This window comes from Heterodontus francisci, chromosome 2 (genome assembly GCF_036365525.1).
Source record: "Heterodontus francisci isolate sHetFra1 chromosome 2, sHetFra1.hap1, whole genome shotgun sequence".
Taxonomy (NCBI): domain Eukaryota; kingdom Metazoa; phylum Chordata; class Chondrichthyes; order Heterodontiformes; family Heterodontidae; genus Heterodontus; species Heterodontus francisci.
In genome coordinates, this window is record NC_090372.1 from 12,482,553 (window position 1) to 12,617,131 (window position 134,579).

General features: G+C 44.7%; 2 protein-coding genes and 1 pseudogene across 4 annotated transcripts; 2 read left to right on the top strand and 1 right to left on the bottom strand.

Annotated features, from left to right (window-relative positions):
- Positions 1-3,951: 3,951 nt before the first annotated feature.
- On the bottom strand, positions 3,952-109,284 carry LOC137380516 (acyl-CoA dehydrogenase family member 11-like; annotated as a pseudogene).
- Positions 44,976-72,214, top strand: ackr4a (atypical chemokine receptor 4a). Of its 2 annotated transcripts, none has more exons than XM_068054441.1 (2): positions 44,976-45,136; positions 68,563-72,214. In XM_068054441.1, the coding sequence occupies exon 2, from the start codon at positions 68,568-68,570 to the stop codon at positions 69,648-69,650; it is 1,083 nt and encodes a 360-aa protein (XP_067910542.1). In that variant the 5' UTR covers positions 44,976-45,136; positions 68,563-68,567; the 3' UTR covers positions 69,651-72,214. The 2 variants fall into 2 exon arrangements, with proteins under 2 accessions (XP_067910542.1, XP_067910541.1); XM_068054440.1 differs by having other exon boundaries at positions 44,977-45,140; positions 68,563-72,212.
- Positions 109,285-110,609: 1,325 nt separating the features above from the next.
- On the top strand, positions 110,610-127,148 carry uba5 (ubiquitin-like modifier activating enzyme 5). Of its 2 annotated transcripts, XM_068054437.1 has the most exons (12): positions 110,610-110,876; positions 117,267-117,312; positions 117,411-117,500; positions 118,742-118,851; positions 120,558-120,644; positions 121,839-121,923; positions 122,088-122,192; positions 123,459-123,586; positions 123,859-123,994; positions 124,698-124,773; positions 126,314-126,420; positions 126,792-127,148. In XM_068054437.1, exons 1-12 carry the CDS (start codon positions 110,728-110,730, stop codon positions 126,876-126,878), a joined length of 1,206 nt encoding a protein of 401 aa, XP_067910538.1. In that variant the 5' UTR covers positions 110,610-110,727; the 3' UTR covers positions 126,879-127,148. The 2 variants fall into 2 exon arrangements, with proteins under 2 accessions (XP_067910538.1, XP_067910539.1); XM_068054438.1 differs by lacking the exons at positions 110,610-110,876; positions 117,267-117,312 and having other exon boundaries at positions 117,408-117,495.
- The last annotated feature ends 7,431 nt before the right edge of the window (positions 127,149-134,579 follow it).

Genomic DNA, 134,579 nt, shown 5'->3' on the forward strand with positions numbered 1-134,579 from the left:
AGGGATTTCATAAGATAGACCTGGAGAAGCTGGGGTTATTCTCCTTAGAGAAGAGAAAATTGAGAGGAGATTTGATCGAGCTGTTCAAAATCATGAGGGGTCTAGACAGAGTAGATAAAGAGAAACTGTTCCCATTGGCAGAAGGGCTGAGAACCAGAGGACACCAACTTAAGGTGACTGGCAAAAGAAGCAATGGCGACAGGAGGAAAAGGGTTTTTACGCAGTGGTTAGGATCTGGAATGCACTGCCTGAGAGTGTGGTGGAGGCAGATTCAAATGTGGCTTTCAAAAAGGAATTGGATAAACACCTGAATAGAAACAATTTGCCAGGCTACAGGGAAAGGGCTGTATGATTAAGAGTGATGTCCCTTTAAGATCTTAGTATGCTAATGAGCCAAGTACCAGGATGCAGTCATGTGATTGCAAGCCGGAGTAACTCTGCAACTGTAACACCTAGAAGATGGTTCTGTAAACAGTTAGTTCTGTAGTTGTAATAAACCGCAGTGGTTAGCACCGCAGCCTCACAGCTCCAGCGACCCGGGTTCAATTCTGGGTACTGCCTGTGTGGAGTTTGCAAGTTCTCCCTGTGTCTGCGTGGGTTTTCTCCGGGTGCTCCGGTTTCCTCCCACAAGCCAAAAGACTTGCAGGTTGGTAGGTAAATTGGCCATTGTAAATTGCCCCTAGTATAGGTAGGTGGTAGGGAAATATAGGGACAGGTGGGGATGTGGTAGGAATATGGGATTAGTGTAGGATTAGTATAGTTTTTAGTTTTTTTTTAGTTTTAGAGATACAGCACTGAAACAGGCCCTTCGGCCCACCGAGTCTGTGCCGACCATCAACCACCCATTTATACTAATCCTACACTAATTCCATATTCCTACCACATCCCCACCTGTCCCTATATTTTCCCTACCACCTACCTATACTAGGGGCAATTTTATAATGGACAATTTACCTATCAACCTGCAAGTCTTTGGCATGTGGGAGGAAACCGGAGCACCCGGAGGAAACCCACGCAGACACAGGGAGAACTTGCAAACTCCACACAGGCAGTACCCGGAATTGAACCCGGGTCGCTGGAGCTGTGAGGCTGCGGTGCTAACCACTGCGCCACTGTGCTGCCCATATAAATGGGTGGTTGATGGTCGGCACAGACACGGTGGGCCGAAGGACCTGTTTCAGTGCTGTATCTCTAAACTAAACTAAACTAAACCTGTTTTGAGATCTTCAAGTAGCTGGACTCCATGCATCTCATTTATGTTGCATCAGACAACATAAAAAGAACTCATTACAGAATGTTTCCTAACTTCACTCCTGAAAGGCCCCCTCGTCTGAGACTTCACAACTAGCAGAAATCATTTCTGTCTATTTACCCTTTAGAATCATAGAATGATTGCAGAACAGAAGAAGTCCATTCAGTCCATCCTATCCATGTCAGCTCTCTGCAGGAGTAACTCAGCTAATCCCATTGCCCCACCCTTTTCCTGTAATCCTAAAACAAATTCTACATGTGGTGGTTTTGCAAATGGAGGTTCATGCTGTATCAATTCTTAATTTTAAATCTGAATATGATAAATTTTTATTAACCAGAGGTATTAAGGGATTTGGGGCAAAGGTGGGTATGTGGTCGCCGATTAGCCATGATCCCATTGAATAGCAGAACAGGCTTGAGGGGCTAAATGGCCTCTACCTGTTCCCATGTCCCTATAAAAAGAGTACTTCTCCCTTGTTTCCTGCTGTCCTCGGTTGGTAATTTCCTCCAGGCAAAACACAAAGGGGCTAAAATTCAGTGGGGCTTCCATTAGCCTCCTACTGGAAATCCAGCTGGAGAACAATGGAACCCTCGCAGAATTTCAGCCTCAAAAAAATCCCAGCATTTCCAAAAGCTCCGAAATTTTGCAACTGAGACGAAGGCGGCAGGGCAGAGGAGGAGCCGCTCAGAGGAAATACCAGGCCCATATTTCACACAATAATTTCCCAATAAATCTGAGTGCCACCTGTCATGAAAGGATGCGCACTACTTGTTTTAGCCTTGTGGTAAACACTGTGCTCAATATTGGACCTTTAACGGTGGGGGGTGGGGGAAGGAGGTATTGGCTGGTGAGTAAATTAATAACTGCCACTCGTTAAGCAATTAACCTCAACCAAAAAACATTTGCATTAGTTCACGAGTTTATTGTAATATTTTTCCTGGTATCGACAGGCCTCAGCGTCTTTATCTGGGGAAAGTGCCAGCACCTGTTGCATCTCCAGATGCCCACTCTAAGAAAATATTGACTAACATGCCAGCTGTGGCCTGAAGATAAATCCCAGGAGGGAGAGGGAAGGGGATTCACAAGGACTAGGGAGTTTGGGGGGCAGCACTCAGGCTGCAACAACTCTTACAAGTTATTTTTTTTTAATATTGACCTCCACTCCAGCACCTGCTCCACTTAATATTGCCTAATTTCAACAGATGTAAGGGGCCCTGTGCTTCATGAGAGTGAAGATGGCTTGAGAAAAGGTGGCAATGATGGGAGCTCTCGAACATGAAATACTGGAGAACTTTGAGTGTGATTGGAATCGCTAAAGTATGAAATGAATATATCTTGGTGGGGGGTGTGGTGAGGGGCCGGAGAATTGACATTGTAAGCGTCTGTTTTAAACAACCACCGGGAATGCCTGAAAAATGGTGCAAGCCAACATTGGGATAGTGATCTATCCGGCATACTTTGGGTGCAGGATGTTGATCCCTGAAACTGGGCCTAGTTGTACCCGTTTTACGCATGTAAAACCAGCACACGGAGATCCAACTCTGACCCCTTGATGTTTGTGTAGGTATGAGGAGAATTTGCAGCTAAAGTCAATGCTGGCACAAGCCTCGCTTAGGAGTTTAAAGCTGCATTTGAATGACACCTTTAATGCTACAACAAAGCAGTTCACTGTACAATGGCTAAAAGGTAAACAGAGCATAAATCTAGACACGTGGAACAAAGCAGAGTTGAGGAATCAGGCGGAGTCTTAACTCTACACTAGAAAATTGTGATAGCAATGCAAAGTCAGAATCACTTAACAAAGACATTAAACTCATGTCTCCATAGAGTTACACCACTATTTCAAGCTGGAATAGAGATGATTGGGTAATTCCAGGCTCGAGAGGCCGAATGACCTACTCCTGCTTCTACTTCTTATGATGTTATAATTCCCCCATCTGGAGACTGCACTGCTGTAAGTGACTGGGATTGATTTTACATTCGTAATATGTAATATATAACTTTCCCCAACTCTCTGCACTTTGCTAGAAAAATAATCAATTTGTACCATGTAAATATTCCTCCACTCACTCTGTTTGACTGAAGAAATCACCCTGCTTTTATCAGCAAATGGTACTGCAGTTTCATGAGTTCTGTTTGTTGTAGCTTGTAGAGATTCTTTTTAAAGAGACTCCTTGCTGTGAGTCCTGCCATAAGTCCCGCCCATGCCCAACTCATCAGCTGACACTGTAAATTCATAGTATAAATACACCCTAGGATAATTCCCTTTCATGTACCTACTGCAGGAATGCACAGCAGCTGTTAGAAAGCATTAAATGCTCCCTTTTACAATGAGATTTAAGGAGTGACTGTGAATTTTCCATGGATAATTCTTCAGCACGTGAGACAAAGGTAAAAACAGAATTGCTCGCACAGTAAGACTCTTCATCACTGACTATTAGAATGGGCACTCCTGTTCTTTTAAAGCCAGATATTCCATTTAATATAGACTGTTTCTCTCTGTTGAAACATAAACATCATCTGTTCTTCCTCTATCAAACTCTGAAATTATACTCATCACACTGTAGCATCTGTTAAAATAATTAGCATTTTAACAGATGTTGCAAAATGATATACGTCTGTTCTACCTGATCATTAGCAGCGTGCCGAGAGACCTGCTTCCTCATTCTGTAAATTTGGAGAGCCTTGCGGTTATGCTCTTAACAGATGTGACACCACAAATCCTTCAGAAGCTCGTTCGGAGGTCCCTCCGTTTCGTCACAATTAACCTTGAAATCTGTCAGCAACCAGTATACAAATCATTCGTTTGTTACGAGCTTTACAAGACAGCAGATGTGCACCATGTTGCACATGCATTTAACGGTTCATATAAACTCTGGAAACACTCCTTGACTTGGTTTAGAGTACTTTGTAGGCGAGACGAACAGAACTACTGGATGTGCATGGAGTCCAACAGAATTATAGGCAACTGTAAAAGCATGACAGATGGGGGAAATTTTCCTAATATTGATCCTTTTGTCCCAACTGTCCACCCGGTGTATAGCTGGACATATCTTTAACAGTATCATCAATTCTAGAAATGATATTAGGGCGCCTATCTAATTAAAGTAGGAAAGGTACTCACAGGTGAGAGTTTTAGTCTAAAGCCCTCTGTCACAAATTCAATTTGAACCTATTATAAGCTAAACTCCGTACCACTAAGAGTTTTCCCCAATGACTAAATGAGTAACTGCCTCACCAGGACAGGTCTGAGGGCTCTCCACTTCTGGAGGTCCAACCAGTCCCCATCCACCACCACCCTCCTCCGCCTGGCTGAACTTGTTCGCACATTGAACAACTTCCTCTTTAACTCCACTCACTTCCTCCAAATAAAGGGTGTTGCTATGGGAACCTGCATGGGCCCAAGCTATGCCTACTTTTTTTGCGGGATTATGTGGAGCATTTTTCTTTCCAGTTTTACTCAGCTCCCCTCCTCCCCTCTTTTTTCGGTACATTGATGACTGTATCAGTGCCGTTTCCTGCTCTTGCTCTAAGCTGGAAAATCTCATCAATTTTGCTTTCAATTGCTTCTCTCATATTCCCATGGACCATATCCGACTCTTCCCTTCCCTTCCTCAACTTCTCTGTCTCCATTCCTAGGGATAGGCCATCAACCAATATTTACTATAAGTCCACAGACTCCCACAGCTACCTTGACTGTACTTCCTCACACCCTGCTTCCTGTAAGGACTCTATTCCATTCTCCCAGTTTCTCTGTCTCCATTGCATCTGTTCTGATGATGCAGCCTTCCACACTAGCATTTTCAATATGTCGTCCTCTCTCCTCAGCCGAGGATTCCCATTCCCGCCATCTCCAGCATGGTTGACAGGGCCCTCCGCTGTGCCTTTTCCCTCATTTCTGCTCTCACCTCTTTCCTCTCCTTCCAGGACCACTTGTCCTTATGTCTGCCATTTCTGCCATCTCCAGTATTATACCAACACCAAACATATCTTCTCCTCCCCTCCCCTTTCAGCCTTCTGAAGGACTGTTCCCTCCATGCTACCCTGGTCCACTCCTCCACCACCTCCAATAGCCCTTCCTATGGGACCTTTCCATGCAAGCATAGGAGATGCAACACCTGCCCTTTTACCTCCTCCCTCAGTCCTTCCAGATTTAACAGCAACTTATTTGTACTTCTTTCAACTTAATATACTATATTCACTGCTCGCAGTGTGGTCTGCTCTACACTGGGGAGACCAAACGCAGACTGGGTAACCGCTTTGAGGAACACCTCCGTTCAGTTCACAGCCATGATCCCGTGCTTCTAGTCACCTGTCATTTTCATTTTCTACCTTGTTCCCACTCTGTATTTTCTGTCCTCAGCTTCCTACAGTGTTCCAAAGAAGCTCAATGTTAGCTCGAGGAACAGCACCTCATCTCTTCGACTGGACACCTCACAGCCTTCTATACTCAGCATTGAGTTCAACAATTTCTGATCATAACTTCTGCTTTTTTTTTAACATGATTCTGCTTTCCCATTTACACTTCTTCTGAACCCATCATTTGTACCTTTACTTGTACAACCTCTTTTTGCCTTGCACCCTTGACCCTTTTGTCATGTAATCTCTCCTGCCTTCCACCCTATCACAGACCTTCTCTTTTGTTCTATCCTCCCCTCCCTCCTTTCCCTGACTGGCTTAAAAACCATTATATTTCTAACTTTTCCCAGTTCTGATGAAAGGTCATCGACCTGAAACGTTAACTCTTTTTCTCTCACCACAGAGGCTGCCATAACTGCTGAGTATTCCAAGCATTTTTTGTTTTTTGCAATAAAGACATAGGCCTGGATTTTAGCCCAGAGGCAAATTCCATGAGAGTGGGGGAGCTGTTCTGAGTCTGGGGAAACCTGGAAGAACGGATTTCCTGAATGTCCTTCAGTTTTTAGCATCAGGGCTCCTGCAACAAAGGTTCTCTGCCAGTTTCCCGCTCATAGGCAGGCTGATTGACAGCTTTAGAGGCCTTTTGAGCGAGGAAGCCTGATTCACAAGGCTGAAGCTGAGGAGATCTGGTCGACCTACTGGTGGAGTCCCAATTGTGGGTGTGGGGGTATTCTGATTGTGGAGGTGGGGGGATGGTGTGGAATGTTGTGGGGGGTGGCCAAGCACAGATGTTGGGGGGGGGGGGCTCCAATGATGGTTGGGGGGGAGCCGACAGATCATTGCCAGGGGAATGGCGGGGTGGTTTAATGGGTAGCTCCTGCTCCTCTCGGCCCACAAGCAGTGCTGTAAAGACATTTTCCATTAAGATTCAGCTCTTCCCACCTCCTTTCAGCCGACTGTTAAAATGAAGGCAGGCAGTCTTAAATATATTTACATATACATTTATATTTATATATATTATATATATATTTAAATGATCCACCTGCTTCTCTGCCCCTCATCTCGCCTCCATTAAAAGCAGAAGTGGCCTGGTTCAAAGTGGGAAGGGTTCCTGTTTCAGATCTTTGAATTTTATCGTCTGATCCGACACCAAACCACCTGTTTTTGAGCGTTAAGATTCAGCCCATTGTCTTTAATGAGTTCAATAAAAGCAAAATATTACAGATGCTGGAAATCTGAACTAAAAGCTGAAAGTGCTGGAAATACTCAGCAGGTCAGGCAGCATCTGTGGAGAGAGAAACAGAGTTAACATTTCAGGTCCACAGATGCTGCCTGACCTGCTCGGCATTTCCAGAACTTTCTTTCTCTAATGAGTTTCCATTAGTGCTCGGCCATCCTGAGAATTTGTCTCACACTTGGAAGCGTCTTAAGAAACAAAGTCTTGCATTTATGTAGCACCTTTCATGACCTCAGGACATCCCAAAACTCTATCCAGCCAATGAAGTACCTTGTTTTGAAGTGCAGCTCCTGTTAAGACGTGGGAAATGCAGCAGCCAATTTGCACAAAATTCCACAAATAGCAATGCAATAATGACCAGTTAATCTGATTTAGGTGTTGGTCAAATGATAACTACTGGCCAGGCTCGTCCCCCAAACAGTACCATGAGATTTTTGTTTTACACATCTACCTGAGCGGATAGACACAGTCTCAGTTTAACATCGCACCTCTGACCTGGGTACTGGACTAGAGTGTCAACCTAGATTTTGAAGCTCAAGTCTCTGGAAGGGGACTCGAACCCACCGTGGCAAGAATACAACCCACTGAGCCACAGTTGACACCTTCACTCAAAGAAATGCAGTACCAGCAGATACCATTCCAGGTTCAGGCTTGATGATTTGAGGAGGAACAGGATAAATACCTGAGCACATGCGAGTGGAAATATGTTAGCAGTGGGGAAAGCTCCCCCTGCTAGCGAGTGCTGGAAAGGTAAACCCCAATATGTTCAAAGAAAGCTACTTCCTTTCTCACGTGATTGTATTCTTAGTTTTAGTCAATCCGCGTGCTGCACATCCGGGGTTTGGCCCATGCAGTGATGTGACACCACATTGTCCAGGTGCTCTCAACAACAACTGGAAGTCAGGACGGCCTGCACGTAATTGCTCAAGCACTGAAGTGTAGCAGGAGGATCTCACAGCATGAGGGTTGGGGGGGGGAAGGTGTTACCATGAATTCAAACAGACCTTGGCAATCCTGCAAAGTTGCCTTGGATTATTGTCAAGATGTACAGTCACTTGGCAAGGCCTAAAAGCCAGGCTCAGTGCGTTAATTAACGTGGCAGTTGATAGTGGAAAATAAAACACTCTACAATGGATTATATTATTCAGGCAACATTATATTTATGAGAAGGAATACTTCTAACTAGGCAGTGTATTATTTTCCTAGTACTCTCCCTTTTACCCTGACTCATACTGAGCTACAGTTTCATGCTTGGTGATAGTTGCTGTGATCTTACCCAAGTAGTCAGTCTTCATGTGTGAGGCTACACATTGAGTGCTTTCATGCTATAGAGTGTGTGTGGAGAGGGGGTATTCGTAGCGGAATCTGATTCTGTCCTCACAAGTGTCCACTCATGTTTTCCAGCAAGGATAGGGATCAGGAGCTGAATTTTCTGTTTGGGGGTCGGGACCCCGACATCGGGATCAGATATGGGTCCCGACCCTGCACCATGTTGGGAATAGCCACCCGACACGATTTTTGGCGTGTTGGCCAATTAGTAGCCTGGGGCGTGCTCGCCATCCAATTAAGGATGGTGGGCACCCGAAGCTGGAGGGCCAATGGAAGGCTCTCCACCAATCACACATTGGCAGCCCCACTGTCTGAGGTGGGAGCTACCAATGGCGACAGAGAGGCACCCCATGAAGACCAGGTAAAAATACTTGATTTCAAAATGGCCCCAGCTGCCAGGCCATGATTGTGGAGGGGGAGCCCCAACAGCCAGGGCGGGTTCCCTAACAGGATGAAGTACTGCCCGCCTCCCCCACCCCACCCTGCCTGGAGACCACATCCTCTAGCTGGCTGTGTTGCGACTGCAGTCGGTGTGGGACTTTATTTCAAACTCAACATAAACATTGAGCTTCCATAAGCAAGCTCAGACTTCATATGAGCCAAAACTTGATTTAATTTTTGAAGTGCATGGGACAGTATGCATCCAAGCAAAGAATGGATCCATATGCGATACAAACACAGAAAGTGCAGAAAAGATGAAAGGTCACAAACCTGAAACATTAACTCTGCTTCTCTCGCCACAGATGCTGCCTGACCTGCTGAGTATTTCCAGCACTTTCTGTTTTTATTTCAGATTTCCTGCATCTGCAGTATTTTGCTTTTATCCATATGGGATGTGCCTTAGAAATATTACAGCCCTGTCCACTGTGTCCTTCAGATCTCTTGGAATCACTGGGAGAACACTATGCTAACACACTAGATAGCTCAGGCTAGAAACTACTAAATGCATTTATTGTGCAGGGGAAAATTATACACAAGCAAGAATAACTCTGTAGATAAGCATAGTAATAAAATAATGCAATAAATATTGATATCTATTAATGACCTGGGCTTGGGTATGGGGGAATCATTTCAAAGTTTGCTGACGACAATAAAATTTCAAAATCTAGTAAACACTGAGAAGGACACAGTAGCAGACTTCAGGAAAACAGAAACAGACTGGTGAAATGGGCAGACTGGTGGCAGATGACACTTTTAATGCAGAGAAGTGTGAAGTAATGCATTTTGGAAGGAAGAACGAGGAGAGGCAATATAAACTAAATGATACAATTTTCAAGGCGGTGCAGGAACAGACACACCTCACTTTAGGAAGGATGTCAAAGCGTTTGGACGGACAGCAAGATAAGATTTACTAGAATGATACCAGGGATGAGGGATTTCAGTTATGTGAAGAGACTGGAGAAACTGGTTTGATCTCCTTACAGCAGAGAAGGTTAATGGTAAATTTAATAGAAGTGTTCAAAATTATGAAGGGTTTTTATGGAGTAAATAAGGAAAAACTGTTTCCATTGGCAGGAGGGCCGGTAAACCAGAGGTCACAGATTTAAGGCAATTGACCAAAGAACCAGAGAGGAGATGAGGAGAATGCTTTTAACATAACGAGTTGTTATGATCTGGAATGCACTACCTGAAAGGGTGATGGAAGCAGATTCAATCATAACTTTGAAAAATAAATTGGATAAATACTGAAAAGGAAACATTTTCAGGGCAATGGGGAAGGCGTGAGGGAGTGGGACTAATTGAAGAGCTCTTTCAAAGAGCTGGCACAGACGCGATGGGCTGAATGGCCTCCTTCTGCCCTGTATGAATCTATGAAAAGTACCAAGGTCTCATCAATTCTCTTCAGTAACCTCTGAAATTAATTTTACATGACAATTGAAATCCCAGTGACTTTACTATCCCTTAATTTGTATAAAGTCACAGAGAAATAGGAAAACTGATAGAGGAGGCACCAGCTGCATTAACTGTCTGTTTTCTTTCATGTTTAAGCAGGCACAGTGACGTTCATGAAGTCACAGCTAATCAAGAACTGTCCTATTTCAAATTGCTCCTTGCAGTCACAACACAGAGACACAAATTACATCAGATGTAAACAATTTCAACAAATACAGCCTAACCAAAGAAGATTTGCTTCAATTAGATTTGGATCATCCTGATGGGCCAATCATTAAAGGAGATAGTGTCAACTCCATCTCACAGTGGTAAACTCACAGATGTTGTCTAAAGCAATAGGCAAACCATCTTGACCTGACCAGCAAACTGTCTACAGAGGTATGATAGCATAGCAGTTACATTACTAGTCTAGTAATCGAGGCGCCTGGACTAATGATCCGGAGACATGAGTTCAAAGCTGGCAAAGTTAAATTCAACTCAAGAAATCTGGAACAAAAAGCTTGTATCAGTAATGGTGATCATGAAACTAATGGATTATTGCAAAAACCCATCCGGTTCACTAATGTCCTTTAGGGACCGAAATCTGCTGTCCTTACCTGGTCTGGTCTTGTGAATCTAGACCCACAGCAATATTGTCGACCCTTAACTGCCCTCTGAAATGGCCTAGCAGCTCACTCAGTTATATTCAAGAAGGCAGCTGACAACCTCCTTCTCAAGGACCATTAGGGATGGGCAATAAATGCTGGCCTTGCCAGCGATGCCCACATCCCATGAATGAATTTTTAAAAATCAATATTAACAAAGACAAAAATGGAGGTAGCTTTGGCTACAGTTTATGGTTTTCCTCTCTAAATTGAATTTCTTAACTTCAATAGGGATCTTTTAAAGAAATATTACATCCTTCAAAATGCCATCTGCAACTACATACCAGGAGAATAGCTGCTATTTCTTCAGCTATACATGACACACATCAAAATACAACAGATTGCAAGCAGACATATGCACCTGGGAAATAATCAACTGCAAAGTGTTGGAAATGGTTACTGTATCACCAGGTTACTAAGTGAACATGTAATCTAACATCACTGGGATGGAAGCCACACCAGCCAAATTGAAACATTATTTGAACTTTTACTGGACATAGAACATAACTTGTTTTAAAAGACCACAGAGCTGAAAGGCTGAAAACATGGCTGCACATTTGCATTCTGAGAGACAGTTGAATAGAGAAACAATGGGATTGCATCCTGATTCAATTAAGATGGGTTTTGCCAATAGTGATGATCAAAAGGCAATGAGAGCCATTGTCGGTGTAAGAGACAGTACTCCATCCCTACCCCCCTTCTTCGCACCCCCCACCCCCCAATCACCCCGCCACTGAGTGTGACTGGAGAACTTTTGAAATCAACAATCCTCGCAGACGATGCCGTTTCAAACAAAGAGTTGGTCACATGATTAACCTGCTGGCCAACCTGGAGACTTTTTGAATTGAGCCACACAGAAAGGTAGTAACTGAAGATAGTAACTGAATTCCATCTACTACTCCAAACCCTCCCCCTTTCATTCTTTCTCCTCCTCTCTATCTATCTGTGTGTGTGTGTTTATCTCGTATGCATGATAGTGTGGTTGCATCACATATTTTTAGTAATTTTAACTGAGTTAGAGTGATAAGGTTAATAAATTACAGCTTTCTTGTTTAAACCTAAGAAAGCCTGTCTGATTCGTTAATTTACAATTCTCACTGAGGGGTTAGGCTAAAAAACACCGTGTTTTAAAAGTTGAACCCTGTTACGGCCAAACCAGGAAAGGGGCCAGAGGTGAGCCTGAGACCCCTTCCTCACCCAGTCGTAACAGAAATTTGGGGGCTTGCGCATGATTGGACCCACAGACAAATGAGAATTGGAAGTGGGAAATCAAATTGATCCCAATCAAAAAGAGAAAAGAATTCAATACAGGTTTTCTTGTGGTTTGTGTGCTAGAATACGTGCCTGTGACTGAACCTAGGGGTTCTTGGGATAAGTTAAAGGCACTGTCTTTGGAGGAGTTGAGAAATATGGCTGAGCAGTGTGGGATCACGTTCCATGCCAAACCTAAGAAAGTGGAACTCCTAAGACTAATGGCCAACCATTTTTCCCTCAAACCCAAAGAATCAGAGACAGGGTTAGAAATAGACTCCAACAGAGTAATATTAGCAAAGATACAACTGGTACAGAGGAAACTTGAATTAGAAGACAGGGAAAAAGAGAGAGAAAGGAAGAGACAGGAGAAAGAAAAAGAAAGACAGGAGAGAGAAAAAGAAAGAAAGGAGAGAGAAAAAAAGAAATTTCCAGAATGAATGGGAGGAAAGAGAGCTGAGGCTTCTTGAGTTAACTAGGGGGCGACAGAGTAAGCCCAGTGAAAGCATGGAGAATACAAATGGTGCATTGCTGTGTTTTGAGTTTTTAAAAATTTCCCAATTGATTCCAGAATTCACTGAGGGAGACGTGGAAGCGTTTTTTGTATCTTTTGAGAAACTTACAAGGCAGTTAAAAGACCGGCTGAGAGTTGGACTGTTCTGCCGCAAAGTAAACTAACAGGAAAAGCCCATGAGGTTTATTCCCTGTTGCCAGATGAGAGTTCATTAAATTATGAACTGATAAAAAATGCTTGGGGCATATGAGCTATAACCGGAAGCCGATCGCCAGAAGTTCCGAACCCTCAGGAAGCAAGATGGTCAAACTTATTTGGAGTTTGACAGAAGTAAGCAGCTGGCTTTTGACCAGTGGTTAAGGGCTCTTAAAGTGCAGCCCAGCTATGAAAACCTCAGAGAGGTAATTCTCCTCAAGGAATTTAAAAACTCTCTCCCCCTCTCCATAAAGACCCATGCAGAGGAACAAAAAGTATGTAGAGCCTGGCAAGCCGCAGCTCTAGCTGACGGGTTTGCTCTAATATACAAGTCGGTTCCCCAGTGAAAAACTTTCCTGGTCGCCCCCACAAATCCAAAAAGGACAAAGAGTGGGAGGTGAAAGGAGCCCAAGCAGTCCTGGGAGAGAAAGAAAAGCAGGGTACACAGGGGGCCCCCCTCCAGCCAAAAACAATAGTGCTGTAAGTAGGAGTGAGACCGGGAGGCCTGTGTGCTTCCATTGTAATAAGGCAGGTCATCTAAGAGCTGATTGCTGGAAACTACGGGGAAAGCCTGTAGGGTTAATCAGGGCCCACTCGCTCAGTGAAGGAGAAGGGACCCTGATGGACAGCTGAGCAGGCTGTGGCTTTAATTGCAGCAGCAGTAAGACCCAGAAAACATACGGCTGCGGGGGCAGGAAAATTTAATAGGATCCCTGAAGGTTATCAGGATATTGTGGCTGAGGGGAGAGTAACCCCGTACCCCTCGAGCGGAGCAAGCAAGCCCATTGTATTCCTCAGGGACACAGGAACCACTAGATCCCTTTTACTGGGAAAAGACCTGACCTTTCCCCCAGAGAGTGCAGTAAATACCAAAATGGTGGTGAATGGTATTGGAGGGCAGTGTACGCCTGTACCTTTACACCGGGTGTACTTGGAGTGCGACCTAGTTTCGGGACCGGTGATCGTTGGGCCGTAGTTTGCCTGTGGAGGGGGTTGACCTGCTCCTAGGTAATGATCTGGCGGGGGCGAAGGTGGTAGCCCCAGAGTAGTGAAAGAGACCGCAGGAGGTCAGAGAGACAGGGCAGTGGCAGGAGACGGGTCCCTGCAGTTCCCCTGAATGTGTAATGAGTCAGGCCATGACAAAACCAGCTCCTCCAGAGCGGGCTTAAAAGTGGATAAATTCCCAGGCTCAGCTGAGATGTATCCCAGGCAGTTATGTGAGACAAGGGAGGAGATAGCAGGGGCTCTGACGCAAATTTTCAAATCCTTTCTGGGCTCAGGAGAGGTACCAGAGGACAAGAAAACTCCTCAAGAGGGCAGCGAAACTGTGAGGGTGATGCCTTGTCTAGTCGAAGTGCTGCAGAAAGGACAGACTGCAATTTGAAGACCAAAGAGAAGGAAGATACCTCTCTCTCTCAAGCAACGTCCCAGGGACCCACAAAAGCAGCTTAAGCCTCATGACAGAGGACCTCTTCAGCCTTCTAGTACCAGCGAAACAAGTTTGAAAGTGTGCACTGGACCCCAGCCAGAACTGCAAGACTTAACTCCAAATCAAGGACTTTACATCCAAACCAAAGATAGTAACTGAATTCCATCTACTACTCCAAACCCTCCCCCTTTAATTCTTTCTCCTTCTCTCTATCTATTTGTGTGTGTGTTTATCTCGTATGCATGCTAACGTGGTTGCATTGTGTATTTTCAGAAATTTTAACTGAGTTAGAGTGATAAGGTTAATGAACCTACACCTTTCTTGTTTAAACCTAAGCAAACCTGTCTGGTTGGTTCTTTTACAATTACAATTAGAGGGCAATGACTAAGGACTCACTGAGGTGAAGCTAAAAAACACTGTGTTTTAAAAGTGAACCCTGTTACGGACAAACCAGGAAAGGGGCCAGAGGGGAGCCTGAGACTCCTTCCTCACCTGGTCATAACAATTACCATCATCTGACAAACAGCACTGGTGGTCATCGGCATGCTCTGTGTTACAGGTAATAGAGCTTGATGACCGTTGTTTCAGTAACATATTCCTGTCTCTCAGACTGAATTCTCAAAGACAAAACATTTTTTCAAGAGGTTTTATGGTGTTAACAGAGTGAGAGAGGGACGATCTGTGAACCGTAGGCTTTTGAGAGCTCAGTATCTGCAATAGGGATACAACTTTAAGGAGTTATAGAAAATGTCAGATTGACTAAGACAAGGCAGTATAGCTTTAAGAACCCACTGACTTTAATTGTCTTTGATCAGGAATGATTAGACTAAAAGGCAGGGGAATAGGACAGATGAAGAGAGGAGTTTACAGAGGGAGGAAGTGAGAGTGAGGATGTGTAGGCTGGAAAGTAATCCCTGTTACTATCTTGTGCCTCCCTGCACTTAAATTTACAACTGCTATGAATGCATAAATCTGGCTTGTTTTAAGTTCTAGACTGCAGGTCTTAGTGATCACTGTGTGTTGGGCCTGCTTCAGCCTGTTACATGGGGTATATAAATTGGACATTTTTAATTGATCAGTTTGTTATTGTTTTGAGCTAGCCACAACAGGAAAGAAAGATTTGCATTTGTGTAGCCTCTTTCACGGCCACAGGACGTCCCAAGCACCTATTAAGTACTTTTCAAGTGTAGTCACTGTTGTAATGTAGGAAACGTAGCAGCTAATTTGCGCACAGCAAGCTCCCACAAACAGCAATGTGATAATGACCAGATAATCTGTTTCTGTCATGTTGCTTGAGGGATAAACATTGATCGGGACACCAGGGATAACTCCCCTGCTATTCTTCAGAATAGTGCCATGGGATCTTTTATGTTCACCTGAGAGGGCAGACGGGGTTTGTGCTTAAATGCAAAAGACTTGGAAGCAATTTACAGTTCCGTAGATAAGACGAGCATGAAATTCTGAGAAAGGTTGTAAACAATAGTGAACACATGCTTTACAGAAGCTCTGATCAACTATTTTTTAGGAAAATCTGTAAATATATCCAAACTAAAGAATCCAACTGCTGCAACGTGCAGTTTACCCCCTTCGTGAACTATCATCAAGGTTGCTTTGTTCTTTGGATTGATGTCAATGACTCATTGTTTGCTTCTGTAAGTTATTGCATCTGTGAATCAACCTGTTTGGTGGTTTAGTCAGTTGACAAAGTGCCTGACATTTATGATATTAATCATCTTCTGGAAAAGCATGGGTGCGTAGTGGAAATCCTGTGGAAATTCAGAAATGGATCCATTGTTTGGCCAGGACATGCTATCTTCAATTACTTCACACACAAGGTTTCTTTTCAGTTTCGAGGAAGTAGGGGCTTGTCTGGCTGCCTTTGCTTCGGACACAAGAAGTACAACGACTGTGAGTTATCACCCGTTGAAGGGGGCAGTGACACTCTACACAAGGTTTTGTACATTACTCATTTCACCCGATACTTAAAGACAGATTGCTGACTGGAGTCCAGTTTTAAATTGGTGATGTTATATCTAATAAAGAAAGAACTTACATTTATTGGGCCCACCACGACTTCAGGACATCCCAAGCCTTTTACAGCAAATGAACTACCTTTGAAATGTAGAGCAGGATTTTTGGAAGGACGCTAAAAATAGCGTTGCGAGCCAGCATGCCGGCTTCCCAGCTCCGTCCGGCCCACCAGCCATTTTCCCAGAAGCAGGATTGGCGGGGCGGGGGAGCAGCAGAGCCTGCAGGAGGTAGGTAGCCAATTGAGCTGGAGGCCGACTGAGATTTTCCAGTCAGCCTCCAGGTCCCCGCAGATGGCAGGGACGGTTTAGCTGCCTGGAGGCAAACCGCCCGGTGGCCAAACATGGAGTCAATGCTCTGGCAGGCTTAGAGGCCCCAACCCCCACCCTCCAATCTGTCTGGTTTCAGCAGCAACCACAGGCCACACTGTGGGCAGAGGGGATCACCACCCCCCCCCCCACCCCACCCACCCCCCACCACAGTGGAGGCCCAGCTGCTGAATCAATTTTTATTTTAGATTTGAAAAGGTTGGTGAGATGTCACCTCCATTTTGGAGTGCTCTCTCCCTCACTTACCTACCAGGGCATCTGCCGCTGCTTTCAAGCTGGAGGGCCTCCTATTAATGGTCCAGCTTCGAGAGCCCACCCACCATCCTTAATTGGACAGCGAGCCCACCCTCACAGAGTCATAGAGTTATACAGCACAGAAACAAGCCCTTCGGCCCATCGTAAGCTCTGTGGCCATTCCTTGGCCAATTCGGGGAAAACTACAGGTGAGTGACTGTGTCCCACACAGTAAGGGCTTCTGACCCCAATTGAGCCTGAGGCAGGGTTCAAAATCCTGCAGGAACATCCTTCCATAGTCACTGTCGTAATCCAGGGAAGCACGGCAGTCAATTTGTGCACAGCAGGACTCCACAAGCAGAAATGAGATAGAAACGAGATAGTCCATTTTAGTGATGTTGGTTGAAGAATTAATATTGGTCAGGGCACCTTCCGGATCTGTCTAGCTGCAACTTCATATAAAAAGATATTATAATTCCATCTTCTGATTTGAAATTAAAATGGAACCTAGGATTTGTCACATTGTTTTCCAGCCGGATTTTCGCTTTATGCCTCGTTGAGTACTGTTCATTACCATGGGAATTTTTAATGAAGGACAGAATTCATTCATTAAAAATTCATTGTGGTCTTTTCGACAAGAGGGCGTTAACTAGAAAGGCGGGGTACAAATTGGCAGTTGACTTCTGGCAGGCGTTTGTAGCGCCAGCACGAACACCATCATCAATATGGAGTTCGGCACGAGCCATGCCAGAAGTGAGCAGAAACATTGTGAGTGCCATTTTGGTACAAAAAGAAGCGAAGATTGAGTGAATGTCCTTAATGTGGATGAGGAATAGATAAAAACTACATGGAGTTCAAGTGGCTTCGGAACCGAGAGGCACATTAAATACTTAAATCCTTATAGAAGATCTGTGCTATGAATGTGCACTTTTACCTTCTGAAGAGATAAATATGCCCAATCTCGAGAGACTTTGTCACAGGTCATCACACTCACACATATACAGAAACAAAATGCCTGCTGCACAAAGCAAATCCAGAGACATGTCCTGACGTGCGTGGAGAAGAAGCAGAAGAGTAGAATTTGGAGCTATTTCAACCGTCACTTGAATGTTGTAACTAGCACTGACTGGTTTTCTGAGCATTTCATACTGGTCATGAAGGTTGCACAGCATTCGCATTAGGGTTATGATTAACAGTAATGTTAGGGATTAACAACATATTCTTGCCTAAATACATGTTTGTCCAGTTTCTTCACAAAACTCTTCCTATCGACTATAGACTATAGAAAAGTCTTCATATAGACTGGGACAATCAGATTGGCAACAGATGAATTTGTAGAATGCTTTCTTGACAGTTTCTTGGTGCAATACGTTGTAGAACCGACTAGAGATAAAGCTATCATAGATCTCGTATTTTGTAATGAAACAGGGTTAATAAGCAATGTCACAGTAAAAGATCCACCGGGAAATAGTGATCATAATACAATTTAATTTCATGTTAAGTTTGAAAGTGACAGATTTCAATCACAAACAAGAATCTTAAACAAAGCCAATTACAAAAGTATATGAGGAGAACTGGCTACGGTTAATTGTGTAAATAAGCTGGAAGGAATGGCTGTAAATGAATAGTGGGAAACATTTAAAGAAACAATTCAAAGGGTTCAATAGAAGTACATTCCATTCAAAGACAAAAACTCATCAAGAAAGACCCATCAGTGGCTCACTCAGGAAGTTAAGGAGAGTATTAGACTAAAAGAGGCTTAGAATGTTGCAAAAATAGTAGCAGGTCTGAGGATTGGGAGTGTTTTAGAAACCAGCAAACGGCCACCAAAAAGTTGATAAAAAGGGAAAAAATAGAACACGAGAGTAAACTAGCCAGAAATATAAAAACAGATTGTAAGAGCTTTTTTAAGTACATAAAAAGGAAGAGAGTAGATAAAGTATATGTTGGTCCCTTAGAGGCAGAGACAGGAGAAATCGTCATGGGGAATGAAGAAATGGCAGAGGCATTGAAAAACTATTTTGTGTCAGTCTTCACAGTCGAAGACACAAGTTCCATACCAGAAATAGGCAGTAGCCTGGGGGCTAAAAAGAGTGAGGAAATTAAGGATATTGATATCAGACGAGAAAAAGTTTTGGAGAAACTTGAGGGACTAAAATATGACAAGTCCCCGGGACCAGATGGCCTACATCCTAGGGTTCTAAAAGAGATAGCTGCAGAGATAGTGGATGCGCTGGCTATGATTTTCCAGAATTCCTTAGATTCAGGAATGTTCCCATCAGATTGGAAGTTGAAAAATGTTACGCCGCTTTTCAAGAAAGGAGGTAGAGAGAAAATAGGGAACTACAGCCAGTTAGCCTAACATCAGTCATTGGGAAGATGCTGATAACTATTATAATGAAGTCTTAACATCGCATTTGGAAAAGCCTAGTATGATTAAAACAAGTCAGCATGGTTTTACAAAAGGGAGATCTTGTTTGATAAATTTATTAGAGTTTTTTGAGTATGTAACTAGTAGGGAAGATAAAGGGGAACTAGTAGATGTAGTATATCTGGATTTTCAAAAGGCATTCAATAAGGTGCCACATAAAAGATTAATAGGCAAGATAACAGCTCATGGTGTTGGGGGTAATATATTAGCGTGGATAGAGGATTGGTTAACAAACAGGAAGCAGAGAGTGAGCATAAATGGGGCATTTTCAAGTTGGCAGGCAGTGAATAGTGGGATGCTATAAGGATCAGTGCTGGGGCCTCAGCTATTTGCACTCTATATTAAAGACTTGGATGAAGAGACAGAGAGTAATGTATCTAAGGTTGCTGATGATACAAAGCTCACTGGGGGGAAGGATGTAGAGAGGCTGCAAAGAGATATAAACAGGTGAAGTGAGTGGGCAACAAGATGGCAAATGGAGTATATTGTAGGGAAGCGTGAAGTTGTTCATTTTGGTCATAAAAATAGAAAAGCAGAATATTTTTTAAAAGCTTTGAAACTGCTAAGTGTTAATGTGCAAGCAGACTTGGGGGTACTCGTACAAGGAACACACAAAGTAAACATGCAGGTGCAGCAGGCTATTAGGAAGGCAAATGGCATGTTGGCCTTTATTGTAAGGGGATTGGAGTACAGGAATAAAGAAGTCTTACTGAAATTGTACAGGGCTTTGGTGAGACTGCACCTGGAATACTGCATGCAGTTTTGGTCTCCACATTTAAGAAAGGATATACTTGCACTGGAGGCAGTGCAGCAAAGATTTACTAAATTGGTCCCTGGGATAAGGGGGGGTTGTCCTATGATGAGAGGCTGAGTAAATTGGGCCGATGTTCTCTGGAGTTTAGAAGAATGAGAGATGATCTAATTGAGACATACAAGATTCTGAAAGGGATTGATAGGGTAGAAGCTGAGTGATTGTTCCCACTGGTCAGGGAATCTAGAACACGGGAACACAGTCTCAGGATAAGGGGTCAATCATTCAGGACTGAGATGAGGAGAAATTACTTCACTCAAAGGGTTGTGAATCTTTAGAATTCTCTACCCCAGAGGGTTGTGGATGCTCCATCATTGAGTACATTTAAGACTGGGATAGATAGATTTTTGGTCTCACAGGGAATCAAGGGATATGCGGAGCGGGCAGGAAAGTGGAAATGAAGACAAGATGAGCCATGATCGTATTGAATGGTGGAGCAGGCACAATGGGCCATATGGTCTACTGCTGCTTCTATTTCTTGTGTTCTGGGCTGCTCTCTAGCACAGCAGCTCTAAGGCATGTTCTGTTGTTGCTATGGTCCTCACGCAGTGATAAATTCAGCCTGGTCCAAGTCGACCTCATGCTATTTCAAATCAGATAATGGGGTGAGTGGTAAACCATCTCATCTCTCAACAGTGTCTAATTCGAAACCTGTCAGAGCATCATTCACTGGCCCTGAATTTCCAAAGGCATTCCCCCCCATCTCCCTCCGTAACTTCGGCAGGAGACCTCCCAAAGGATATTTACGCTGATTCTCCAGGACAATCTCCAAAGAAATCCAGGGTCATATCACCACTGCTCCTCAGAGAAGTTTGTGACATATGAGAAAGGCAAGAAAAGATTAGCAGGCACATCAACAGCCATCTTCACAGGAACCCGTGGACCTCATGAAAATCTTTATGATCACCAACATGTCTTTCAGTTCACAAGATCACAAGACAATTATGGATGAGGGAAGGCATTGGGCTCATTTTAATACATCTGTCTGAAGAGATCCCCCACTACCATTTCAGCATCAAACTGTTTCTTAAACAATTTCCAGAGTGCCCCTCCACCACTTTTCCTGGAAATTTACTCTTTGGCTGAAGAAGAATTTCCTGACACCAGTCCAAAATTTGCTTTTCACTAGTTTGGACCTGTAACCCTTGCCTTAATCTCCCAATTCAATTTAAAGTCATTCTGGATTCAACTTTCTTCTATGTTTTATAACTCCATAAGATCACTTCTCAGCTGTCTCCTTTCTAGGATGAAAAGCACAAGTGTCTCCAGTCTTCCCCCAAAGCTCAACTCTAGGGATCAGCCATGTGGCTTTTCTTTGCACTGCCTCTACAGCTTGAATGTCAGTCTTGTATGTCTTTAATCAGAACGGGACTCGTTTTTTAAGGTCTTGTCTGACCAGGGCACTGTTCAGTTTGGTCACCTCATGTCTTTGACTGATATTCCACATTACAGCAGTACTTCATTGACTGTTATGTCCCATGCTTGTGAAAGGCACTATATAAATGCAAGTTCTTATCTTACTATTGTTTTTGCAATGTAGTGCAACATTCCACTGGCTGTTTTGATTGACAGCCTGCCCCTCCCCCATTCCCCACACCCCCGGCAGAGACTTATCTGGTCCAGGCTGCTCTCAACCCAACTGGAAACCAATGAGTTAAAATGTGCCAGGCCTCCTCAGCTGCAGTTCCAATAAGGTAGCTCAAGCAATGACAGCATCGCCCTGGAATGCCCCCTTGAGCAGCCTGTGACCCTTGTACTAGGTCATGACGTACTGCAGCTGAAATGACTGACCTCAACACAGGACATGCTTTGATTTACTTCAATATGAAGAGGAACAAACTGTGATTCTGACTGAGAATTCTTCCATAAAGAAGCTTTAGGAGTTAAGGGAGAAATTCGAGTAGCGCGGAAACCAGCGTGAAATTGACATATGATTGAACCATACACCCTATCACATTAGGGAGAGACACAAGTCAGACTGGAGCTCATGTCTCATTTGATTAAGATTGGGAAACAGCCAGCACTACTCGCTGTTTGGGCGGTAATTTGGGCGTCAGCGAGGCCATTTAAAGGCAGCCCGTACCTCTTAGAGGAGAGGTGCAGTTTGGCCTCATTGAATCGAGTTTCCTGAAAAGCTGGCTTGAACACACTCCTTTAACTTTGAGACTGGAAAAGCACATTAAGGTGGAGGGTAGGTTTTCCCAGCCCATTGGAGGTGGGTTTGGAGGCGGTGACGCTGGGAAATGTTGAAAAAAATGGGTCGGCCAGCTCTCCTACATATTCCCACCTCTTCGTGCTTTTCCCAGTTGTGGATTGAGTCCAATGTCGACAACCCACGCGTAATCAGACCTGCGAAAGAGTTGAAGGATTTTAACTGTGTACCTGAAAACAATTGCTGGGCTGATATCTCCAAGGGTAAGAGGTTTGCCATGGCATCAGGATCTCCTGGAGACTGATGTATCTGATGGTACTGGGACCCGTGCACTAGCTGCCACTCCCCTGATTAAATGGCGCCTCCATTGCGATCCTGCCGCTCCTGTGGTTTGCCCCTCAGCAGCATTCTCATCGGGGAGACAGTAAAGGCTGCCTAGTAGTAGAGTGCGCTGTGTCAACCTCCCGCCTCCTGCACCCTCCCACTGCCCCTGATTGGACGGAAAATGCGATGGTGCCCTGCTAAATGGCTGCCTCCCGTAAGATTGCGCCAGAGGGCGCACTGCTGAAATGAGCAGGGTTGGGACCTGGAAAAGGTTCCGATGGTTGAAAATATTTTATGTCCGGAAAATTCCGGCTTACGCACTTGTAGACTCACCTTATGGTATGTTGGATACAGGAGCACAAACATTGTGGAAATGGATTTCTAAGTGTCCGCCATGAAGAGAGTCTGTCAGGACACAATGAAGTCATATCGGTCCACGCACATGTACAGAAATACAAAGGCTGAAGTTTAAAGTGGCAAGCTAAAGTCAAATAGGACATAATTGGGAGATCAGTTATTAAATATAAAGGGGTAGAGTTTTGCTTTGGGTGCAATCAGGAAATTGCACCCAAAATGCACTTAAAATTTGCGCTGGTTTGGTTATTGTTCAAATTTCCACTAAAATTAATTTGCATAATCACAACCAAAAATCCTTCATGGGCAGCATAATTAAAATAGAACAGAACTGTTTATTTTCTTTCCATTAATATGTATTCCTTGATGTATTTAAGAGTGGTAACCTGGTGCAGTTCTATTAATAAGAGAGTTCAGCCCTCCGCCTGAGTACCCCGATTTAAAATCCCTGAAAATTATTTTTAAAAAACTATACTTAAACTATTTCAAATTTGACAGATGTAGACTAATCAGTTTCTTAGTAAATGAAATTCTTTTTGATATGAAAAACATTTAACATGCGGCCGCATTCGCCTGTGCACCTAGGAAAATGAGAGCAATTGGAAAAGCATTCACGAACAAGTGTAATCGGCGAAATCTTGCTATTTCGAAATGGGGGTGAGGCTGGTTTTGTGGGCGGGGCCTGATCAAGGCAAATCGAATCTTGAACCAGTGTTAAAGTTCATGGAAAACATGAATATAATGGTTTTTGGGGCGTGGCTCAGTTAAAATTCCACAATCATTTGTGCTGGTTCGGGTGAGGCCACCATGCGGCCAATCGGGTCCATGCTAGCTCTCTATAGATCAATCCAGTCAGCCCCATTCTCCCACTCTATCCCAGTAGTCCTGCAGTGTATTTCCCTCAAGTGAGCATCCAATTTCCTTTAGAAATCATTGATCCTCGTAAGCAACGAGTTCCAGGTCATTACCACTCACTGCATAAAAAAGTTCTTCATCACACTCCCCAATGTATCTCTTGCTCAAATCCTTAAATCTGTGTCCCCTAGTCCTTGTATAATCATTTACTATGAACAACTTTTCTTTGTCTTCCTTATCCAAATCTGACATAATCTTGCACACCTCTCAGATCTCTCCTCAACCTCCTTTGCTCCAAGGAGAGCAACCCCAGCTTCTCCAACCCAACCTTGTAGATAAAATCTGTGAACTATGTGAAACGAGGGGCGAGTAAAGTCTAGCAGGCTCATCAATGCTCCTTCTATCTGTTAGATTGTGCACCTTTGTGTACCACTGTCCCCAATTCCCAGTAATGTTAGACCCTAGGAAGGTATGTGCCAATTCCAAGAAAACTTCTGGAAAATTACTGTCTGGCTCTCTGAGTAAGAACAAAGAACAAAGAACAGTACAGCACAGGAACAGGCCATTCGGCCCTCCAAGCCTGCACCGATCTTGATGCCTGCCTAAACTAACACCTTCTGCACTTCCAGGGCCCATATCCCTCTATTCCCTTCCTTTTCATGTATTTGTCAAGATGTCTCTTAAACGTCGCTATCGTATCTGCTTCCACCACCTCCCCTGGCAACAAGTTCCAGGCACTCACCACCCTCTGTGTAAAAAACTTGCCTCGCACATCCCCTCTAAACTTTGCCCATCGCACCTTAAACCTATGTCCCCTAGTAACTGACTCTTCCACCCTGGGAAAAAGCTTCTGACTATCCACTCTGTCCATGCCGCTCATAACTTTGTAAACCTCTATCATGTCGCCCCTCCACCTCCGTCGTTCCAGTGAAAACAATCTGAGTTTTTCCAACGTCTCCTCATAGCTAATGCCCTCCAGACTAGGCAACATCCTGGTAAACCTCCTCTGTACCCTCTCCAAAGCCTCCACGTCCTTCTGGTAGTGTGGCGACCAGAATTGCATGCAATATTCTAAGTATGGCCTAACTAAGGTTCTGTACAGCTGCAGCATGACTTGTCAATTTTTATACTCTATGCCCCTAAGCTCCAGAAGGCAACTATTACTAATCATGCATTACTGAGCAGGCCCAACCCCTGCCACAAACACATTTCTAATAGACCGTTCAACATCAGCAGCCAATGCAAACAAGGCTGCCACTCACCAGGAGGAATCAATACCCTTCTTAAGACCAGGTCTAATCGTTGGGCTGAGGGAAGATTTTATGAAATCCCACCTCCGGTGGGAAGCCTTGTTCTCCGGAAGCGCGCATCAGGAATTCGGGCATGTGCGTCCAACAATAGGTCAGAATTGTACCAAGTCGCAGTCCCAGTCAGGAACGTCATTCTCCGGGAGTAAAAGTGACCCCATTAGAAACCTTGAGAAGCAAAAACAAGGAATAAACCACAAAGTGATGCACAAAAGTGGCATTCCGATTTTGTTTTTCCGTCTTTCACATTAAGGAAATAGCACTCCCAATATTCCATGCAGCTGGGATCAAGAACTCCACTCGCCACTCTGCCAGGAATAGGGATCTTGCTGAAATAAATTAATGTATCTTACCATCATAGCCAAACACTTTTAGAGGCCTGATGACCTTTATTCCTGGTGTATCCAGGGAACAAGAATCATACTGTGTTGCTTGTGCCTAAGAAAGAAATGCAGAACATAATAAATGTGCAAAAAATATGTAGCTTAGACCCTTTTAATAATTAAAATGTAGTTTTGAAATTCCACTTACAAATTTAACAACTAATTTTACATTCCTCATAGCTTGAAACAGGTAAGTGAAATCATACAGGGCCTGATCACCATATCCCTGCCTGTTTTGCACCATGCACAATTTTCTAAAGGGGCTGCAGGAGCAGAGAGATGGGGGCGCATGTACACAAATCTTTGCAAGTGGTAGGACAGGTTGAGCAGACTGTTAAAAAGAACCATATGGAATCGTGGCTTTATTAATGGAGAGAGTACAAAATCAAGGAAGTCATGCTAAACATTTAAAAAAAAACTCTGGCTAGGCCTCAGCTGGAATGTTGTGTTCTGGGCACCACACTTTAGGTAGGATGTCAAGGCCCTTAGAGAGAGTGTAGAAGAGAGGTACTAGAATGGCACCAGGGATGAGGGACTTCAGTTATGTGGAGAGACTGGAGAAAGTGGGGTTGTTCTTCTTAGAGCAGAGAAGATTAAGAGGAGATTAGATAAAGGTCTTCAAAATCATGAACATTTTTGCTGGACTAAAGAAGGAGAAACTGGTTCCAGCAGCTGAAGGGTCAGTAACCAGAGGACACAGATTTATGGGACTTGATTGAAAAAAGATCCAGAGGCAACATGAAGAGACATTTTGAGGCCAGCGAGTTGTTGTGATCTGGAATGCACTGCCTGAAAAGGGCGGTGGAAGCAGATTCAATAGTAACTTTCAAAAGAGAATTGGATAAATGCTAGAAGGGAAAAAAAATCACAGGACTATGGGGAGAAAGCAGAGGAGTGGGGCTAATTGGACAGCACTATCAAAGAGCTAGCACAGCCAAAATGGACCAAATGGCCTCCTTCTGTATCATTCTATGATTTAGTCAGCTTTTTACAGCAAGAGCATTAGTTAAATATTGAAAAGAAAGGCAATGACAGTATAATAATCTCCATTCTCTGCTCCTCTGATATCCTGAGGATATTACATCTCATGCTTCCTTTGTCCTTCGAATATTGGGCACAGGACTAATTCATTGACCCACCTCTTTGGTTGAGTGCATACTTCCTTACCTAAACTTCCTACACGTGCCCCTCCTATGTAGCAGTTGGAAAGGGAGGTGTTTTGCAAAAATCTTCAGCCATCCAAACTTCAACATCGGGGCTGGGAAATAAACTTTAGCTTCTTAAAGCTTTTAATTGGACCTAAGGCCGACATATCTGTTTCTTGCCTTGGAAAGTGTTTCGTTTCCGTCTTGGCCATTACAATAGCAACTTTACAGTTTGGGTTCCCTCGTCCTGTAGAAGAAGAGAAATAAGAAAATATAGATAAATCCAAATTTGGCACCCAAAATTTGGTACAGTAAAATCTGGTATATAAGTCGCATGTGAAGTTACTTCCTCTGAATATAAGGGAGTAACTTACACACTTATCTCATTGAAACATACAAGATTCTGAAGGGGCTTGACAGGGTCAACACTGAGAGGCTATTTTTCCTGGATGGGAAATCTAGAACACAGGGGCACAGCCTCAAGATAAGGTGTCAATCATTTAGGACTGAGATGAAGAGAAATTTCTTCATTCAGAAGGTTGTGAATCGTGGAATCCTGTACCCCAGAGGGTTGTGAATGCTACATCATTGAGTGTATTCAAGGCTGAGATCGATAGATTTTTGGATTCTCAGGGAATCAAGGGATCAAGGCTGGGATTTTACCCTTACCAATGGGAGCCAGCTATCGACTGAAAATTAGTTGGCAAACCCACTTCCGCCTGGCCTGGGGTTCCGACCCGTATTTTGCAGGTCCCCGGGCTTTAATTGCTCTGAGGCGGTACTTCCACCCGCTTGAGGTCGGAAGTCCCACCTAATGGAGCTGCCGACCAATCAGCTCACTGCAACCCAGCTTTCAGAAGAAGATGTCGGGGAGCCTCGGACCTTAGGTAAGTTTTGTTGCCTCACAGGGGGTGATCGCTCGGGCCCTGGCAAGGGGACATGTTGGGTGTTTGGGGTAGTTGGGGCAGCGGGGACGACCCTCCATCAGGCATAGGGTGTCTGATCAGGAGGTTGCCCCACCCCCAACCCCAGGCCATCAGAAAGCCTCCTGCGTTTGTCATCTGCATGGAGGCAGGCAAAGGCCCTTAAGTGGCCATTAAGCGGCCAGTTAGGGCCTTGATTGGCCTGGGGTGGGCGGGCCGTTTTTCACTGCCTGTGCCCTGCATAAAGTTGCGACGGAGGCAGGAGCGGATCGGGAAGGGCCCCCCAGAGCCTCCCGCTCCATTTTACATCACCCCGCTCTTTTGGGGGGCATAAAGTTCAGTCCTAAGAGACGACTAGAAGCTTCCATAGAATACTGGCTGCCTTAAGACATGTACTGAAATCCTGTAAGAACTTTTAAGTTAATGTGTCGTAAATAAACTATTTGTTTATTTAACACAATTGGGATATCTGCATTGCTCAGAGTTAAATCAGATATTACAAACTAAACCCAGTAACACAGCGTAAACATAACAGGCAGGAATACTTTTCTCAGCATTTTCCAGCTCAGCATAGGAACAGGAGGAGGCCATTCAGCCCCTTTAGCATTTTCCACCGCCTCTCAATGAGATCATGGCCGATCTGTACCCGGTGCTTTGGAGTGAAGTCACAAAATCATGTTATGCTTTGATTTAACACCATCCCCATGTGTAGATAAATTCAGGGCCTCTAATATATGTAACCTGCATTTTAACCAGGTCCTGACTGCAATGGGGCCTACAACATACTGGGGTGTGGGCCCTGGGCAAAATACGGTGGCCTCTGAAGCTCAAAGTGAATTGGCCATATCCAAACTCCTTTTTGCAATTGTACTGCAGGTACCAGTTTGACACCCAAACAACTTCTAACATTGGAAAAGACCTTTGTTAATGTTAGCCAGTTTAAAACGTTCAACTGACCGGGGATGTTTTGTAGGCCAAGTGCCTGTGAAGTCGAAGTGACTTGAGTCCACCAATAAAGACAGTCGCACACCTTTTCTGTTGAAACAGATTGCACTGCGGCTGCTGCAGTTACATTGTGGGGCCTGTATATGCTTTTCCTCAGCCTTTCTGATTAGTGGGTTCTAGATCTGGAGAAGCAGCTTCCCTGTAAATCTTACAGATGACGGGCCTTTGCGGTGTCTTGCAGTCACCATTCGGTTTATGAAATGGAAGATTCGTAAACTTTTCATGTGTTGTTTATCAGAGCATGACAGATACAAAACCACTATAAGAAACTGAATAGAATCATTTCAAGGAGAATAGCTCAGGGCAAGGTTGGCTTCAGAAGGGAAAAAACAGCTTTCAAGTGGTCTAATATATGGGATTAGTGTAGGATTAGTATAAATGGGTGGTTGATGGTCGGCACAGACTCGTTGGGCCGAAGGGCCTGTTTCAGTGCTGTATCTCTAATCTAATCTAATCTAAATGCTACGACCATCAGTATGATTTCAAAACAGCATACATAGTATTAAATACTATTACCCAGAGAATAGTAAGAATGTTGAACCCGCTACCACAGAGGTTTAAGTGAATAGAAGCATATAACAAAACAGCATCGAAAGAGGCCATTCAGCCCTTTGTGCCCATGGCAGTTCCTTGAAAGAGCTATTCAATTAGGTACCATGAATGGCATATCGAGATCATTGTACACAGTGCAGAAAGCATTAATAATGTGGCTGGAAATTATTGACAAGGCTCTTCAGATAAATTCCATTTTGCTTCATCAGCACACAGTATAAAAAGCTCTGAATGAAAATATGTCTTAGAATCATGGAATGACATAGCAGGGAAGGGGGCTGTTTGTTAGAGCTCTCCAAATAAACCCACCCCCCTGATCTTTCCTCATAGCTCTGTAATTTTTTTTCCCCCCTTCAAGTATTTATCCAATGCCCTTTTGAAAGTTCCTACTGAATCTGCTCCCACCCCCCTTTCAGGCAGTGCATTCCAGATCCTAACAAATCGCTGTCTAAAATGTTTATTCCTCATCTCGCCTCTGAATCAATTACCTTAAATCTGAGTCTCTACCTTTCTCACCCTTCTGCAAATGGAAACAGTTTCTCCTTATTTACTGTGTCAAAGACCTTCATGATTTTGAACACCTCTATCAAATCTCCCCTTAACCTCTCTCCTCTAAGGAGAGCACACTTGCATTCAAAGGGAAGCTAGATAAACACATGAGGGCGAATGGAATAGAAGGATATGTTGATGGGGTTAGATGGAAAAAGGCTTAGGCCAAATGGCCTGTTCTGTGCTTTAAATACTTTGTAATACCTTGTAGCTAAAAGGCACCGTGTCCATATATGGGTAATAGAGGCTACAGTGCCACTGATTGGCTGAGCATGGATTATGGCATGGTCATGAGGATGCCTCATAGAGTTGGAGGTATATAAAAGACCACCTCAAAGAGGGATGGGTAGAGCAGGAGCAGCAAGCAGAACAAAGAGACAATTCAGAGAATCACAGTCAACACCTCTCCAAAGGATTGGGGCCATATCCATCTTCCATACTCAAAGCCATTTTATTGTGTGTAACTAATTTTACTTATTAAAATTGCTGATTGCTACTGTATTAGTCATTTTGTTAAATCCGTACATATTAGTACCTTCTGGCAGACAGCTGTTTCAGTTGCCCACCCTGGACATCTGTGAGAGGAATGTACCACGTGCTACAGCACAAACCCAGAGCTTGTTATGTGGGTTGGCAGATTGCTTTGGAGCAAAATATTGTGCTCTCAGCACACACCTGGATGGAAGGAGCTTTATTTAGGTAAGCAGGTGGAATAAATGAAAGGACGGACACTGGCGTGGAGTCTCCAGGATGCAATCTCTTGTTAAATGAAAACCGTGGATGTAATAATTGGCTGGGAGGTGTGACTTTCGTTCCAGACAGAAGCAGAAGCCGCAGCAGGAGGAAGAGGAGGGAGACGAGGAGGCTCCTGCTTGAAAGCAATGTCTGGCCAAGATGCTGGCTTTGGTAAACACTCCGTGCAACCCTTGGCCATACGTTACATTACCCCATCCCACCCCCAGGGAAATGGGCCAATTGGTGTTACATCCCCTTGTTGGCAGTTTGAACCTACCCTGCAGGAGTCTAGGGTGGTCAAGAAATTGAGATTAAAATAGTGGTTTTAAGCTCTCAGAACTAATTCTGTCAGCACATGCCTTTCACCATGGCTGACCACAAGCTTTGCGATTTCACTCTTTACAGGCTTCCCTGCACATCAGTTGCAGTAAACAATCACTCCCAGCTGTGCTCGCACCTCGTTCACTCTGACGAGATGCAGACAGCTCGGGGAACGCATGCGCTGGCTGTTAAACCCAGAATGCAGGGTTCAATTCAAAGTTAATTATCTGTTTGCAGATTCAAATTACTTTCCCGACAGGTGCCCGCCTGGGTTAACCCCGGAAATAGGTGGGAACGTGTTGGGTTCCCAACCTGATGCCGTTTTTCGGGGACTTTACCCCCACGCCCGCACACATGTCCGGCTCCCCTTGGCAGCTAAAATTCTGCCCAAGCTTAGCAGATTTTCTGTTCTCTGGGGAGGGAATGGTGAGGGAGCTTATATCCTGAGACAGGGCAACATGCACCATTCTCTGTGCACCTCTGCCACTCCTACAGAGTCCATCCCTTCCATTAATCTGCAGGATGCAAAGTACAGAAGATGATTCACACCCTTCAAAAACCCCTCCCAATGTGATCCATCAACTTGTTCCAGGTGAATGACCTGCTTCTCCAAGGCAGAGCATGGGCTTGAGCCCAGAGTCTCATTTTTGTTAGGCAAAGGGATTAAGGGTTATGGAACCAAGGCCGGTCAATAGAGGTAAGGTGCAGATCAGTCATGATGTAACTGAACGATGTAACAGGCTTAAGGGGCTGTATGGCCTATTCCTGGTCCTATGCATGCAAGACAGATACTTGAGCTTCCACCAAGGCTGCTGACACTGATTCCCTTTGTGAGGGACTGGCTACAACATCCCGAGAGGTGGCCACATTCTCCAGCATTGCGGGTAGAGTTCTGGTGCTATATGAGATGACACCAAACAAGATGGAGATGGAACCCTCCACTCTTTCAAAGAACAAAGAACAAAGAACAGTACAGCACAGGAACAGGCCATTCGGCTCTCCAAGCCTGTGCTGATCTTGATGCCTGCCTAAACTAACACCTTCTGCACTTCCGGGGCCCATATCCCTCTATTCCCTTCCTATTCATATATTTGTCAAGATGTCTCTTAAACGTCGCTATCATATGTGCTTCCACCACCTCCCCTGGCAGCAAGTTCCAGGCACTCACCACCCTCTGTGTAAAAATCTTGCCTCGCACATCCCCTCTAAACTTTGCCCCTCGCACCTTAAACCTATGTCCCTAGTAACTGACTCTTCCACCCTGGGAAAAAGCTTCTGACTATCCACTCTGTCCATGCCGCTCATAACTTTGTAAACCTCTATCATGTCACCCCTCCACCTCCGTCGTTCCAGTGAAAACAATCCGAGTTTTTCCAACCTCTCCTCATAGCTAATGCCCTCCAGACCAGGCAACATCCTGGTAAACCTCCTCTGTACCCTCTCCAAAGCCTCCACGTCCTTCTGGTAGTGTGGCGACCAGAATTGCACGCAATATTCTAAGTGTGGCCTAACTAAGGTTCGGTACAGCTGCAACATGACTTGCCAATTTTTATACTCTATGCCCCGACCGATGAAGGCAAGCATGCCGTATGCCTTCTTGACTACCTTATCCACCTGCGTTGCCATTTTCAGTGACCTGTGAACCTGTACGTCCAGATCTCTCTGCCTGTCAATACTCCTAAGGTTCTGCCATTTACTGTATACCTCCCACCTGCATTAGACCTTCCAAAATGCATTACCTCACATTTGTCCAGATTAAACTCCATCTGCCATTTCTCCGCCCAAGTCTCCAGCCGATCTATATCCTGCTGTATCCTCTGACAATCCTCATCACTATCCGCAACTCCAACAACCTTTGTGTCGTCCGCAAACTTACTAATCAGGCCAGCTACATTTCCCTCCAAATCACTTATATATACTACAAAGAGCAAAGGTCCCAGCACTGATCCCCGCGGAACACCACTAGTCACATCCCTCCATTCAGAAAAACACCCATCCACTGATACCCTCTGTCTTCTATGACCGAGCCAGTTCTGTATCCATCTTGCCAGCTCACCTCTGATCCCGTGTGACTTCACCTTTTGCACCAGTTTGCCATGCGGGACCTTGTCAAAGGCTTTACTAAAGTCCATATAGACAACATCCACCGCCCTTCCCTCATCAATCATCTTCGTCACTTCCTAAAAAAACTCAATCAAATTAGTAAGACACAACCTCCCCTTCACAAAACCACGCTGTCTCTCGGTAATAAGTTCATTTGTTTCCAAATGGGAGTAAATCCTGTCCCGAATAATCCTCTCTAATAGTTTCCCTACAGTTTCAGCTGTTATATTCCAGAAAACCAGGTGGTGAAGGATAGAACTGGAGCCAATCCTTACACACTTTTATAAGCATTTATTTACAGAGATACATATTACAAGCATGCACCTCCTAACCCAACAACCACAGTTGCAGTCTATTCCTATTTACAGAAGCATAAGTAAATCTCCAGTTAATGCTCACTGCCTGCACACAATTATACATGATTAATACACAATTAACATCAGCCTCCCTGGTAGGCCTTCCAATACTTGATATGAGAGCTTGCGTGATTCAACCAATTTTCTTCTCATTGCAAGGTGGCAGACATCCACATCTCTGTTCTCCTCGACAGAGCTGTTCTCCTGGGCTACCACCGCCACCAGATCCTGTTGCTGTTCACTCGTGTCTCGCAACGTACATACCCCTCTACCTCACTCTCTAACACAGCCAAGGTGCAAACCTCTGTTCTCGTGCCTGGGAGGAGTGCATGTTGGTACCTCCTCAGAAGCATTCTTAATCCTTAACCCTCCATCTGTACCTCCGCACTCCCAGCCCTCACCCTCAACATGCCTCCCTACCTGAATTTTCCAATGCCCAAAATAAGAGTTTAAGGAAAACATTAAAATATTTGACAATAACATGGTGAAACATATTCATTGTACCTTAAGTATTTTAAGGCCTTCCTCAAAATGTTTATTTAAAGTCTTCAGCCTCTCCCAAAACAATTGACTCTATTGTAAAGAGCTATAATTTTATGAGCTGCATTTGGATTGTGCGGTCTGAGCATGTGTACTGGATGTATAGTGTAGTGATGCATCAGTACTTATCTGTCTACGGAAGCAATGGAATATTTTTATTAAGTTTACAGCAGGTTTTGCTCAACTGTTTTTTTTTTAAATTGAAGAAAGGCTGAGAGAGAAATATTCAAAAATTTCACTGAGGAAAATTTTACATGAAGTGTAAACAACAAGACCATGAGCATTTTTTTAAAAAACATTTAAAGTCTCTTACTTACATTCTCAAATTCCAGCATACAGGCCAATGGGAACATTCAGAATAATTATAGATTTACTCAAAGGGACAAGTGATCAAGTGTTGAACGACAGAATGAACAACACACATGTTTATTAACTGATCATACTTTGTATATTATTTTACAAAGTGACTCCTGACAACGCAGCTCAGCGCTGGTGTCATCAGAGCGCTCCCAGCTTCCCACATGCGCAGAACGGACCCTTGCTGTCAGTATGGTGCTGCGCATGCACCACAGACGGGAGGCCGGGAGCGAGTGGCCCAGAGGTAGGGGGTGAAGCAGGGAGCAAGTGGCCAAGTTGGTGAAGTGGTGAGGTGTGGAGCAAGCGGCGAGCAGACAGGTGCAGGAGGCAGCGGTGAAGAGAAGCGCGATGGCAGGAGGGGGTGGGTTACTGTTGGGGTGGGATGGAGGGGGCGATCACAGCTACTGTGGGCATTTGGGTTTCATTTGTTTTTGTTTTTGTGATAAATTGAGCGGTTCTAAGTCAGGATGGTGTGTGCCTTGGAGGGGAACTTGCAGGTGGTGGTGTTTCCGTGCGTTTACTGCCCTTGTTCTTCTGGGTGGTAGAGGTCACAGGTTTGGAAGGTGCTGTCGAAGGAGGCATGGTGCGTTGCTCCAGTGCATTTTGTAGATGGTATACACTGCTGCCACTGTGCGTCGGTGGTGGAGGGAGTGAATGTTGAAGGTGGTGGACGGGGTGCCAATCAAGTGGGCTGCTTTGTCCTGGACGGTGTTGAGCTTCTTGAGTGTTGCTGGAGCTGCACTCATCCAGGCAAGTGGAGAGTGTTTCATCGCACTCCTGAATTGTGGCTTGTCGATGGTGGACAGGCTTTGGGGAGATAGGAAGTGAGTTAATCATGGCAGAATTCCCAGCCTCTGACCTGCTCTTGTAGCCACAGTATTTATATGGCTGGTCCAGTTCAGCTTCTGGTCAATGGTAACCTTTAGGATGCTGATAGAATGCTTAATTCTAAGCTAATGGCCCGATAAGAAGATCTGTTCGTGTGCTGTACGACTGACAATGGAGCAGGTAACACTATTAAGTGACCTCCACTGGAGTGACATGTGTCTTACATAAGTATCCCTTCCTATAATTGTTTGACCTATGATTATGAATGAAAATGTGAAAATGAGTGAAAGAACAACCTGGTTCTTTTCAAAACCAAAACTGTCACTATTTCATTTGATGTCTCCCAGGGCAAATTCCTACTAGTTAAATTTACTGGTACTCTGGAAAGCTCAGCTGTGAACTGCATCTGCCCCCAGGCTGCATACTGTAGTTTATAATGCTCAACAGACATCCTGAAGTTTTCACTCGATTATCTTTGGAGATTAGGGAGAAATGTTACTATGTTATCTTCTTGGAAGTTTTACCTGTGATTATTCACCTCTCTCAGGATGTTAAGTAAATCGAATGGAATTCACAGAAGCGTAGGTTTCGTGTACACTGTTGAGAGGTGCTTATGTGTGAGTAACTGAACATGCTCTGTTGAGTTGACTAAGACAATGGGTCTTTGCTCACTCCACGGTTTCTTATGCACTCATAACACTGCCACAGAATTAGATTGATGATTGGTGGGACTCAGATCAGGACACAGAATGACAATAAAATTGCAAAGAGGCAGAATATCAATTTCGAGGCATAAATCTTCTGAAATTAAACAGCTTCTTGGCTCATAGAAGAAGCAACTTCATCATTAAAATCGTTACAATTAAAAGCAACTTGTAGTGGAGCAGACAATAGAATACTTCCCCCACAGGGAAAAGCGTATATTAACAGCAATATAAACTATAACTGTGACAGGCCTTACTGCTGCTGCTTTCACATTGGGTTGATGATGGAGTGGAGCTGTCCGCTTCTGATCTGTGTTTCCCGCAAACATTGACAACAATGCTAACTCGACAGGTTTAATGTGGCCAAAGGTCAGGAAATTCTCCAGCCCTACCATGCTAAATCAACTTAAGGAAAGGCTTGACTTGAATGTACTTAGCATGCATGGCCGGCTGGCACACCCAGCAAGTTTATCTTTGGGTTTCTAGTAAAATGCCTAGCACCGGCCATTGAAACCAATATAAAAAATAGCTACATGAATCTAAAGAAGCCCTCACTGCGGACCTTCTGCCTGTTGCCCCATTTGTTGTGAACAGCAACACACTGTCCACATGAACATTTTAATGGGATACAACATAGTCTGTCCTGCCAAGGACACACCAACAGCTGGTTAAATGCCATATCTAGATTTAGTGGCTTGGGAAAGATAACGGACATAATTAAATCAATCTGAACTAGCTTAGAAACTCAATCAAAGTCATCAGAAAAAACACAGGCACAAATCCCATGAATATTATTTCCTTTCATCTCCCAAACTTTCAAAATAGTAAAATAAAATAGAAAGACATTGTTGAGCGCACAGAGAATGGTTGTTTTGGCTTCTCATCATTTGTAATGAATGAACTGCCTGGCCAGTAAGAAAACTGAAAGGAACGGTGAAAACAAATGAATTGGTCATTCTCCTCATTGTAATTTGTGAGATCTTTGCACAAAATGCTGGCCACATTCATCTATTTTGCTTGCACTTTAAAATGATAGAGTGCCATTACAACACATTCAGCCCATCAAGTTCATACTGGATCTGTTCTATGTAGATACCCTGCTACAGCAAAATTATGGCCCAGTACTCCTGTCAGCAGTCACATGGTTAACATACCATGAGAGAAATCTTTCAATCTTATTGAAGTACAAGAAACAAAAAATAGTACACACAAACAGTAATTGTAGAGTCTGTGACTCACCCTGCTTTTCCATCTACCAGACATAAACACTTAGTAGCAATGTTTGCATATTGTGTTCATAGCCTTTAATTGCAGTTCACATCAAAGAGATTTCTCAAGGAAAAATAGGTTACTGACAGCTGAACGCAGACAGATTTCACACTCCCATGTTCATTGCAAAATTGTGCTTTACCGATGCCAAAAAATAGCTACAGTATCCTTGAACAATACAAAAAGCTGAGGCTATTGTCGCAGAAATCGGACTTCTTCACAATCCAGGCAACTGACGGATTGTGAAACAGTTCATCAAGCTTCGCAAACTTTTCAAAATAAGATAGCCTTTACTTAAATTGAAGGTCAAGCTATGTTAATGATTTCATTAACATTTCAATAAATATTTATATTTTACGTGGGATCACGTCCAATTGAGATGTTCATGAATCACATTGTGAGTCATGATTTTGTGCCTTTGCCATGATTATTCACAGAGATATTATTTGCAGCTATTGTTTTATATCTAAGGATGAAATAATGGCGGAGAGTGTTTTAATGTAGTTGCCCCACACCCTAGTGTTTTGTTACAGTTTGGATTATCTTTCAATGATCATTTGTTTTAGGTTTTCCAACTGGGGCTTTCTCAAGGAGATTTAACAAGCTTGACACTAGAATGGGGTTATCAAGGGGTCAGTTGAGACTTGCAACACTCTCTTCAGAAAATTGTGAAACCCATACAATTGCCTCTAAGATCAAAATATGCTTTAAAAAAAATCTTACACCTACATGTGCTCCCGTCAACTTCTTGGCTTATAAATTCCTGTGTTCAGATTGGTTTCTCATGGAAGCTGTCTGTGTAAACCTGTCAGGTTGGGTAGCAAATAGCCCATATTTATTTGATTTGACAGGCAGAATTTTCAATTCCCATCAGAGGCAGGAGGGCCGTAAAATTGGCGTAGGACAGCAGGGTACCAGTTTACCAGCATGTTCCCGCTGCTGGCTCATTTTGGTAGAGGCAAGCTCGGGGAATGTGATGAATACCCACCCACTAGCGGCAGGTAACCATTTGAGGCAATTAAAGGGCATATTAACGTATTACAGCCAAACTTCTGAGGCCGACTGGAATTTTCAACCGATGCATGGAGGAGGCGTCCCGGCAGTAGACTGGCAGGGTGGTGAGGGGCACCACTCCAGCATCATTTTAATCTAATTTTAATTTTAATTTAGGCTCAGTTGGCAGCACTCTTGCCTCTGTGTCGCAAGGTTCTGGGTTCAAGTCCCACTCCAGGACCTGATCACTAAAAATCTACATTAATACTCCAGGGCAGTACAGAGGGAGCACTGCACTGTCAGAGGTGCTGTCCTTTGGATGAGACATCTGCTTGCTCTGTTGGATGTCAAACATCATAAGGCACTAATTTGAAGGAGAGCAGGGGAGTTATCCCTAGTGTGCTGGCCAATATTTATCCCTCAACCAACATCACAAAAACAGACTATCTGGTCATTATCACAGTGCTGTTCGTGGGATCATGCTGTGTGTGTACTGGCTGCCATGTTTCCTGCATTGCAACAGTGACTGCACTTCACGTAGTTCTTCATTGGCTGTAAAGTGCTTTGAGATGTTTGGTGGTTGTAAAAGGCGCGATACAAATGCAAGTCTTACTTTCTTAAACCCCCACCCCAACCGTCAACCCCCGTAGCTGACATACTGAGACGGCCACACCTGCAGTCGTAGGCGGCCCTGTGGAGGGGCTCGCCCTGCAAAGTAGCAGTCTGGCAGCTTTGGCCAGTTTTAATATAACCTTTTGCAAAAGTCTTCAGAAGGCACCTCCACCTTTCTCTCCGACAAACCACCTTTGACGGTGGGGCTGCCGATCTGTGAGTGCTGGTGGACCTCCTATTGGCCTTTCCAGCCTTAGAAGCGTTGTCTCCATCCTTAATTAGATGGCGAGCGCACTCCCAGGCCGCTAATTGGTCAGCTCATCAAAAATCACAGTGGGCGCCAAGTGCCAATGCGATGGGACCCAGAAATGCACCCGACATCAGAGTTCCAACCCCAGACCTAAAATCCAGCCCTATGTTATAGTTATTGGAAAATAAATATATGCACAAGAAGACCCGCCCAACTGGGGAGAGTCAAATATCCCAAGGCCCAGGATCATTGATGGACCCAGGCCACAGGTGAGCGATTGTGGGAGGGGTTTGCAGGGTGGAGGTCGTTGTGGGGTGGGGGGGGGGGGGGGGTCAGTAGCAAGGGCAGGGGGTGACTCTCAGTTGCCCCCCCTTTCTGATGCCAGGTCCGTCAATCAGGCACTGAGTGCCTTTGAAAGAAAAACTATCCCCCACCACCCTACCCAGGGATACCACAGCAACCAGCACGAGGTTGCATGTCGTGTTCCCTGTGTAGAGACAGCCCCACCTGCCACTGGGTTAATAGCAGTGCAGTAGGAAGAGGCCCTTAATTGGGCATTAATTGCCCCTTAAAGGCCTCAATTGGCAGCAGTGGGAAGCCATCCAAGGCCTTCCCGCCATGGACTTATTTGGGGTGGAGGTGGGAAGGTGGCAGGGTCCTGCCCTGTGTGTTAACAACATGGTAAACACTACAGGAGTTTGAATTAAGTTGAAGGATTCTAAACAAAAATGCTATGATTTTGCTAAATCACAACCAGAGGAAATCCTCCCCCTATGTTTACAATGTTTCTCATTCAGTCTGACCCAAGAAATGTGCCCATCCCCCACTCCGGCAGGGTCAATTCTACAGAGCCTTCATATACTAACTTAATCTAACGACTTCCACAATTACCAATTAGATAGATAGAGTTAATTTCCTTCACCCTTGGGATTTATGCTCGGGCTCAATTCAGTTTTCTATCTCAATCTCCTACTCTGCTGGTTAAGTAATGTGCCAGATTTTATGGGCCGTGTTTTGAAATGCCAGTGGGGTCGGGACCTGGTCTGGATGCGATTTGAAATTCATAGTCGCAGAGGTTGTATATGGAACCCGGCACCTCTGGGACAGTCAATGTGGGCGGTGCGGGTATGTGGAGGGAATAGGGAAGCTGCTCACTTCCAGTTAAGGGCCCATTGAGTTCATGGAGGAGCTCATGGAGGCACGGGGGCTGGGCGGGGGCGTTGGTGGTGAGGTCCGCACTGTAATTTTCAATTGGGATTCCGGCGATCCCAATCAGTTTGGTGCACAATAGTGCCCAGATATCAGGCTCGCAGCAGGCAGGGGGCAAACATTGCTGCACAATTAAATGTTTTGGGCTGATGGTGATCGTCAGCGAGACCAATTGCAGGACATTTTTTAGTTCTGGAAGCGCTGCCTGACCTCTTCATTCCACTGGCACTCCAAGGAGCTGCCTACTCTCGTCAGCAAGGCAGTAGCAGGCCCCATCATGTCTTCCATCTGCCTTTGCAGCTTCTGGCTCCTGCAGATGCTCGGCGCCACTTATTGGACGTTGAGCTCGCCTTCTGCCCAATTAGGACATTAACACTTAAAGATCGTGCCGCGTTACTGACAGAGCTGAAGCGCGGTGTCAGGTGTCAGCTCATCTGCTGCTGAAACCCTTATTCATGCCTTTGTAACCTCGAGACTTGACTATTCCAATGCGCTCCTGGCTGGTCTCCCACATCCTACTCTCCGTAAACTTGAGGTCATCCAAAACTCTGCTGCCCATATTTTAACTCGCACCAAGTCCCATTCCCCTGTCACCCCTGTGCTTGCTGATCTACATTGGCTCCTGGTCAAGCAATTTTAAAATTCTCATCCTTGTTTTCAAATCCATTCCATCTCCCTCGTCCCTCCCGATCTCTGTAATCTCCTTCAGCCCCACAGCCCTCTGAGATATCTGTGCTCTTCTAATTACGACCTCTCGTGCATCCCCGATTTTAATCGCTCCACCATTGGTGGCTGCACCTTCCGTTGCCTCCGCCCCAAGCTCTGAAATACTTCCCTACACCTCTCCGCCTCTCCTCCTCCTTTAAGACATTCCTTAAAACCTACCTCTTAGACCAAGTTTTTGGTCAGCTGACCTAATATCTCCTTTTGTTGCTCGGTGTCATGTTTTGTTTTATAATGCTCCTGTGAAGCGCCTTGGGGCACTTTATTATGTTAAAGACTCTATATAAATATAAGTTGTTGTTGTTGGGACCCAGAAATCATCTGGGCGTCGGGTTCCCGACTCCGTTTTGAAAATTCAGCCGAATGTGTCCTTCCAGATCTAACATATTGACCGTGATACCGATTCTCACTCAACTCCCAAATATTTACCAAAATCCCATTGAAATACGCTGCAAGAAGCCAAGCTTTGTGTCCAGGCTTTGTAACTGTCTATTGGCCCAATTTTATATGGAGGAAGGGGGGACAAATGAAATAAATCCTTTTGACCTCCGCTGGGAAATGGCTATGACTGTTCACAAACAGTTTGGGGGTTGGGGATGTGTTTGTTATGAGGCCGAGCAGGAAGATTTTCAGAGCTGCATGAGATTTCCACACCAACTATCTGTGTGAGGTCCCTGAGCACTTCCTTCTGGAGCCTCGGATAATATATTACTGCCTGAAGTCACAAAAGATCCAATTGTATTTGGTGCTTCTATAATTCAGGTCACAGGAAAGCACCATCTAATGTGCTGACTTCCCACATTTACATTGCTAAAACCAGTTCCCTGATCCTGTAGACAGCTTTGCTAACCCATTCACCTGCAGTCACATGTATAAGAAAATCTGTTACGTTTCATTTGGTGCGACATTATTGCTGTGATAGGTTTTCAAAAGAGAACTGGATAATTAACCAAAGAGAAAAAATTTGCGGGGCCACAGGGAAAAGGCAGGGGAATGGGACTAGGTGAGTTGCTCGTGCCAAGAGCTGGCAAGGATGCGATGGGCCGAATGGCCTCCTTCTGTGCTGTAACCATTCTATGATTCTATGTGCATGTCTGTTCCGCAATATTCAGGTGGCCCACCCACACGAGCTATAAAGATTATTCCACAAAGGCATTTTATTTTATTTATCTCATGTGTAAATATGAGAATTCACAAATACCCAAAGTTCAACAGTGGCTAAACAAGCAGACCAGGGCAGACCTGAACACACACTGTAGCGGATGATCTTGAGGGTATTAAGTAAACTGCATCGTGAACAAAATGTAAGCCAAAATTAGTTTTGCAACAAACATCCACACCAATTTATGGCAATCATTAACAACAACTGACATTTATGTTGAAATTTAAAGTCTCAAGGAACTTCACAGAATCATATATAAAAACTGACGTGGAGGCAATGAAAATGTCATCAGTGTAGGTGGCCAATAGCTCGATCAAAGAGGTAGGTTTTAAGATGCATCTTGCAGAAAGCGAGAAGTTTAGGGAGGGAATTCCAGAACTTCAGGCCTTGATGGCTGAAGACACTGCTACCAATGATGGTGAGAAGGCAGGAAGGGGTGTGTAGGAGGCTAGAATTGGAGGAACACAGAGTTCTCATAGAGCTGGAGGTGGTAACAGAGATAGGGAGAAGGGAAGAGCTGGAGGAATTTGAACAAGAGTGTGAGAATTTTATATATTGAGGGCCCACTGGACTAGGAGCCAGTGTGGGTCAGCAAGACAGCGGTGATGGGTGAATTATGAATGGGTGCAAGTTAGAATACGGGCAGCAGATTTTGCATGAGGGTGTAAGATGAAGATAAGTTTCCAGATGTCAATCAGATAATCAGTATGGGGAAGATTTTTGGTGGAAAACTTTTGTCTTTCACGACGACAGCATCATGGTGCAAATCAGGCTGCCTAATCTGGTGACCATTATAATGCCAGATAGATTGTAGCTGTCAAAAACATTGCAACACGCCGGATTTTGTGCTCATCCCAATGGCGGGTTTCATGGCGGGGGAAGGGGGCCAGAGAATTGGCGCAGAATTGCCTGCCACGGAACCTGACGCTAGGAATCCCAATTGTGATCCTCCCAGGGGCAGGGCAGGCCGATGATGGCCTTCCCATCCAGAGGCCAAATAAAGACCTCTTCCCGCCGCAGCTGGGATCATACCAGCAGCGGCGGGAGGGGGGTCTCCGACGCTCAGGGAGGACACCTTGGAAAACGAGGCGCCCTCCCCGTGGTCTTGGGTTGTGGGTCCCTCCTTCACGGGCAATTTGTGGCCCACAGAGGATGCCCATCAGGAACAAATATTCCCTCTGGGACCCCCATTCCCCCTGGACTGAACGCCAACACACCCAACCCCCTCACCGGGGCCTTCCAGATTGGCCATGGTGACACCGCCTCACCTACCTCTGTTCCGGGGTTCCAGCGCTGGCCTGGGTCCAAGGCCTCTGCAGTACCCCCAGAAGTCACTGCTCCCAGTGGCACAGCTGAGCTGCCAGCCCTGTGATTGGCTGGGAGCTCTTGGAGGTGGGATCCCCATCCCTATTAATTTTTTTAAATAATGGGGATTCTGCCTCCTTAAACTTTGACCCCAAAAAACCAGAGGATTGTGCTGGGGGTCAGAAAAAATACAGAGGTGGGATCCCCCCTTACTTTTCGGCCCGGCCCGGCCCGGCGCCGGCAGGCCTGCCTTTGTGTTCTCCAGTATACCAAAACAACCACAACTTCTATTTATATAACAACTTTAACATAAAAAAGCATCCCAAGGTGCTTCACAGGAGCGTTATAAAACAAAATATAACAGTGAGGCACTTAAAGAGATATATTGCCAACGGTGGGAAAGGTGGCCGACAGCCTGCCCACCCAGAGCCCAATTAAGTGGCCAATTAAGGGCCTCTTCCTGCCTCCACTGGCATTTTACTGTCAGCTGGGGGTCCTCTGCCACGTGGGGAGACCGTTAGGTAAACCCTGGTGGCCTCCCAGCGGGGTCTGGAGAGGGCCTCATTTTGGGCACTCTTTGGCCCACAACGGGATGCCCCCCCCCCACCACCCCCCAGGCATAATGGCCACCTCCACAGCAACAGCACCACCTGCCCTCACCAACCGTGCCTCCCCCCCCTCCCTACCCCCAATGACGGGATATGCCTGACTGACCACAGAACCCTCAAACTCCACTTATCTGTTTGTGAGGGCGCATGTCCATTGATGTGCACTCGTGCTCCAGGTGCAGCCCCAGGAATGGCCACTGTCTCCAGTGGCGCTACTGAGCTGCCAGCCCTCTGATTGGACCGGCAGCTCTTGGGCGGAGGGCGGGGTGGGGGGGTGAGGTGTGGGCCATTGTCTGCTAAGGGCTGTTAGGCCCGGCAGTAGCCAATTAATTGGTGGCCGCCCATAAAATGCAGCCCTGGGTCTTGTTGCCTGCCAAAGCAGAGTCGCCCTCACCCGCCCAGCCACGCTTTCGGCCCTGGCAACAGCCACCTGACGGCTCTGAAAAATTCCAGCAAATGTTTTCTCTGGCCTCCTGCAACCGTTCCAGTCCCTGCTTTCCTAATCACCAATGACAGATGTGACAATGAGTCTCTATCAGCCACTGTCTCAGGGGTAGTCTGTGAAATCGGGTCATGTTGCAGGCTTGCAGCTGTAATCTGCTCAGTTTGCCCACTCTGATATTGCAGCCACAGCCATGGTCACAGGAAAGCTCCTCTTCACACAAAATAAAATTATATCCCTTTTTAGTTGCGGGTCTTTTTAATGGCAAATTACTGATGAATGCACCATAATAATATTATTGCTGACAACGCAAATAAAACAATGCCGCTCTTTAAAAAGTGAGCATTCAAAGGGCACCTTCTTTAAAAAGGGCAGACTAATTGATAAACTGATTTTCATTTGTTTGCTAAATGCAGAACAGAATGATAGAAAGTATGTCAAAAATATCATTTGTGCCAGAGATCAAAATAGTTTGTTTTAGTTTCTTTTAATAACTTCCCCTTAAGATAAAGTTTGTTAAACATTAGCCAGATATTTTCATTTTCAGTCAACCTTCCCCATCGTTCTTTTTTAAACTTACAATATTATCATTTATGCTACTCCTGACAACACCAGCCAGAGGCAAGTACTCATAGCTCCCTCTGCCGGAATAATCTCAACAGCTGGACACTCTGATGTTAAAAGCAGCACTTGTATTCATAGGGAGAGTGTTTTTGGTGACGCAAAAGAATTTGTTAACAGGTTCACCAGGTCTGAAAACAAGCAGCTAAATTGCAGGAACAAGGTCATCAAATACCAACATCCAGAGGGGAAATGGGCCAACAACAAAGGATTAAAAGACGTTCCAAGGCAAGCACTCTTTTGTATGAAGTACCTATAAAATATGCTGACGGCATAGCAAATCGTTTAATCTGGTTGGCTGCTGGATCAGTTCTGGGCGTTTTCAAGACACTTTCTGGGACGTCCAATGAAATGACAGGTTTCCTATGAAACTTTTGCTTAGACATACAGCAGAGCAGAATTGCAAAACTAAAGTCTCAAACTTGCCAACTACACAGACTGAAGAACGGCAGTCTGACCCTTAGAAAAAGGCTCCATACTTGGAAAAGAAAGCAAAACAAAGCAAAACACCTGGCAAGTAAGTTCTTTTTCTTATGTATTATTTCTACTTTAAAGGACATCAGGAAACCAAAACTAATTAAAATGTTAGTGTGTGAATCAAGGTTTTTCAGCGAAATTGTATGTTCACTGTCATTACAATCCTTCTGTTTTCAGAGCGTGTTTTATGCATCAGCTTACAGTAAAAAAGACAACAATAAAAAATCTCTCCTGCAAAATTGTAATGCCACTTAGGTTAAAAAAACAAGTAACTCCTTGCTTGCTTAAAATAATACATGATTTAATTTTCAGATTGGCAAGCTGTAACTAGTGAGGTACAGCAAGGATCAGTGCTTAAGCTTCAGCTTCAGCTATTTGCAATCTGTATTAATGACGTCCGTGAGGGGACTGCGTGTAATGAATCCAAGTTTGCAGCCGATACAAAGCTAGGTGGGGAAGTAAGCAGTGAGGAGGATGCAAAGAGGCAGCAAAGGGTTGTAGACAGGTTAAGTAAGTAAGCAAGAGCATGGTAGATAAAATATAGTGTGGGCAAGTATGAAATTATCCACTTTTGAAGGAAAAATAGAAAAGCAGAATAATTTTTAAATGGTGAAAGACTGGGAAATGTTGGTGTTCAAAGGGATCTGGGTGTCCTTGTACATGAATGACAGAAAGTTAACATGCAGGTACAGCAAGCAATGAAGAACACAACTGGTATGTTAGCCTTTATTACAAGGGCATTGAAGTATAAGAAGAAGTCTTACTGCAATTGTATAGATCCTTGGCAAGTACTGTGCAGAGTTTTGGACTCCTCGCCGGATGAAGGATATACCTGTTTTGGAGGAAGTGCGACGAAAGTTCACTTGAGTGATTACTGGGGTGAGGGGATTGTCCTATGTGGACAGATTGAGTTGTCTAGGCCTATATTCCCTGGAAATTAGAAGAATGAGAGGTGACCTCATTGAAACATATAAAATTCTTAAAGGGTTTGATAGGGTAGATGCTGGGAGAATGTTTCCCCAAGCTGGTGAGTCTAGAACCCAGGGTCAGAGTCTCAGAATAAGGAGTCAGCCATTTAGGATTGAGATGCGGAGAAATCTCTTCACTCAAGGGGTTGCGGATATTTGGAATTTTTTTTATCCCAGAGAGCTGTGGATCATTAAGTATGTTCAAGACTGAGATCAATAGATTTTTGGATATTAGGGGATATGAGGATAGTGCGGGAAGGTGGAGTTGAGGTAGAAGATCGTATTTAATGGTGAAGCAGGCCTGAAGGGCTGAATGGCCTACTCCTGCTCCTATTTCTTATGTTCTTACGTTTCTAAGCACACACAGCTCTATGTGGTAGGTGGTATGTATGACATGCATCTTGTTGGCGATTGTTATAAATTCAGATCTGTCATAAATACTTCCTTGTGTTTAGTGATGTTATTTGCTCCAAATTCCCTTCAGTTCCACAATGGACTCACTCCACTAACCATTGACTTTCACGACAATGAAATCTAGCGGATGTTGCCATACAAAGAGGATAGCATGTCTTTCGCATGGGCCCCCATACGTACTTTTTTTTTAGATTAGAGATACAGCACTGAAACAGGCCCTTCGGCCCACCGAGTCTGTGCCGAACATCAACCACCCATTTATACTAATCCTACACTAATCCCATATTCCTACCAAACATCCCCACCTGTCCCTATATTTCCCTACCACCTACCTATACCAGTGACAATTTATAATGGCCAATTAACCTATCAACCTGCAAGTCTTTTGGCTTGTGGGAGGAAACCGGAGCACCCGGAGAAAACCCACGCAGACACAGGGAGAACTTGCAAACTCCACACAGGCAGTACCCGAAATCGAACCCGGGTCCCTGGAGCTGTGAGGCTGCGGTGCTAACCACTGCGCCACTGTGCCGCCCTAAACTTCTCTGATCTCTCAGTAGCTGGATTGTTTACATTTAGTGAATGCGGTCAGGACGAAATATAAAGTTGTTTTATTTCTCAGACAGCAAGTGAAAATACACTGTGGTCAGCCTCACGTAACACAACTTGTCTTTGTGTAATAATATTGTTATGACCGAGGTGGGAGGAGTGCACTGTTTATTCCAATCCCACTTCTCTACAGGTCACAACATATATTTAAATTTTCCACTTACTGATCTAGTCAATCATTTACTCTATTTTTCCCAGAATAAAACACACCAACAAGGTTTCTTTAATAACAAAATTATCGGTTTATTATAAAACAAGTCTTAACCAGTAATGAAGTAAAACATAGACACACAGATTGAAATATTACAGTTCCCTTTTTACCTTAGCCCCTCACATTCACACACACACACACACACACACACACACACACACTGGTTAACTGGAAAAATAAAGGGATTTGTGTTTTGGAGCTCTGTTACAAAAAAAACACTTGGGCTGAATACTTGTTCATTCTTGAAGAAATAGCAGATGAAATATGTTGTGTTGCAAAACTGGCATACAGTCTGGCCTCCATGTACACGTAAATGAATCACTGGGATCTTTTCGAACAGTCCTTTTCAGGTGACGTTGAGAATTAATTTAGCAGGCTTTTCTTCAAGACAGGAGATGAGATGAGTTGACACAGTGGACTTCTCAGGGTCTTTTAGAGAGGTGCTGAAAAGCTGAGCTGGGTTGTGGTCTTCTCTCCTTGGAAGTTCTCTTCCTTTTTGTTTCTGCTCTTCTCCTTGGAAGTTTTCTCCCTTTTTATTTCTGCTCTTCTCCTTGGAAGTTCTCTTCTCCAACTCCAAACAATTCAAAAGTGCAACCAGCAACAGCAAGTTCACTTTCTGACCTGTCACTTCTCTGCACACATCTTCCCCAGTTACCAGGGTTGCTGTTCTATTTTTAACTTGAGTCATGTGACAACCAGTAACTGCTGTCGTCAAACAAGTCCTCTTGATGACCCTCTCGGGAAAAAACTGGTCCAACATTTCTTCAGTTTGACTGTGAATTACTCAAAATAATATATTTAACAAAACATCAGAAGCACTTTCATAACAATATAAAATAATGAACACACTAGGCTTCCGCATACCAGCATGTTGTCTTGTTTGATTTAAACAAAATAACTTCTAATTAGATCCTTTACCTTCTGAATCTGTGACAAAGCCTGCCTCGACAGCTTTATTTTTAAATATCTGGCCATCAACGCATGTTTCAGTCATTATTTTATCTCCCCGCATGCACAGAATGCTGAGCTGATGCCTGAAAGCACAACAAGAACGCTTGGGACCAGTGACTACCCAACACAATGGGTGTGAGATGTCAATCGATTACTGAGACAAGCTGACAAAATTATTCAGTCTTTGAGGAAACCACTTTAAAGCAGAGCTATTAGCATTTTGCCTCAGTGGGTTCTTTAAAAGTTTGTGTGAAGGCACATTGCTTTAAAATCTCAACATCTAAATCTAACTTTTCTGTAAACTTTTTTCTGTGGAAATATGCTCAAAAAAGTCCTGAAAAGTGACAGTAACATCCAGACTGAATAGCGCACGTGAAATACATTTGGTTAACTCAGCTTGTCAGATAAATATCAAATCCAATGTGAGCCAACATCTTTCTTCACATTTTACTTCAAGATGCCGAATATCACAAATTGAAAATGTTTAAACGTCGGGTGTAGTGCTTATGGGAAAATGTGATACCTTTTCCAACACAGATTTTGTGCTGCGTTATCACCAGAAGATATATTCTCACTGGTGTAAATTGTAAGGCTGTGGTATGAAAAAATGTATCACTTCAAGAGATATATTATAGGAAACAAACTACTGTGTAACTCCAACTCATCACTAACAACAATACCTTCCAGTCATGCGGCACTTTTAACACAACATCACCAATATCTTACTCTTGTACAGCTCATCCCAACCTTGCTTTACAGAGGCGCTAAGGGAGAATAAATGGAAAACGAGGGGAAAGGAGATATTCAGAGGGAATGGCCAAAAGCTTAGTCAACAAGGGCATCTTAAGGAGGATCTTAAAGGCAGAGAAGTAGAAAAAGCAAGTGGTTGAGAGAGAGAAGTCGAGTGCGGGAGTCAGCTTTCTGAGGGCATGGTGATTGATTAATGGTGGGTGAAGGGAAGGGAGGATGGACAGGGACCAGAGTCAGAGGAACAAAGGTTTTGGTGGTGGGAGGAAACTGATAGGGCTGGAGGAGAGGGGCAAGGTTATGGAGAGGCCTAAACATCATGATGCAATGTTTTTACTTTGAGTCATTGTGGACTGGGAGCTAACGTAAATCAGTGATGACCAGGGCGATGGGTGATGGGACTTGGCGCAGTATAGTTTTGGGCGAGCTGAAGTTCACAGAGGATGGAGGCTGGGACACTGGCTCGAAAAGCCTTGAAATCATCAGCTGTGGTGGTGACGGGGTTTGGATGAGGCTTCCAGTGGAAGATGGGAGCAGAGGTGGGTGATGTGATGGAGATGAAAGTAGGCAGTCCTTGTGAAGCAGAGTTCACAACAGTGTAAATTATACAGTCTATATGATGAAACACTCTGATGGGACAAAGGGCCTGATTCTATTCTAAGATCTTTGACATTCTTATGTTGTTATCGGGAATATCAAAGCAACATGTCAACCAAGTCAAATCTGAGCTTGTTACAAGTCCGGACAAATGTTGACAGAGTTTGGTTTAGATTAGATTGTTTATCTGAATTGTGAAAGGCGATCCATCTTTCCTCATATTTTATGGAGAAATTAAATGACCAAATATGGCCAAAGAATTTTGTGCCACCAATTTCCTCATTGTCCCAGAAATTAAAAGAGGGTGGGAATGGGTTCAGTGGTGTAGAGTAAAGGCCATGTGATCTGTAGTCATAGTGCAAAGAAAAATGTTTAATGCTCAGACCTCCCAACCTGAAGAACATTCTGTGAATGTGTCCTGACAGGTGCCAAAGACGAGAGGCAGCATCAAACTAGTGAGGATTGACAGGCTGCTTTGGGTCGTCACAAATGCTTAGCTTACTCTGTTTGATACAAATCAAACCATGTGACTGACAGAATGAGATAAGTGTACGCACGTTAATAAAATAAAGACAAGCGCTTCTGTAGAATTTAGGGCATGTTAGAAGTTTTGAATGTTCTTTACAAAGGGCGATGGGCCTAACCTTGCAGCAGAGGTGGAAGGTTGCAAACCATTCCGATCAAGCTTTGTGGGCTGTTCAAGGGAGAGTTATGTTGCCGGTGAAAAAAACACAAACTACAAGGTTCTTCTAAAACCAACCTGCCTTTATATCGAGATTGGTGATTACCATAAAGCAGAAGGTTTGCCGGTTCAAGACCGACTCCAGGGCTTAAATACACAATCTAGGTTGACAATACAATGGTGCATTGAAAGATTGCTGCATTGGCTGAGGTGCTGTATTTTGAATGAAATATTAAAGCGAAGCCCAGCCTGGCTACTCAAGCGGATATAAAAGATCCCATGGTACTTTTTCCAAAGAGCAGCAGAATTTTCCTGGTGTCCTGCTCAATATTGGTCCCTCAATCAACAACACTCAAAGCAGATTGACTGGCCTTTCATCTCACTGCTGTTTGTAAATTGGCTGCCTCATTTGTTCTCACACTGAGAAAGGAGCTACAGAGGACCACAGGAACAGGAGTGGGGCCATTCAGCCCCACCAGCCTGTTCCATCATTCATGGCTGATCTGTATCTTAACTCCCTCCACCTCTCTTGGCTCCATATCCTTTTGTACCCTTTGCTGTCAAAAATCTATCAACCTCAGGCTTAAAATTATTAATTAAGTCAGCTTCTACTGCTTTTTGTGGGAGAGATGTCCACACTTCTACCACCCTTTGTGTGAAGAAGTGTCTCCTAACTTGTCTCCTGAATGGCCTGGATCTATCTATGGTTCCATATAAATGTCCCATATAAATGAAAATTCATTCTCTTTCTTGATGACAGACATGATGAAGCTGATCGAGGGCAATTAATTCCTGTGACTGACCCAAAGTCCTGCTCCTACAATTTTCTTAGCCATTTATTTTAAGAAAGTCCGCTGATTGTTTTAAAAAAACAGAGGACAGGATTTTCCCTGTGGGCTTCTTAAACCCGCCATTGGGCTGAAATGTGGGTCAGAAGCCCACACTGTGTGGGAAACAATCTTATTGTGATTTTCCCCAGAGTGGCCAATTAATGGCCAAACGGTGGGCTTGCCATCCAAGTAAGGACAGTGGGCGGGCTCTCGAAGCTGGAGGGCCAATCAGAGGCCTTCCAGCCTGAAGGCAGCAACAGGCTGCAGCGGGAGGTAAGTGAGGGAGAGGGCGCTTCAAAATGAAGGCATCCTCTCTCCAACTTTTTTAAAGTTTAAATTAAAATTGACTTTTGCAGCCAGGCCACTACTGTGGGGAGAGATGGACAGGGGATCCCCTCTACGGGGAGGCCTGTGGCTGCTGCTGCACTCAGGCAGGCAGGGTGGGCCTCTTGGCCTGCCTTGAGTGTTGCCCCGCCCCCCCCCCCCCCCCCAGTCTGCCACCAGGAGTCTGCCTCCTGGCAGTTAAACTGGCCCGCGCCGCCTGCTGGGACCTGGAGGCCTACTGGAAAATCCCAGACGGCCTCCTTTAATCGGCTTTCATAGGCTGAGGGTGAGGTTGGAGCCGGGTGATCGAATTTTAACCCCTTCTGTACCTCACTGGACAGGGAGGAGCTGTTAAAACTCAGTCCAAAGTGTCAGCTATGACTCACTGGCAGCCCTGTCACATACCGACATAGGAATTGCTCATAGATCAGTCAAACTTGTTCACTTTCTACCATCCTGCTAGTCACATATCTCAAATTACTCTTAGAACCAAGTCAGAATGTCATGGGTCCATGTCTCACTTGAGCTACACTGACACCTGAGTACAGCACTGAGGGAGTGCTGCCCTGTCAGAGGCACCGTCTTTCCAATGAGACTTTAAACTGAGGCTCTGTCTGCCCTAAAATAAAAGCAAAATACTGCGGATGCTGGAAATCTGAAACAAAAACAAGAAATGCTGGATTCACTCAGCAGGTCTGGCAGCATCTGTGGAAAGAGAAGCAGAGTTAACGTTTCGGGTCAGTGACCCTTCTTCGGAACTGACAAATATTAGAAAAGTCACAGATTATAAACAAGTGAGGTGGGGGTGGGGCAAGAGATAACAAAGGAGAAGGTGCAGATTGGACCAGGCCACATAGCTGACCAAAAGGTCACAGAGCAAAGGCAAACAATATGTTAATGGTGTTTTGAAAGACAAAGCATTAGTACAGATTAGGTGTGAATATACTGAATATAGAACATCAGCAAGTGCAAACCTGAAGAAAAACAACCTGAAAAAAACAGTGGGTAAGCAAACTGAACAAACTAAGATGAAATGAAATAAATGCAAAAAATGTAAAAAGGAATGCAAAAAAAAGGAAGAAAAAATAACTAAAAATGACTAAAAATGAAAGTAAAGTGGGGGGCTGTCATGCTCTGAAATTATTGAACTCAATGTTCAGTCCGGCAGGCTGTAGTGTGCCTAATCGGTAGATGAGATGCTGTTCCTCGAGCTTGCGTTGATGTTCACTGGAACACTGCAGCAATCCCAGGACAGAGATGTGAGCATGAGAGCAGGGGGGAGTGTTGAAATGGCAAGCAACCGGAAGCTCAGGGTCCTGCTTGCGGACTGAGCGGAGATGTTCCGCAAAGCGGTCACCCAGTCTGCGCTTGGTCTCCCCAATGTAGAGGAGACCACACTGTGAGCAGCGAATACAGTATACTACATTGAAAGAAGTACAAGTAAATCGCTGCTTCACCTGAAAGGAGTGTTTGGGGCCTGGGATAGTGAGGAGAGAGGAGGTAAATGGGCAGGTATTACACCTCCTGCGATTGCAAGGGAAGGTGCCCTGGGACGGGGACGAGGTGGTGGGGGTAATGGAGGAGTGGACCAGGGTGTCGCGGAGGGAACGATCCCTTCGGAATGCTGACAGGGGAAGGGAGGGGAAGATGCGACTGGTAGTGGCATCACGCTGGAGGTGGCGAAAATGGCGGAGGATGATCCTTTGGATATGGAGGCTGGTGGGATGAAAAGTGAGGACAAGGGGAACCCTGTCACGGTTCTGGGAGGGAGGGGAAGGGGTGAGGGTAGAGGTGCGGGGAATGGGTCGGACACGGTTGAGGGCCCTGTCAACCACAGTGGGGGGAAATCCTCGGTTGAGGAAAAAGGAGGTCATATCAGAAGCACCGTCATGGAAGGTAGCATCATCAGAGCAGATGCGTCGGAGACGTAGAAACTGGGAGAATGGAATGGAGTCCTTACAGGCTCTGTCTGCCCTCTCAGGTGTGTGTAAAAGATCCCAGGGCATATCTGAAGAGCAGGGAAGTTCTCTTCAGCATCCTGCCAAATATTTACGTCTTAATCAACATCACTGAAACAAAGCAGATTACCTGGGTCATTTACCAACATAGACCTGCCCTGTTGGCAGCATTTACGTGTCAATTTAACATTACAGGAACTGCAGGCTGTTATTCAACCTCCAGTGTCCCACTCCGGGACTTGAGCATAAGAACCTAGGCTGACACTCCAGTGCAGTACTGAGGGAGTGCTGCACTGTCAGAGGTGCTGTCTTTTGGATGAGACTTTAAACCGAGGCTCCATCTGCCCTGTCAGGTCAATGACACTATTTTGAAGAATATCAGGGGAGCTATACCCAATGTCCTGACTGATATTTAGCCCTCAATCATAGAGTCATTTACAGCACAATCAACATCATAAAAACAGATTATCTGGTCATTACCACAGTGCTGTTTGTGGGAGCTTGCTGTGCGCAAATTGGCTGCTGTGTTTCCTACATTACAACCGTGACTACACTTCAAAAGCACTTCATTGGCTGTAAAGCGCTTTGAGACGTCCAGTGGTTGTGAAAGATGCTATATAAATGCAAGTCTTTCTTTTTTCTTTTTTTTTGTATAAACTATTTTGAACACTCACAGGCATCTCTGTAATGTACCTGGATTGATTAATGCAATACAGCAGGTAGGAAATGTTAATATTTTTTGGACCAAAGCATTTAAAACAATGGAGCAGCCCACTGGAGTAGAGTTTGATTTTCTTGGATCTCCTCCACAATGGCTCGCTGAAATTGTAGGTTTTAAAAATAAATTACTCTTAAACGGTGCCTTAAGTGAGCCATATGCTAGTTACAGGGCAGCGATATAGCTGGAAGGATTATAAAATCCTTAATCTGTAGCTGGGTGAAAACACACGTCGTCAAGCTGGCCCCCACTAATTACTGAAAGAATCTTTCAGGGTTTATCTGAGTTTCTAAGAATCACCACACCCAGTTCTTGTAAACAAGCTGAGTTCTTGGGAATGAGAAGGTTGAGCTTGGAACAAAAAAAATGTTTGTGTTGTGTGCTGTATACATGAATGTACCTTCGAGTGAAGCAGGGGTGAAACTGTTCAGACACTAATGTTTGTGCTATAAAGAGAAGCACAGAATACACACGGAGTGAAATTGGATCTTGTTGTGCCTTTTTTGAGTGTAAAATGTGGACAAAAGGCACCAGTTGTGCAGGGCTACACCCCACACAAAATAGCAGCAGAAGTACATCTGATGTCATTTTGGGTCATTCGATATTTAGGTGTCCTTGGCGGCTGCCTCCACAAGGCTTTAGTCCCCTTGCACATGCAATGAGGGGCCTAACACCTGTTTCATGCCCCCCTCCCCCCCAAAACTTCCATAATCCGAAGCTGCTGAACACAACGTGAGCTCAGCTTGTCAGCTTTTTCTGTAGCTTAACTAGCGGTCTTCAAAGGGACCACTCAAGAATGCCAACAAAACTTTAAGTTGTTTTCCTTTCTAAGAGCCTTGTGGCTACATAGCAACACTACAGGCCACTGTCGGCCCACCTTCACCCCCACTCCCTTCCTTTTGCCTCCCTTCCCCTCACCCAGGATCTAGCTGATTGCAATTTTGGCGGCAGCTCCCGACACAAATTGGTCTGGAGGTCACAAGGATGCTGCCTCTGGGTGCCCAGTTTGCATCCTCAGCTCAGTGGTATTGTGACAACAAGGCCCAAGGCCCAGTTTGGGACTGGCCTAGAGTGTGCGGCTTCTGCTGTGCACATCGAAGGCCCAAAATTGGGCCTAAGGCAATTTCTCCCCCATGCTTCCGCCTTAAACCCAGATTGCAGCCATTTGTCAGGACTCACTCCTTTTCAAAACGGTCAACAGCAGCAGAACAGAGTGAAACCCAGTAAGTTAAATGCTTACAATAAGAGGAACACCAAAGGCCAGGCAGAGAAAACAAAGCAGCGGAAAAAGGCTCAGATTTGTTCAGTGGGACTGAATTAACCAAAGAATAAGGAAGGCTGTATCTATGGAAGATAATTCAACATGTCCTCTCTTTGTTCAACCTCCACATGCAAGGTTATTGTGCCAAATAAGTGGAGGTGGGAAGCTGTATGAGTGAATGTTAAGGCTAGATTAGTGACAAACCTTTAAAGAGACAAATCCCCAAGACAGTGTTTCTCCCCACTTGAGCACTAAATGCAGCTTCAAATAATGCAAATGAATAATTAACTTTTTGTTTCTAAACTCAAGGATTGCCCCAAGGATTCCACATTATGAGATTTAGGTCCTTTCTAATTAAAGACCTAACAAAGGAAACACTTGTTGTGTCGAGATTGCAGAATTAGGGCTAGAAATTCATTACAGGTGGAGGCACAAAATGGATGGTATCAGATGGGCTGCCAGTTGTATATAGCGCCTGATATTTAATTCCATTCACTGTATCCACAATTTCTCTTTCCAATCCTGCGGACAGTGTAAGGATTCTGCCTCACAACTGAATCGCCTTCCAAAATTCACTGACTCGGTCACCTGAGGTATTGCCTTGAGTGAGGTACTGGATGGCTGCAAATGCTATGGGACCATCTCTTTTTTTTATTCTTTCATGGGATGTGGGCGTCACAGGCCTGGCCTGTATTTATTGCCCATCCCTAATTGCCCTTGAACTGTGTGGCTTGCTAGGCCATTTTCGAGGGCATGTAAGAATCAACCACATTGCTGTGGATCTGGAGTCACATGTAGGCCAGACCAGGTAAGGACAGCAGATTTCCTTCCCGAAAGGACATTAGTGAAACAGATGGGATTTTACAACAATCCCATGACCATCATGAAACTAGCTTTAAATTCCAGATTTATTAATTGAACTCAAATTCCACCTTCTGCTGTGGTGGGATTCGAACCCATGTCCCCAGAGAAAAACCCTGGGTCTCTGGGCTACTAGTCCAGTGATAATACCACTACGCCACCGCCTCCCCTAATCTTGAGCACAAGTCAGTGCCTTCACAGGAGACAGTCAAAAGGAGACAAGTTAGCCTTTCAACTGGACAAATGCAAACGATGTCAAGCATGACGTCAGAACTATGCGTGAACAGCAAACAATTGCATTTCCTTTGTCAACAAATGTTGCGCAGTAAAAACTTGGCTCTCAACTCGAAGATTTGTACTAAAGAGCTGACTGTTATTGCTTCATTATCTGTCTCCATCAGCACTGTGGGCAGGGTTCACTGGATTCACTGGATCAGGAGCCTCCTAGGTGACACCCCCTCACCCCTCCATCTAATTAATGCCAATTGTAACTCCCTCACTACAACCATAGCTGAGATTCTCCAACTCAACACCGACCCACTAACACTCTTGTGGGTCCTCCTGTTTGGTCTAGCTCAGTAACACACTGGTCTGCGGGGGTTAACCATTGGCTGCAAACCACCCCACCCTGCCGCTAAGAGGTCCCTGATTCACCATCAATTTCACCATACCATAGATGGATTGACGGTCCAGCAATTAAAGAAAAATTTGCATTTATATATGGCCTTTCACGACTTCAGGACATCCCAGCGTGCTTTACAGCCAGCTGAAGTAGTTTTGATGTGTAGTCAATGCTGTAATGTAGGAAATGTGGCAGCCAAATTGTGCACAGCAAGCTCCCACAAGCAGCAACGTAATACTGGCCGGATAATCTGTCTTTTTGATGTTGATTGAGTGATGAATATTGGCCAGGGCACCAGGGATAACTCCCCTGCAAATCATAGTGTAAATATAAATCAATGTGAACGGGAAGCTGAAAACATCAAACAGCAGCATGCCCTCCCCCAAAAATTCTGTCCCAGCACATGCCCTGCCCCCACACACTCTGTCCCAGCACATGCCCTGCCCCCACACACTCTGTCCCAGCACATGCCCTGCCCCCACACATTCTGTCCCAGCACATGCCCTGCCCCCAAACATTCTGTCCCAGCACATGCCCTGCCCCAAACATTCTGTCCCAGCACATGCCCTGCCCCCACACACTCTGTCCCAGCACATATCCTGCCCCCAAACAGTCTGTCCCAGCACATGCCCTGCCCCCACACACTCTGTCCCAGCACATGCCCTGCCCCCACACATTCTGTCCCAGCACATGCCCTGCCCCCACACATTCTGTCCCAGCACATGCCCTGCCCCCACACATTCTGTCCCAGCACATGCCCTGCCCCCAAACACTCCATCCCAGCACATGCCCTGCCCCCAAACACTCCATCCCAGCACATGCCCTACCAAACACTCTGTTCCAGCACATGTCCTACCCCCAAACACTCCATCCCAGCACATGTCCAGCCCCCAAACACTCCGTCCCAGCACATGCCCTGCCCCCAAACACTCTGTCCCAGCACATGCCCTACCAAACAATCTGTCCCAGCCCATGCCCTGCTAAACTCTCCATCCCAGCACATGCCCTACCAAACACTCTGTTCCAGCACATGTCCTACCCCCAAACACTCCATCCCAGCACATGCCCTACCAAACACTCTGTTCCAGCACATGTCCTACCCCCAAACACTCCATGCCAGCACATGCCCTGCCAAACACTCTGTCTCAGCACATGCCCTACCAAACACTCTGTCCCAGCACATGCCCTACCAAACACTCTGTCCCAGCACATGCCCAGCCAAACACTCTGTCCCAGCACATGCCCAGCCAAACACTCCGTCCCTGCACATGCCCTACCAAACACTCCGTCCCAGCACATGCCCTACCAAACACTCCGTCCCAGCACATGCCCTGCCAAACAATCTGTCCCAGCACATGCCCTGCCAAACACTCCGTCCCAGCACATGCTCTACCAAACACTCCGTCCCAGCACATGCCCTGCCAAACGCTCCGTCCCAGCACATGCCCTACCAAACACTCCGTCCCAGCACATCCCTGCCAAACACTCCGTCCCAGCACATGCCCTACCAAACACTCCGTCCCAGCACATGCCCTACCACTCTGTCCCAGCACATGCCCTACCACTCTGTCCCAGCACATGTCCAGCCAAACACTCCGTCCCAGCACATGCCCTACCAAACACTCTGTCCCAGCACATGCCCTGCCAATCACTCTGTCCCAGCACATGCCCTACCAAACACTCCGTCCCAGCACATGCCCTACCAAACACTCCGTCCCAGCACGTGCCCTACCAAACACTCCGTCCCAGCACATGCCCTGCCCCCACGCATTCTGTCCCAGCCCATGCCCTTCCCCAAACTCTCCATCCCAGCACATGCCCTGCCCCCGAACTCTCCGTCCCAGCACCTGCCCTGCCTCCAAACACTCAATCCCAGCAGTTTCAGGCTCATTAAATGCGTCAACTTCAACAGCTCTGCCTCTCTCCTGGTTGGCAAAGGAGGGGCCCAGATCCAAAGCTAGGTGAAATCCAGGTAATTAAATAATGCTTACTTCTTGGTTCTTTTATTTTCTCCACCAAACTGCACATTTCCAAAACAACCAGATAAGGAGAGGGAGAAAACTGCTGACTAGGGATGCCATCTGGCGATAAGAGACAAAAGCAATAGCGGTGGGGGTGAAGGTGGCAGTGAAGGGAGGGATGGAGGGACAGACAAGGGAGGTTGCAAATGTGTGTTTGATTGGCAATCTGCTCAGGAAAACCATAAGACTAAACAAATTCTTATCTTTGAAATCAGGAACATCAGCTCCAAATGTGATTTCACTAAACCTGATAGATGTATCCTTTTAAAATTCCTTCTGAAAACTAAGAACACGATTGTTTTCCATTTACTCCAGTCCACATGAATAATGAATAGTTGGTGTGATGAGGGACAGATACGAATTCCTATGTCATGATGTTCTGGGAGTTGTGCAGCCTTACAGAAGAGTTTCCAAAAACAGGAGTTAATGATGCAAGCTCCAACTGGAAATAAATGATGTTGTGTTGGCAACAGTTTTAAACCCAATTTATTACATTAAGCAAGGACCCACTGCAATCTGAAACACGCTGTAGTTCCTCTCAGCATCACTCTCACCTCTTGCCCAATGGTGGCACTTTGATCTGAATCGCCAACTTCTGTTAGTGAGGGGGTTCTTAAGATTCCTACTGCAGAGTCCCTCTGTTCTCTTAGGCCCAGAAAGTGTAGGCCACAGACAGGCAGATAGTGCTGCATATTTTATAAAATTGGGCTACAAGATTTCGGAAGTCTTCAAAACGGTTTAACTGCTCTGGTAGTAGGTGGCGGGCAGGGGTCGGATTTCGGGCAACAGGAGGCCACCACCCAGGACCTAAGAGAATGCTCCATAGGACGTGCCAAGTGGTGTAGGGGTGGCCCGAAGTCGTTGGTGATCGGGGGAGGGGAGACCTGAGGATGCCTTGTGGGGTCCGCAGGAGCACTCCTGTTTCTATAAAGAAAAGCAGTTTAAAATCCTGTTAATAAACTGACATTCCTGGGCCCCATCTGGTCAAGCTTTGGCCTGCCAGCATGTTCCAATGGCAGGTTTTGCACCTGGAGTAGAAATTGCATCCTAAGACCCCACCCCCATATTTAAATATTAATGGGGCCCCTCTTTACCTGCGACTGGCACCCCCAGCACTGCTGGAAGCAGCACCAGGTAAAATGGCAGCAGGCAGGAGCGTATTGTGAATGTAGCGGAAAGCGTCTGACCGCCACTTTGACTGCCACACAACTGCGACGTTCCTGCTGAGCGGACGGGGGTTAAAATCAGGGTTAAAATCGAGCCTACCTAAGACGAGACTTCAAACGTGGCATCCTGCAATGAAGCATCAGACACTTCCGAGGCCAAGACTGGAAGAAATGTTTGTGCCATGTTTTTCATGCAGCATTATATAAAAAACCGATCTGAAAAGATTATCTGCTATCCAAGCAATGCGTTACTGGTTCCACAACGTCACAACCATTATCCAACACACCATCTCGTCACACTGTCTCAAAAAACTCTGATAAATAATATGTCTTCAAAGAAGATAAATTACGCTGTGGGCAGTTGAGTGAATAGGGCCTGATCAGAGAAGCAGCAATCAAGATTTTCACCAGTTTCATTGAAGATTTAATTTTCATCTTGATCATGTCGCCACATCTGCAAGTAATGGATGTTCTTATCCCCTTTGGCGGTTGCTAGGATTTAATTCACTAATCTAAGAGTATCTGAACCCACTGTACTTCGACAAGCATAAGGTCAAACTAAACTTCATCAGTGAACCATATATACAATCTCCTTTTGCCCTGTGTCTAGCCTGCAATCTGAAACATAGTTTGCACCGTAGCCAGACACTGCGAAATGTAAATATCTAGAACTGCATCGCTACACCAAAGTTCTCAAATGTTGCGATATAACTTGCATTGAAAGTAGGTTCCCATTAACTCCTACATGTTTGAGTTCTTGCTGAAAGGAATATGTTAGTCGATAAACGGTTTCACAGACTCATGCTTTGATATGAATTGTCTGCACTGTTCCTACGCAAAAATACAGAGACATTTCTACACTGTTTCTTGCCAGTTAGTTTTATGTTTTACACATAGATGGCTGAAGCACAAGTAAGTCCTCTGGTCTTGCAAATGAGATGCACTCTTTGCAGTCTTCCCAAAATGGAATTCGCAATAAATTCTCCCCTCCCCTCCTGAAAGTGCTGACCCATGGTGGGCCACAGTAGTGATGTTACTTTCCAGCACTTCACCAAGTGGCCATTTGGTCACGTGTTGGCCTGGGAGGTAAGTGCTGGCAGTGATCAGCATCAGGCTGTCACAAATGCGAACACTGGGTGATTTTACCCCTCCTTAGCCCAGTGACGATGAGCCCAATTGTAGCATCTATGGTGATTCGATACCAGAATGGTTCCAGGGATGAGGGATTTTAGCTACAAGGTTATATTGGAGTTTGTTATCCTTGGAGCAAAGGAAATTGAAGGGAGATTTGATAGATGGGTACAAAGTTATGACAGGTTTAGCTAAGGTAGACAAAGATAAGCTGTTCCCATTAGCTGATGGTACAAGGACTAGGGGAACAGATTTAAGATTTTGGCAAGAGATGCAGGGAGAATGTGAGGATTAACTTTTTTTACGCAGCAAGTGGTAATGGCCCTGGAACTTGCTGCCTACGAGGGTGGTGGAAGCGAAGACAATCAACGAATTCAAAAGGAAAGTGGATGGGCACTTAAGGGAAATAAATTTGCAGGGCTACAGGGATCGAGCAGGGGAATGGGACTGACTGGATTGCTCGACAGAAAGCTGTCATGAATTCGATGGGCCAAATGGATTGGGCCAAGATTCTATAACTCTATGACCGCACTACCTGGCACCACTGAGGGACTCTTAATAAACTGAGAGCACATTTTTGGTATGTTTATTAATTATGAACATCATCTCCATCATCATAAACAGCCTCACTGGCCCTGAAATACTGTATATCTGTTGAATGTCAAAATTCTCCATTATGTTAAAACAAAATCCACATTTTTTAAAATAATAAATTTTTTCATAGTTTATGATATTTTAGCTTCTACCCGAATCCCATGTGTATGTCCCAATTATTTATTTCACTATCAGCAAAATTTAAATTAAAAGTGAAGCATAACCAGTGCATTTTACTTCCTGGTTTGCTGTCTAAGAGAATACTTCAGTTTGATTGGCTGTTTAACCTGTTTGATGACATCACTGCTGCCGGACACTTGGAGATGCGATTGACCTGGTGCCAGATGCAAACTAATGTCAGGAAAGGGTAAATCCACACTACAGAGATTGCTATACCTTTGTGGGCAGTTGTCTTCAAGGTCAGTGTTGAGCCCTATCACTCTGCTTTGCAAAATTCAAGTCATGGTGTTTTCAATAGCGTTAACTTGTGGTAGACAGGTTATAAATGTGGCGAAGAATTCGTAAGTGAAATTGGATTTTCCATCACTATTTCTATTGCATCACTCCATATTCTAATCTGTTAAGGATGCTTTAAGACATTTCACTAGACAGAATCACCCCTTTAAACTCCTCAACGTGAGGGAGCCAGTGCCCAGTGCAATTGGTGAAAACCTTGCACGTACATCTATAATCATATTATTAAGACACACATGGAAAACAATTCTAAACAAATGTTGCAAAGCTTCAAACAAAGTGAATTTGCCTTTGTAAAGCCACAACATGTTATAAAATTGCTTTGTGAGTTTTATTGGAAACAGATTTACTCCTGGGAAGCTAATTTCCACAAGATAACTAAGCTATTTGACAAAGGAATTATCAGGGCTAGAAGTTTCATTGACTGGAATAAATGTATTTTCTGTTCTTATTAAAACCGAGTTGTTAAAAATCACATTCGAAAAAGTGATTTTGATCAACAGATCTGTGCCAGAATGGTTCTGCACTGACCAATTGTCAGATTGAGCTCCACTCCAGGATTTCAGCATAAGATCTGGGCTGACAGCCAGTGCAATACCGAGGGAGTACTGCATTGTTAGACCAGCCATCCTTTGGAGAAACTTAGCTAATTTGGCTGTTTTTGGTGAACATTTAAAATCCAGCGTCACTACTCAAAGCAGAGTAGAGAATTGCACTGGTTCCTCCCTGAAGAAGTATAACTGGATAAGTTTACAATCAAGTATTCACCTTTATGCTTTATACTGCTGTAGAATGGCTGTGACATTTGTCTATATAAAAAGTCACTGGACACTAAAGTTAACCAGCCTTGTTCTGAAACATTTTGAGAGGGTTTAACAATCCGATTAAGAGCGAATAAATGCAAGTATTTCCTCCTTTTCAACGAGCATCAGTTGCGCATTGTGGTGCTATTGCAAATTCTTACTATGTTCCCATACATCCACCCCCACACCCCCCCCCCCCCACACAAAAAAATGTGCAGCGCAAGTCAGCCATGCTCCAGTAACATAACAAGCTGAAGGGAGGAAAATAAGAAGTTAGCTGATATTTTTGTCACCTCTTCTTGCCTTGGGCCACCCGTGGGCATTAACAGTAACAGTGGCAATTCATCTCAGGCTCACTGCAGTCTAACAGGAATCAGTCTGGAGTTTCGCTGTAACCGTCTTCTCCATTTGGGAGTAAGCCAATCTGCAAACAGTAAGCCTGTCAGAATTCCGACGTCACTCAGCACCAGGCACTCCAATAGTATCTTCAGTGCTGGCTAAAAGCCAGGCTGACAGTTGCAAGCATGCCTCTGTATCAAGTGCGCGCATGCAAAACGTGCACAGGCGCACTGCTGTAAAGTTACATTAGTGTGTGTAGTTGGACCATTAATTAACAAATGTGTTCCAATGCATAAATCAAGGCACCTCAATAGCAGGGTAAGACAGGTTGCATCACTGAAACATTTCCACTGGAATGCAAAAGAAGCACCTAAAAACCCCAGATTTCAACACAGAGTGTATCCCCGTGGGCTTCTGAATCCTGTCGGCCATTGTGGGGACAGTGGTGTGGGTAAGGTAACTCCTTCACAGGGCAGCCTGTGGCTATAGCTGAGGCCAGGCAGACAGCTGCACTGTTCCCTGATGCCTCTAGGGCCCTGCAGGCTGACTGTAAAATTTCAACATGAGGCCTTACTGGGCCCTTAACTAGCTGAATCAGCTACCCCGTTGCTTGTGGCTGGGTAACCCCACCACCTCTCCCATCCCATCTCCAGAAGAATGGCCCAGGGGCAAGATGGAGCCAGGGAACTGGCACGCCAGCCCGTGCGCTAATGTTCTCACCCATCTGCCTCAGTGCCTGCCCCCACTGGGACCTAAAAACTCTGCCCCATGAGTCATGAAACAAAACTTCAAACCTGTCAAGGGCGAAACCCTTCCTCTTTGGTTTCCCTGTAATTTTATAGAGAAAACTGGGAACGCTATAGTCATCATCAAAGAATCATAGAACGACACAGCACAGAACTCGACCAGTTGGCCCATTGTCTCTCTGCCAACTCTTCGAATGAGCTATCCAATTAGCCCCACTTGCCTGCTCTTTCCTTATCGCCCTCTAAATGTTTTCCCTTCAATTAAAATTGCTATTTTCAACTCAAAGGCAGCATAAGCTGTTCCTCTACAGGGGTGCAATAGTTCACGTTTGCTCGAGAGGTTTCACTACACCCAATGTGAGTGAAAAATCAAAGCAAATAAAGACATACCCTAGCTACTTCATAATGCAAATTCAATAATATTCAATAGCAGGACCACACTTCTGCAATCTTACAGCAGCTCCTGCTTTTGGATAGTCAGTCAGAACCTCTCTACCTCTAAATAAGCCATTCATCAACTCACACATCAGTTAGATGCAAATAAATTGCCTTCTCCTTGAAGCGTACTGCCGAAAGAATGTGACAAGTCTCTTCATTCTTTCTTTTGAAGCAGCTTCTTTAATGAACATCTGTGGGCAGAATCAATATTAATGCCCCATCTTTATAAAAAATAAAGTGATTGGTGCATGGGGAAGCGGAGATAGAAAAGGAGATTTTGCGTTAGTCTGTTGTCATGGTTCTATATCACCACAACAAATCACTAAATACATGGGGAGTACGTGCAGCTTGCTGTGCACTGGGGTGAGATCCACTGTTGCATTATTTGCATAACATTATTTTTAGAGCTTATTACTCATTTGTTGTGTCAGCTGTGTCTGAGTCGGTTGCACTTTCACCTCCACGTTAGAGGGTTGTGGGTTCAAGTCCCACTCCAGAGATTGAGGGCGGGGTTTTTTTCCTGTGCCCCTCTTGACCCCACTGTCAGGCACAAATGGGGGTCAAGAAGCCCACACTGTGTGGGGAACAATTGCTCACCTGTGATTTCCCAGAATTGGCCAATTAATGGCCAGAGGGTGGGCTCACTGTCCAATTAAGGTGGGGGGGGGGGGGGGGGGTGGATTCTCAAAGCTGGAGGACCAATAGGAGGCCTTCCAGCTTGGAAGCAGTAGCAAGAGGCCATGGCAGGTGGGTGAGGGGGAAAGCACTTCAAAATGGAGGCCCTCTCGCTCCAACTTCTTAAAATCTAAAATTTAAAAAAGGCCATAGCAGCCAGGCCACCATTGCGGGGGTGGGGGGGAATGGGGGAAGGGGGAGGGAGCTCCTCTGCAGGGCGGCCTGCAATTGCATCTGAACCCAAGCTGGAAGGAGGACCTCTCAATCTGCCTGGAGCCAACTCGCTGAGCCTCCTTCAGCAGCACCTTCCAAACCCGCGACCTCTACCACCTAGAAGGACAAGAGCAGCAGATGGGAACACCACCACCTGCAAGTTCCCCTCCAAGCCACACACCATCCTGACTTGGAACTATATCGCCGTTCCTTCACTGTTGCTGGGTCAAAATCCTGGAACTCCCTTCCTAACAGCACTGTGGGTGTACAGACCCCACATGGACTGCAGCGGGTCAAGAAGGCAGCTCACCACCACCTTCTCAAGGGCAATTAGAGATGGGCAACAAATGCTGGCCTAGCCTGCGACACCCACATCCCATGAACGAATGAAAAAAAGAGCACTGTCCCCCACTGCCTGAAGGCGCCTGGAAGCCGACTGGAAAATCCCAGTCAGCCTCCACCTTTAAGTACGTGCCCTGCCACACCCCCCAGCACCCCCACAATTTCCGGGGGCTGGGATGGAGCCAGGAAACCAGCACACCAGTCAGTGGCGTGAAATTCGGCGCCTGCCCGCTTCCATGCCCACCCCCATCAGGAGCTAAAAATTCAACCCTTAAGCACAAAATCCAGACTGAGAACCCAGTGCAGTACTGAGGCAGTGCTGCACTGTCAGAGCTGCCGTCTTTTGGATGAGACATTAAACTGAGGCTACGTCTGCCCTCTCAGGTGGGTGTAAAAGATCCCATGGCACTATTTTGAAGAAGAGCAGGGGAGTTCCCCCCAGAGTCCTGGCCATGTTCATACAACCATTTCTCAGAGATCACATAGTCCTGATTTATTTGTTCCTTTCCAAAGATGATGATCCTCCCAGGATCTTCTCCCAGTGTGCAACTTCCTGTAAAAGCTCAAAGAAGTTTGTCACATGTGAGTAGAAACATGTGAATCTAGAAAGTGCAACAGATAACAGTTAAGAGGTAGTTCATGCTCGGTTACACTTTTTTAAGCACAATTCGCCTGAGATCAGTGTAACCCATGCAGAACCTTAAGCACTAATTGCATTCAGCGCAAATTGAGTTTCTGCGGTCTTTTGCCCATGTTTGAAAACATGGTGCTAGAAGTTGGCCCCACCTACAAAATGGGCCATGTCGCCAATCGAATCCATCACCAATGGGAGTGCCGCTAATTGCAATCATTTGCAAGAATTCGAGGAAGTTTCAAAATTAAGCTTTATGAGGTGAAGGACCTTTTAAATGCAGGTTATTTTTTAATTTAGTAAGAAACTGACTATTGTACCCTAGTGTAACTAGCAAATGGGCCTCTATATTTTCTAAAAGTCATTTTCACTTATTTAAGATCAGGTTACCCACAGGTGGTGGATTGACACTGTGACTAAAATGATTATTTTTTGCAATAAACCCATTTTCAGTTGTATTACTCAACCTGCACCAAGTTATCACACTTAAATATATCAAGGAATATTTTTAAAGCAACAATTATGTAAAAATAAAGTTACATTCTAAAATGCTGCCCAATTGCGTTGGTTCATGGCATGTTTTACATTTGCAGCTATGCAAATTAGTTTAAGAAACTGGACAGAAGAAAATGCTTCTCAAAACGGGTGCAATTGTGCCCAGGTCACTGATCGTGCCTAAAATTGAAACTCTACCTCAATTTTTTTTAATCCTCCAAGTGATGGCAGATGAAACGGCCGCACGTGAGAATTTTCAGTTTTACTGCATTCAGATTGCCTGAACTTCCCCCTTGGGTTCTGTTCCACCTGTGTAGCCCAGCTACTGGGAACACCAGTCAGGTAAATTAGATAGTGTTTCTACAAACTTTTTTTTATATTCGTAAGAGGGCAGCGGGTTAATTACTACCATGCAGTTATCTGGAAAATGATTCTTTCCGAAACAGAACTTTTCCATGCTGGGGACAATTAAATTGAGCAGGGTGTCCGTCATCAGCAGAGATGAAGCATTTTGGTTTGCTCCAATGTGGCTGCTGAATGATATCTAAGCTGGAAACCGTAAGGAGTTAGTCTCTGGGTTTGAGATACTAATACCAACCATACCTACCTGGAAGGTTTCCACAACTGCTGGACACGATGAAGGAGAAATCAGGCGGAAAATGGGGGAGAAAAGGAGCAAGTTTGCATGCTATGTCCTCCGCCCCAAAGACGCTGGAAATACATCCAAAGCCATATTGGACTCGGACAATATTTAGCTGTCCCGGGTGGTTGTCTTGAACAAGCATTAGGCCCTTTGCATAAGTTACTGACACATGTTCAAGAACACCTTTACAGAAATTGGGCAGTGCTGAGTTTCCACTGTTTGCTGTGGCCTAACCCAGTTTTTATCTGTCATGTGGAGCTAGTTGCAGCAGGAATGCCCCCCCCCCCACCCACCGGCTCCACAGCTTTGTAGAAGGCTACAGTCGGCCAATGCTGTCCTCCTTCCGATACCCCATACCCACCCCCCCCCCCCATTCGAATTTACCTGAGGGCCATTGGCAGCGTGGTATTCAGCCCTCCCTGGTCCCTGAGCACCAAACTGCCTCTGGAGGCATGTTAGGCACCACGATTATTACAATAAGGGATCAACCTCTCGTGATCCACGACCTGTGTCTTTGGCACAGGGATCGTTCACCGTGCACAGTTGGCACACGAAAACAGACCTAAATGACATTCCAGACCAGTTGGTATCATTGATAATGAAAATCATATTACGATTTAACTATACATATTTCAGTTTGACTGAGGGAGTGCTACATTGTCAGAGGTGCCATCTTTTGCAAAGGAGATGTTAAACTGTTGCAATTGACATGGAAAGAAATGATGCTATCAACTAAAGAAGAACAGGGTGCAAGGAATATTGTCCTGGTCAATATTCTTCTCTCAATAACAAAAACAGATTATCAATTATTATTTGTGGGATCTTGTCTGCTTGCTTCAGAACAACAGTGATTTTGAAAGTAATTAATTGGTTAAGAGGTACTTTGGAATGTCCTGAATGTTTGATATGTTGCCAGATAAATGGAATTCCTTTCTTTAATACTTATCCATTTTGCAAATGTATTCCCTGGATAACATTGTTGCCCTTGTTCTTTTAAGGTGCCATGGAGGATGAGCAAACTTATGATGACTACCAGAATTACTTTGACAATAGGACTTACGACGACTACAGAAATGACAGCATCAACTATGATGATTATAACTATATATGTGAGAAAGATCGTGTCAGACAGTTTGCAAAATATTTCCTGCCACCATTCTATGCTGTCACACTAATCATTGGGCTTGCAGGAAATTCCCTAGTGGTGGCCGTTTACACCTATTACAAAAGGATCAAATCAAAAACGGACTTGTACATCATGAATCTGGCTATTGCTGACTTGCTGCTTCTTGTCACTCTACCCTTCTGGGCGGTCTACGCAGTCCATGGATGGGTACTAGGAGTAGCCATGTGTAAAATCTCCTCCGCTTTCTTTGTCATGAATTTCAGTGCCAGCATGCTCTTCTTAGCCTGCATCAGTGTTGACCGATACTTTGCCATCTCCAAGGCAACAAGTCCATCTACCATCGGAAACAAGGGCAAGGTCGCCTGCTTGTGTGTCTGGCTGGTGGCCATACTGCTGAGTGTCCCCGATTTCATTTTCACTTCGGTGCACGAAACAGAAATCAGGGCTTTGTGCATCCCCCTCTTCCCTCCACACATGGCACAGTCGGCCAAGGCAACCATCCTGGTCTTCGAAATCCTCCTGGCGTTTGTAGTACCGTCCCTGGTCATGCTGTACTGTTACTCCGCAGTGGCCAAGGCAGTGTGCAAAGTTCCAAATGGGAAGAAACACAGGGCATTCAAGGTGCTCCTGGCAGTCGTGGGGGTCTTCTTCCTGACCCAGCTGCCGTACAACATCGTGAGGTTCTGTCGCTTGCTCGATGTGGTGCACACACTCATAAGCGACTGCGACATCAGCAAAAGGATGGACATTGCCTCACAGGTCACGGAGAGCATCGCTCTGTTCCACAGCTGCCTCAACCCAATCCTGTACGCCTTCATGGGAGCATCGTTCAAAAGCTATATTCTGAAAGCAGTCAAGGAGTACAGCAATCGCCATCGGCAACAGAACAGGCCCATCGCTCTCGAGTGCTCCTTCAATTCCCTGTCCCAATCAGAACATACCAGCAGCTTCACCATCTAGCAATGTAACTGCATCAAGGTTTTGGCCACAAAATGGCTTAGGAGTTCCAACGGTCTCCCATGGTAACTGCAGGAGACCAATAGAAAACCTCCCTCCCTGCCAGGAAAACGACAGAGACCCAGCTGTTTCCTCAACACCCTTACAAAGGGACAAACCTTCTGTTCACCTCGTATAAGGCAAGTGACAGCCAGGGACAGAGACTCCCTAAAACCCAGGAGATCCTGCTTCTGCAGCTCAAGTTGCATCTGGTCTATCTGTGGCAGCCAGCATGTTGAGTGAGTGGAAGTAGACTCACCTCCACAAAGGCATGTGTAGGCCCAACCAAACCAATACCAGGGTTAGACCATCCCTGCTGATGAAGTGCACTTCCACTGAATTATTTCCCATTTCTTTGCTCTTCTTACTTCCCGTGCACAGTATCTTCCTACGCTGTCACCCCAATCATAGATCTTTCTTATCCCGTTTATTTGTCCTCCTCAGCCCTCCATTTGCTTTTTTTCCCTTTTTATCTACTCTTCCTTGAAGTCACCCACTGGGATTTAATGCCATGTTTCACGTGGAAATCAAATTCAGTTCAGCTCTGCTGATTTCTTAAATAATTTCCCTAACATTCACCCTCTTCTCTGAGTAGAATCAAATGGGCAGTGAACAGTGACCCTGGCCAACACACAAGGTGGCTAATCAAGCAGATCAGCACTCCAACAATCTCTTGTGTGTCAAGTATTCTCTTTAAAACACAAAATATTACTTGTAGTAACTTTACAAATAACACAAGTGCCAGGCAATGACCGTCTCCAACAAGAGAGAGTTGAACAATCTCCCCTTGACATTCAAGGCATTACCATCGCTGAATCTCCCACCAGCAACATCCTGGGGGATACCATTTACCAGAAACTGAACAAAGCAACCAGGGGGAAATGGTGGCATAGTCGAATATCACTGGGCTAATAATCTCAGAGGCTCTGGCTAATACCATAGGTTCAAATCCCACTGTAGAAGTTAAATGTAGTTAATTAAGAAAAATCTGGAATTGCGGAGTAGTCTCAATAATGGTGCTATGAAGCTATCATTAATTGTTATTAAAACCCTATTGGTTCACTAATGGCCTTTAGGGAAAGAAATCCTTACCTGGTTTGGCCTCCACATAACTCCAGTCCCACAACAATGACTCAAAACTGCCCTCTGAAATGACCTAGCAAGCCACTTGGTTACAAAGGGCAATGGGCAACAAATGCTGGCCTTGCCAGTGATGTCCACATCCATGAAAGAATAAAAAAAGTATATACTTTGCACAGATGATTTTTCTACAATTTATACAAATGCATTGTGCTTCTGTAATAGTTCTCAGATATTTATTCTTTTTTTTAAATTTCCTGATTGTATTCTAGTTGATGTGGCCTAATCTAGACATTCCGTACATCAAATTAGCTGTGATGTTTATGGATTTCCTCTGTATTCAACAAAGCATGCTTATGTCTTGCTAAATTACGAAATTAAAGATATTTATGCATGCCGTCATTTACATAACATACAATTTGAAGTGCCCTTCTTTAGAATTTAAATGTAATGTGCTGTTCTTTGTGAGCTTACAACTTTTTAAATGGTTTCAATATTTCTCCACTCCACTCCTGGGAGCATTATTTCTTACTGGGGTTTCGGTTACGTTGAGCAATGCTCACCTTCCCTCGACTTCAGGGAGGAGTCCAGACAGTGACTAGCAGGAATAAAAACCGTAAGTGCTGGAAATACTCAGCAGGTCAGGCAGCATCTGTGGAGAGAGACTATCAGGAAGCTATTTGACTGTGGAAGGGAGGGCAGGTAAGCCTGATCTTGCACACAAACAATGTTTTCAGCAGGACTCAGTGGATAAGGAACCCTGTTCAATTATTCCCTCCTCCCCTCCCCCCTCCTTCCACGCCCCAGGAAATTGTGGCCAATTCCAACATATATCGTGCCTCTGAGAGTGATTGACCACCTCAGCACAATCCAGGGCAGTAACCCACTGAGCCATTAGGGAGCTTCACGCTATGAATTTTAAATTAATAATTAAGACAAAACCCATTCACCGAACCGGCCCATCCCATGTCCCTCCAAGTCAGCTGAACGAACAGACAGGATATTGAGCCTCATGCCTCTTAAGCTGCATCGCAAGAGACACTGTCAGATGGCCAGCTGGTGGTGCTGAGAAACAGGAGGCAATCCGATTTAAAGTACTGTCCTGCACACCTTACCTTTGATCAAGACTGATTTTTGCATCGTGTTGTGATTCATTACCCCACATTATCACCGACTTCAGTAACTTCAAGGAAATGTTTTACATCCCAGTACCTTGAGATTTTAACTTACTCCTCATTTTCAAGCCTGTTTAATGTCACGCCTGACCTGCATGCTCTCCGCCTCGCCCGTTTCTGCAGGAGTACACTTCCTTACATCCATTTGTTTCTTTAATGTCTTAACAGTTTGGACAATCACTTGACACAGCCGTTCCAATCATGCTTACTCGCTGGGTTTGTCTGTTTTTATACCCCACTCCCCTTTTTCCTGATTATATTAAATTGTATGCCAACTCTGACTATTTTTCATTTTAGAACTGTCAGCATCCAAAACATCAGCTGTCAGCTCTCCGCAGAGATGCTGACTGACCTGCTATGTCCATCACACATTTTCTGATTTTGCAGCCAAAGGCAACAAAGAAAAGGATTTTAAATGAGGAAGAAAATTTCACAAGAGGGTTTTTGGAAACAGACCTCACAAAATTGGGTTGCTGAATTGGCAGGGAAGCCAGAGTGTTCGGCTAAACTTACTTTTAGATGTTTTTAAGGCAAAACTGGAACATGAGGCAGGAAGGAATGGAGGGTTATGTTGATGTGGTGATGAAGAGGGATGGGAAGAAGTTTGTGTGCAGCATGGATCAGTTGGGCTAAAATATAAATGTGATATAAATATGTAATATAAATATAAATGACTGAGATGAAGGGAACGAAGGTATGGTTGCTAAATTTGCTGATGACACAAAGATAGGTAGGAAAGTAACTTGTGAAGAGGACATAAGGGGGCTACAAAGGGATATAGATAGGTTAAATGAGTGGGCAAAGACCTGTCAAATGGAGTATAATGTGGGAAAGTGGGAAATTGTCCGCTTTGGCAGGAAGAATAAAAAAGAAGCATATTAACTGAAAGGTGAGAGATTGCAGAACTCAGAGATCAGAAGGATCTTGGTGTCCTACTTCATGAATTGCAAAAGGTTAGTATGCAGGTACAGCACATAATTAGGAAAGCTAATAGAATGTTATTGTTTATCACAAGGGGAATTGAATACAAAAGTAGAGAGGTCATGCTTCAGCTATACAAGGCATCGTGAGAAAACATCTGGAGTACTGTGTACAGTACTGGTCTCCTTATTTAAGGAAGGTTGTAAATGCGTTGGAGGCAGTACAGAGAAAGTTTACCAGACTAATACTTGGAATGGGCGGGCTGTCTTACGAGGAAAGATTGGACAGGCTAGGCTTGCAGCCGTTGGAATTTAGATGAATTAGAAGTGACTTGATTAAAACATATAAGATCCTGAGGGGTCTTGACAGGGTGGATGTGGAAAGGATGTTTCCCCTTGTGGGAGAATCTAGAACTAGGGGTCACTGTTTAAAATAAGGGGTCGCCCATTTAAGACAGATTTGAAGAGACATTTTTTCTCTCAGAGGGTCATGAGTCTTTGGAATTCACTTCCTCAAAGGGTGGTGGAACATAACATAAGAACATAAGAAATAGGAGCAGGAGCAGGCCATTCGGCCCCTCAAGCCTGCCCCACCATTCAATAAGATCATGGTCTTTGAATATTTTTAAGGCACAGGTAGATAGGTACTTGATGCGCAAGGGTGTGGAAGGTTATCGGGGGTAAGTGGAAATGTGGAGTAATCAGTTCAGCTATGAACTTACTGAATGGCAGAGCAGGCTCGAAGGGTCGAGTGGCCTCCTCCTGCTCCTAATTCGTATGTTCATATGAATGGCCTGTTTCTGGGCTGTACCGTTTATGTAATTGTATGTGATTGTCTACTCCATGGATGCATTACTTATCTCCATGTGAATTTTTCTTCCATTCACTTATAAAACTACCTAACAGCACTGTGGGAGTACCTTCACCACAAAGACTGCGGCAGTTCAAGATGATGGCTCACCACCACCTTCTCAAGGGTAATTAGGCCTGGACAATAAATGCTGGCCTTACCATTGACTTCCACATCCCATGAATGAATAGAACAAAATATAGTGTCGATTGAAATAACAATAACTGAAGGGTTCTGTACCCCATTTCTGGCAGAAAAAGTAGGCTTACATTTACCAGGTTGTCAACCTTGTCCCAGCAGTAGCACACTGACCTCAGAGTCAAAAGGTCGTGGAGTCAAGCCTCAGTCCAGAGACATAACTGCTAGCTGTGGAAATCTCAGGAGACTCAGTTGCCTCTGTGCCAGACGTACAGTGAGAAAGACTTTGCTTTAAATGCCATTGTTGCTTAGCCTTTTATCCTTTCATGGATAAAATGGGAATGTGAGAAGAAACCCCCAGACTGCAAGGACTGCACATCGCTTGGCTGACTGGCAACAAGGGTCATGACTCACCTTGTAAACATTTAGAAAAGCTCATGTTAAGGACTGATGGTCAACAAATGTTAAGCACATAAAGTGACAGATAAGTGAGATTAGCTCCAGCCATATCTAAATCTCGACAAACAAGAGGAATTTAACATGAAGCAGGTCTCTATAGTTCCAGAATTACTGCACCCCAACCATAAAATCTAACTTTCAACAACTTGCACTTACATGGTGTCTTTAACGTAGTAAATAGTCCCAAGATGCTTCATATATTACATTACAGGAACACCTCGATGAAACAAAAATGTCTTGTTTAAAAATTGTTTAAAAATGCGATATACAAAAATCAGGTTGCACCATAAGGCTGAGCACTATCCAGTTTAATCTGCCTCCCATTTTACATCTATTTTTATCAGAGTAAAAGGATTGCCAATATGCATAGAATCATAGAATGATACAGTGAAAACAAAGACCTTTCAGCCCATCATGCCTGACCTATCCAATTAGTCCCCCTGCTCTTTTCCCATTGTCTTGTAAATCTTTTCCCTTCAAGTATTTACCTATTTCTCACACAGTTGGTGAAGTGTCAGGGAGGACCTATATTGGTCACCAAGGCACTGTCAACTTGTAGTGGTGATTCAGACGCCCTTTTCACTACCTGAAAAAAGAAATGACACAAAACGGTTTCAGATCACTGGAGGTAAGCTGTATCAATGAGTATCTGACAAATGCAGCGAAAAGAGAACTCTTCATGTGGTACTACATGTCAACAGAGGCTCTAGTACTGCCTCATGGTGCTGTCCTGGAAGTCGAGCCTGCTTCCAGTGATAACTGTACAACACAACCAAAATTCATCAATCCATCACAGGCTGCAGGTAGATGGCTGCATGTTTGCTCAGCTCCATCACATTTTAAATGGCCAGCCAGGATTGCAAATCTAATTATAATATTTTTCTGTCCAAAAAGAAATGGCTGGTTTCCTTTTTTTAAAAACTATGGTGCCTTTTTCTGGGACAAACTTCAGGTGCAAAAATGGGATGGTAAACTCCTAAAGTTACCTCCAATGCTGCACAATCCAATCCTCAGCTTTACACTGTCCAGATGCTGCAATAATGGTAGGTAATTGATCACAGTCTTCTTCATTCTTTGATAGAAAGTTGAATGATTGAGGGAGACTCTCCATTAAAACAAGCAAATAATTGGCTTTTGGCCTCCATAAACCACAATTCAATAATTATGAGGACCTGGCTAATTGATAAATAGAAATTCTCACCACAGTGGGAATACCAGATTCATGGAGCACAAGTTGGCTTCTATCAAGAGAGGGTCTTAGGCAGTAGACCTTTCAAATACAAAGCTGGCATTAATTACTCCTCCCTCCCAAATTACACCTGGTTTGGAAACAGTTTATGCAAAGGTGTGAACAGAACTTCAGAAATAACCCAACAACACCAATGTTCTGGGGCAGCCGCCAATTGGATTAAATTAAGGTTGTTTTACTGCACAATATATGCGTGGATACAAACAATGTTGCCCGCCCTCCTGGAACAGAGCACCTCTTAGATACAGGAGAGTGTTGTGCCCAACTCCAACACCAGTGACTGAACAGATCAGCGGTCATTAAATTGACGCCAACTTGCACAGTCGGGAGTCACAGATGATCCCATTTAAAACCAGCAGCAAACAGTAAAGTGCGTGAAAAATTAAAGCCTGAACCATCATATTCAGTCCCCAGCTCATGTCACCCTGAGATCGGATTCTCTCCTGATGCTAATCCTTCTGTGTCCCGATCTCTCTTTTGATCACTCCTTCTTCACAGCATTACAGGCTGTTGCCAGTAATACGTTCACCACAATGTTAATATGCAAACAACCATTTTTGTTTGTCATGTATTGGTAAAATTTGGTCTAAGTACAACCTATAGTTCGTAAAACATACTGATTCTCAAAGTAATACAATCTGCTCTTCCCCTGTCCTTGATATTTGCGGCTAAATCAGTGCTTTTAGCTCACCGGCATTAAAGATTTGTCACATCTTTAATCATCATAGAACCTTGCAGTACAGGAGGAGGCCATTCGGCCCATCGTACTTCTGCCAGCCCTTTGTAGGAGCTATCTAATTGGTTCCACGTTAAACACAGTGGGAAATATGGTCCGTTATAAGCTGTTGGAATTTTGGGAAATGCCGCACCAGTGAAGGTAACTGGTTTTATTACAGTAAAAATTGCATGCGCAATATTCCCTCTCTTCGCCATCAGTGGCATTATTGCTTTAAAACAGCACAGAAGGAGGCCATTCATCCCAATGTGCTTGTGCTGTCATTTTGAAAGAAGTCAGAACATGCAAACTGGTATTCTTAGCATCCAAAAGAGCAATTAACTATAGTATTGCCATTGTCCACATGGGGGTAATTGATATGAAAATGACTGGCAGGCTAAATAGCAGCCTCCAAACCTTTAACGGGCAGACTGATCAAAATATTGGTCCCTCGATCACCAATAGTGGGTGCAGCCTCCGTTGCTTTGTTCCGCTTTCTGTGTCGTCCTGATCAGGGTCCTCCATTGCTCTGAGGGCGGATGTGCAGCATATGGAACTGTTGGGTTCTACCCATCGCTGTTTCACCACTTCTTCCTCGCTATCAGATCGCTTGCTCCCTCCTGGTGGATGCTACATTTTACACTCGTGGCATGACGGGAAGCCACGTCTGGCTCTAAGATGTGCATCAAGAAAAAATAAATGGTCAGAATGCTAAAGCCACCATTTCCAGATGAACTGCAGCCGTTAAAAAAAAGGGCAGGTGGTGGTGGTGGTGGGGGGGGGGGGGGGGGGGGGGGTTTCAAAGGGCTGGTGGCACCACTAACTGGGAGTCAGCTCAAATCAAACATTCCAGCTCGCACTGTGATAAGTGCTCCGACCATTTGGCCATGGGTTTCACCCGTCCAAGTGCCCAAATTGACACTGGTGGCGGGAAAACCACCCCACCAGCTCTGTGGGCCTTTATAACCATTCAGCTTTGTGAGTAGAAGCTACTGATCAATTGCATTTATATAGCACCTTTAACATAGTAAAACATCACAAGACACTTCGCAAAAACATTGTCAAATGAAAATTTGACACCGAGCCACATATTAAGGCAGATGACCAAAAGCTTGGCCAAAGATGTAGGTTTTAAAGAGCATTTTAAATTAGGAAAGAGAGGTAGAGAGGTGGAGAGGTTTAGAGAAAGAATTCCAGTGCGTCGTGCCTCGGCAGCTGAAGGCCCGGCCACCAATGGTGCCAAAGAGTGCAGAGATCTCGGAGGGTTGTTAGACTGGATGTGAACACAGTGATAGGGACGGGTGAGGGACATGTAGGGTTTGAAAACAAGGATGAGAATTTCAAAATTGAACAACAAGAACCTGATAGACTAAGATAAACCAATCTAATACCAGTCATGCAGGAATGGATTTCCCCTCAAAGCAGAGGATCCAGCCATTGCTTCTTCTGCTCTTCTGTTCCATACAAGTGTAACACCTCCATGTTCCCTGTGTCTACAGAACGAGTAAAAGTGGATGCATTATCTGATGGAAAATCGAATGATTTTACTGTCTAATTCTACTGCTTCTGTTATAATACTGTGTTAAAATGAGCAGTTTACAAACTCCCCTATGGATCAGTTGCTAAGTGTTGGGGAATTCATGCAATTTTCCTCAGTGACACTTAACTGGACATGAAGTGGGGACATGGGGGTCTGGTGTAAAAATCAGCAAGGGCTCCTGCTCATGACCATCATCCGGTGGCCCTTGCCGGATAGTGCAATGTGTTTGGACATTGGCTGAGGACAGATTTGGTCTGGGCTGTGATATCCACCCCAATGGGGAACCATTACCACTACACATAAAGAACAGCCAGTTGGTGTGATGCTCCAGATGGTGGTGGTGACAGAACTGTACCCCCAGCACAACAACACCTTCAGAAGAGAACAAGAACAGTTAAATGTTGAAAAAATGAACAGCTTAATTCCTAGGGAAAAAAGCTCACCTACCAAGCTTTTCATTTTCCTGAAGAACAGCATGCCAAGAGGATATATCAGTGGAGGCGGTGGATCAGTGGAGGCAATGGCGTAGTGGTATTGTCACTGGACTAGTAACCCAGAGACCCAGGGTATTGCTCTGGGGACATGGGTTCAAATCCCACCACAGCAAAAGGTGGAATTTGAATTCAGTTAATAAATCTGGAATTAAAAAAGCTAGTCTAATGATGGCCATGAAACCATTGTCAATTGTTGTAAAAACCCATCTGGTTCACTAATGTCCTTTAGGGAAGGAAATCTGCTGTCCTTACCTAGTCTGGCCTACATGTGACTCCAGACCCACAGCAATGTGGTTGACTCTTACATGCCCTCTGAAATGGCCTAGCAAGCCACTCAGTTAGGGCAATTAGGGATGGGCAATAAATGGTGGCCTGGCCAACGATGCCCACATCCCATGACTGAATAAAAAAAAATACAGTTGCATAGTGGTTATGTTAGTGGGCTAGTAATGCAGTGGTATGAGTTCAAAACCCACCAGAACAACTGGGGGAATTTAAACTCAGTTAATTAAATGAATCTCAAGTTCAAAAGCTGCTACCAGTAATGATGACTATGAAGCTATTAGGTTTTTAAAAAAACGATCTGGTTGACTAATGTCCTTTATGGAAGGAAGTCTACTATCCTTGCCTGTCTGGCCACTATCTGACTCCACATCCACAATAATGTGGTTGACTTGTAACTTTCAAGCCACTCGTTTTAGGCAGGAACAGTAAATCTGGCCTGACCAGTGACACCCACATCCCATGAATGAATAAAAACAAAAGATTGTGTTGTTTCGAAGCAAGAGAAGGAGGTTAGGTTAGTTCCTGTAAAGAGGATGAAAAATCCATTGGTGAGTCACTGTGGACAATTCTCTCATGTCAGCAATGAACTAAGGAACAGCATTAACAGCAGCATGTATTCATGTAGCATCTGCAACATAGTAAAACATCCCAAGGCACTTCAAAAAAGTGACTATCAAACAAAATTTGACACCACCACACATAAGGAGATATTATGACAGATGTCCAAAAGTTTGTTCAAAGAGGAACTCTTAAGAAGCTTTTTAAAGAAAAACAACAATATAGAGAGGCTTAGAAAAGGAAGAAAGAGAATTAATTTAAAAGATAAGTAAAGCATAGAGGGCTCCTCAGACCAGTGATATCTTCAGAACAGCCCTAGCGGGAAAGAAACCCAAAATGATAGGTCTCCTTTGGGGCCATAAATTTGATTTATATATATATTGTTACGACCGACCGCTCAAGTCAAACCCCCAATCAAATATACAATTCTGATTGTGGTGGGAGAAACGCACTTTTAATTCAATCCATCCCTCCATAGAGCGCCTAACATATCATTTTTAAAACTTTCTATATTAAAGAAAGACCCAGCCATGTCCACAACTCGTAACTGTTCTCTATAATGGTCTTTCAAGCCACTCATTTTCGGCAGGAACAATAAATCTGGCCTGGCCAGCGACACCCACATCCCATGAATGAACAAAAACAAAAGACTGTGTTGTTTAGAAGCAAGAGAAGGAGGTTAGGTTAATTCCTGTAAAGAGGAATTGTACCATCTATTAACCCCCCCCCCCCCCAAATGAGATTAACCAAACCAGGAATCTTTGGATCAACAAATTAACTATTTAATTAGAAAAATTAAATTCTTAAACACTACAAAGATATAAACAATATTTAAAATGGAAAAAAATTGTGTTGATGCATATTTACGCTCCGGCTGAAGTGAAATCTTTCAATGTGGAATAGTCCAAGGTTGCTTGAAGTCCTCACAACCATCCGATTGGGGGGGGTAGGTTTTTCAACAGTAGAATAGTCCATGGTCTAGTTCAGCAGTTGAATTGATGCTCTTCTTTTCCAGCAATGAATTTCAACAATTACAGTTCAGTAGTTAAAGGAATTGGTTATTTTCTTTTAAGAAATTAATCTGGCTTGACATCAGAATTCTGAGAGTATAATAAATAGGGTTTAAATAAACCAAGAGCGAGCTCTCTTTTCCTTCAGTACATGCTGGCTGACAGTCTGTGTCTCTCTGTTAACTGTGTCTCGAAAGCCAGTTTTTCAGTTAGTTTCAAATGTCAATCAGCAGCAATGTATCTCTCAATCCTCAGTCTCTGAGTGGCTGTATCCAGGGCAACCAGAATGCACTTTTTGAATCAGTCTCTGGCACTTGTTGCCCTAAAGCAGTACTGATCCTGTTACAGCCTTAAAGGCACACCGCATACTTCCTAGAAAAGAAAAAAAACTGCAGGATCACAACTGTATATATATATATATATATATATTAAAGATAAGGGAGTCAAGTATTTTTATGATTACATATTTATTCACACTATCATTGAAGGAATACTTTGAACAAAAGCACTCCCACTTGTTCTCTTGACCTCCTCTGCAGTCTCTGAAAGGGCACAGATTTGAAGTATTTGGTAAGAGAAGCAAAAGTGACATGAAGAAAAACTTTTTCACACAGTGAGTGGTTAAGGTCTGGAATCCGCGACCTGAGAACACGGTGGAGGCAGGTTCAATTGAAGCATTTAAAAGGGAATTAGACAGTTATCTGAAAAGGAAGAATATGCAGGGTTATGGGGAGAGCAGGGGAATGGAACTGAGGGAATTGCTCTTTTGGAGAGCCAGTGCAGACACGATGGGCCGAATGGCCTTAACAATACTGTAACGATTCTGAAATTTGACACATCTCTCCTCCGTTCTCTATCTCAATCTTTGCTTTGTTCCATCTTTTAACTATTGGAATGTAGCGAGAGCATTTCTGCTAGTGGTTTCTCTTCCCAGCCCAGCTCCATCATCTCAAGGTTCCACCCTTGGTTCCCTCCTCTTCACCATCTACCTGCTGCCCCTCTGTGACATCATCCACAAACAGAGGAGCCAATATTTATCGGGAGACTGAGAGTGTGAAAACGGCCAAGGAACAAGACAATGTCGAGAATGCAGATGTTTTTCCGTTCTTCTTTTGCAGAAGGCTGAAGCCACATGGACTCGGGCAACTGAATGGGGGCAAGGTCAGAGATCAAGGCTTTCAGGGGAGTGGATGAGTGGGGGATGGGGGGGGGAGTTTGGGGAGTGAGAGAGATCATCACAGGACAGGGAAGACTGGAGATTGGGAGAGGAGGTCAGCTGCAGTCACGGCATGGAGTGGACACTGATGCTTGTGGTGGGGGTGCAAATGGGAGGTCTGTGATTGGGGCAGGCTTTGGATAGAAAGAGAGGCCATAATCAGTGGCGAGCTGAAGACTTCCTTGAGGGGCCAGAGGAGAGGGAGCATTTCTGCTCCTCCTGGCCCACAAGAAAGACAGCACAGTGGCGCAGTGGTTAGCACCGCAGCCTCACAGCTCCAGCAACCTGGGTTCGGTTTTGGGTACTGCCTGTGTGGAGTTTGCAAGTTCTCCCTGTGACTGTATGGGTTTCTGACAGGTGCTCTGGTTCCCTCCCACAGCCAAAGACTTGCAGGTTGATAGATAAATCGGCCATTGTAAATTGCCCCTAGTGTAGGTAGGTGGTAGGAGAATGGTGGGGATGTGGTAGGGAATCTGGGATTAATGTAGGATTAGTATAAATGGGTGGTTGTTGGTTGGCACAGACTCGGTGGGCCAAAGGGCCTGTTTCAGTGCTGTATCTCTCCATGACTCTATAAGAAGTGCTGGAAAATCACTTACCATCTTGAGCCAACATCTCGCACCTCCCTTTCACTGTCGGGGCTCCCTGTATTCTGGGAAACCCACTCAGGTGTTGTTAAATTTACATCTGACTCCCAACTGCACTGTGAGAATCTGATGTAAATATGTTAATGAAGTGTTCTGCCATCACAAAATCACTGCTGTAGAAATGGTGGCAGGTACATACATGGTGGGTTGGGGATGTGTTCCCCGATTTTTTTCATTTTTACCCCCTGAACCCTCTCCCGCCTGTTGTGGGGAGGTTAATATTGAGGTCATGGTGCCAGCTTCCTGACACCCAGTTCTACCTCTCAACCAGCTCTCTCTACCTTTCCATTGCCTCAGTGCTGTGAGGTCGCTTTTCCGACTCCCAGCCTTGGGTGAACTACAATTCCCTCCAGCTAAGCATTGGAAGACCAAAGCCATTGTCTTGTGCCACCTGCACAAAATCTGTACTCTGGCGACTGATACCACCTCCTTCCCTGACTGCTATCTCAGGCCGAACCAGACTGCTTGCAACTCAGGCATCCAGTTCAACCCCAAGCTGATCCTCACACCCCATATCTGCTCCATACAGAAAGACCGCCTAATTCTAACTCTGAATCACCACTTACCTCCAGCTGTCCCACTGCCCATTAACTGCTACGACCCTCTTAATCACCTCCATTCGATTACACCAATGATCTCCTACTATTCCTCCACAAATATCCTAAACTATACTGCCCCATCCCATCCAGCACTAAGTCCTGCTCGTCCATCACCCCAGTGCTTGCTGACCTACCCTGGCTTCCACTCCGCTAATGCCTCATATTTCAAGTTCTCAGTCCTGTATTTGAATCCCTTCATGAACTTACCCCACGCTACTGATGTAATGTCCTCCAGCCTACACTCACCCCCTTCCTAATATTACCCACTTTGGCCCAACACTTATTTCTTTTTCACTGTCAAGTGCCTTGGAATGTTTTTCCCTGTTATAAACATGATGTAACTGCAAGGTGTTTCTGTAAACTTCCCTCCTGATTTAAATCTTACGCTTCCTATGCAAACGTTATGACGGCAGGGCATCAACTTATTAAACTATTTTTTATAAACTCAGTTATGGTGCTTGTGTCATCATTGTTGGCAATCTTCCAGGAGCCTGGCAATTACAAATCTCTGGAGCAAAGAAACATCTTTCCGGTTCCTCAACAATGAAATTGTAATCCAACTAGCTCGGGCCGCTGACTGCCGGCAGAAAGAGATTCCAAAGGCCTGCAGTTTTAGCTTTGCGCTACCAGGAGCGGTAAACAAAGGAAGAAAAAAAATGGAAAATATTCAAATCGTAAATCATAGAAAAATGCAGCAAAGAAAAAGGCCATTCAGCCCATCGTGCCTGTGCTGGCTCTTTCTAAGACCTATCCAATTAGTCCCACTCTACATGTTCTTTCTCCAAAGCCCTGTAAATTTTTCCCCTTCAAGTATTTCTCCAATTCGCTTTGGAATGTAACTAGTGAATCTGCTCCCATCACCTGTCCAGATCATAACAACTCACTGTGTAAAATATTTTCCCCATGCCGCCTCTGGTTATCTTGCCAATCACTTTAAATGTGTGTCCTCTGTTACCAACCCTTCAGCCACTGGAAAATTTCTGGTTATTTACTCTCGCAAAACTCTTTACGATTTTGAACACCTCTATCAAATCTCCTCTTAACTTTCACTGTTCTCAGGGGAACAACTCCAGTTTCCCTAGTCTCTCCATGTAACTAATGTCTTTCATCCATGGTACTATTATATTTTAAATGCTGGAAAAGTTCACTTTTAGTCATCTGCAGGCATTTTTTTAAATGAAATCCTCTGTCACTCTGTCACTGACAATAGGTCTCTGTGAGACAATAGCAGAAGTGAAGAGGAAAATAAAAACTACATTAAATGAGAGACTTACCAACCTCCCAGAGACCTGTAATTTGTGAAACGTTAACAATAGCGGAGTTACAGAATGCTGGAAAATTTCCACTGGATTAAAAGTGAAAAATTTGTGGAGTGCTGTTAATTATCAGGAGCTATCACTGACTGCTGGGAAGATCAGAAACAAGCTAATAAGGTACACCACATTCAAGAAAATGGGTTAATCTAATCTGGGCAGCCAGTGACTCACCAATGTCACGTCAACATCTGGTGAAAAGATGGAATCAATCATCAGGAGCCAACTTGAGGATCAAACGCAGAAAATAATCTGGTAAATAGTAACCAGCATGGCCTCAGAAGGAAAGATCGTGCCTGAACAACCACCTCAACTATTTATGTTCAGGATGTGGCTTTTGAGGTGGTGCATATGGACTTCCAAAAATTCTTCCATAAAGTTCCCCTTGAAAGGTTGGTATTGAAACTGGAATTCCAAGTAAAACCAAGATGTAGCTCCAGGGATGAGGGATTTTAGCGACAAGGTTAGGTTGGAGAAGCTGGGGTTGTTCTCCTTGGAGCAAAGGAGATTGAGGGGAGATTTGATAGAGGTGTACAAGATTATGACAGGCTTGGATAAGGTAGGCTAGGAAAAGCTGTTCCCACTAGCTAATGGTAAAAGGACTAGGGGACACAGATCTAAGGTTTTGGGAAAGAGATGCAGGGGGGAGGATATGAGGAAAAACTTTATTACACAACAAGTGCTGGTGAGCTGGAACTCGCTGCCTGTGAGGGCACTGGAAACAGAGACAATCAATGATTTCAAACGGAAATTGGATGGGCACTTGAGGGAAATAAACTTGCAGGGTTACCGGGGATACAGGAGGGAAATGGGACTGACTGGATTGTTCTATGGAGAGCCAGCATGGGCTCGATGGGCCCAATGGCCTCTGTCTGTGCCGTTTTGACTCTATGACTCTATGTGGAAAAGGAATTGGCTGAAGATGAGGGAAGAGTGAGTATTTGTGACGAAAGGGGAGGTGGGGGGGGGGGGGTGGGAATGGGGTTTAGAGAGCTGAGTAAAGTGCCCCGGGGATCAGTGCTGGAACCCCTACACACATTATTGATTCAAGCCTGGGTGGGAGTGGTATTTAAGTTGTTGTTCAAAATCAGGGAATGTCAGCCTAGGCCACTTGTTCACGTATCTTAGCAACCAATTGAGAAATGCATTGGATCCTTGCCTCGTGTGCAGGACAGGGGTGTGGACTTTCAAAAAATATTTTGACCCATTTTCAAAGAACAAAATTAATGCTTGCTTGAAATGTCAGGACTGCTTTCTCTTCGCTAATTCTTTTATTTGGAAGCAATCCTTTGGCTGTTTATCAGACGTTTGTGACTGGCGAGAGTTGCTGCAGTAAAATGTCAATGAGTGCAGACTTCAGCCAACGGGAAAATACAAGAGCAAGCTGCCCTCACCTCCCCTCCCAGTTAAAGGCTTCAAAGAAAGTTCACCCAAACGCAAGAAAAAAATAAAAAGTATATGAAGTTTGGAAAACACAGACGCAAAATGAGAAATGACTCTCAACTTTCTGAGACACTTCTGCTTTGTGACCTCGGTTTTATTTGTTAAGGGAATGAAGGAATACGGGGATAGAGCAAGAAAATGGAAAAGAAAGAAAGACAGAGTTGCATTGGTATAGCACCGTTCATGAATCCCAGATGTCTCAAAGCTCTTTACAGCCAATGAAGTACTTCTGAAGTGTAATCGCTGTTACGATGGAGGAAACAGGGCATTCAATTTGCGCACAGCAAGCTCCCACAAACAACAATGTGATAATAACCTGATGATCTGCTTTTGTGCTGTTGGTTGTGGGATAAATATTGGCCAGGAAACCGGGGATAACTCCCCTGCTTTTCTTTGAAATAACACTATGGGATCTTCTACATCCACCTGAGAGGACAGACAGACCTTGGCTTAACATCTCATCTAAAAGGCAGCACCTCTCACACTGCAGCACACCCTTTGTACTGCACCGGAGTGTCAGCCTTGATGTTGGTGCTCAGATCCTGGAGTCATAGAGTTATACAACACAGAAACAGGCCCTTTGGCCCAACGCATCTGTGCTGACCATCAAGCACCCGTCCAATCTAATCCCATTTTCCCGCACTTGGCCCATAGCCTTGTATGCTATGGCATTTCAAGTGCTCATCTAATACTTAAATGTTATGGTCATAGAGTCATAGATGTGGGCGTCGCTGGCTAGGCCAGCATTTATTGCCCATCCCTAATTGCCCTTGAGAAGGTGGTGGTGAGGCGCCTGGATGGTGTCGAGCATCTTGAGTGTTGCTGGAGCTGCACCCAACCAGGCAAGTGGAGAGTATTCCATCACACTCCTGACTTGTGCCTTGTAGATGGTGGACAGGCTTTGGGGAGTCAGGAGGTGAGTTACTCACTGCAGAATTCCCAGCCTCTGACCTGCTCTTGTAGCCACAGTACTTATGGCTGGTCCAGTTCTGTTTTTAGTCAATGGTAACCTCCAGAATGGGGGATTCAGTGATGGTAATGCCTTTGAATGTCAAGGGGAGATGGTTAGATTCTGTCTTGTTGGAGATGGTCATTGTCTGGCACTTGTGTAGCACAAATGCTACTTGCCAGTTATGAGCCCAAGCCTGAATATTGCCCAGAACTTGCTGCAAATAGGCACAAACCCAGCACAGACTGGGACTTTCCAGGTCTGCGATGGCTTAGTATCCCATCAGGTAATGCATTTGCCAACTGAGGCACTCAGGCATAACCATGTTATAACTTGGTTGTGGTGGGTCGGAGTCTGGGGTCACGGAGATCATGAGTTGTCCTGCCACATGATCATTGAGTGGCACGGACAGTGATCGTGCATGTTCTACCGCAGACAACTGAGCACTGAGAACTCTCTGAGCTGTCGGGAGTGGGAGCGAAGTTATTAGTTACTGGACTAATAATCTAGAGGCTTGTCTTAATTATCTGGAGATATGAGTTCACATCCCTCCACGGCACCTGGGAAATTCAAATTCAATTCATGAAAGCAGGAATTAAAAAGCTAGTATCAGTCATGGTGATCAATGTAAGTACCTGATTGTCATTCAGAAAAACCTGTCTGGCTCAGGAAGGCAGTTCTTATCTAACACAAAAGCAAAATACTGCAGGTGCTGGAAATCTGAAACAAAAATATAAAATTCTGGAAATACTCAGCAGGTCAGGCAGTGTCCATGGAGAGAGAAACAGAGTTAATGGGCTGGATGTAACCAAGCCCACGACGTCAGACTGTGTGGCTCGGGGTGGAGGGGTGGGGGGGGGCCGGAAGATCATTCTGACAGGGGCCTGCGGCAGGAGAGCAGGAATGACACTTGTGGGGAGGGGGGAGGAGTTAAGAATTCCGGTGTGAGGGCGGAGGCGACAGAGTCAAATAAACATAATGAGTGTAGGGGATGGTGGGAAGGAGTGAACTTTAAACTTTGTGAAGTCTGGTGGAGGAAGGTCAGATTTAAAAGGTTTTTTGGGGGGAGGGAAAATAGTTAATGTAATTGTTATCGGAGGGGTGGGAAAGGGGTGCTAGAATTTTATTTGATAAATTTTGGGGAGAGTATCTTTAAAATTTTAAATATACTGGCAGGGACGGCTGCCCTTTAAAAACAGCGCCAGCGCGTGCGCACAGGCAGCTGACGGTATTGCTGGCAACGGACAGCCTGCTCCCTCCACGTGATTTTAAATGAGCCGCTGCGCGGGAGATCGTGACGGTTCTAAGGCCTGTGCCCCGCGTATTTCTTGAGCCTGCCGCCGAGAGCAACGGCAGGTTCTTAAAACCCCGCCAATGTTTCAGAAGTGGAAAAGGTTAGAAATTCTCCACCTTACTCCCACTGTGACCTTCATGTCCTTGACCTACTACAGTGTTCCAATGAAGCTCAAGGAACAGTACCTCGTTTTTCAACAGGGCACTTTACAGCCTTCTGGACTCAACATTAATTATAGATCATAACCTCGACCCCCATTTTTTTGTTTTTCGTTTTGCTGGTTTGTTTTTTTTGTCCCACCATCCCCTCCCCCCCACCCCCCCACAACTCCATTCGTTTTTAATCCCTCTGCTTTGTTTGCTGTGGGTTCAGGTCCCACTTCAGACACTTGAGCACAAAAATCTAGGCTGAACACCAGTGCCGTGATGAGAGAGTGCTGCACAGTCGGGGGTGCTGCCTTTCAGATGAGCTGACATAAATACAAGCTGTCATTGTTGCTGTTGAGACGTTAAGCCGAGGCCCCGTCTGCTCTCTCAGGGGGATGTAAAAGATCCCACGGCACTATTTCGAAGAAGAGCAGGGGAGTTCTCCCCAGTGACCTGGTCAATATTTATCCCTCAAGCAACATCACAAAAACAGATTATCTGGCCATTATCACATTGCTGTTTGTGAGAGCTTGCTGTGTGCAAATTGGTTGCTGCATTTCCTACATTACAACAGTGACTACACTTCAAACGTACTTCATTGGCTGCGAAGCACTTTGGGACATCCTGAGGTTGTGAAAAGCGCCATATAAATGCAAGTCTTTCTTTCTTGACCATGCTGCTTAGCATTTGAGCTAATGCTTGAGACATAGTTTGAAGATAAAATTATTATTTAATGTAATCATAAGCTGCCAAACGATTAGCGTTCCACCTCCACTTGCTCTCCTGGAGATAATAAATAATACTTGCGACAGTTGCATGGGCCCCTGCAGCACATTTAGTGGTACGTCACCCAAATCCTATTCCAAACCAGGTATTTAGCTGATATGCACAGCATGAGCTACTCTCTGGAGCATGGGATATACCTGCTCTTAAATGTAGTTTGCTAATATTGCCCTTGTCTCCTCTAGTTTAATGCCCACAGTGCAGACTGTTTACACCACATTATTCACACCACTCATCAACCTGCTCCTACCCCAAGTGAAGTTTGTGGCTATTTCACGAGGCTCTCCCAGTAATAGCCACCGTTTTGTTAAAATTAAAGGCCACAGAGTCACAGCTGATAAATTGGCTGTTGGGAGCCTTAACAAAGGTGAGTATTTAGATGCAGGTGGCCCTATATCATGCCAAGGAACACACAGAATGGCGATCTGAAAATGTTTAACTGGGCTCTTCCTGTTCAAGATCCTCTGCTAACAGGCACTTGACAACAGGACCACTGCCCAGGTCCTCCAGCAACATTATGGGCAAGTGACCTAAGAAGCATACGCTATTTGGGGCCTTGTGCACAGGCTTCAATGGCATGAGCTGCTTCCTGCCCAGATTTCCCTGCAGTCAACGCAGTGGGCATGAAGTAGGCCTTGTGTCCACATCCAGTGGATTGGCACACAAAGCACTACAAGGCTCTGGGTGCAGTGGGCCATATCACCAGCCTCAACCTTTGTTGAGAAAGATAAATTCAGATGGCTTTAATCTACCAGGAATACTGATGGAAAGCATTCCTTCACCCCATCTCTTCCATCATGGGCAATCCATAAAGTGCGTAGACCAGCGGGAAGGTTTTCTCAACAATTCTCCAGCCAGATGTTCAATGCAGTTTATAACATTCATCTGCAGGTAATGTTTTAACAACTCTGCTTTATCTGACTTTGACTAAAAGGTTGTTGTTTCTGAGACCCAAATCAATTTCCTTGGAGGGACAAGGAAGAGATCAGAAGCATCTGTGTTTTGGCAGCAGGTTTTGGAAAAGCAATGATTGGTAACAGGAAAGAAATTGGGGCAGCCGTGGAGGAGCAGAGTGAGTTCCAACAGAGATACTTTACAGGCAATCCCAAAAAAAGGGACAAACAAGACCTGAAGCAATGTGCATTGAGTGCCACCTTGTGGCCATCTGCGTCTTGTCAAGCAATTATTTTGCTTCTCATTTAGAGTCATAGAGTCGTACAGCATAGAAACAGGCCCTTCGGCCCACCGCGTCCATGCCGACCATAATGCCTAGCTATACTAATCCCACCTGCCTGCATTAATTCCATATCCCTCCATGCCTTGCTCATTCAAGTACCTGTCCAGATGCCTCTTAAATGTTGCTACTGTTCCTGCCTCCACAACCTCCTCAGACAGCTCATTCCAGATACCCACTATATAAAAATTTACCCCTTTGATCCCCTTTAAACCTCCTCCCTCTCACCTTAAATCTATGCCCTCTTGTTTGAGTCACACCAACAGACTCTGGCTATCTACTCTATCTATGCCTCTCATAATTTTATATACCTCTATCATGTCCCCTCTCAGCCTCCTTCGCTCCAGGGAAAACAGACCCAGCCTATCCAATCTCTCTTTATAACTCAAGCCCTCCAAACCAGGCAACATCCTTGTGAATCTTTTCTGCACTCTCTCTAGCTTAATCACATCTTTCTTGTAGTGCGGCGACCAGAACTGCACACAGTACTCCAAATGCGGCCTAACCAACATTATGTACAACTGTAACATGATGTCCCAACTCTTGTACTCAATGCCTCGGCCGATGAAGGCAAGCATGCCATACGCCTTCTTCACCACCCTGTCTACCTGTGTTGCCACTTTCAGGGAACTATGTTCTTGCACCCCAAGGTCTCTCTGCTCAACAACACTCCCCAGGGCCCTGCCATTCACTGTATATGTCCTGCCCTGGTTTAGCTTCCCAAAATACATCACTTCACACTTGTCTGGTTAAATTCCATTTGCCACTCCCTTGCCCACTTTCCCAGTTGATCTATATCCTGTTGTAATCTTAGACAACCTTCTTCACTGTCCACTATACCACCAATTTTGGTGTCATCTGCAAACTTACTAATCATGCCCCTTACATTCACATCCAAGTCATTAATATATATGACAAACAACAGAGGGCCCAGCACCGATCCCTGCGGCACACCACTGGTCACCGGACTCCAATCTGAAAAACAACCCTCCACTACCACCCCTGCCTCCTATCACCAAGCCAATTTTGTGTTCAATTTGCTAGCTCACCCTGGATCCCATGTGTTCGAACCTTCTGGACCAGCCTACCATGCGGGACCTTGTCAAAGGCCTTGCTAAAGTCCATGTAGACAACGTCCACTGCCCTGCCCTCGTCAATCCTCTTGGTCACCTCCTCAAAAAACTCAATCAAATTCGTGAGACATGATTTCCCACGCACAAAGCCATGCTGACTATCCCTAATCAGACCATGCCTTTCCAGATGCATATAAATCCTGACTCTCAGAATCCCTTCCAATAACTTTCCCACCACTGATGTAAGGCTCACCGGCCTGTAGTTCCCTGGCTTATCCCTGCTGCCCTTCTTAAATAAAGGTACAACATTAGCTATCCTCCAGTCTTCTGGTACCTCACCCGTGGCTAACGATGATACAAAAATCTCTGCCAGAACCCCAACAATCTCCTCCCTTGCTTCCCATAGCATCCTAGGATACACCTGGTCAGGCCCTGGGGATTTATCCACCTTAATGCGCTTCAAAACCTCCAACACCTCCTCCTTTGTAATGTTGATATGCTCTGGGATATTGGTGTTCCCTCCCTTGTACTCACTAGCTTCCATGACCTTCTCCAGGGTAAATATGAACGAGAAATATTCATTTAAGACCTCGCCCATTTCCCGTGGCTCCACACATAGATTACCACACTGATCCTTAAGTGGACCTACTCTCTCCCTAGCTACCCTTTTACTCTTAATATACTTATATAATCTTTTAGGATTTTCCTTTATCTTATCTGCCAGGGAAATCTCATGGCCCCTTTCCCCCTCCTAATTTCCTTCTTAAGTGTAGTCCTACATCCCCTATACTCCTCGAGGGACTCGCTCGATCCCAGCTGCCTATACCTGACATATGCCTCCTTCTTACTTCAGATGAATTGTAGGAAATCAAAATAGACTCCACCTATAACTGTGGAGGTTTATAAGATGATAGTAATAGAGAAAAGGCCCATTATAGGACATTAAGCAACAATCACGAGTAAAGTGCAGGAGGCCAGCAGAGTGTGGAGCTTAGCCTCAGTAGGTCTTCACAATTATACTGTTAAGTTGGTGTGTTTGATGCTAGTAAATGTTTTTTTTTTAAACTCTAGTTTTGGCGGGTAGCTGGAGCCTACAATGTGTGATACCTGAATAGTGTGGGAGGTCTTGCCTATTGCATGTCTGGGATGCAGGAAGCATCTCCGACTGCTTTCCCTCAAGCTCATGGCTTTCCGAACTTAAGGAGCGGTGGGAGACACTCCACCACATATGGGAAGGTGAATGACATCCTGGAAGTGAAGCTGTAACTACTGACTGTTCCCTTTCCTCTACAAAATCTTTTACTGGTACCAGCTTTCTTTTTTTTTAAACTGAATTCAAATTCTTAAATTACCACAGTGGGTTTTAAACATTCTTAGGACTATGAGTCCAGTAACATAACCGCTACTCCACCATTGCTTGGTAACTGCTATAGACACCCCCCTCCACCCCCAGCACAATGTGTTGGTCTTGGGGAATTCGACATCCCCTAGCTTCAACGGGATCAGGGCCCCCGCAGCTCACCCACTCACTAGAGGCGAGAGCAGAGCGGGAGGTTGGAGTGCAAACTGGCACTCTTCCGGCCATCCACATGCAAATGGGTGCATCTCAATTGCAGCTGGACGACTAGATTGTGCTGGACATGTCAATGAGGCTCACACCTCCATGTGGTCACACTTCCTGTCCTATTCAGCTCAGCAGTACATAGCCCTCACAGTGGAGTTGGCAGCCGCCCTTTGCTTCGGCCATTCCGATTGGCCCTCCTGAGTTCCTGGGCCCCAGGCTGTCCCTAATTGGACGACAAACTTGGAGGCGGCCTGTTGATTGGCCACCTTCCGTTCCCCGTGAGATCGCGCTGGAGGGCGCGCACCACACAGCCTAGCGAGGTCGGGACCTGGAAATAGTCCCACGCTGCAAAACTTTTCTATGAAGAGAATATTCTGGCCAGTGTGTTGCCACCCAGGTGTCAGGGTGAGGGATATCGCTGAGTGGATGCAAAAGGAAGGGAATAGTTCATATTGGCAGGAATGGCACAGAAAGAAATAGAATGGAGGTCCCGCAAAGGGAGTTTTAGGAAGCCGGTGAGTACGACGTCAAGAGTGATAATCTCAGGGTCATTCCCGGTGCCAGTGTAGGAATAGCTAAGATAAGGCTGGTAAAGTGTGGCCAGACAGAGAGAAAGGTTCTGATTCCTGGAATAATGGGACAAGCGCTGGGACCAGAGAGACCTCTAAATGATGGATACGCTTCACCTGAACTGCAAAGTACTCACCCGCAGTGGGAGTACTGCCAAGAGGAGGGTTTAAACCAGTACAACGGGGGGACAGAAAGAAAAATAAATAGCAGATTAAAAAAATGAAAAATAATGGATTGAGGATAGGTTAGTGGACAGAAAATAGAGAACAGGAATAAAGGGTTTATTTTCAGGTTGTCAGATAGCGGTCTGTAGATTTTGGACATTCAGGGAATTGAGGGATATGAGGATAATGTGGGAAGGTGGAAATGAGGTAGAAAAGGTCAATCATCTCAGTCCCAGGACTTCTCTGCAAGAGTTCGTCAAGGTAGTGTCCTAGGCACAATCATCTTCAGCTGCTTCATCAATGACCTTCCCTCCAACGTAAGGTCAGAAGTGGGGATGTTCGCTGATGATAGTGCGATGTTCAGCACCATTCGCAACTCCTCAGATACTGAAGCAGTCCCTGTCCATATGCAGCAAGGCCTGGTGCATATATGGCACCAATTACAGTCACAAAATTTATCAAAGCTCTCCAGCTCCTTTCGTCCAAGATGCAGCCATTGATTCTCAACCGGCAGCAGCTCCCCTTTAACCAGAACTCCATGGGTATGATCTTCACCAAAACAGTGCCCTTCTCCAGAATCTCCTCAGCTCTGCTCACAACAGTCTTGATGACGTGGATCCACCAGTATTACCTTCAGTAATAGGGTGGCACAGTGGCGCAGTGGTTAGCACCGCAGCCTCACAGCTCCAGCGACTTGGATTCAATTCTGGGTACTGCCTGTGTGGAGTTTGCAAGTTCTCCCTGTGTCTGCGTGGGTTTCCTCTGGGTGCTCCGGTTTCCTCCCACATGCCAAAAACTTGCAGGTTGATAGGTAAATTGGCCATTAGCAATTTCCCCTAGTATAGGTAGGTGGTAGGGAAATGTAGGGACAGGTGGGGATGTGGTAGGAATATGGAATTAGTGTAGGATTAGTATAAATGGGTGGTTGATGGTCGACACAGACTCGGTGGGCCAAAGGGCCTGTTTCAGTGCTGTATCTCTAAAACTAAAACTAGAAACAGCTGCAGCAACTCGTATTTGCCTACAGCCAACTCCTGGATGGAGTCTTCACTTTCTTCAGCCTGTCTGAACTCCACTCCTGCATGATCTGAGCTTGAATGTCTCTGTGTCTTTTTAATCTGGTTCCAACCAGTTTCTGTCTCCCCAGAAACCTGAAGTTTTAGTTTTCCTTTCAATTTGGGTCTGTCTCAGAAAAAAGTCTTTGAAACCAGAGTAAGTGCACCTAACAGAACAGTTGACAAGTCATCTGTTCAGACAACAGATCACTCCCCCACTGGTCCCGCAAACCACAGATTCGATCACACTTCCCCCCTTGGGAAAAAGAAAGCTTTACCATAGTAAAATTTTATTTACAACAGGATACAACAATTTAGAAATAGAGCAAGTTCTTCAGATCATAACTCACTGCTGGGAGGGCAGAGTCGGATGATCTACCTTTGCATTTCCATACTCCAAACTTTATCTTATACATTCTGCAAAGTTATCATAGATGCATAAAAGGTGCAGCATTTGCAGTCTTTCATATTTATAGTAAGCAATCTGCCATTAGAATTAATTAGAACTGACGAAGAAAATGGCAAATGAATATAAATCTAGATGAGATACTGCAAAGCATGATGTGATATGTCAGCACACACTGGACTTCGGTGTGAATCCATGCCAGACTGGGACGATGGAAGTTTCCAATTGGAGGCAAGAGCGAAGCAAAACTTAACATTGAAATGTGTGCAGAAGTTGGCAACACAGAGACTCTACAGACTAGTGTTCTCTACTATGCTTTTACCAGTTGCAGACCTGTCAGTCTGTTTCTGTCAGAGACTTTATGCTTTCACCATACATGTGCACATTCTCAGCGCTGGCATTTCCAAGTAGGGATCGAGTGGACGCATCGGCAGAAACAAGAAACATGTTAACAGTTTCGAGCATTAGTGTTCCTGAAAAGGTTGAAAGAATACGCTTTTCAAAATCCCATTGAGGGTACAAAATTAAGCACACTGTGTTCTAGCACACCGAATGCCCTTTTCGACCACGACTGTAGCTTTGCTGCACTCAGATTCTCAATACAGTGACAGCAGAGCCCATAAGGACTGCTCTGTGCAATTGAAGGGCACGTAGGCCATTCCATTCAATTCAGCTGTAACTAACTTTTTTTGTCCACAGAGTTGCAATCGTCACATCTCAGTAATATTTGGAACAAAATGGCCATGAATCCACAAAGAGGAATTGCAAGAAGTCACATCTGGAGAAAGAACAAACTTGCATTTTTGCAACACCTTTCATAATCTCAAAACATCCCAAAGCACTTAACATCAGGCACTTTTGAAGTATAGTCACTGTTGTAATTTAGGCAAATGGCAGAGTCGATTTGCGTACAGAAAGATCCAAGTAACAGCCATGAAATAAATGACCAGATAACCTGTTCTAGATAGTGTTGGTTCAGTGGTAACTGTTGGCCAAGGCACCAGGCAAGCCCGCCCGCCCTTCTTCGCATAACACCATGTAAGCTCTTGTATCATCTGGGAGGACAGACTGGATCTCAGTTTAATGTCCCACCTGAAAGAAAGCACTGCTAAGAGCACAGGACTCCTGTAGAATCAGGATGTAGAGTCAGCTTGGATTGTATGCTCAAGTCCTGGAATGAGGTCTGAGTCCATTACCTATCAACTCAGAGGTGAGAGTGATGCCACTAACCCAACTGTGGCACTTAGAGAGTATTGAAGGAATAGGTACAATGACATTGTACTGCCTAACCCACCACCATCACCAGCTCTACCTCTGACCGGCAGTCTACACAGTCAAACCTACTGGCCTCAAACCTATTCCTCAGCGCCTCCTCGGTCCTGCAGCACCAACCATTTTAACCAATATCATAAACTCACCCACTGTATGAGGAAAGTACACAATATGAAATGGAGACATACCCAATTTACTGACTCAGGCCTTTACTGCTCTTCAATAATGAAGGCATTTGCCTGTGATGACACTGTGGTACAGGAACTTTGTGAGAAGTGTTTTTAAATTTAAAGAGCATTAACTCTAATTCCATCCAACCCAGAATTTCTTCCTATCCCCCCCCCAAAAAAAACTGTTTTGTCGTAAGTAAACTTATAAACAGAAAATGCTGGAAATACTCAGCAGGTCTGCCAGCATCCGTGGACAAGAAATAGAGCTAACGTTTCAGGTCAGTGACCTTCCAGCAGAACTGGAGAGTTAGAGATGTAACAGGTTTTAAGCATATATAGAGGCAGGGAAAGAAGGGAGGGGAGGAACAGCTGAGCTTCTTCAAGACGGACATTCCTGGAAGAGAAGTGACAATGAATTAAACACTAATACCAGAGCAAAAACCTGCAGATGCTGGAATAAAAACAGAAAATACTGCAAATACTCTGGCATCAACAGTGGACAGAGAAACAGGGAGTTAAATTCAAGTTACGTTAACACTTAAAACCTGTTACATCTCTAACTTCTGGCAGTTCTGATGAAGGGTCACAGACCTGAAACATTAACTCTGTGTCTCCCTCCAAAAATGTTGCCCGAGTATTTCCAGCATTTTCTTCTTTTATTTCAGATTTTGAGCATCTGCAGTATTTTGCTTCTATAAATTTATAAACAATTGACTAGAATAAATTGAGTGAGCAAAAACTGACAGGAGAAATGTTACTCCCTATAAACAGGAATTGATAGAGTCTCAGAGTTAGAAAGGCAAAAAAAGCAGAAAGGAGGGGGGCTAGATAAATATAAATGTCGGAGGCCCCTCAGCCCTGCTCAGAGCATTAATTCATTAAGTCATCGACCTAAGTTTAGCCTCCACTGCCCCAGCTGCAATACCATTACAAGTGCTGATCATGCTTTCCATTAAAAAAATTCCTCCCAGCATTTGTCCTGAATTAGTCTTTTACCAGTTCTAGTCTACATCCTCTATTACTAGTGCCTCTATTTCTCAAATTGAAGTAATTCTCCAGATTTACGTCACCTTTATTAGCTTAAATAAAAGCAAAATACCGCGGATGCTGGAAATCTGAAATAGAAACAAGAAATGCTGGAAATACTCAGCAGGTCTGGCAGCATCTGTGGAGAGAGAAGCAGAGTTAACGTTTCAGGTCAGTGACCCTTCTTCACAACGAGCAGATATTAGAAATGTAAAAGGTTTGAAGCAAGTAAAGCGGGGGTTAGGGCAAGAGATAACAAAGGAGAAGGTGTAGATAGGACAAGGCCACAGTGAATAACTGACCAGAAGTCATGGAGCAAAGGCAAACAGTAGGTTAATGGTGTGTTGAAAGACAAAGCATTAGTACAGATAGAGTGTTAACGGACTGAAAACTGAACAGCCGCAAGTACAAACATGAAATAAACAGTAGGTAAACAAACTGAACAAACTAAGATAAAATAAAATAAACACAAAAAAAAGAAAAAAGAAAAAATAGCTAAAAATAAAAGTAAAATGGGGGGCCCGTCATGCTCTGAAGTTATTGTACTCAATGTTCAGTCCGGCAGGCTGTAGTGTGCCTAATCAGTAAATGAGATGCTGTTCCTCGAGCTTGCGTTGATGTTCACTGGAACACTGCAGCAATCCCAGGATAGAGATGTGAGCATGAGAGCAGGGGGGACTGTTGAAATGGCAAGCAACCGGAAGCTCAGGGTCCTGCTTGCAGACTGAGCGGAGGTGTTCTGCAAAGCGGTCACTCAGTCTGCATTTGGTCTCCCCAATGTAGGGGAGACCACATTATGAGCAGCGAATATAGTATACTAAATTGAAAGAAGTACAAGTAAATCGCTGCTTCACATGAAAGGAGTGTTTGGGGCCTGGGATAGTGAGGAGAGAGGAGGTAAATGGGCAGGTATTACACCTCTTGCGATTGCAGGGGAAGGTGCCGTGGGAAGGGGATGAGGTGGTGGGGGTAATGGAGGAGCGGACCAGGGTGTCGCGGAGGGAACGATCCCTTCGGAATACTGACAGGGGAAGGGAGGGGAAGATGCGTTTGGTAGTGGCATCACGCTGGAGGTGGTTGAAATGGCGGAGGATGATCCTTTGGAGATGGAGGCTGATGGGGTGGAAAGTGAGGACAAGGGGAACCCTGTTGCAGTTCTGGGAGGGAGGGGAAGGGGTGAGGGTAGAGGTGCGGGAAATGGGCCGGACACGGTTGAAGGCCCTGTCAACCACAGTGGGGGGGAATCCTCGGTTGAGGAAAAAGGAAGACATATCAGAAGCGCTGTCATGGAAGGTAGCATCATCAGAGCAGATGCGTCGGAGACGGAAAAACTGGGAGAATGGAATGGAGTCCTTACAGAAGGCAGGGTGTGAAGAAGTGTTGTCCAGGTAGCTGTGGGAGTCGGTGGGCTTATAATGGATATTAGTGGACAGCATATCCCCAGAGATGGAGACAGTGAAATCGAGGAAGGGAAGAGAATTGTCAGAGATGGACCATGTAAAGGTGAGAGAAGGGTGGAAATTAGAAGCAAAGTTGATAAAGTTTTGCAGTTCGGGGCAGGAGCAGGAAAAGGCACCGATACGGTCATCAATGTACCGGAAAAAGAGTTGGGGGAGGGGGCCTGAGTAGGACTGGAACAAGGAATGTTCGACATATCCCACGAAAAGACAGGCATAACTAGGACCAATGCGGGTACCCATAGCAACACCTTTTACTTGAAGGAAGTGAGTGGAGTTGAAGGAGAAGTTGTTCAATGTGAGAACAAGTTCAGCCAGGTGGAGGAGGGTGGTGGTGGATGGGGACTGGTTGGGCCTCTGTTCAAGGAAGAAGCGGAGAGCCCTCAAACCATCCTGGTGGGGGATGCAGGTATATAAAGATTGGACGTCCATAGTGAAGAGGAGGCGGCTGGGGCCAGGAAACTGGAAATTATCAAAATGACGTAGGGCGTCAGAAGAGTCACGGATGTAGGTGGGAAGAGACTGGACCAGTCCAGAAAAGATAGAGTCTAGATAGGAAGAAATAAGTTCAGTGGGGCAGGAGCAGGCTGACACAATGGGTCTGCCGGGACAGTCTTGTTTGTGGATTTTGGGAAGGAGGTAGAAGCGAGCTGTCCGGGGTTGTGAGACTATGAGGTTGGAAGCTGTAGAGGGAAGATCTCCATTTATTAGCTTGTTTATTGTTGCAAACATTTCTTTCAGTTACTTCCTTTTAAAGCTAAAGAGGCCCAGTTTCTCCAGCCTTTCCTCAAACTCAATCCTTTGGTGCAGGGTTGAGCACTGTGCCCATTACTACAGTGTTGCCCTTATGTTTCGGTGACGAAAACGAAATAGAAAAAGATTGGCTTATGCGTGTCCTATAAAGAGAACTAACAGAGTCAGCTAGATAGAGTTGAACGTCTTCGTATCTCATTCAATGTGATACACTTAAGCACTACATGTTGATAATCAAACACCACTAATGGTGTGTTTGGGAGAGTGGGGGAGAACAGGTCACTAAAGCCTAGTTAATTTTTAAAAAAACAGATTAAGAGCCAACCTCCTTAAAGAGATTATCCCTAAAATTTGATGGATCAGAGAATCGGTTGTCAAGGCACACTGCAGATGCAGCACTGCCGATCTTAAAGCCGCTGGTTTTAATCTCAGGGCTGCTGTGTCACCATTGGCAGCCTTTTGAAATAAAAAAACGTTGCAAAGAATTCTGAATGACTTCAATATCCTTTTGTTTTGCATACTTTTCAATTTCCAAGGATTTTATAGAACTCCACGGCCTGGCCAGTGGACTGTCCTTGAGTGAGTATTCAACTTGACAATGTTAGGAAGCTGGTTGAGATAACACACGGACACAGTTGAAATGACAGGATTGTTAAAGTAGCTAGGGGCACTAACTTTATCTCTGCTGATAATGTCTTCAGCAGTCACTGTTACTGGAGAATATAGATTGAGCGTATTAAAGTTCATCCACTAGTATTCCATGCTGTCATTTTCAGGGTCATTGTCCTCAGCTTTTTCCCTTAGTATTCTTCACCCTGTTGTCATGGCTCGGTATATTTTTGCCTCTTCATTTAGGTTTCATTTTATCAATTCGTCAGACTACTTCCCACCAGAAATCCACTCCAAGTTAAAATGTACCTTCACATCTGAGAATTTGTGTCAAAATTGCTTTTGGAGGTGCCAAGTGAAATGGGAATAAGGTACAGCAGAGAAATTATCAGCTGTCCAAACAGGTTCTTGGAGCAAGCAATGTGAATTGTATTGTCCTGTCTCTTCCTGCGCTATAACAGCAATACTTACCGCCTCTTCAGATCAGATCAGATCAGAGAGCTTTGTCCTCAGGTGTAAGATCCGTTGGGCTTTCTTTACCAAGACCATATTCTCAAGTTGACACCGCCGCTTTCTGCTCCTGCAGTAACAGTATTCAGTTTCGTTCTGCATTGTGATTTGATTCTGCTCTTCTGTGTGGTGAAAATCCATCAAATTTTACCTTTGCATCTTCAAGCTTCCACTTCTGGAGAATAACATTGGTTTTGTTTTTGCTTACCAATGATCTCTCTTCCCTGATACTGCTGACTGGGACCCTACTGATGTCCATGGCTCTGATAATACTCCAGTATCACAGCCAAGTAGCTATTATTCATACATGCCAATAGTCAGCATTTTAAGCATGCTTCACAAGGCCTTGTGCGTCTGCATGGAGCTTTGCAGACATCTGTAGCTCTTAAGATACAAGTTCAGTTCATTTCAACTTTTAAAATGCTGGCTGCCCATCGTTCAATTTATTTTTTAATTCTGGTCTCTTGCACATCCTTGATTTTAATTGCTCCGCTATTAGTGGATATGCCTTCAGCTGTCAAGGCCCTAAGCTCTGGAATTCCTTCCCGGAACTTGCCCAACTCTATACTTCTCTCTCCTCCTTTGACCATGCTTTTGGTCACCTGCCCGAATATCCCCTTAGATGGTTCGGTGTCAAATTTTGTGTGATCACGTTCCTGTAAAGCACCTTGGGATGTTTTACTGCATTAAGGGCACTAGATAAATGCAAGTTACTGTTGATGTTCTCTCACCTGCTAAATTGACATAGAATAATTGGCAATCAATGATTCTAAATTCAGACAGTACAGGGACGCAATTCATTCTGCCACAACACAGTGGACTCCAACTTGCTGCAGTGCATTTTGGTAGGTGAACTCATACTCCTGTATTACCATGGGATAAGTTGAGTGGAACTGTGCAACTGCCCAGGACAGGGCAGGGGAGAATCAATAGGGAGGCGCTCCCAGGTTATTCGTGCGCAACACTCCAGAGGGATTTTCAGAGCAGGGTTAGTGGCAGTCTAGTGGCAGTATAGTCTCCTAACCAGAGATGGCACACAGGGTAAGGAGACACAAGTACTATAGAAATATCCTAGGTTTGGGCAGCTAACTCTCTCCTCGATCAGTACTTAAGAGTGTGGGAGGAAACAGAAGCTAGGCAGCAACAAAAATCTAGGAGTTACTACAAGCTGGCAATCAGAATGTTGCAGGTTGTTAAACTGTCCCAGGTTACTAGCAGCAAGAGCCCTGTCTTTGTGACTGAATGATGTTGCTTCTAGGCGTCCAATCATTGCAGCGTCCCAAAGAATTGTCTTCAGTCCTTTGTGGAACAGTAACTTTCCCTGCAGTATGGCAGCTATTTTAAAAAAGGACAGAGCCAGGAAAGGATTCCAGTTGGGTAGAGGCATAGAAAGACCTTGAGAGCGGCTGTACATGAAGGTCAGCTCCTCGTGAGATGGAATTCCTGGAAAATAATGCTAGCAGGGAAATATGAAGCAAACATGCCTCCTTTGACACCCACTCAAATGCCATGTTTCAGACAGGACTATACCTATGTCTGTCATTGTTTGATTTCTATGTTAATTTATATTTCTGCTGTTGGGGTGTCTAGGACAAGAGGACATAACCTTAAAATCAGAGCCAGGCCATTCAGCAGAGAAGTTAGGAAACATTTCTTTATGCAAAGGCTGGTAGAAGTGTGAAACTCTCTCCCACTAAAAGGAGCAGCTCATTAATAACTTTAAATCTGAGATCAATAGATCTTTTGCTAGTTGAGGGTATTAAGGGATACGGAGCCAAGGCAAGTGGATGAAGTTAGGTCACAGATCAGCCGTGATCTTATTGAATGGTGGAACAGGTTGGAGGGGCTGAATGGCCTACTCCTGTTCCTATTTATGAACATACGAATTGGGAGCAGGAGTATGCCACTCAGTCCTTCGAGCCTGCTCTGCCATTCAGTAAGCTCATGGCTGAACTGATTACTCCACATTTCCACCTACCCCTGATAACCTTTCACTCCCTTGCTTATCAAGAATCTATCTACCTCTGCTTTAAAAATATTCAAAGACTCTGCTTCCACCGCCTTTTGAGGAAGAGAGTTCCAAAGACTCACGATCCTCAGAGAAAAAATTTCTCCTCATCTCTGTCTTAAATGGGCGATCCCTTATTTTTAAACAGTGACCCCTAGTTCTAGATTCTCCCACAAGAGGAAACATCCTTTCCACATCCACCCTGTCAAGACCCCTCAGGATCTTATATGTTTCAATCAAGTCACCTTTAACTCTTCTGAATTCCAGCGGATACAAGCCTAGCCTTTCCTCATAAGACAGCCTGCCCATTCCAGGTATTAGTCTAGTAAATCTACTGTGTACTGCCTCCAATGCACTTACACCCTTCCTTAAATAAGGAGACCAGTGCTGTACACAGTACTCCAGATGTGGTCTCACCAATACCCTGTATAGCTGAAGCATAACCTCCCTACTTTTGTATTCAATTCCCCTCGCGATAAACGATAACATTCTATTAGCTTTCCTAATTACATACTGTACCTCCATACTAACCTTTTGCAATACATGCACTAGGACACCTAGATCCCTCTGCATCTCAGACTCTGCAATCTCTCACCATTTAGATAATATGCTTCTTTTTTATTCTTCCGGCCAAAGTGAACAATTTCACATTTTCCCACATTATACTCCATTTGCCAGATCTTTGCCCACTCACTTAACCTATCTATATCCCTTTGCAGCCCCCTTATGTCCTTTTCAGAAGTTACTTTCCTAGCTATCTTTGTGTCATCAGCAAATTTAGCAAACATACCTTCAGTCCCTTCATCTAAGTCATTTATATCAATTGTAAAAAGGTGAGGCCCCAGCACAGATCCCTGTGGCAAACCACTCGTCGCATCTTGCCAACCAGAAAATGACCCATTTATGCCTACTCTCTGTTTCCTGTTAGCTAGGCAATCTTCTATCCATGCCAATATGTTACCCCCTACACCATGAGCTTTTATTTTCTGCAATAACCTTTGATGTGGCACCTTATCAAATGCCTTCCGGAAATCTAAGTACAGTACATCCACCTTTATCCACAGCACATGTATTCCCATCTGGAAGAAAATGGGCTTATCAGTGATAGGCAACATGGTTTTGTGCAGGGAAGGTCATGTCTTACCAACTTAATAGAATTCCTTGAGGAAGTGACAAAGTTGATTGATGAGGGAAGGGCTGTAGATGTCATATACATGGACTTCAGTAAGGCGTTTGATAAGGCTCCCCATGGTAGGCTGATGGAGAAAGTGAAGTCGCATGGGGTCCAGGGTGTACTAGCTAGATGGATAAAGAACTGGCTGGGCAACAGGAGACAGAGAGTAGCAGTGGAAGGGAGTTTCTCAAAATGGAGACGTGTGACCAGTGGTGTTGACCAGGAATCAGTGCTGGGACCACTGTTGTTTGTGATATACATAAATGATTTGGAGGAAAGTATAGGTGGTCTGATTAGCAAGTTTGCAGACGACACTAAGATTGGTGGAGTAGCAGATAGTGAAGGGGACTGTCAGAGAATACAGCAGAATATAGATAGATTGGAGAGTTGGGCAGAGAAATGGCAGATGGAGTTCAATCAGGGCAAATGCGAGGTGATGCATTTTGGAAGATCCAATTCAAGAGTGAACTATACAATAAATGGAAAAGTCCTGGGGAAAATTGATGTACAGAGAGATTGGGGTGTTCAGGTCCATTGTTCTTTGAAGGTGGCAACGCAGGTCAATAGAGTGGTCAAGAAGGCATACGGCATGCTTTCCTTCATCGGACGGGGTAATGAATACAAGAGTTGGCAGGTCATGTTACAGTTGTATAAGACTTTGGTTCGGCCACATTTGGAATACTGCGTGCAGTTCTGGTCGCCACATTACCAAAAGGATGTAGATGCTTTGGAGAGGGTGCAGAGGAGGTTCACCAGGATGTTGCCTGGTATGGAGGGCGCTAGCTATGAAGAGAGGTTGAGTAGATTAGGATTATTTTCATTAGAAAGATGGAGGTTGAGGGGGGACCTGATTGAGGTGTACAAAATCATGAGAGGTATAGACAGGGTGGATAGCAAGAAGCTTTTTCCCAGAGTGGGGAATTCAATTATAGGGGTCACGAGTTCAAAGTGAGAGGGGAAAAGTTTAGGGGGGATATGCGTGGAAAGTTCTTTACGCAGAGGGTGGTGGGTGCCTGGAACGCGTTGCCAGCGGAGGTGGTAGACGCGGGCACGATAGCGTCTTTTAAGATGTATCTAGACAGATACATGAATGGGCAGGAAGCAAAGAGATACAGACCCTTAGAAAATAGGCGACAGGTTTAGATAGAGGATCTGGATCGGCGCAGGCTTGGAGGGCCGAAGGCCTGTTCCTGTGCTGTAATTTTCTTTGTTCTTTGTTCTTTGTTCCCTCAAAGAACTCCGATAAATTGGTTAAACATGATTTCCCTTTCACAAAACCATGTTGACTCTGCCAGATTACTTTGATTTATTTATTAATTATCAGTATTAGATTAAATGTTCTTCTCAATTGCACATGTCAAATAAAACCTTCCTTAAATCTTGCTCTGTCTCTATTACTCTCCCTCGCTTGCTGTTGCCTACAAAATTGAGCAGCTCACAGCTAAATCCAGCTTCACGTACGTTAGATTTGAAAAATGTAGCAATACAAACACTGACTTTTGTTAGAAAACTTGGAGATGGTTTTCAACTTGTCTGCCAGGAAATGAAAACTGGGCGGTTTGTATTACAGGTAGCCAATCTCGAACACGAGTTGAAAGTCTCCCTCCTTGCAATGATGTTGTACATTATCACACCTCAAAGCACATCATAGTCAGCAAATGGCTTTGAAATGCAGTGACTATTGTGAAGTAGGGACACATAGCACATTCTGCGCACAGCAATGAAATGAAGAGACCAATTTTGACCTGACAGAATCAGCATTTTTTGGGTGGGTGATATTGGTGATATTGAGAGGAAATATTGACCAGGAGCACTCCTCATTGAATAGAGCCAAAGGATCCTTAACACCCACCTCGACAGCAAGATGGAAATAGATCCTCTGTTTAAAGCACCACTGAGACCTTTCATAGTGCTACACCACTGCCTCACAACCTAGATTGTGTATTGAACTCCTGGATTGGAGGCTGGACCCACAACCTTCTCCCTCAAAGCACTATACCAATTGAGCCAAGCCAATATATTACTCGGAGTGATTCCCCTTCCTCCCCATGGCCATTATACATGGAACTCTTGTCAAAATCATTCCAGAAATTTAAGTAAACTGTAAAGTAAGAAGTGTGGTTATATTCTAAAGTCGGGAGCTCCCCTATCCACTTTATCTGCAACACTGTCAAAATGCCATTGAGCCCGCTAAATCATCCCTAACTGGGGCCTTGGTTATGTAAATTGGCTGTCTGCCAATTGGAGGAGGCAGCCGATCTGCTTTCCTGCCTACCCCTGGAAAAGTTCCCCAGCAGTGGGAATGTGACAGGGAGCCATCCCAACGCAGCTCCCCTCTATTTTCCCACCCCTCCAACCGCAACCTGCACCCCCCCACCACCAAACCCATGAGGCCAGAAAAATTCAGCCCAATGAATCTCACCCCAATACTGAGGTGCAATAATTGGCCTCAGTGCTACTGATTCAGAAAGTGGGGCAATTAGCCTGGTTTTCCACTGCCAGTAATTCTCGAGTGAAAACCAGGTGAATGATACTTACATACGGGATCAGGCACCAAATGGATTTGACTGTAATATGCCCACTTTGGATGGTCAATACCAAACCACAATCACCCCCTCCAACCCTTGTGATCATTACCATGCCCCCCACCCCCAACCAAAGCCCTCATCTAGTGCCACTGCCAGCTGGGCAGGCACCCTGAAATTTGCGCATGCAAAACATTAAAGGTATTTGAACAAGGGTATCACACGTTTGACAGTGAGGTCAACGCTGCAGGTGATTAGCAAATGGAAGTATCGCCGCTGGGGTCCAACACCAACAGAAATGGCCCATTTTCAGGACCTCTATTTTTAAATCATATTGGAATATAATGCTCGTTACGCCTTTACTAACATACCTTCCACACCCTGAATGTTGATATCACTGTTCTGTCTTAGAAAAGAGATTCCACTGGGCCAATAGAAAGGCTTACAGGCATAGGCCAGGTCTGCAGTAGGATGTCCAATGTTAGAGAGCTCCCAGCCTAACACAGCAACTACTCGAGCTTAGGGTTTATACACATAACGTTTTATTATTAAGCAAGTCAACTAAACACAAACAAAGTGTCTGTATATGTATGCATGCAATATATATTTAATTTTCAAAACCGAATGGCAATTGACATCCTTCCATCGACAATAGATGATGGGAATGCAACCTCAGAACTTTGGTGAAGTCAGACGAGATCATCTGCTGCACTTCTTTTGATGCTGAACAAGCCGATTCTGGAAAGGCAAAGTTGGTCAATGGTGCCACACATGAAGTTGCCCCTGGCCGGTGGTGCGGGATGATCTCCGCTGATGCCGTGTTTGCACGGCTGGCGTCTGCTTTGGAGCTTCTGAAACCACATGTCGTAGTGGCGAATTCCTGCCCACAGCTGGTGTCGCCGTTTGTATCGATCATCTGCTAGGGTTTCCCACTTGTCATGATTGATGTTGAGGGCTTTCATGTCATAGACAGTCATAGAGTCATGTCTCTTTTGACAGCGTTTTTGAATCAGAGCATTGGGCACCCTGCTGGTCTCATGGCATGGGCTACTTCCCTGTAATAGCACATCCTTGGGGATGCAACCATCTTCCATCCTGTGCACAGGCACAAGCCAGCGAAGCCTTCTTGGCTTGATTAGCGCTAGCGTACTTGATGCTAGCACTGAGGGGGTGTTGCAGTATCAGAAGTGCTGCCTTTTGGATGAGACATTAAACTGAGGCACTGCCTGCCCTTGTAGGTGGACATAAGAGATCCCATGACCAATACTTATCCCTCAATCAACATCACAAAAAAAAACTATCTGGTCATTATCACATTGCTGTTTGTGGGAGCTTGCTGTGCACAAATTGGCTACTGCATTTCCTGCATTACAACAGTGACTACATTTAAACAAAGAAAATTACAGCACAGGAACAGGCCCTTCGGCCCTCCAAGCCTACGCCGATCCAGATCCTCTATCTAAACCTGTCGCCTATTTTCTAAGGGTCTGTATCTCTTTGCTTCCTGCCCATTCATGTATCTGTCTAGATACATCTTAAAAGACGCTATCGTGCCCGCGTCTACCACCTCCGCTGGCAACGCGTTCCAGGCACCCACCACCCTCTGTGTAAAGATCTTTCCACGCATATCCCCCCTAAACTTTTCCCCTTTCACTTTGAACTCATGTCCCCTAGTAATTGAATCCCCCACTCTGGGAAAAAGCTTTTTGCTATCCAACCTGTCTATACCTCTCATGATTTTGTACACCTCAATCAGGTCCCCCCTCAACCTCCGTCTTTCTAATGAAAATAATCCTAATCTACTCAACCTCTCTTCATAGCTAGTGCCCTCCATACCAGGCAACATCCTGCTGAACCTCCTCTGCACCCTCTCCAAAGAATCCACATCCTTTAGGTAATGTGGCGACCAGAACTGCACGCAGTATTCCAAATGTGGCCGAACCAAAGTCCTATACAAATGTAACATGACCTGCCAACTCTTGTACTCAATACCCCGTCCGATGAAGGAAAGCATGCCGTATGCCTTCTTGACCACTCTATTGACCTGCATTGCCACCTTCAAAGAACAATGGACCTGAACACCCAAATCTCTCTGTACATCAATTTTCCCCAGGACTTTTCCATTTACTGTATAGTTCACTCTTGAATTGGATCTTCCAAAATGCATCACCTCGCATTTGCCCTGATTGAACTCCATCTGCCATTTCTCTGCCCAACTCTCCAATCTATCTATATTCTGCTGTATTCTCTGACAGTCCCCTTCACTATCTGCTACGACACCAATCTTAGTGTTGTCTGCAAACTTGCTAATCAGACCACCTATACTTTCCTCCAAATCATTTATGTATATCACAAACAACAGTGGTCCCAGCATGGATCCCTGTGGAACACCACTGGTTACATGTCTCCATTTTGAGAAACTCCCTTCCACTGCTACTCTCTGTCTCCTGTTGCCCAGCCAGTTCTTTATCCATCTAGCTAGTACACGTTGGACCCCAATATTTCAAAAGTATTTTATTGGCTGTAAAGAACCTTGAGATGTCTGGTGTAAAGGCCTGCTCGAGTATACAATTTAAACCCCACCTGACCACATCTAACCTGACCTGACCCGACAGGACTCAACTATCGGAAATTAATGACACTTACTCTTACTTCCTTTTCCCTCGCTGACCAAAAGGCAGTACTGTCAATGTGTCCGACCTGGCCCGACCCGACCTGAGCCCAAATGCCGGACCCGGAAGAATGACCCGACCCGAACCCGACACACGTCGTCAGGTCCCATCGGGTTCAGGTCGGGTAGCCATGCTCTAGTCTGGTGGTCCTGAAAGGCGCTATATAAATGCAAGTTTTTCTATTTAGGATCAGGAATTCACCGAGGCTTCTGAGACTGTTGGATCTTTCACTGGCACAGAACAAGTTACTCTTGGGATCTCCATTCTGGCTCATTGCCAGCATTCCAAGCTCCATCCGGCACTTGTTAAGGAATTGCTGGAAACTCACAGCCTTTTAATATACACTGAGGTTTAGTGAGTGTTACCTGCACTGTCTTACAGTGAAGGGTTGCTTTGTGTCTTGAGGAAACGCTGGGATCTGTGCAGATAAAAGTTTCTCCATAGCCTTTTCATTAAAGATGTGATTCTCCTGGAATCGTTTAGTGTCAGCCATGGTATACAAACAGAGAGATAGAGAGATTTCAGCCAACAGACTGGTCTGCTCAAAGAACCCACTAGAGGGAACCCATAAGGCAGAAGAAGAAAAGAGCTCATTGTAAGGAGAGATTTCAGATCTATAGATTGAATCTGAAGTTACAGCCAAAGGACCCCTGCCTCCTGCTGACTGCACGAGTTTCTGTTTCAGATCAACTAGTTCGGTATTAAAGGGGTCTTCATGAAAAAGGGTGTTTAGAAAGCCTTCAAAGTAGCACCCCTAAAGCACAAAAAATGGATTTAAGTTGTCAGAACAACTTTCTACAAATGCTGACCAGGCTGCTCTGTATTTGACATTTTCTGTTTTTATTTCAAAGTTCCAGAATTTGTCGTTTTCTTATTGTTCAGGGAATCTATTTACACATGATGCAATGCAACAACAACTTATATTTATATAGCACCTTTAATGTAATGTCTCAAGCTGCTTCACAGGAGTGTTACAAAGCAAAATTTGACACCATAAGGAAATATTAAGGAAGGCCACCAAAGGCTGGGTCAAAGAGGTAGGTTTTCAGGTAAAAGCAAAATACTGCAGATGCTGGAAATCTGAAATAAAAAGTGAAAGTGCTGGAAATACTCAGCAGTTCAGGCAGATTCTGTGGAGATAGAAACAGAGTTAACATTTCAGGTCTGTGACCTTTCATCACCTGATCAGCTTCTGTCTCTCCACAGATGCTGCCTGACCTGCTGAGTATTTCCAGCACTTTCTGTTTTTTTTTATTTATGGTAGGTTTTAAGGAGTGTCTTATAGGAGGAGAGCCTGGTAAAGAGGTTTAGGGAGAGAATTTGAGGGCTTAGGGCCCATACAGCCGAAGGCACGACAGTCGAGCAATTACAATTGGGGGGATGCTCAAAAGGCCAGAATAAGAGGATCACAGATATCTAGGAAGGTTATAGGGGATGGAGGGGAATAACAGAGAGAGGGGTGAGGCCATATGGAGGGATTTGAAAACAAGGATGAGAATTTTTTTTTTAAATCGAGGCGTCGGACCAAGAGCCAACCATAACTAATAAGGAACAGTGTTCAAAGAAAGTGTAGATAAAATGCACATAATTATTTGAACGCCCCTGTGACTGTTTCTCCCAGGATTACTGGCAGAAATGTCCAGGAGGTGAATGTTTCATTGCTACAGACAGGCAAAGTCATCCTGGGGAAAGGAAGTGAGTGACGGAGCCACTCGCGTTCCCTTGTCCTTTAACCAATCAGCACAACATTCTGCTCTGGTTTGCTACATGGCGTTCGATACATTGTGACGTTGCGTTCTCTTTATGTCACAACGTGCAATTCCCACTGTCTGAACGTTCGAACTGCGCTGCTGATTTGATACGTGGCGTTCCATTCTCCTCCCCCTCCTTTACACTGCGCTCCTGCCGGGGAGGAGCTGGCGGATCAGGGGCGGCCATGGCCACGGTACCGGAGCTGCAGGCGAAAATCCGAGCGCTGGAAGATGAGCTGGCGAGAGAAAGGGCCAAAGCCGGCTCCGGGGAGCAGCAGTGCCGGCACAGGATAGAGAGGATGAGCGCAGAGGTGGTGGATTCCAACCCTTACAGGTGATGCCGGCCTGGCTGCACTTTCTGTCATTAGCACAGGCGGCCGGAGCAATGGCAGTGACCACAGCCCCGGCTGAAAATGCCCCCCCACCTGAGGTGCGGGGCAGAAATGTCTGCAGTGGACTAACAATGAGTGGTCAGGAAACATATGGTGCTTAGTCATTGCCAGTCCCCGCGTAGCCGCGTTCCTGTAGTCCCTCAACTTTTAATTCTTGCACTCGCTGCAACATTGAGGAGGCATAAGGTTTTCTTGATGGACTGAAAATTATTTTATAACCAGCCTCCCAGCTTCCACCCTTCAGCTCATCCAAAACTCAACTGCCCGGGTCCTAACTCGCACCAAGTCCCATTCACCCATCACCCCTGTGCTCACTGATCTACACTGGCTCCCCCGTTCTGACATCCCATTGATTTTAAAATTCTCATGCTTTTTAAATCCCTCCATGGCCTCGCCCCTCCCTATCTCTAACCTCCTCCAGCTCTCCAACTCTGTAAGATCTCTGTGCTGTGACTCCAGCCTCTTTTATATCCCTGACTTCCTATGCTCCACCACTGTGGGCCGTGCTTCCAGCTGTCTAGGCCCTAAGGTCTGGAATTCCATCCCTGAGCTTCTCCCAACTCTCCTTTTTAAGATGCTGTTTCAAACCTGCTGCATTGGCCAATATTGGCTCACCTGTCCTAATACCTCCTTTGTCTCAGTGTGTTTTTGCCAGATCACACTCCTGTGAAATGCCTTATTATTGAAAATGCTGCCTAAATGTGAGTAAACAGTAAAAACACCCCTAACCTGATAAATAAATACCTTGCCCTGTGATTCCTAAGCAGTAATCTTACTGAGGGATTTTCTAACTGGAACCAGATTGAAGGGTTACTCAGATTACTGTCTTAAAATCACGTCCAGTTATCCATATACTTTACATAATGTGATGACCATCTTCTTCTGGATCTGGGAAATGCAGTTGGGAGGAGCAGGAGTCAGTCACCTGGGAAGAATGAAACAATCTGAGAAATCCAGATAGCAAATGTAGTGGTGATGGTGCAGTAGAGATACCATGATTGTTTATTGGTCAGCACCAGACCCGATTTTAATCGCTCGACCATTGGCTATGCCTTCAGTTGCCTAGGGCCAATGCTCTGGAATTCCCTCCCTAAATCTCTCAGCCATTCTATCTCTCCTTCCGGCTTTAAGATGCTTCTGAACACGTACAGTACTGGTCTCCTTATTTAAGGAAGGGTGCAAGTACGTTGGAGGCAGTACAGAGAAGGTTTACTAGACTAATACCTGGAATGGGTGGGCTGTCTTAACGAGGAAAGATTGGACAGGCTAGGCTTGTATCCGCTGGAATTTAGAACAGTTAGAGGTGACTTGATTGAAACATATAAGATCCTGAGGGGTCTTGACAGGGTGGATGTGGAAAGGCTGTTTTCCCTTGTGGGAGAATCTAGAACCAGGGATCACCGTTTAAAAATAATGGTTCGCCCATTTAAGACAGAGATGGCCCTGTATAGCTGAAGCATAACCTCCCTACTTTTGTATTCAATTCCCCTCGCGATAAATGATAACATTCTATTAGATTTCCTAATTACGTCCTGTACCTGCATACTAACCTTTTGTGATCCATGCACTAGGACACCCAGATCCCTCTGCATCTCAGAGCTCTGCAGTCTCTCACCATTTAGATAATATGCTTTTTTATTCATCCTGCCAAAGCGAACAATTTCACAATTTCCCACATTATACTCCATTTGCCAGGTCTTTGCCCACTCACTTAGCCTATCTATATCCCTTTGTAGCCCCCTTATGTCACAAGTTACGTTCCTACCTATTTTTGTGTCATCAGCAAATTTAGCAATCATCCTTCGGTCCCTTCATCTAAGTCATTTATGTAAATTGTAAAAAGTTGAAGCCCCAGCACTGATCTATACGGCACACCAGTCATTACATCTTGCCAACCAGGAAATGACCCATTTATGCCTACTCTCTGTTTCCTATTAGTTAGCCAATCTTCCATCCATGCCAATATGTTACTCCCTGTACCATGGGCTTTTATTTTCTGCAATAACCTTTGATGTGATACCTTATCAAATGCCTTCTGGAAATCTAAGTACAATATATCCACCAGTTCCCCTGTATCCACCACACATGTAACTCCCTCAGAGAGCTCCAATAAATTGGTTAAACATGATTTCCCTTTCACAAAACCATGTTGACTGCCTGATTACCTTGAATTTTTCTAAATGCCCTGCTGTAACATCTTTACTAATAGATTTTAACATTTTCCCTATGACAGATGTTAAGCTAACTGGCCTGTATTTTCCAGATTTCTGTCTCCCATTTTAAACAAAAGAGTTGCGTTCACTATTTTCCAATCTAATGGAACCTTCCTCGAATCTAGGGAATTTTGGAAAATTAAAAGTAACGCATCAACTATCTCACTAACCACTTTTAACATGCTAGGATGAAGTCCATCAGGACCCAGGGACTTGTCAGCCCGCAGCTCCGACAATTTGTTCAGTACCACTTCCCTGGTGATTGTAGCTTTCTTGCGTTCTTCCCTTCCATTTCCTGATTTACAGCTAAGACTGGGATGTTACTTATATCCTCAACAATGAAAGTCGATGCAAAATATCTGTTCAGTTCATCTGCCATGTCCTTATTATCCATTATTAATTCCACAGACTTACTACAGGACCAATGCTCACTTTGTTAACTCTTTTTAAAATATCTATAGAAACTCTTACTATTTGTCTTTATATTTCTAGCTGGCTTTCTCTCGTACTCTAATTTTACCTTCCTTATCAATCTTTTAGTCATTCTTTGTTGTTTTTTATATTCTGTCCAATCATCTGACCTGCCTCCCATCTTTGTGCAATATAGGCTTTTTCTTTAAGTTTGATGCTATCTTTAACTGTTTTAGTTACCCATGGATGGCAGGTCCCACCCTTGGAATTTTTTGGAATTTAAAACTACAGCAACTTGCATCACATGGTGTCTGTAATATTACAAAACATCTCAAGACACCTCTTTGATGAGCTCCCTAGGTGGGATCAAAGAAGGAGGTAGTGAATGGCACAGGGTAAGAAGTTTTGAGGCAGTGATGTAGCAAGGTCAAGAGCTGAGAGAAAGAATATCAAAGTATGGCTGAAGCTCATGCTACTGGTGCTGACACCCAGGTCTACCTGACCGCCACTGTTCTCGGCAACTCCACTGTTGCTAAACTGACATCCAGTACTGGATGAGCAGAAATTTCCTTCAATTAAATATTGGGAACACTAAAGCCATAATTTTTGGTCCCTGCTCCAAACTCTGTTCCTTAGCTACTGACTCCATCCCTCTCTCTGGCAACAGTCTGAGATTAAGCCAGTCTGTTCGCAACCTTGCTGTCACATATGACCCAGAGTTGAGCTTCCGACCTCATTTTCGTACCATCACTAAGATCACCTATTTCCATCTCCATATCATCACCCAATTTCACCTCTTTCTCAGCTCATCTGCTGCTGAAACCCGCATTCATGCCTTTGACTATTCCAGTGCACTCCTGGCTGGTCTCCCACATTCTACCCTCCATAAACTTGAGGTCATTCAGAACTTTGCTGCCTGTGTCTTAACTCTGACCCCTGTGCTCGCTGACCTATTTGGCTCCTGGTCAAGCAACTTCTTGATTTTAAAATTTTCATCTCTGTGTTCAAACCCCTCCATGGCATCACCACTCCCTATCTGTGTAATCTCTTCCAGCCGTACAACCCTCCGAGATCTCTGTGCTCCTCTAATTCTGGCCTTTTGTGCATCCCCAATTTTAATTTCTCCACCATTGGTGGCTGTGCCTTCAGCTGCCAAGGACCTAAGCTCTGGAATTCCTTCCCTACACCTCTCAGTCTCTCCAACTCACTTTCCTCCTTTAAGACATTCCTTAAAACCAACCTCATTAACCAAGCTTTTGGTCATCTGACCAAATATCTCCTTATATGGCTCGGTGTCATATTTTGTTTTATAATGCTCCTGTGAAGTGCCTTGGGATGTTTTATTATGTTAAAGGTGCTATATAAATATAAGTTGTTTGTTGTTGTAATGAACAAGGGGTGGGGGGGAAACAGTCGACCATCGCTAGAAAGCTGGAGAGTGTAGGCATGGATATCTGGCTGAAAACAGTTGCAGAAGTTGGGTTGTAGTAATGATGAAACTTGTATAGAGGACAAAAATGTTAAAGCTCATGCACTGAGGGGTGAGGATTTGGTGAGTGCAGTCGGTGATAGGTGAGCAGGACTTTGTGCAGTTCTACCTGAAATGAAGTATTTATTGGGTGGAGCTCGAAGGTAAACATCACACACAAGCACACTCTCATTCTCCTGTATCGCTTTGATCTAATGGAATGGCAGAGCAGGCACGCACGGCTGAATGGCCTACGTCTGTTGCTTTCAATTGAAGGAAATATGCCACCCTTAAAAAATATGGGATCCTCTGCTTTTTTTCATCTTGTTGCTCCACTCAGCATCAGGGTAATTGAAATCCCCTAGGATTAGCCATTTGGCCTTTTACAGGCCCTCCTGATCTTCAGAAATACTTTCGCTGGGATTTTCTGCTTATAGCCTGCAGTTTACCCCAGAAGGCCCTTGTACATTTTAATGCACAGGGAAAGCCACAACCCAGGGGACACGCAGTTGATAGCCCTGCTCTTCCTGTCACTCCTTGTAAAGCCTGGCTGCCCGACCTGAACCCGGCTACATGTGGCGGGTTGGGGTCGGGTTTGTGTTCTGCGTCCAGCATTCGGGGTCTGGTCGGGCTGGACTGTACTGTTTTGTATTGTTTTTGTTTCGGGTCGGGCAGTTAAAAAAAATTAAAGGACGCAGGCCCGGGTCGGGTTTGGGTTGGCTATTGTCTGGTTGGGCCCGGGTTGGCTTTTAATTTTATACCCGAGCCAGGCTTTATCTTCAAGTGGTCTATGACAACAGTCAATAGTTACCTTCATTTCTTTACCTCAAATTACACTGTCTGCTGCATCAAGCAAAGAACTATAGTTCCTCTCCTCTCCTATGGGTGCAACATCCTCTCACCTATTTTAATTTTCCTCTATCTATTTTGTTGGAACGATCCCTTCTGTAGTTTCTATACCCTAATATTTTAAAGTGCTCAAGTTTATGCAAGCCTCTGTTCCAATTACATCACATTTCTTTTAATATAGAATCATTCTGTTTTCCCGTATCTTTTATTCTTTTCTCCCACCTCTTGCTCTAATACTCGCGATATTTATCTGAAAGCACTTTCCCTTACTCGGGGGAAAAAGCTGGCATTTGGGACTAAATTGGATAGCTCAAAGAGCTGGCACAGGCATGTTGGGCCAAATGGCCTCCTCCTGTGCTGTACAATCCTGTCATTCCTACAAACTGACTTTATAAAAGATTCAGGGATTTTTCAGGTCACCAAATCAAATATATATTATTGCGTTTTGTTAACGTGTAGTGATGTGACAAGAAATTTCTCTTCTCCAAAGTTAGCAATGCCACAATCATAAGAACATAGGAATGTCTACAAACCAGATAAAGCTTTCAGGTGCAATAATCCCATTTCTCTTTGGTATTTCTCAACCCATCTTCTCATAGTATTCCTTGGCCCCTTCATAAACACATTAATGGCATCTTGAACTCATTTATATTGCGTACTTTAACTGGAAACGATAGCGCACTGGTTATGTTACTGGACTAGAGATCCAGAGGCCTGGATTAATGATACAGAGACATGAGTTCAAATCCCACCATGGCAGCTGGGGAATTTAAACTCAGTTAATTAAATAAATCTGGAATAAAAAGCTAATATCAGTAATGGTGATCGAGTAACAATAGGAGTGGCATACAAACTTGTCTGGTTCACCAATGTCCTTTAGGGGAGCTGCCGTCCTTACCTGTTCTTGCCTACCTGAGAGTCCAGACCCACAGCAATGTAGTTGACTCTTAACTGCCCTCTGAAATGGCAGAGTAAGACACTCAGTTGTGAAGAAGGCAGCTTACTGCTACCTCCTCAAGGGCAATTAGTTATGGGCAATAAATGCTGGTCTTGCCAGCGATGAGCACATCCTGTGAATGAATAAAAAGATCATTAGTGGCGTTTCCTGATGTATTAATCCACAAATCGAATCCTTTATCTTCTTTTCTTATTAATCACCTGTTCTTATTACACTTTGTTTTTAATTAGTATTCCCTAGTATTTTAATTCCTCGCCACAGTGAACAACATACTAGTGATCGATAATCTGTGGGAAGGAATGATTATAACTTCAGTAAATTACATGGGAACCCTCTAAGAGGCTCAGGGTCCCTCTAATTGTGTAATTTAATTAAACATAGTCCGCACGCTCTGTCTCTTTCTAACTTGTTCAATTGTTTCCATTTCATTTAGCCGGCTAATGGCTCTTAAACGAATGGGAATTGTTACAGATTATGAGGTGAGCTGAATTTGTAAATAACTGGATACTTTTGTTTCTGTTAGTTGGTTTGGCCATTCACTAGGAGACTAAAGTATATTTTCCAATTTTGTAAACAGAAAATTCGGGAGTTCACAGTTGCTGTTGTGGGCGTAGGTGGGGTTGGAAGTGTGACAGCTGAAATGTTGACAAGATGTGGCATTGGTAAGGTAATGCGAACTTTACAGTTTCTTTTCATCTTTATAGTCTCTCAACCAAATAGACAATAGGATGGCAAAGCCATTCTGCACTAATTATGGGTCACTTTTAAATTTGCCATAATAAGTCCAGCTGGTGTAATGGGCACGAGGCATTTGTATGTCTCCACTAAAAGTTTTCATATTTCATAGTCATCATATCACATTGTCTTTTTTTAAAGCCTTTGAACATTTATTTGAAGAGATTACTTACAGCTTATATGTTCTAAAGAGCCACGATATAAGATATCCTTTAGCACCAGCGTTACATATGTTGCACTTTTAAACCTGGGAAGAGGAGGAGGCCATTCAGCCCCTCAAGCCGTTTCTGCCGTTCAGTGAGATCATGGCTGATCTGCGACCGAACTCCATATACCTTTACCCCATATCCTTTAATACCTTTTGGCTAACAAAAATCTATGTCTCGAATTTAAATCTAACAATTGATCTAGCATCAATTGCTGTTCGTAGGAGAGAGTTCCAAAATTCCACCACCCTTTATGTGAAGAAGTGTTTCCTAATTTCACTTCTGAGGCGTCTGATTCTAATTTTTAGAATATGCCCTCTAGTTCGAGACTCCCCAACCTGTGGACATAGTTTTGTTTTATCTACCCGATCAGTTCCCCGTAATTTCTTGAAAACTTCGATCAAATCACTTGTAACTTTCTAAATTCCAGGGAATACAACCCTAGTGTGTGTAATCTCTCCTCCTCATTTAACCCTTGGAGTCCAGGTATCATTCTGGTAAATCTACACTGCACTCCCTCCAAGACCAATATATCCTTCCTAAGGTGTGGTGCCCAGAACTGCTCACAGTAACTCCAGGTGTGCAGACCTGTTCTAAATATATATTCAGTGTAAACACAATACACTATGACGACCCCACTCAAGATGAAAACTGCGTCATCCATGAATTACAAGGGCACCCCTTTATATTCTATGTGTTCTCCTAATGCTTCTTTATGTGGGGTGATTCACTAATCTTGATTCAATACTGATCATACTATTGGCTAAGTGCAGTGATATACCCAGAGGTCGAGATGCTCTTTGACTGTTGACTAACTGAATATTGCTTTACAGCGAATCTGCGGAGTCTGTAACTGCAGTGTTTCCATAGTGGGTTTGAATAAAAATTACAAGTAAATTCAATTGTTGGTTAAATTAAGCAGTTGATTGGATAAATCAGAATGACCTTTTTCTTTTCTAACTTTCAGCTCTTACTGTTTGATTATGACAAAGTAGAACTGGCCAACATGAACCGACTGTTCTTTCAGCCTCACCAAGCTGGTCTGAGTAAAGTAGAAGCAGCTAAACATACATTGAGGTAAAGCAAACCATAGTTACCACTGAGAGAGTCGTGCTGTCCTCCTGTGAGCAGGGAATCCGGAGGCAAAATTATACTATTGTCTGCTAAATGTGTTGTAAAAGTACATGTTAGATGATGCATCTGTGTTTCGTTAACAGAAACAAAAAAAGCTGCTGTGAGGGTAAAAAACTTCCCTTGGTGACTCTCAGCTGTTTATTGCATGCCTGGTGTGATATCGAGCCATACGGAGCAAAAAGGCCCCTTGCTTAATTTCCCCCAGGTGTGCTAAGTCGTGACCACAGATATAAAAGTTTGAGAAAGTTTGGGTGCAGTGTAAGTGCGTGTGTGATACTCTTGCACCCGAATTTCCTCAGTTGGATTTACACATCCAACAGTGCATGAGCAGCATTCATCCACAGTACCTTCTGATGAAGGGCCCATACATGAAATGTTAACTCATCTGTTTTCTCCCCAAATGCTGACTGACTTCTTGAATTACCAGCATTTTCTGTTTTTCTTGCATGCAGTTAATGTTTGAAAGAGCTCTTCATATTCTCTGGAAAAGGGAAGACTGAGGGGTGACCTGATAGAGGTCTTTAAGGTAACAAAAGGGTTTGATAGGGTAGATGCAAATATTTTTATTTATGGGAGAGACCAAAAACTAGTAGTCATAAATATAAGATAGTCACTAATCAATGGAACAGAATATTCAGGAGAAACTTCTTCAGCCAGAGTTTGGTAAGAATGGGGAACTTGAGTATTGCTGAAAATAGAGACATGTTGTCAAAGCTTTTCGTCTTGCACTCATCAGGACAATCGCAAGAATATCAATGTAAGGGAAACAACAAATTTGCACTGCATGAGAAGAGAGTGCTGATTGGTTGGCAAGTAGACTCTGATTGGTAGAGGCGTTGCCATAGAGAATGCACCAGTTTATGGTGACTGACAGTTACCTGCCAAGCTTTGTTTGAAATTTAAACCAGGCAGCTTAGCTCTGATTGATCAAGGCATTGCCCTGAGGAATGGACTAGCGAATGGCTGTCACTTGTTTTGTTTAGCTGAAACAGGTGCAATGTGTGTACGTGTTCTTTCTGTCTGCAAAGATCAGGGCCCTGTGTAATAATGTATGTAGCTTCCAGTATGGGCAAATGCGCCACACTGTGAGCCCTACTGACAATCTTAAATTGGCTGTCAGCGTAATTCTTAGCACATTCAGGATTATTTAGCAACTGTTGTCTAATCGCGGAATCACATCAAATCACATCTTGTGAATTGTCCTGATGAGTGCAAGATGAAAAGTTTCAACAAAATGTCTCTATTTTCAGCCATACTCAAGTTCTGTACAACCAAATGGGGAACTTGCTGCCACAAGGAGTAGTTGAAGCAAATAGCTTCATTTAAGGAGAAGTTAATGAAGAGGGGTGGGACGAGGCTCGTGTGGAACGTGTACCTGTTGGGCCGAATGGCTTGTTCCTGCTGTAGACTCAATGTCTAAAGAACAGAGCTGTGAAAATCTAGTAAAACCGGTAGCTGGCTCAATCTTCTGATTTTAATCTGATTCTTAACTCTATCATGAAGAAGTGGATTCTTTGAAGTGCAGATGACTCGTCCCTTGTGCTTTGGGTAGAATGTATGCAATAGTGTTATTTTTAATGCTGCTAATGTATTTAATTTTACAGCTAGTCAGGAGCTGAATGTGAATGATCTTGTCCTTGTATTTACAGGAATATTAATCCTGATGTTGAGTTTGAAATTCACAACTACAACATCACAACCATGGACAACTTTAAGAATTTCATGGATCGAATCAGGTCAGGTTTAGGATGAAAGTCGGAATCACGGTCCTCATTCTCTGTATGCCACTGAAATAAGTTTTTTCTCATGGAACCTTGCAGCATAAAAGGAGGCCATTCAGTCCATTGTGCCTGTTCTGGCTGTCTGCAAGAACAATCCAGATAGTACCACTCCCCTGTCCTTTCCCCTTAGCCCTGCAAATTTTTTTCCATTGAAGTACTTATCTAAATCTTTTTGAAAGCCACAATTGAATCTACTTCCGCCACCCTTTTAGGCAGTGCATTCCAGATCATAACAAAAAAATGTTTCTCCTCATTTCACTTTCTATGACAACCCCAGGACGTCCCAAAGTGCTTTGCAGCCAATTAGATACTTTTTAAAGTGTAATCACTGTTGTAATGCAGGAAATGCGGCAGCTAAATTGGGCACAGCAAGCTCCCACAAACAATATAGTGATAATAACCAGATAATCTGTTTTTGTGATGTTGATAGAGGGATAAATGTTGGCCAGGACACCGGGGAGAACTCCTCTGCTCTTCAAAATAGTGCCATGGGATCTTTACGTCCACTTGAGATAGCAGACAGGACCTCGGTTGAACGTCTCATCAGAAAGGTGGCACCTCTGACAGTGCAGCATTTCCTCAGTACTGCACGGGAGTGTCAGCCTAGATTTTTGTGCTAAAGTCTCTTGGGAGAGACTTGAACCCACAACCATCTGACTCAGGCAAGAGTGCTACCTACTGAGCCAGAGCTGACACCTATTCATAAAGAACCACCAGCTCACTCTGGGATAATTTGACAGATTTTGCCTCCACTGCACTTGATGGCCGTTTAGTTCAGTTAACCCTAATCCTCCCTCCCCGTACCTAGACTGGTAGCCAGGAGTGTGGGCTTCCCATTCCAAGCCTGCCGCTGATACTATTCCTAAATTAGCTGCCAGCAATAATTCCCTTTAGGGAAGACAATTTCTCTTTCCTGATTACCTAGCTGAATGTTCATAAGCTTTAGCTTTGAGAGTCTGGACATGTTTAGCATTTGTTTTCTTTAACTTCCTCACCATGTTTCCTGGGTTTTTGCAGACAATTCCCCACCTTCTACCTGTTAATGTTCTTGAGTGATGCTTTCTTTATATTATGCATTTTTCTAGTCTGAGTTGTCCAGCTCTTCTTCACCAAAGGGTTAACTCTGCCCTGTGATTTGGTTTTAATTAGGAATGGTGGATTGGAGGAAGGAAAACCTGTGGATCTAGTACTGAGCTGTGTGGACAACTTTGAAGCCCGAATGGCTATTAACACAGTGAGTTGATAACCTACACGAGAGTCACAGTATCTGGTGAACTTAAGAACTTTTTTTTTAAGTCAATAAAGTTAATGAATTGTTAAAAAGTGGAGGTGTTTTTGGGTAGAATTATACATTTCTCCTGTCGTATGTCTTTTGAAGTTTTATTTTCTTGTTTCTAGGCTTGTAATGAGCTTGCTCAGGTGTGGATGGAGTCTGGGGTCAGTGAAAATGCAGTCTCAGGACATATCCAGCTGCTCATTCCAGGAGAAACTGCCTGTTTTGCGGTATGTTCAATATTGTTCATTGTGCTTTTGTTTTCTCTGTTACAAATAAATCTTCAAGCAAAGTTGTTCCATAACTTTATGGGCACAAAATTGCATTTAGACTAGGGTCTGTGAAGATCTGTTTTGATAACGTTTGTTTTACCAAGATATGTCAACCATGATGGGGAGATCGATACGATAAACACACAGAGACATGAATGTTAACACCTCTTCCTCAAAGCTTTAAACACATTTGTTCAAGTTAGTTGGTCTCTGAGATGCCTTGTGTGTCTCAATCATTTTTGTATCAACTGTACATGTCAACAGTATATAACGGACATAGCTTTTAAACATTTTTAAATGTTACTACTAGGTATACAGCTTAGGTGAACAGATCTGTTAGAATGTTAATACACTAGGATTTCTTTCTGCTAAAGGTTGGATAAGCGTCTTCACTTGTAGTTGCTACATCATGTGAAGATTGTGGCCCTGAACCTAGCTGGGAACCACTCTGCTGAAGCCTGGCTGAGTGGAAACTCTGTCCTGTTAACATTGAGGCCACAGACTCCATCACTTCATTGGTGAACGGGGTCATTTGCGTGATTAAGATGGGTGCAACATGCTTGCAAGGGCAGTCCTGCCTCCACTTACCCTAATTGTCTGAGCAGCACCCAGGTGCTCCCAGAGGGACTCCAAGGCCCCAGGAAGCCTCAAGGATAAGAAAGCTATAAGTAGTCGTAAGGGAGCATTTCCCTGTGAACTGATCCCTTCTTGGAGATTCTGGGGCCTTTTCCGGGACCTCAGCAGGTTTCACACCAGCTCTTGGAGAGTGTGAGCTCCAGTGAAGCCTTAAAGGGACCAAATGGGCAGAATTTCCTGGGGGAACCTGCCCAGATGTGCCCCTGTAACATGGGGGATGGGCAGCAGGTTTCTCCATTGCCACACCAAAATTTGTACCTTTGCAAATTGGGTCGAAGAATGGTGTGAAGAGGTTGTTCTCCAAATTCCTATCATATCAGTGGAAATTACCTTTTCTGCCTCTAAGGCCATAGGAATTTCAGGCTGCAGGAGCCTATGAATCTTAATGAATTAACTGCGTGTGTTGAGTCCTTGCACTGTGTGCCATACTAATTGCATTTGTTTCGGTGATGGGGATGGCATTGGTCATGTTTAAACGATCACGGAGCAAGTTTTCAATCAGTTTAAGTTTTGATTTCCCAAGCTGAGGGTACCTACTGGTGATGTTGAAAATGTGTGAGATACCGTGTTGTGTGTTCCTGTTTGCAGTGTGCTCCCCCACTCGTGGTGGCTGCCAATATTGATGAGAAGACACTGAAACGCGAAGGAGTGTGTGCAGCCAGTCTGCCCACTACCATGGGAGTAGTAGCAGGGCTTCTTGTACAAAATGTCCTGAAGTAAGTAAGTAAATATTAAAATAAATAAATACTTGTCGGAAATGGCACAGTAAAACAGGCCATTTCAAAAGCCGTACTGAATGTTTGCTCCATTTAGCTTGACATCCCAAATGGTGGGTATCTGTTCCTCACAAGTCACTGCCAAAATTTCTTGATGGCACGTTAGTCCCAGGCAACAAACTTGGCTAAAACTAACAAAACAAGCAAATCTAAAATAGATTTATGCCTGGCTATTTAATGAGTAATTCATTTTTTTTTTTTTGCTTTTCAAGGTATCTTTTAGGCTTTGGCTCTGTGAGTTATTACTTGGGCTACAATGCAATGCAAGATTTCTTTCCAACAATGGCTATGAAACCAAATCCTAATTGTGATGATCGAAGCTGCCGGCACCAACAGGAAGAGTACAAGGTGGTGCTTCAGTTTAAGCAGTTGTCAGCCCTTATGGTGTGCAATATTGACAGACTGTGATGCCATTCCGGGTCCATCTACCCACATCCCATCACTATTTATTTTCTTTTGGTTTCCCTGCGCCTTGCATGTCATGTGGCCAAGGAGACGGGAGGTTTACCAATCCTGATTTCCTAATCTCTTCAACTATGTTTTTCTGGGTCAACCACTAGACGACTCCTGAAAGTTGGCAATTGACTACAGTCCTTCAACTCTTCTTTCCCTGGTAGGATTGCAGTTAAAACTAAGAAATTAACTGTTTCATCCCAATAGATATGTGCTTTAGTGCGCTCACTAAGATGAGGGAGATCAACAGCATGCTTCAGCCCCAACCTCAAGAAAGCACGCTTTTCCCCACCCACCCCGTCACGCCAATATGGCATCTTTACCATTTCCCACACCAGTGAGATTGCCAACTGGGAGCTAGGGTGAGGCTGTCTCAATGCATTTCATGTAGAGCCTTTACAGTCAACGAGGAGAGACTGTCATCCTATCAATTTCGATTTACATTTGAACTCCAGCATCAGAGATGAAAAGTTTACTTTCATTCCTTTCCGCCTCTTTATTTTCCTCCCCACCACCCCCCCCCCCCCCACCCCAAAGTAACTCTGCATGTATAACATTTAATAGAAGAGGTATAAGTGATGTGCCATCTCTCTAACAGAAAAAAGAAGCCACACGACCAAAGCAACAATTAGTGGAAGAGGATGAACAGATCGTACATGAAAGCAATGACTGGGGTAAGATGAGTTGGAATGTCGTACATTTTATTCATGTAAACATTTTATTTAATTAATTGTTCAAAACACCCAATGGGGCCCAGGTGCATCCCAGGGAGGGGATGGGGGGGGGTGGGTGGGTAGGCAGCGATGATAAAGAATGGCCTCTTCCAAGCTGAAGAGCAGAGTGTAGAACCTAGATTGACGTAAGATGTGGTGTAGCAGGCCTGATGATAGGGTACACAGTAGTGTAAGGTGTTGGAACTCCATTGGACTTGAGAGTGATGAGCTGATACAGTGCATCACATCATCTCTGCTTGACTTATCCAATGCTTTCCTTGCCAACCTCCCATAAACCTCACCTCATCCAGTACTCTACTGCCTGAACACTATCCCATACTAGGAACTGCTTATACATCAGCCCATGATGACCACTGGCTCCCCATTCCCAAGATATTAAATACAAAATCTCAGCTTTGTTTACAGAGTCTTCCACGGCCTCTTCCTACCCTGCCTCTGCAACTGACTCTAGCAGTATATCTGAATGCAGACCCTCTCTCTAGTGACAGAGTCATTATGGTCTGCAGTCTAGAGTTTTCTCCTTCTGCTTTTAATTTGCAATAACTTCCCGCACTTTTAAAAGCCTCCCACCAAATCTATCTTTCTAACTCTCTGACAATCATCTTCCTTAAACTTCTCCCATTTCTTGATCTGTGTATAATTAACACCATTTGTTTAGCATCTTGGGACGTTTCACTGGATAAATCTGGATAGGTTGTTGGGAAGGAGTGGGCCCAGGCAGGCTGCTAATTTAGCCAGGCTTTTGTGGGAAAGTTGCCACAAAGGAGACATTCATGCCCATATCCACCTCTCACCTCCACCCTGCCCCCGATTCTCCCTCTTTCCTCTCTCTCTCTCTCTCTCTTTCTCCCCCCCCCCACCCCCACTTGCATTCTGCCTCTTCTCTCCCCATCCTCTTCTCTCTCCCCTCCCAACCCAAATCCTTCCTCACCTCTACTCCCACCACTATTTCTGCCTTAGCCCTCAGTTTCTCTCTTCCCATATTCAGTCATACTCTCACCCCTTCTCTGTCTTTCCATCTCACTCCCTCTCTCTATGCCTGTTAAAGGTGTACTGATCCAAAAAAGTACACATCAAAGCATTTTTCTCTTATTGCACAGCTACATTAAACTTTTGTCACATTTATGCCTGCTGTAATCAGTTACACAGTGATTCAGTTCTCTCCCACGGTAGCTGCCACTCAGATCCAGGATCCACTGCCATACCTTGAATGAATATCCCCACAGAAGATTGTGGAACAATCCACGGGGAGGGAAGGGACAGACACACAGCATCTCAAAGCCTACCTGCTGCTATCTAATTCTGGATTGGGGGAAGCCCAAGGTTTCTGGTTAGAGGAATTGAATTTTTCTTTAATTAGCTGGAGGCTAATACATGATTAAGTTGCTTTTCCAGCGCCCCTCGCAGTAATTCATTTTATGAGTCATGTTGGCTGAACTGCAGAATGCTGTGACTGTGTCATGCTCCTTAATTTGAGCAGGTATTGAGCTGGTTTCCGAGATGTCAAAGGAAGAATTGAAGGCTGCTTCAGGTCCTGTGCCTGACCTCCCGGAAGGAATCACAGTCGCTTACACTGTGCCTGATAAAGTATGTCCAAATGTTAATACTGTAATAAAATGGCTTGGAATTTTAACACTAAATAATATTAGATAAAAAGTATGTACCATTATAAGTCCACAGAATAAAACTTCTTACTTGTATCTGGAATAATGCTGAGAGAAAATTGATTTTAACAGTTCAAAAATGTAGATGGTTATTCATATAAGACATGGTTTGTATTTCCTATTACTTTGCCTTCCTGCATTTTCTCCCACACAAGGCACCTGTTTATAGGATCCTTGCCCTTACTGTTGTGTAGTCAGCTCTTAACTATTTGAGAATTATCTGGAGTCTGCTTTATTGCTGGTAACTGACCACATTTCCCTTTCATTCTTGCTTGTTGTCTGTCTTATAACCAGGAGGAGGGTACAGAGACCATTGGAGATACCGTACAAGAGACGGAGCAGAGTCTGGAGGAGCTCATGGCTGCAATGAAGTGTCTTTAACAGTTTCGTCAACGCAATCCAGTTTACTGATGCAGATGATTTGGGCCTTTTAACACAAAGCCCTTGTTTCATGCAGCTGACCCATGGCATTTACTGTCAGTTATAGTAAATGTAATTAATTCACCATGTTTTAAATGCTAGTTTTTTTAACCCCAAGATTCATTTATCCTTTTGAGGGCCATTATGGATTATCATCTCTTTGTATTCCTTACAAGCTACTCTGTTGGTATAAATGTATGATTTGTATATAATTAAACTGTGCAAACTGGAGTGAAACTGTGAGCTGCAGATGTTTAAGATTCTAGGAAGTTAGTATCTTCAATATAAATGAGGGTAAATAGAACCTTGATTTATCCCCAGTTTCTTTGGGAATTGGGAGACCCACAAGAACTCAGCACTGTTTTATGTAGACCAGTTTAATGCGATTGAGCCTTCTACTGAATGTGTTGCAGGCTCTGGGTTCTTGATCCATTGGGATAAGTATTTGTGGTCTGGATATCCAGAACCTAGCAGAATTCAGTATCCCTGCAGCTCCGATATTTATCTTTCCCGGCCAGGCACCCAGAGGACCTCAGACATCCCTTCCAGAAATGATTCACTTTAAAACTTTTTTTTAAAAAAGCAGTGGTTGTCACCTGCACTTGCTGAGAACTTGATCAAACAATATAAATAGATCAGTCAGAAGCTCTATGGATGGACGACTCTGCCAGTTTCCATTATCAGAGCAGTCCCCTTTGTTATGGCAGGTTCTATTTTTATCCAAGGAAGTGATGAACCAGCAAAATAGCAAAAACTAAAGAGATTTTTTTTTTTCTCAATTTGTGCTTGATACCTTTAAAATTGTATGGGTGAATATGTGGATGAAGATAGTGAATTTTGCAGGAGATGGCTAATTAAAGACAAAGGGAATTTGGGGCAAGTATAATTTTTGGTGTTGACTTGTGAAATTAGAAGTGTAGGTATAAAAAAATTAGCCTGAGAGATCATTTCTGGTACATTTATCCAGTTCACTGAAAGACAAGCTAGAAGGCTTTATTCTCCCTAGATATTTGGCTGATTCTTTTTCTTTTGGGCCTCCTTATCTCGAGAGACAATGGATACGCGCCTGGAGGTGGTCAGTGGTTTGTGAAGCAGCGCCTGGAGTGGCTATAAAGGCCAATTCTGGAGTGACAGGCTCTTCCACAGGTGCTGCAGAGAAATTTGTTTGTTGGGGCTGTTGCACAGTTGGCTCTCCCCTTGCGCCTCTGTCTTTTTTCCTGCCAACTACTAAGTCTCTTCGACTCGCCACAATTTAGCCCTGTCTTTATGGCTGCCCGCCAGCTCTGGCGAATGCTGGCAACTGACTCCCACGACTTGTGATCAATGTCACACGATTTCATGTCGCGTTTGCAGACGTCTTTATAACGGAGACATGGACGGCCGGTGGGTCTGATACCAGTGGCGAGCTCGCTGTACAATGTGTCTTTGGGGATCCTGCCATCTTCCATGCGGCTCACATGGCCAAGCCATCTCAAGCGCCGCTGACTCAGTAGTGTGTATAAGCTGGGGGTGTTGGCTGCTTCAAGGACTTCTGTGTTGGAGATATAGTCCTGCCACCTGATGCCAAGTATTCTCCGAAGGCAGCGAAGATGGAATGAATTGAGACGTCGCTCTTGGCTGGCATACGTTGTCCAGGCCTCGCTGCCGTAGAGCAAGGTACTGAGGACACAGGCCTGATACACTCGGACTTTTGTGTTCCGTGTCAGTGCGCCATTTTCCCACACTCTCTTGGCCAGTCTGGACATAGCAGTGGAAGCCTTACCCATGCGCTTGTTGATTTCTGCATCTGGAGACAGGTTACTGGTGATAGTTGAGCCTAGGTAGGTGAACTCTTGAACCACTTCCAGAGCGTGGTCGCCAATATTGATGGATGGAGCATTTCTGACATCCTGCCCCATGATGTTCGTTTTCTTGAGGCTGATGGTTAGGCCAAATTCATTGCAGGCAGACGCAAACCTGTCGATGAGGCTCTGCAGGCATTCTTCAGTGTGAGATGTTAAAGCAGCATCGTCAGCAAAGAGGAGTTCTCTGATGAGGACTTTCCGTACTTTGGACTTCGCTCTTAGACGGGCAAGGTTGAACAACCTGCCCCCTGATCTTGTGTGGAGGAAAATTCCTTCTTCAGAGGATTTGAACGCATGTGAAAGCAGCAGGGAGAAGAAAATCCCAAAAAGTGTGGGTGCGAGAACACAGCCCTGTTTCACACCACTCAGGATAGGAAAGGGCTCTGATGAGGAGCCACCATGTTGAATTGTGCCTTTCATATTGTCATGGAATGAGGTGATGATACTTAGTAGCTTTGGTGGACATCCGATCTTTTCTAGTAGTCTGAAGAGACCACGTCTGCTGACGAGGTCAAAGGCTTTGGTGAGATCAATGAAAGCAATGTAGAGGGGCATCTGTTGTTCACGGCATTTCTCCTGTATCTGACGAAGGGAGAACAGCATGTCAATAGTCGATCTCTCTGCACGAAAGCCACACTGTGCCTCAGGGTAGACGCGCTCGGCCAGCTTCTGGAGCCTGTTCAGAGCGACTCGAGCTAAGACTTTCCCCACTATGCTGAGCAGGGAGATTCCACGGTAGTTGTTGCAGTCACCGCGGTCACCTTTGTTTTTATAGAGGGTGATGATGTTGGCATCGCGCATGTCCTGGGGTACTGCTCCCTCGTCCCAGCACAGGCATAGCAGTTCATGTAGTGCTGAGAGTACAGCAGGCTTGGCACTCTTGATTATTTCAGGGGTAATGCTGTCCTTCCCAGGGGCTTTTCCGCTGGCTAGGGAATCAATGGCATCACTGAGTTCCGATTTGGTTGGCTGTATGTCCAGCTCATCCATGACTGGTAGAGGCTGGGCTGCATTGAGGGCAGTCTCAGTGACAGCATTCTCCCTGGAGTACAGTTCTAGGTAGTGCTCAACCCAGCGGTCCATCTGTTTGCGTTGGTCAGTGATTATGTCCCCCGATTTAGATTTGAGGGGGGGGATCTTCTTGATGGTTGGCCCAAGAGCTCTCTTCATGCCATCATACATTCCTCTGATGTTTCCGGTGTCTGAGGCCAGCTGAATATGACTGCATAGGTGTTGCCAGTAGTCGTTTGCGCAACGCCTAGCTGTTCTTTGTGCAGTACTTCTGGCTGCTTTAAGTGCTGCGGATGTTAAATCGCTGGGGGCTTTCTTGTAGTTCAAAAGTGCAATGCGCTTAGCGGCTATGACAGGTTCCAGCTCTTCATTGAGATTGAAACCAGTCTGCATTTCTCTTCGCACTTTTGCCGTAGGTGGTCAAAGCTGACTCATAGATGGCGTCTCTGATGTGGGCCCACTTGGTCTCAGCATCCCCTGTGGGAGTGTTTTGAAGGGCTGTTACAAGTGAATTTAGAAATTTTTGTAACAGCTGTGGGTGAGAAATTCTGCTCGTGTTGATGCGCGGGTGGCCCTTCTGCTTGGAATGATGCAACTTCTTTGGTCTGAGTCTAACCTTGCTGCACACCAGGGAGTGGTCGGTGTCGCAGTCCGCACTGTGGAAGCTGCGTGTGATTTGAACACTGTTTAAAGAGGCTCACCTTGTGACAATGAGGTCTAGCTGGTGCCAACGACGTGATCTTGGGTGCCTCCATGAAACCTGGTGACAGGGTTTAGTGTGAAAGAACGAGTTGGTGATGCAGAGGTTATGATAGGTACACAACTCAAGCAGTCTCTGTCCATTCTCATTCATCCTTCCAATGCCATAGCGCCCAAGGCAGGAGGGCCATGAGTCATGGTCGGCCCCAACCCTGGCATTAAAGTCCCCCAGCAGGAATAGGTGTTCGGTGTTGGGGATGCTGCTAATGATGTTATGGAGTTGTTCATAGAACTGGTCTTTAGCTTCAGGTGGGGAGCAGAGTGTTGGAGCATAGATGCTGAGTAGGTGTACTGGACCAGAGGTGGTGAGCAGTCGGATGGACAGTATGCGTTCCGAGCCATTTGAGGGAGGCTCTATCATGCTGAGCAAGGAGTTTCTGATGGCGAAGCCCACTCCATGCTGTCTTGGTTCTTCAGGATCCCTACCCTGCCAGAAGAAGGTGTAGTCTTGCTCTGCTAGAGAGCCACTCGCGGGGAGGCGAGTCTCCTGAAGTGCTGCAATGTCCACATTGAATCTACTGAGCTCGTTGTTAATGATGGCGGTCTTCCGAGAATCGTTGATTTGTGTAAGGTCTTCCGACAGGCCAGGACACATAGTTCTGACGTTCCAGCTTGCAAAGCGAAGGGCTGGTACCTTCTTTCCTTTTTTCGTGTTGTTTGGTGCGGTGTATCAGTCCACCTTTCGGGCAATGACCCTGAGCTCCAAGCACCCATTGAAGCAGGCAGACTGTGGCGGGACAGAACCTTATTGACCGGGGGCTGCCCGGTTTGAGGCGGGCGGTAGCTGTCCAGTGAGGTGCAATGACCTCTCCCACCGACAAAGGCAACCCGTGGCGCCCAGTTTCTACGCCAATTTATCTGGACTTATAACCCGTAACTGCTGCCTTCCGTGTTGTTTTAGTCGCTGTGAGGCAACTATGGAGTGACCTCTCCATGGCGCATGCCTGGGCAAATTTATGGAGGTTGAGAGTTGCCCAGTCGTCAAAACCCCCCTCTAGGCCTTTCTGGTGGGGTCCAAAGGAGTGCAGGACACGACGTTTGGCACCAGTATGGCTGCAGGAACTGCCGGAAACATGCCAAAGGTGACACATGACCGCCTACGGGGTTCCGCTCCGGATTTTCTGTTAGGGTTTACTCCCTTAGCCTTGGTCTCTCCCGAGACGCCCACAAGGCAGTGGGGTTGTTGGGGCCCCTACACAGGTGTAGGATGGTGCCGGTGGGAGGAGGGGATGCAAGGGGGAGGGGTAGAGGGAGGGGGTGCAGGGGAAGGGGGTGCGGGGTGAAGATGGTGCGAGGGGGGGGCGGGCTGGGACGGGGTTGTGAGGGGGTGAGCTGAGAGGGTGGAGCAGGGAAGGGGACGGGGGGGGGGGAGGGGGGGTGGAATCTGGTGCAGGTAATAAGCCATTTCCTCAGTGCCCACCATCGACGTCCGGAAAGCTCATCCACGTCCTTCGGGAGGTGAAGCATCATTTGGCAGACTTAGAGGTGATTACATTTGTTAAGGGTTTTTTTTTGCAGTGGTTTAAATAAAGGCATGCAGCATTGCCGACAGTGCGCTGCAGATGCTCTCCGAGCCATCTCCCGCGGGCGCTTTGAAGTTGCGGCCGGGGGGGCCGTTCGTGGATGTTTTGGGTGTTCGGGGCACCTTTTCACAGGACTTCTCTCGGGACCCGCAGCTCCTTCTTCACCTCAACGGACTTACCGCATGCCGTGGCTGCAGACACTCTGGACTGTGAAGAAAGCAGGATCGGAGATTGAAGTATCGGCAGCTGTGCTCGTCAGTTTCATCCGGATCAATTTCATTGAGAAAACAAAGAGCAGGTGTGGCTGGGGGAGGGCAGTGGGCCCAGGTAACATACACTAAACTAACTGTTAACTTTTAGATAGGGCTAAAATGAACTGATTTAAAGAGCCAGGGGAATTTAAACAGTTTAAGAGGGCAGTTTGGGGGAGAAAACGTTAGGGATGGGAGCAGATGGCCATGGATAGAGTTGATTACATACATTAGAAGATATAACCTGGAAATGGGTCATTTGACCTAACTAGTCTATGTTGGAAGTTACCCTCCATACAGTTAATAGTCCCTAATTATATTTGCCCTTGATGTTTCCATGACCATTCTCATCCCCATTTCCTTTGTCCACCTTTCAACCTAATCCTCAATGATTTTTTTTTAGAATTAGAACATTACAGCGCAGTACAGGCCCTTCGGCCCTCGATGTTGCGCCGACCTGTGAAACCATCTGACCTACACTATTCCATTTTCATCCATATGTCTATCCAATGACCACTTAAATGCCCTTAAAGTCGGCGAGTCTACTACTGTTGCAGACAGGGCGTTCCACGCCCCTACTACTCTGAGTAAAGAAACTACCTCTAACATCTGTCCTATATCTATCACCCCTCAACTTAAAGCTATGTCCCCTCGTGTTTGCCATCACCATCCGAGGAAAAAGACTCTCACTATCCACCCTATCTAACCCTCTGATTATCTTATATGTCTCTATTAAGTCACCTCTCCTCCTCCTTCTCTCCAACGAAAACAACCTCAAGTCCCTCAGCCTTTCCTCGTAAGACCTTCCCTCCATACCAGGCAACATCCTAGTAAATCTCCTCTGCACCCTTTCCAAAGCTTCCACATCCTTCCTATAATGCGGTGACCAGAACTGCACGCAATACTCCAGGTGCGGTCTCACCAGAGTTTTGTAGAGCTGCAGCATGACCTCGCGGCTCCGAAACTCGATCCCCCTACTAATAAAAGCTAACACACCATATGCCTTCTTAACAGCCCTATTAACCTGGGTAGCAACTTTCAGGGATTTATGTACCTGGACACCAAGATCTCTCTGTTCATCTACACTACCATTAGCCCAGTACTCTGTACTCCTGTTACTCCTTCCAAAGTGAATCACCTCACACTTTTCCGCATTAAACTCAATTTGCCATCTCTCAGCCCAGCTCTGCAGCCTATCTATGTCCCTCTGTACCCGACAACATCCTTCGGCACCATCCACAACCTTAGTGTCATCCGCAAATTTACTAACCCACCCTTCTACACCCTCTTCCAGGTCATTTATAAAAATGACAAACAGCAGTGGCCCCAAAACAGATCCTTGCAGTACACCACTAGAAACTATACTCCAGGATGAACATTTGCCATCAACCACCACCCTCTGTCTTCTTTCAGCTAGCCAATTTCAACCCCATACTTCTGTATTTTCTGCAATAGCCTACCGTGGGGAACCTTATCAAAAGCCTTACTGAAATCCATATACACCACATCCACAGCTTTACCCTCATCCACCTGTTTGGTCACCTTCTCGAAAAACTCAATAAGGTTTGTGAGGCACGACCTACCCTTCACAAAACCGTGCTGACTATCACTAATGAACTTATTCTTTTCAAGATGATTATAAATCCTGTCTCTTATAACCTTTTCCAACATTTTACCCACAACCGGAGTAAGGCTCACAGGTCTATAATTACCAGGGCTGTCTCTACTCCCCTTCTTGAACAAGGGGACAACATTTGCTATCCTCCAGTCTTCCGGCACTATTCCTGTCGACAATGATGACATAAAGATCAAGGACAAAGGCTCTGCAATCTCCTCCCTAGCTTCCCAGAGAATCCTAGGATAAATCCCATCTGGCCCAGGGGACTTATCTATTTTCACACTTTCCAAAATTGCTAACACCTCCTCCTTGTGAACCTCAATCCCATCTAGCCTAGTAGTCTGTATCTCAGTTTTCTCCTCGACAACATTTTCTTTCTCTACTGTAAATGATGCAAAATTAAAATCATAACCAAATGATGAGTAGAAAATGCTATTTTGACATTCTCAATTTCACAGTTGGGTCACTTGTAACTTGAAATATCTTAAGTTTGACAAAGGGTGTGTCTACTATGAAACGTATTGACTGTGAGGCAGTTAGCTGAAGGTGTGTATGTGGAATATTGTTTAAGCCTTAAATGGGCTTTACAGGACTTCTGGGAAAAGCCTGCATAAGAGATTTGAAATGAAGATTTTGGAACATGATTGTAAAGGCAG

Coding starts and splice junctions, on each gene's coding strand:
- ackr4a (XM_068054441.1), top strand. CDS start 68,568: ATGGAGGATGAGCAAACTTATGATGACTACCAGAATTACTTTGACAAT.
- uba5 (XM_068054437.1), top strand. CDS start 110,728: ATGGCCACGGTACCGGAGCTGCAGGCGAAAATCCGAGCGCTGGAAGAT. Junction 110,877..117,266: donor GTGGATTCCAACCCTTACAG/GTGATGCCGGCC, acceptor CATTTCATTTAG/CCGGCTAATGGCTCTTAAAC. Junction 124,774..126,313: donor ACATGAAAGCAATGACTGGG/GTAAGATGAGTT, acceptor TAATTTGAGCAG/GTATTGAGCTGGTTTCCGAG.